Below are 144179 nucleotides of genomic sequence, written 5' to 3' on the forward strand. Positions count from 1 at the left end.
CGTGGCGGTATCAGAAAGATACCTGGCGACTCAAGAGCAAAGGTGATAGAACAGAGCAATTAAACTAAGGCTAAAACGAGCAACAGTAGACAAAAGAATAATCAACAGAGAACATTGACAAATGGTACATCGACAACAGTGATTGGTTACTGTGCGGAACAAGGGGCCAAACAAAGCAAGTACATGAGCAAGAGCAGCATAGGGCGTCGTGAATAGTGTTCTTACTGGGAACAGATCAGTCCGAGGGGGAGTCGTTGAGGAGTCTTGTAGCTGTGGGGAAGAAGCTGTTCCTGTGTCTGGATGTGCGGCTCTTCAGACTTCTGTACCTTCTGCCTGATGGAAGGGTCTGGAAGAGGGCAATGCCTGGGTGGGAGGGGTCTCTGATAATGCTGTCTGCCTTCCTGAGGCAGCGGGAGGTGTAGACAGAATCAATGTGTGGGTGGGAAGCTTGTGTGATGCGTTGGACTGAGTTCACCACACCCTCAGGTCCTCGCGATCTTGGCCTGAGCAGTTGCCATACCATGCTGTGATGCAGCCGGATAGGATGCTCTCTATCGCACATCTGTAGAGGTTTGTGAGAGTCTTTGGTAGCAGAAAGCAGCAGAAATTGTTCATGCACACCATCCTGCACCATGCAGAATGACAGCCGTGCGTACCACCTATAATATGCATGGTGAGGGCAGCACGGTGGCACAGTGGTTAGCACTACTGCCTCACGGCGCCGAGGTCCCGGGTTCGATCCCGGCCCCGGGTCACTGTCCGTGTGGAGTTTGCACATTCTCCCCGTGTTTGGGTGGGTTTCGCCCCCACAACCCAAAGATGTGCAGCGTAGGTGGATTGGCCATGCTAAATTGCCCCTTCATTGGGAAAAAAACCGAATTGGATACTCTAAATTTATATTAAAAAAAGGTTAGGTGTGGTTACAGGGTTACAAGGATAGGGTGGTGGGGGGGAGGGGGTGCATGATAGAAGTTCAATGGTGAATCCGTACACAGGATGGAGCGTATTAAGGGGTGTAAGGAAATTCTTAAATGCAGCTGCAAATTCAAGTGTAGCAATCATATCATCTACACATTGGAAACATGCAAAGGGGAGGAGGTTGGGGGTCATTCAATTATTTGTTTTTTGTGGAAATCGACACAAATATTAGCGAGAGCTGGCCCTGGAGGGGCACCCATGGCAACACCATGGGTATGAAGTTCAGCACCGGTGGGATGCCAGGTATGTCGGCCATATACTTCAAAGACTGGTGGATGGTATCAAACATCCATTCAGCTGTTTGCAATAGGCAGAATACTGACCCTACTCAACCAACCCGTGCTTGTAAATCTCAGAACATAATGTCCAACATTAGACGTGATTCTGCGATTGGACAGTACTTGCTGAACAATCCCAAGTGTGCTAAGAATTATACTAACAACCAATTTAAGATCATCAGTTGGATTCACAAAGTAGTTCACTTATGTTTAGGAGAAGTTACATATATTCACACACAGGGATCTATCCTCTGCAGACAAAAATAACATGTCCTGACATTGCACCTTTTTTGAATACACAAAAGTGGGGGAAATAACTCCCCCGGTGCATCTCCCATGGCAATGCCTCGACTAATCAGAGCCGACTTGCCAACCAATCAGCACCACTTTTCTCATACTGTATAGCTCGATGTTCCCTTCGAAATTTGGCATTCTTGTGTTTGTCCTGATGAGTGTGAGATATAAAACTTCGACAGCACGTCGCTTTTTCAGCAATTTTCTCAGCAGCAGCTGGTGTATTGAACTGTGAACAGTACTCAGGTTTGACAAGAAAATCAGGGAACCAAAAAGAACAATTATAATAAGAGTGGAGGAGACATCAGACATTTAATCTGCGTGAAATAACTGGGCTGAGTATGGAAGGCAATGCTCTTCCCAGAGACTCCATCACTTCGACAATAATGAATAAGTTAGTAGGCATTTAACAGGGGCCTGAGCACATCAGTGTTTAAACAGGAATAAGAAAGAGTATAAGCTACATACAAGATATATCTTTGAACTGGTCAACAATCTGTGTGTAAAAATCTTTTATAAAAATTATACAGATCAGATTCATACAGCACAGATGGAGTCTATTCAGCCCCTCATATCTGTGCCCGTAACCCAATAGCCCCTCTTAACCGTTTTGGTCACTGAGGGCAAATTCTCCCTCTGTGTACCCGAACAGGCGCCGGAATGTGGCGACGAGGGGATTTTCACAGTAACTTCATTGCAGTGTTAATGTAAGCCTACTTGTGACAATAAAGATTATTATTACTACTAGAAGAGAGGGTGGCACGGTGGTGCAGTGGTTAGCACTGCTGCGTCATGGCGCCGAGGTCCCAGGTTCGATCCCGGCTCTGGGTCGCTGTCCGTGTGGAGTTTGCTCATTCTCCCCGTGTCTGCGTGGGTTTCACCCCCACAACCCAAAGATGTGCAGGGTAGGTGGATTGGCCACGCTAAATTACCCCTTAATTGGAACATTCAAAAAAATTACTAGAGTGCTGGAGATCTTGGAAGGTTGAAGGACTGGAGATAGGGAGGGGGGGCCATGGAAAAGATACAAAGCAAATGCTGACTGAAAAACTGCAGTATGAGCTTTTCACCAGACGTGTCTCTAGCGTACAGTCAGGGTGGAAGGCACACGGAGAGATAGATCAGCACACACTCTGGTGGCCCTGGGGAAGAAGTGCATGGTCCCTCCGCCATTGCGCTGGAGACCGTCAGCCACCACCGGGGGCACTGCAGGGGCAGCCGTGTGTCATGGGGCCTTGTAACAATATTGTTATTCAAGTTTTAAAAGTTTCCTTTGGTTTTCAGACTGAATTCTTTATCGATTTCTCCTCTTTAAAATGGGGTCGGGAGATTTGTTGTTTGATTTTCCACATGGTGACAATGGGGCAACCCATTTCTTAATGAAAAGGATAAAGATTAGGGACCCCATTTGATTCATGATTCGAGGAAGAACTACCGACTGCCTCATGTATTTCTTCAGTGATACCAGGATTTTCATCTTTTTGTGTATTTATTGCTTTTTGTGTGAATAAATCTGATGCTGATGCGGACAGTTTCCTCTCTCCATTTTGGGCCGCTGTGACCTTATCCCGCTTGCCGTAGTTTCATTTGAATTTAAATCTGAGTTTTCCACATGGTTTGCAAAATTAAAAGCATAGTTTCCACACAAAAAAGGCAACTGTTTTTCGGCCAGTTTTATCAGGAAAAGTGACCAATCGAAATGCCGTTTTTTTTAAAAATTTAGAGTAGCCAATTATTTTTTTCCAATGAAGGGGCAATTCAGCGTGGCCAATCCACCTACCCTGCACATCTTTGGGTTGTGGGGGTGAGACCCACGCAGACACGGGGAGAATGTGCAAACTCCACACGGACAGTGACCCAGAGCCGGGATCGAACCTGGGACCTCGGCGCAGTGAGGCAGCAGTGCTAACCACTGCGCCACCGTGCTGCCCTTAAATGACGTTTTTAACATAACGCATCTCCAATGAGAATCTCCTCTTACGATGTATTCCAGCCAATCTGCTGCAGGTTTTCGCCCCTCCCTTCCTTTTTATGCCTGGGCACAGAATAATAGCACGTTTAGTCTCGAGTATAGGCCTGCACTTGCTTCTGCAGAGAATGCAGCCACTGAATAATTTATCTCGAGTTCATACGCGTTCCTCGAATAATTTAATTCTACCATGGCCGTGGCTCAGGTACACGGATGTAGGAGACACTGAACAGATTGCAGTAAACAATGGTATGCTCGTTAAAGGACAGATCCATATTGAATAGAGGGGAGAGACTTCAGTCACAAACCATTAGGTTAACTTGTATGCGACTTCGATGAAAGACACAGAAGGTATTGGTGGCTGTGATCTTCAGCTGCCGAGATTCCTGGAATTCCCTCCCTATCCCCGCCCACCTCTGTCCTTCTTTAAAACACTCCTTGGCACGGTAGCACAGTGGTTAGCACTGTCCCTTCACAGCGCCAGTGACCCGGGGCCAGGACCGAACCTGGGACCTCGGCGCCGTGAGGCAGCAGTGCTAACCACTGCACAGTCATACTGCCCCCTCCCCCCCCAAAACCCCACCTAACCTACACATCTTTGGACATTAAGGGAAGGGTGGCACAGTGGTTAGCACAGCTGCCTCACAGCACCGAGGTCCCGGGTTCGATCCCGTCCCCGGGTCACTGTCCGTGTGGAGTTTGCACATTCTCCCCCTGTCTGTGTGGGTTTCGCCCCCACAACCCAAAGATGCGAGAGGCGAGGCCATATTGGATTTGGTACTGGGTAATGAACCAGAACAGGTGTTAGATTTGGAGGTAGGTGAGCACTTTGGTGATAGTGACCACAATTCGATTACGTTTACTTTAGTGATGGAAAGGGATAGGTATATACCCCAGGGCAAGAGTTATATCTGGGGGAAAGGCAATTATGATGCGATGAGGCAAGACTTAGGATGCATCGGATGCAGAGGAAAACTGCAGGGGATGGGCACAATGGAAATGTGGAGCTTGTTCAAGGAACAGCTACTGCGTGTCCTTGATAAGTATGTACCTGTCAGGCAGGGAGGAAGTGGTCGAGCAAGGGAACCGTGGTTTACTAAAGCAGTCGAAACACTTGTCAAGAGGAAGAAGGAGGCTTATGTAAAGATGAGACATGAAGGTTCAGTTAGGGCGCTCGAGAGTTACAAGTTAGCTAGGAAGGACCTAAAGAGAGAGCTAAGAAGAGCCAGGAGGGGACATGAGAAGTCTTTGGAAGGTAGGATCAAGGATAACCCTAAAGCTTTCTATAGATATGTCAGGAATAAAAGAATGACTAGGGCCAGTCAAGGACAGTAGTGGGAAGTTGTGCTTGGAGTCCAAGGAGATAGGAGAGGGGCTAAATGAATATTTTTCATCAGTATTCACACAGGAAAAAGACAATGTTGTCGAGGAGAATACTGAGATTCAGGCTACTAGACTAGAAGGGCTTGAGGTTCATAAGGAGAAGGTGTTAGCAATTCTGGAAAGTGTGAAAATAGATAAGTCCCCTGGGCCGGATGGGATTTATCCTAGGATTCTCTGGGAAGCTAGGGAGGAGATTGCTGAGCCTTTGGCTTTGATCGTTAAGTCATCTTTGCCTACAGGAATAGTGCCAGAAGACTGGAGGATAGCAAATGTTGTCCCCTTGTTCAAGAAGGGGAGTAGAGACAACCCCGGTAACTATAGACCAGTGAGCCTTACTTCTGTTGTGTGCAAAATCTTGGAAAGGTTTATAAGAGATAGGATGTATAATCATCTGGAAAGGAATAATTTGATTAGAAATAGTCAAATCGGTTTTGTGAAGGGTAGGTCGTGCCTCACAAACCTTATTGAGTTCTTTGAGAAGGTGACCAAACAGGTGGATGAGGGTAAAGCAGTTGATGTGGTGTATATGGATTTCAGTAAAGCGTTTGATAAGGTTCCCCACGGTAGGCTACTGCAGAAAATACGGAGGCATGGGATTCAGGGTGATTTAGCAGTTTGGATCAGAAATTGGCTAGCTGGAAGAAGACAAAGGGTGGTGGTTGATGGGAAATGTTCAGACTGGAGTCCAGTTACTAGTGGTGTACCACAAGGATCTGTTTTGGGGCCACTGCTGTTTGTCATTTTTATAAATGACCTGGAGGAGGGCGTAGAAGGATGCGTGAGTAAATTTGCAGATTACACTAAAGTCGGTGGAGTTGTGGACAGTGCGGAAGGATGTTACAAGTTACAGAGGGACATAGATAAGCTGCAGCGCTGGGCTGAGAGGTGGCAAATGGAGTTTAATGCAGAAAAGCGTGAGGTGATTCATTTTGGAAGGAATAACAGGAAGACAGAGTACTGGGCTAATGGTAAGATTCTTGGCAGTGTGGATGAGCAGAGAGATCTCGGTGTCCATGTACATAGATCCCTGAAAGTTGCCACCCAGGTTGAGAGGGTTGTTAAGAAGGCGTACGGTGTGTTAGCTTTTTATTGGTAGAGGGATTGAGTTTTGGAGCCATGAGGTCATGTTGCAGCTGTACAAAACTCTGGTGCGGCCGCATTTGGAGTATTGCGTGCAATTCTGGTCGCCGCATTATAGGAAGGATGTGGAAGCATTGGAAAGGGTGCAGAGGAGATTTACCAGAATGTTGCCTGGTGTGGAGGAAAGATCTTATGAGGAAAGGCTGAGGGACTTGAGGCTGTTTTCGTTAGAGAGAAGAAGGTTAAGAGGTGACTTAATTGAGGCATACAAGATGATCAGAGGATTGGATAGGGTGGACAGTGAGAGTCTTTTTCCTCGGATGGTGATGTCTGGCACGAGGGGACATAGCTTTAAATTGAGGGGAGAAAGATATAAGACAGATGTCAGAGGTAGGTTCTTTACTCAGAGAGTAGTAAGGGCGTGGAATGCCCTGCCTGCAACAGTAGTGGACTCGCCAACACTAAGGGCATTCAAATGGTCATTGGATAGACATATGGACGATAAGGGAATAGTATAGATGGGCTTTAGAGTGGTTTCACAGGTCGGCGCAACATCGAGGGCCGAAGGGCCTGTACTGCGCTGTAATGTTCTATGTTCTATATTCTATGCGCAGGGTGGGTGGATTGGCCACGATAAATTGCCCCGTCATTGGGAGAAAAGAAATAATTGGGTACTCTAAATTTATTTTAAATGATCTTTGGACACTAAGGGCAATTTAGCATAGCCAATCCACCTAACCTGCACATCTTTGGACTGTGGGAGAAAACCGGAGCACCCGGAGGAAACCCACGCAGACACGGGAAGAACATGCAGACTCCGCACAGTCACCGAAGGTTGGAATTGGATTGGATTGGATTGGATTTGTTTATTGTCACGTGTCCGAGGTGCAGTGAAAAGTATTTTTCTGCGAGCAGCTCAACAGATCATTAAATACATGAAAAGGAATTGAAAGAAAATACATAATAGGGCAACACAACAGACACAATGTAACTACATAAGCACTGGCATCGGATGAAGCATACAGGGTGTAGTGTTAATGAGGTCAGTCCATAAGAGGGTCATTTAGGAGTCTGGTGACAGCGGGGAAGAAGCTGTTTTTGAGTCTGTTCGTGCATGTTCTCAGACTTCTGTATCTCCTGCCCGATGGAATCCCTGGCACTGTGAGGCAGCAGTGCTAACCACTGAGATGAAATGAACCACTGTGCCACCCGTTCCCTACAGGAACAAAGGTGCGTCCGTTAATTTTATTTCTTTTTTCTTTTTAGTAAATTTAGAGTACCCAATTCATTTTTTTTTTCCAATTAAGGGTCAATTTGGCGTGGCCAATCCACCGAACCTGCACATCTTTGGGTTGTGGGGGTGAGACCCACGCAGACACGGGGAGAATGTGCAAACTCCACACGGACAGTGACCCAGGGCCGGGATTCGAACCGGGGTCCTCAGCGCAGGTGAGGTGGATTGGCCATGTTAAATTTCCCCTTCGTATCCAAAGATCTTTTAAAATAAAAGCGCTAACCACAGCGTCACCCGTTCTGCATAGGAGCAAAGGTGTCTCCTTTTAACGTGGAAAAGCTTTATTTATCCCAAAGACTCGCCTGCATTTTATTAAACAGCATGTTGTTAATCTGCTTTTTGTGGGGCTTTGTCAGTGAGTTTGGGCTTTGAAATTATCTCAACTGTATCTGACTGGACTTGCCTTGCTCATACCCTGCACCCTTTGTAGGGCTACTCAAGGATTTTAAAGCAATGTGCTGGCAATTGTCAGCTGATAGTCCCAGTAGCAAAGATGAAGTGGGACTGAGCAGCAGAGACTGGAGACTATTGTTCGATCCATTGTCCCTGCTGTGTTATCAGATCAAGCCAGAGAGTGCAGCTACATAGCTGTCATTATCTGTGGTATTGTTTGCTCCTAAAGAGCCCTGCTTTTTAAAAAATAAATTTAAAGTGCCCAATTCATTTTTTCCAAGTAAGGGGCAATTTAGCGTGGCTAATCCACCTACCCTGCACATCTTTGGGTTGTGGGGGTGAAACCCACGCAGACACGGGGAGAATGTGCAAACTCCACACGGACAGTGACCCAGAGCCGGGATCAAACCTGGGTCCTCAGCGCCGTAGTCCCAGTGCTAACCACTGCACCGCCCTGGCTCAGCTGCGACGGCCCCCACAGTGGAATGGCCGACCACCACTCAGTTGACAAACGGCCATTTTGATAAAACGCGGGGAGGGCGGCTGACATCTGTGGAGCTGTCAGGCGAGGAGCAAATACAATTTGGCTGGGATGGGGAGGGGGGGAGGGGATGGTGTTGAGGGCGAAAGTAACCCAATTGTCAGAAAGCTAAATAAGTGGCCCCTACGTTTCCTGAAGAATTTCACTCCCAGCTCCGAAGCTTATCAATTTCAAGAGCAGTGACTGTGGAATTTTGACAAGAATAATTGGGAAATTCAAAATTCCCAGCTCCTGATTTATGGGTTCCACGAAAAGAATCATTAACTGGGAAACAACAGAGGGGGGGCTCATTCACTCTTCTCCTAACTGCAGCAAGGGAGTTGGAGCAAGAAGAAGAACGGCAGAGGCTGTGTCCCGCTCAATGGCCTCACATTACCTTCTCAAGGAAAGACATACTGGGCACATGCGGCAACTTTAAGTAATTTCGTCCTGACCACACTGGACAGAATACTCCAGGGGTTGAATGGGGGAAAATACAGGGCTTTGCAAAGCGATCTATCCACCCTGGAAAACAGGAACGCACATTTGGCAGATGCTGAGAGAGATTGACTCCAGGTATGTAACAATCTGCTGTGAGCTGCTGAAATTTCAATTAACTGCTTAGGGAGCTGCTGGTGCAAAGGGTTCCTGGGCCTGGTGATTGTACTGCTGATTGCACACTTGGTCCTCTTGGTACGACCGAGGCAAATTGAGCGGGACCAAGGTGTTGTTTGCAAACTGCAACCAAATCTGGCTCATAGTCAAAGAGAGACTTGCATTTTATACACAGCGCCTTTCCTGGAAGCTCTTTCCAACCAATTAAACACTTTCCCGGAGCGTAGTCACTCGTTGGAATGCAGGAAAAGCAGCAGCTAGTTTGTGCACAGTAAGATCCCATGTGATAACGAGCAGATAATCTCAATTGGTGATATTGGTTGAGGGATGAATGTTGGCCAGGATACTCCGGATAACCCTCTTTAAAGTTCACTGGCACGTAGGTTTGCTGGGATGTCCTTAGTCCGAGCAAGGTGACATATAAATGCACTCCCCTTCCCAACTGAGGGTAAGTATTCTTATAAATTGAAATGCATTTTACAATGAGTCATCGCTTTCATCATTAGATGGGATTGAAAAAGAGAGGATGGATTATCATAGAATCATAGAAGTTACAGTGCAGAAGGAGGCCATTCGGCCCATCGAGTCTGCACCGGCTCTTGGAAAGAGCACCCTACCCAAGGTCCACACCTCCACCCTATCCCCATAACCCAGGAACCCCACCCAACACTAAGGGCAATTTTGGACACTAAGGGACAATTTATCACGGCCAATCCACCTAACCTGCACATCTTTGGACTGTGGGAGGAAACCGGAGCACCCGGAGGAAACCCACGCACACACGGGGAGGACGTGCAGACTCCGCACAGACAGTGACCCAAGCTGGGAGTGGATGGATTTGATTTGTCACGTGTACCGAAAAGTATTGTTCTGCGTACAGTCCAGACAGATCCCTCCATACGTGAGAACGTGAGACAAATGCTGCTGTAGTTGGAGAAAGATAGTGCACTCACTCATTCTCCTTCATGAAGAAATCTGGATCGTTAGTCAACAGATTACTAACACACCCAGCAAGAGCTGAGGTTGAGGGACAGACACAAGAGGGTGCTTGTGAAGTGCTCTCCACTCTCCATCGTCAAGTTGTCAGTATTGAATGGGCGCTATTCCCTTGAGTTGTGGCAATGTGCGCCTGCTATTGAGGGCACTGAGAATGACGGGGTCGCAGAGGTCACCCCGATGTTTGTCGAAAGGCTCATGTATATTCAGTGGGGTTCAGCGTGGTCTGGCTCCGAGCAATAAATCACAATGTTTGCCTGTGGCAGGGCTGAGATGGGGAGTGTGGGGGTGCATTAATCTCTCTGGCCCTGTACTTAATCCGCATCTGAATGTTGAAACTGGACTGCATTGCAAATAGGCTAGAGTCGTTCGCTTGCACATCAGGACACAGGATCGTGTCAGTGAATTTAAATGAAGCAGAGGAACTCTGTGGTGAAGAGCTATTTATCTTTAATTTGAGATGACATATTCGCCCTTAAAAGACCATGCTTCAAGCAAATGTTTTTGGCAAACAAGCTGCTGTTTCAAGGCGTCTATTACTAAAGAGAACCCTTTAATAAAATAGTCAAGGCGCGCTGTGGTCTAATCAGACTATTTTAACTGACTGTGCGGCCTGTAATTTTGGATATTTTTTCGGAATCTGTAATTTAATCTTTGAGTTGAAATAGTAGCATTAAGTTATGGGAGTGAGCCTCAAGCTGCTCGCAGATCTCTGAAGTCAAATGAGTGTATTGTGGCACAGTGGTTAGCACTGCGGCCTCACGGCGCCGAGGTCCCGGGTTCGATCCCGCCTCTGGGTCACTGTCCGTGTGGAGTTTGCACATTCTCCCCGTGTCTGCGTGGGTCTCGCCCCCCCACAACCCAAAGATGCGCAGGGTAGGTGGATTGGCCACGATAAATTGCCCCTTCATTGGAAAAAAAATGAATTGGCTATTCTAAATTTATTTTTAAAAATGAGCGTACTGTTCGCAAATCGATGTTGCCGTTTCGAATAAAGAGGCGGAAGATTATTTTCCTCATTATAGTTTACTTCCCCCCCCCCCCCCCACTCCCCCAACACCAAACACACAAGAAAAACATCATTCATCTTTGAAATCCACTTGTAGAAGTACACTCTGCATCCCAAAGTAGGTGCCTTGGTGTTAATTTGCACGCCCTACTATAAGCATCGTATCCCCATTGCCCAGTAAGTGAGTGACTCAGGCAACGATGATCTGTCTAAGTAGTGAGTTGCGGCAGTGTTTATAGCATGAGCAGGTTTGGAAATATGTGCATCGACCAGGCGTCAGTCAGGCCGTACTCCTGCTGCAGGTTTTTGGGAGTCACATTGGTTTCAAGTCCCACTCCAGGGTTTGAGCGCCAGAATCCAGGCTGAAACTGTCGTGCAGTACTGGGGGATGGGGTGCACTGTCGGAGGTGCCGAAATGAGGCCCCCTATCCCCTGCTGTGATGGACATAGAGGACCCTCTGGTTCTATTACGAAGACGTATAGGGGTGTCCTCCTCGGTAGGCTGGCTGGTACTAATCCCCCTGTTAACATCACAAAGAAACGGATCCGGTCATTATCCCGTTGCTGTGGGTGGGATCTTGCTGTGGGCGAATTGGCTGCGGTGTTTCCTGCATTGCAACCGTGACCACACTTCCAAATGTACTTGGTGGCCGGTGGTTGTGAAAAGTGCTTGCTAAAATGCCTTTTTGTTTCTTCATTCATAAATTGGAATTCAGCCAGTCTGATTCACACATCGGAATGCAACGCGATGTTTGGTGTTGCACATTCTCAGCTGGAGTTACAGGGCAGGGTGTGTTAACAGAATTCTAGGAGCAACTGTGTCTATATATTGCCTCACCCTCTTATTAAATGGTACTTGAAACTTCCGTGTTTGATTTTTGACAGACATTTGCAATGGCAAGAGATATTTAGGAATTTTTGGCAACAATCCGCTCAGAGTTGGCAGGTAACTGACCTGCCAGTTTCAACTGTTCACCCTGTGGCACTGCCAGCTTTGACTGTGCCCACTACAGCACTGCCAGCTTTTGCACCACGACATTCCCAGATTCAACTGCCCCCCCCCCATGACACTGCCGGGTTTAACTATTCACAATCTGGCACGGATGGCTTTGACCAAATTAGTGGCTAGGCCCCCTGGAGGAGGGTGAGGGTACTGTGGGGTCATGGTGGGTGTCCTTGGTATGCCTTCTTCCTTACCCATGCAGGCTGCATGAAGCTGGTCTGTCCCGATATTGGCACCGACGCCCCATTAAATTAGGCGCCCGTTTGCAGATGCCACAGAAGCAGTGGCAGCACTGGTGCCCACTGACATTCCATGCCAGTCACTGCAGAAACCAAGCTGGGGAAGGTCAGGAGTCCATTGATGTCCTAGACTGCCACCATTTTACCACAGTTTCATATCGGGGGGGCCGGGTGGCGAGGGGAAAGGCTGATTCCCAAAGCTCTCCCAGATATTGCTGCAGACATATGGATGGATGGATTTTAATACAGCTCTGAAAGTGTGAATTAGGTCGTCATAGATTCATCGTAAACAGCTGCGAGGTGCTGAAAACCATTCTGGAAGCAATAAATTCTTCAGGATCTTAGTGACTGGCAAACGCAAGACAGAATAATCTGCTTCTCCATGAGGAAAATGTTCCAGAGGTCCTAACCCTTCCTGAATTTCCAGGATTATCCTGGCCATTCCCCACGACTGTCCTGTTTCTAGATTAGCCCAGTCCTGTTTTACCTAATTAGTGAACATTTGCAAATCCATAAAGCAGCGCACACACACACACACACACACACACTCACACTCACACTCACACACACTCACACACTCACACACACTCACACACTCACACACACTCACACACACACACTCACACTCACACACACCCACACTCACACACACACACTCACACTCACACTCACACACACACACCCACACTCACACACACACACTCACACACACACACTCACACACACACACACTCACACTCACACACACACACACACACACACACACACACACACTCACACACACACACTCACACTCACACACACACTCACACACACACACTCACACTCACACACACACACTATAAATAAGCTGGCCAGTCCAGGAACCAGGAGGAAGGAGAAGGTAGCAAGGGAAGTTACTGCTACTGTTATGTATATATTGTTATAGTAAATAAACTTTATTATTTTGTATCCTTAAAACTCGTGCTGGATTCTTCGGGGCCCTTACAAAACTGGCGACGAGGGTTAAAGTGAATAGCTGTCTACACTGCTGAAGCCACCTCCCTGGATTTTTGTTGGATACAGGTTGGAAGTTGTTTTCTATTATACCATGCCTCTGTACGGACGTTTGGATGTTTTTGATGCTGCGCTGGAAAGCTGGAACCAGTACACACAACAGATGCGTTACTATTTCCGGGCAAACAATATCACCGAAAACGAGCGCCAGGTGGTCATATTGCTCACCGCCTGCGGCCCGCATACGTTTGGGGTGATTAGGAGCCTTACGTACCCAGCTGCGCCGGACACCAAAACGTTTGATGAACTTGTGAATATACTGGGGCAACACTTTAACCCAACCCCGTCCACGATAGTCCAGCGTTACCGGTTTAATACCGCTGAGAGGACCCCTGGAGAATCCCTTGCCGATTTTTTATCCAGGCTACGCGGGATTGCGGAATACTGTGACTATGGTGAGACCTTGTCAAAAATGTTACGCGACCGTTTGGTTTGCGGTATTAACAATGCGGCCACCCAGAGAAAGTTGTTAGCGGAGCCAACATTGACTTTTCAACAGGCAATACAAATAGTCTTGTCCCGAGAGAGCGCAGAGCGAGGAGTACAGGAGCTACAGGGAATGGAAGTGCATGCCTTGGGGCGAAACCCTTTCCGCCCAAAAACGTCCCCCCGCACTCCTGCGGTACCTTGGGCGAGGCAACGACCAGACCGACGCCAGTGGCCATCGGACATTCCTCCCCGAAGGGAGCCTTCTCCAGAGCCAATGGATGAGGAGCCATGTCCGTGTCAGACTTGTAGGCACCGACCCCGTCGCGGATGGCGGTCCTGGGGGCGCCAGAGGCGCCGTCGTTCCGACCGAAACTGGGACCAGCCCAGGGGCCGTAACTGGGACCAGCCCAGGGGCCGTACCTTCCATGTGGATGAACCTGCGGCGACTACTCCTGAGGACGTGGAGACGGAGGACGACTGCCTGCAGCTGCATTGTGTGGCAGCTCCCCGTGTGGCCCCCATTAAGGTGACAGTACGGGTCAATGGCCACCCGCTGGAGATGGAGTTGGATACTGGCGCAGCGGTCTCCGTGATCGCCCAGAGGACATTCGACTGCATCAAGCAGGGTATACAGACCCTTACACTAACTGACTCACAGGCCAGGTTGGCCACCTACACGGGGAAACCACTGGACATTGCAGGAACTACAATGACCCCTATTGTCTATGGACGCCAGGAGGGGCGTTTCCCACTTATCGTAGTGCGTGGCCATGGGCCCAGCCTGTTGGGTCGGGACTGGTTGCGCCATTTGCGGTTGCAATGGCAGCACATCCTCCAAACAGTTTCTGGAGGGTTGACTGAGGTGCTAGGACGATACCCAGAGGTATTCCAGCCTGGTCTGGGGAAAATAAAAGGGGCCGTAGCCCGTATCCAAGTTGAACCAGGAGCCACACCGCGCTATTTCCGGGCGCGCCCAGTGCCTTACGCTTTGCTCGAGAAGGTAGAAGGGGAGCTCACTCGTTTGGAGAGTTTGGGTATTATCAGGCCCGTCCGTTTTGCTGACTGGGCAGCACCAATTGTGCCAGTAATGAAGCCAGATGCCACAGTTCGCTTGTGTGGCGACTATAAACTTACAGTGAATACAGTTTCCCGACTCGACCGATATCCAATGCCTCGCATAGAGGATCTCTATGCGAAGCTTGCAGGCGGACTCTCCTTCACAAAATTAGATATGAGTCACGCCTACCTGCAGTTGGAGCTGGACCCTGCCTCCCGACCATATGTAACGATTAATATACACCGGGGCCTGTATGAATATACACGGTTGCCTTTGGAGTATCCTCTGCCTGCGCAATTTTTCAACGTGTTATGGAGGGCATTTTGAGAGGTTTATCACGTGTGGCTGTCTACCTAGATGACGTGTTGATTACAGGGACGTCGGAGCAAGAGCATTTGGAAAATCTGGAGGCTGTCCTTAAACGCCTTTCGGAGGCTGGAGTCCGTTTACGTCACACAAAGTGCGTATTTCAGGCAAAAGAAGTAGTCTACCTAGGTTATCGGGTGGACCGCGAGGGTCTGCACCCCGTCGCAGAGAAGGTGCGTGCAATTCAACATGCCCCCACCCCGACTGACACTTCGCATCTTCGTTCTTTTCTCGGTCTCGTAAACTATTACGGGAAGTTCCTCCCCAATCTGGCAACTACGCTGGCCCCCTTACACCTGCTGCTAAAGAAAAATCACACCTGGGTTTGGGGTCAGCCTCAAGAAACCGCTTTCCGGCGGGTAAAGCAACAATTGTCGTCGTCTGGGTTACTAACCCACTATGATCCGGGAAAGCCTTTGCTCGTCACATGTGATGCATCCCCGTATGGTATTGGGGCTGTCCTGTCCCACAAGATGGAGAACGGGGCCGAGCGACCGATAGCTTTCGCCTCCCGCACATTGACTGCAGCGGAGAAGAAGTACGCGCAGATCGAGAAGGAGGGCCTGGCAGTGGTTTTCGCGGTGAAACGCTTCCACCAGTATGTGTACGGCCGCCATTTCACTATCGTGACTGATCATAAGCCCCTGCTGGGACTCTTCAGAGAGGATAAGCCGATACCGCCCATTTGCTTCTGCACGGATCCAGCGCTGGGCTTTGTTGCTTGCTGCATATGAGTATTCTCTGGAGCACAAACCAGGTACGCAGATAGCAAATGCCGACGCACTGAGCCGATTGCCTTTATCGACCGGCCCCATGTCGACCCCCACGACCGGTGAGGTGGTCGCAACCCTAAATTTTATGGACACCTTGCCTGTCACGGCATCACAGATCCGTGAGTGGACCCAGACGGAGCCAGTCCTGTCAAAGGTTCGGCACATAGTCCTGTATGGTGGGCAGCATAGACAGCTCCCAGGCGAGTTACGGGCATTTTCCTCCAAGCTGTCAGAGTTCAGCGTGGAAGACGGCATCCTCTTGTGGGGGACGCATGTGGTTGTCCCGGAAAAAGGCCAGGAGCTGATATTATCAGACTTGCACAATGGGCATCCGGGCGTGACCAAGATGAAAATGTTGGCCCGGAGTTATGTCTGGTGGCCAGGCCTCGACACCGACATTGAGAAGGTGGCCCAAAACTGCTCCATTTGCCAGGAGCATCAGAAGCTTCCGCCGGCCGCGCCCCTACATCACTGGGAATGGCCAGGGCGGCCTTGGGCACGCTTGCATGCAGATTTCGCAGGCCCTTTTCAAGGATCCATGTTCCTTCGACTAATTGACGCCCAGTCCAAATGGCTAGAGGTGCATAAGATGCTGGGGACAACGTCCTGCGCAACAATTGAAAAAATGCGTTTATCGTTTAGTATGCATGGCCTCCCCGAGGTGCTGGTCACGGATAATGGCACTCCATTCACGAGTGAGGAGTTTGCTAGGTTTACAAAGATGAACGGCATCCGCCATATCCGCACTGCCCCATACCACCCGGCTTCAAATGGGTTGGCAGAGCGCGCAGTGCAGACATTCAAAAGAGGCCTAAAGAAGCAGTCTTCCGGATCAATGGACACGAGACTGGCTCGCTTTTTGTTTACGTACAGGACCACCCCCCATGCAGTGACTGGGGTAGCTCCCGCAGAACTCCTAATGGGCCGGAGAATTCACACCCGCCTTAGTATGGTCTTCCCGGACATTGGTGCAAAAGTACGCCGCACACAAGAACGGCAGGGACAGGGATTTTCTCCGCATCGTCCGATTCGGCAGTTTGCGCCCGGTGACCCAGTATTCGTGCGGAATTTTGCTGGTGGTGCCCAGTGGGTTCCTGGGGTAATCTTTCGCCAAACGGGCCCTATATCTTACCAAGTGCAAGCCCAGGGTCGTCTCCAGCGAAAACATGTAGACCACGTCCGGTCCAGAAGATCATCCCGCAAAAGATTCCCCGCCCCCGGAGCTCAGTTCAACAGCGGCAAAGACCAGAGACAAGGGAAGGTAGTCCTCCAAATCTTCCACTGGTGCCTCACTCAAAGCCTGCGCAGGTCATGACGGGACCGAATGGGGACAGAGACGCTGACATGACGGAGGCAGCAGACTCTGACTCCGAGATGGAGACACAGGATGAATCAGAGGGGGAATCCTTGGGTCCACACGCCGTGGATGTACAACCGCGCCGTTCATCACGGAAGCGCCGGTCTCCGTCTCGTTATACGCCGCCTGATCCAGCGCCGCGTGCAAATGGTGTCCGGCCTGCGGCCAAACGAGTTTGACGCCTTCCTTCGCCAGGGCCTACGGTGGATTCCTTTGACTTTGGGGGGGATGTTATAACCTGCCTACTGACGATTGGCTGGGGACTAATGACTATCCCACAATCCTGTGGGAGTATGAGCTTCCCCAATGAGGGGGGCGGAGAAACCATTAGTAAACTCCATGTATAAATAAAGCTGGCCAGTTTGGAACCAGCAGGAAGGAGAAGGTAGCAAGGGAAGTTACTGCTACTGTTATGTATATATTGTTGTAGTAAATAAACGTTATTATTTTGTATCCTTAAAACTCGTGCTGGATTCTTCGGGGCCCTTACAAAACACACTCACACACACACATACACACTCACACACATACACACATACACACATTCACACTCCTCACACTCCACACACTCCACACACTCACACACACTCACAAACACACACACACACACACACACACACACTCACACACACTCACACACACACACATACACACACATACACACTCACACTCACACACACACTCACACACATACACACATACACACATTCACACTCCTCACACTCCACACACTCCACACACTCACACACACTCACAAACACACACACACACACACACACTCACACACACTCACACACACACACATACACACACATACACACTCACACTCACACACACACACTCACACACACACACACTCACACTCACACACACACTCACACTCACACTCACACACACACACATACACACACATACACACTCACACTCACACACACACACTCACACACACACACACTCACACTCACACACACACTCACACTCACACTCACACACACACACTCACACTCACACACACACTCACACACATACACACATACACACATTCACACTCCTCACACTCCACACACTCCACACACTCACACACACTCACAAACACACACACACACACACACACACACACTCACACACACTCACACACACACACATACACACACATACACACTCACACTCACACACACACACTCACACACACACACACTCACACTCACACACACACTCACACTCACACTCACACACACACACTCACACTCACACACACACTCACACACACACTCACACTCACACACACACTCACACTCACACTCACACACACACACATACACACACATACACACTCACACACACACACTCACACTCACACTCACACACACACACTCACACACACACACACTCACACTCACACACACACTCACACTCACACTCACACACACACACTCACACACACACACTCTCACACACTCACACTGACACACACACTGACACTGACACACTCACACACACACACTCACACTCACACTGACACACACACACACTCACACTGACACACTCACACTGACACACTCACACTGACACACACACACTCACACTCACACACTCACACTCACACTCACACACACACACTCACACACACACACTCTCACACACTCACACTGACACACACACACACTCACACTGACACACTCACACTGACACACACTCACACTCACACTGACACACACACACTCACACTGACACACACACTCACACTGACACACACACACACACTCACACTGACACACACACTCACACTGACACACACACACTGACACTGACACACACTCACACTGACACATACACACTCACACACACACACATACGTACTCACACTGACACTGACACATACACACTGACACACACACACTCACACTGACACAGACACACACTGACACACACACACACACATACACACACACACTGACACATACACACTGACTCACACACACACACTCACACACACACACACGCTGACACACACACACACTGACACATACACACACACACACACTCACACTGACACATACACACTGGCACATACACACTGACACACACACACACACAACACACACAAACACACACACTCACACTGACACATACACACTCTCACACACACACACACAACACACACACACAAACACACACTCACACTGACACACACACACTGACACACACACAGACATACACACTGACACACACACACACTGACACACACACACACTGACACACACACACTGACACACACACTGACACACTGACACACACACTGACACATACACACTGACACACACACACACTGAAGCACACACATACACGCTGACACACACCCACACTGACACACACACACACTGACACTGACACACACACACTGACACTGACACACACACACTGACACTGACACACACACACTGACACACACATACACACTGACACTGACACACACACACTGACACACATACACACTGACACTGACACAAACACACTGACACACAAAACACACTGACACACACACTGACACACACATACACACTGACACACACACACTGACACACACACACTGACACACACACACTGACACACAAACATACACACTGACACACACACTGACACACACAACACACACACACTCACACTGACACACACACACTCACACTGACACACACACACACACACATACACTGACACACACACACTGACACACACACATACACACTGACACACACACTCACTGACACACCCACACTGACACACACACACTGACACACACACTGACACACTGACACTGACACACACACACATACACACTGACACACACACACACACACACACACTGACACACACACACACTGACACTGACACACACACACACTGACACACACACGTACACACTGACACACACACAACACACAACACACACACTCACACTGACACACACACATAAACTCACTCACTGTCACACACAACACAGACACACAGATACACTCACACTCACACTGACACACAGATACACACACACTCACACTGACACACACACAACACACAAACACAACACACCTACAACACACACAACACACACACACTGACACACATACACACATTCACACTGACATACACACACAAAACACATACACATACACACTTACACTGACACACAACACACACTGACACTCACACGCAACACACACACACACACATACACACACACACAACACACACACTGACACACACAACACACACACACTCACACTGACACACACACACACACACGCACACACACACACAGATACACGCACACTCACACTGACACACACACATACACTAACTCACTGACGCACACAACACAGACACACACACTCACACTGACACACAGATACACACACACAACACACAAACACAACACACCTACAACACATACACACACACACGCTGACACACATACACACACTCACACTGACATGCGCACACAAAACACACACACACATACACACTTACACTGACACACAACACACACTGACACACTCAACACACACTGACACACATACACACACAACACACACACACACAACACACAGACACACACACACTCACACTGACACACTCACACACACACACTGACACACACACACACACTGACACATACACACACTCACACTGACACACACTCACACTGACACACACACTCACACTGACACATACACACACACACACACACATACACACACTCACACTGACACATACACACACGCACAACACACATACACACTCACACTGACACACACACACACTCACACTGACACACTCACTGACACACACACACACTCACACTGACACACACACACACACTCACACTGACACTCACACTCACACTGACACACACACACTCACACTGACACACACAGGCACACACACACTCACACTGACACATTCACACTGACACACACACACTGACACACACATACACACTGACACACACACACTGACACACCCACACTGACACACACACACACTGACACACACACTGACACACTGACACTGACACACACACACTGACACACACACATACACACTGACACACAAACAACACACACACACAACACACAACACACACACTCACACTGACACACACACATACACTCACTCACTGACACACACAACACAGACACACACGCTCACACTGACACACAGATACACTCATACTCACACTGACACACAGATACACACACACTCACACTGACACACACACAACACACAAACACAACACACCTACAACACACACACACTGACACACATACATACATTCACACTGACATACACACACAAAACACATACATACACTCACTCACACTGACACACACAACACACACACGCACTCACGCTGACACACGCACACGCACACACGCACACTCACACTGACACACACACATACACTAACTCACTGACGCACACAACACAGACACACACACTCACACTGACACACAGATACACACACACAACACACAAACACAACACACCTACAACACATACACACACAACACACACACACTGACACACATACACACACTCACACTGACATGCGCACACAAAACACACACACATACACACTTACACTGACACACAACACACACTGACACACTCAACACACACTGACACACATACACACACACACAACACACACACACTCACAACACACACACTGACACACTCACACACTCACACACTCACACTGACACACACACACTCACGCTGACACACACACTCACACTGACACACACACACTCACACTGACACACACACTCACACTGACACACACACACTCACACTGACACACACAGGCACACACACACTCACACTGACACATACACACACACACACACACTCACACTGACACACACACACTCACACTGACACACACACACTCACACACACACATACACACACTCACACTGACACATACACACTGACACACACACACTCACACTGACACAGACACACACTGACACAGACACACACTGACACTGACACACACACACACACTGACACATACACACTGACACACACACACTCACACACACAGCACACACACACACACACACTGACACATACACACACTGACACACACACACACACAAACACACTCACACACACACACTGACACACACACACTCACACTGACACAGACTCACACTGACACTGACACACACACACACACACACACACACTCACACTGACACACACACACTCACACTGACACACACACACTCACACTGACACACACTGACACACACACACTCACACTGACACACACACACTCACACTGACGCACACTGACACACACACACATACACACTGACACTGACACACACACACTGACACACATACACACTGACACTGACACAAACAGTGAAGGCCTATGGTGTGCTCGCGTTCATTAACAGAGGGATTGAATTTAAGAGCCGTGAGGTGATGATGCAGCTGTACAAAACTTTGGTAAGGCCACATTTGGAGTACTGTGTACAGTTCTGGTCGCCTCATTTTAGGAAGGATGTGGAAGCTCTGGAAAAGGTGCAAAGAAGATTTACCAGGATGTTGCCTGGAATGGAGAGTAGGTCTTACGAGGAAAGGTTGAGGGTGCTAGGCCTTTTCTCATTAGAGCGGAGAAGGATGAGGGGCGACTTGATAGAGGTTTATAAGATGATCAGGGGAATAGATAGAGTAGACAGTCAGAGACTTTTTCCCCGGGTGGAACACACCATTACAAGGGGACATAAATTTAAGGTGAAAGGTGGAAGATATAGGAGGGATATCAGAGGTAGTTTCTTTACCCAGAGAGTAGTGGGGGCATGGAATGCACTGCCTGTGGAAGTAGTTGAGTCGGAAACATTAGGGACCTTCAAGCAGCTATTGGATAGGTACATGGATTACGGTAAAATTATATAGTGTAGATTTATTTGCTCTTAAGGGCAGCACGGTAGCATTGTGGATAGCACAATTGCTTCACAGCTCCATGGTCCCAGGTTCGATTCCGGCTTGGGTCACTGTCTGTGCGGAGTCTGCACGTCCTCCCCGTGTCTGCGTGGGTTTCCTCCGGGTGCTCCGGTTTCCTCCCACAGTCCAAAGATGTGCGGGTTAGGTGAATTGGCCAATGATAAATTGCCCTTAATGTCCAAATTGCCCTTGGTGTTGGGTGGAGGTGTTGAGTTTGGGTAGGGTGCTCTTTCCAAGAGCCGGTGCAGACTCGGGGGGCCGAATGGCCTCCTTCTGCACTGTGAATTCAATGATAATCTATGATTAATCTAGGACAAAGGTTCGGCACAACATCGTGGGCCGAAGGGCCTGTTCTGTGCTGTATTTTCTATGTTCTATGTTCTATGACACACACACACACACACACACACACACACACACTCACACTGACACATACACACTGACACACACTAACACACACAACACACATACACACACACTCACACTGACACATACACACTCACACACACACACACAACACACACACACTCACACACACACACACACACTCACACTGACACATACACACTGACACACACACACACAACACACATACACACACACACACTCACAGTGACACATACGCACTGAAACACGCACACTGACACACACACACTGACACATACACATACACACACACACTCACACTGACACATACACACTGACACACACACACACTGACACACATACACACTGACACACACACACACTGACACACACACACACTGACACACACACTGACACACACACACACTGACACACACTGACACACACACACACTGACACACACACACACACACACACTGACACACACACACACTGACACATACACACTGACACACACACACACTGACACACACACACACACACACACACACACACACTGACACACACACACACTGACACACACACACACACACTGACACACATACACACTGACATTGACACATACACACTGACACTGAGACACACACACACTGACACACACACACACACTGACACACACACACTGACACACACACACTGACACACACACATACACGCTGACACTGACACACACACACTGACACACATACACTCTGACACTGACACAAACACACTGACACACACTGACACACACATACACACTGACACACACACTGACACACACACTGACACACACACACGACACACACTGACACTGACACACACACACTGACACACACACAACACACACACACACACAACACACACTCACTCTGACACACACACACGCACACACAACACACACTCACACTGACACACACACACAACACACACACTCACACTGACACACACAACACACACACAGATACACGCACACTCACACTGACACACACATACACTCACTCACTGACACACACAACACAGACACACACACGCACACTGACACACAGATACACTCACACTGACACACACACAACACACAAACACAACACACCTACAACACATACAGACACAACACACACACACTGACACACATACACACACTCACACTGACATGCGCACACAAAACACACACACATACACACTTACACTGACACACAACACACACTGGCACACTCACATACACAAGCAACACACACACACTCACACTGACACACATTCTACACACACACACCACTGAATTTGAAGCTTTGGATGTTGAGTGGCGCTGGACTAATTACTCTGACCGTGTAGTCCTGAAATGGAAATTCTAAGGTTTGATATTCTTTGCGAGCAATCATTTGTCTTTCGTAGAATTAATTGGACTCCGAGCAAAGGTTCCTTTTAAATGAACATTCCCAGCAATGGGGTATCTCCTAATACTGCTCGCGCTGCAAACAAAACCAGGCCATTTAGATTTTTTTCCTCAAAGGACAGATCCTCTCTTCCTGGTATTGTGGCAAAGTTCAAAGGTCAGCCGCGACGCGAGTGGCTGCTTTTATCTGTGTTCAGCGGAATAAAGTGGCAAAACAGCAAAGAACTGGACTCAGCTGAATTCAGCCCGGCTGGACACCTCAGTGGTGGCCTGGAGCACGGCGCAGTGATTGGGGGAGAACGCAAGACTTGGCATCACAAACTCTGCTTCATAGTGGGCAAGGTCCTTGAAAGGGCCAGGGCAGAGGGCAGCCGTACAATGGAGGGGTCAGTCTGGTGGCACAGAAGACCCTCCTTCGAGGCTGAATGTAACTACAGCACAGAATCACCTACACGGAGGTCTGTCCACACATCCCCCCACCCCCACCCCCCCCCCCCCCCCACCCCCACCACCACCACCCACTCACAAACTTTAATTGTGAAACAATTGACTGGGGGTTGGGGGAGGGGGGGGGCGGTGAAGAGACACATAAAGAAAGGCTGGACTTTTTTTAAAAAAAAGAGATAGGACAGGGAGACCCAGCGAGATAGAGACACTTCTGGCCCTCTGCAACGTGTTGAGGGGGTTGCCACGGTAACCACTTTGATGTGAAGTGGCCAGCGATGATAAATAGTGTCGGGGGGGTGGGGGGGGAGAGAGATCAGGGAAAAGACAATGACTGTGGCGTATCGACTGAGGAAGGCTTTCCACATCCACAAGTTGCTCCTGATAGATTAAAGAGATTTCAAAAGAGCATTTTTTTCACTCGAACCAAACTGTCACCTGCCAAGTCTCCTGAGTTTGATCTTCCTGACTCTGTGCATTGACAGTCAAAACCAACTTGAGAATTCCAGAAGTTCTGTCCTGAATGAATCTGTGTTGGCATTCCTGTTGTAAACATTTTTCCCAATTAAGGGGCAATTTAGCGTGGCCAATCCACTTCCCCTGCACATCTTTGGGTTGTGGGGGTGAAACCCACACAGACATGGGGAGATTGTGCAAACTCCACACGGACAGTGACCCAGAGCCGGGATTGAACCTGGGACCTCGGCGCCGTGAGGCAGCAGTGCTAACCACCGCGCCACCGTGCTGCCGTTCCTTAATAGGTTAAAAAGTCTAGCTTGGTTCCTGTTGTTCGTCCCTAAAGAAAGACATTTCAAAGCACTTTACAACCAATGAAGTACTTTCCGAAGCGCAGTCACTGTTGTAATGTGGGAAACACAGCAGCTAAACATGTCCACAGCAAGATCTGGCAAATAGCAATGTGATAATGACCCAGATAATGTCTTTCTGACGTTGGTTGAGGGATGAATATTGGCCAGGGCACCTGGGAGGACTCTCGCTTGCTCTTTTTCAAAATACTGCCATTGGATGTCTATGACTCCAAGCGGTCTTTGTTTAGCATTTCCTTCAAGAAGAAGCATCTCGGGGGTGGCATGTGGCGCAGTGGTTAGCACTGCCTCACGCCGTTGAGGACCCGGGTTCGATCCCAGCCCCGGGTCACTGTCCGTGTGGAGTTTGCACATTCTCCCCGTGTCTGCGTGGGTTTCGCCCCCACAACTCAAAGATGTGCAGGGCAGGTGGATTGGCCACGCTAAATTGCCCCTTCATTGGGGGAAAAAAAACGTAAAGAAGGAGCATCTCATGGCAGTCCCTCGGTCCCACTGGGTGTCAGCCTTGATTTTTGTACCCGGGCCATAGAGTGCGACTTGAACCCAAAACCTTGTAACTCAGAGAGGCACAGTTGACACCCTTAAAGCAAAGGCAAACGACCTGGTTCATTCCTCTAACTCTTAAAGGGGATATGCATAGTGAATTTCCAAAGGACATGGTTTGCCTCGTGTCTGAAGGATTAAAGGACAAAACATTCCAATTTGACCACACTAATCGAGGAGGAAAGGTTACAGGGATTACTCGCAGTAAAGGAGTTCAGATCAAACAGCTTAATTTCTTGGTAGGGTTTAAATATATTTTTGAACACGGTAGAATAAATTCACGGCTCCTGCACTAGCTGTGACCATCTGTGCTGAGAGCGAGCATGGCTCAGGGTCATAGCACTGTAGCTCCAGAGCATTCCAGTCAAATCTCCCTGCTGGGAGCAGGCCATCAGAGAATCCCCTCTAACATCCACCTCCGAGTTCCCTTCCATCTTTGTCCCCTTTAAGGCCTCCTCGCACGATTGCACACTATACATATGACCAAGCTGCCAGTGCCTTATGTAACTAAATATTGAAACAAGGTTTGATCCACACTTCAATTCTCTTCCCCTGCCGTTGGGAGCACATCTCAACTCTCTGATATTCCTTTGGTTACAACAGCACGCTGTGCCATTTGTCTGAAGAAACTCGGGTTTGATAAAATAGCGTAGACAGCTGAATGGGAAAAATTAACACTGCACTACCCGCAATTGGCCGTCCCGCAATTTTTGAATTAGCCCGAACACTGATTTGTCCCAGTTAGTGCTTTTATTGTGGTGCTTGTGGATGTTATTGATAATCTGAAGCGGGGTGAGCATTTCTCCTTCAACCAACGGCGCTGAAACACATTGTCTGCCCATTATCCCATTGTGTTTGTGGGATCTTGCTCTGCACACATTGGCTGCTGTGTTTCCCACATGAGAACATCGACTGTGCTTCACAAAACAAACCCTATATAACCCTAGGGAACTACAACCTCAGAGTACCTGTGGCTTCACCTGAGTATGATCGACCCAGGTGAGGGGGTTGGGGCTACACAGGTGCAGAAGGTAGTCAAGAAGGCAGACGGCATGCTTGCCTTCATTGGCCGGGGCATTGAGTATAAAAATTGGCAAGTCATGTTGCAGCTGTATAGAACCTTAGTTAGGCCACACTTGGAGTATAGTGTTCAATTCTGGTCGCCACACTACCAGAAGGATGTGGAGGCTTTAGAGAGGGTGCAGAAGAGATTTACCAGAATGTTGCCTGGTATGGAGGACATTAGCTATGAGGAGCGGTTGAATAAACTCGGTTTGTTCTCACTGGAACGATGGAGGTTGAGGGGCGACCTGATAGAGGTCTACAAAACTATGAGGGGCATAGACAAAGTGGATAGTCAGAGGCTTTTTCCCAGGGGAAGTGTCAATTACTAGGGGACATATGGCGCTGAGGTCCCAGGTTCGAATCCCGGCCCTGGGTCACTGTCCGTGTGGAGTTTGCACATTCTCCCCGTGTCTGCGTGGGTTTCACCCCCACCACTCAAAGATGTGCAGGTTAGGTGGATTGGCCACGCTAAATTGCCCATTAAGGGGAAAAAAATAATTGGATACTCTAAAATTAAAAAAAAAACAATTACTAGGGGGCATAGGTTTAAGGTGCGAGGGGCAAGGTTTAGAGTAGATGTACGAGGCAAGTTTTTTACACAGAGGGTAGTGGGTGCCTGGAACCCGCTGCTGGAGGAGGTGGTGGAAGCAGGGACGATAGTGACGTTTAAGGGGCATCTTGACAAATACATGAATAGGATGGGAATAGAGGGATACGGACCCCGGAAGTGTAAACGGTATTAGTTTAGACGGGCAGCATGGTCGGCACGGGCTTGGAGGGCCGAAGGGCCTGTTCCTGTGCTGTACTTTTCTTTGTTCACATTTCTACCTCAGGGGCCCTTCACGCCACCTAGCATTTCAAACCTGGGCAATTCAACCTTGGAAAGAGGTCATTAAGAGGTGAACGTTATTTAAAATAAAATGTGACACAGGGTCAAAAGAGTAAATGGCACAGTTAGGAAGGTTTTTTTTGAAACAAACAGAGTAAAGAACACATGGACTCGCACATGGCGATCATTGAGGCAAAAACTCTGGATTAATTTCAGAAATAATTGTGTGCTGGGATGGGGAATTTCAAGGTAGTTCTGTTTGGATCCAGTCAATCACAGCAGAATAGTCTTCCTTCTGAGCTTGTGAATGGATACTCTGTGTGTAAACGATGAGGTAATCTGTGGTTCTAAGAGTGGGAGGTTATTTACTATATGCCGACTGCTACTGGTTCACAGATTGAAAAGATTAGGAGATGGCAAGAGATGCTGGGAGTTGAGCTCTTCAAAACATTTAGTTATCTAGTTTACCCAGGTTGAGAGGGTTGTTAAGAAGGTGTACGGTGTGTTAGCTTTTATTGGTAGAGGGATTGAGTTTCGGAGCCATGAGGTCATGTTGCAGCTGTACAAAACTCTGGTGCGGCCGCATTTGGAGTATTGCGTGCAATTCTGGTCGCCGCATTATAGGAAGGATGTGGAAGCATTGGAAAGGGTGCAGAGGAGATTTACCAGAATCTTGCCTCGTATGGAGGGAAGATCTTATGAGGGAAGGCTGAGGGACTTGAGGCTGTTTTTGTTAGAGAGAAGAAGGTTAAGAGGTGACTTAATTGAGGCATACAAGATGATCAGAGGATTGGATAGGGTGGACAGTGAGAGCCTTTTTCCTCGGATGGTGATGTCCAGCACGAGGGGACATAGCTTTAAATTGAGGGGAGATAGATATAGGACAGATGTCAGAGGTAGGTTCTTTACTCAGAGAGTAGTAAGGGTGTGGAATGCCCTGCCTGCAACAGTAGTGGACTCGCCAAAACTAAGGGCATTCAAATGGTCATTGGATAGACATATGGACGATAAGGGAATAATGTAGATGGGCTTTAGAGTGGTTTCACAGGTCGGCGCAACATCGAGGGCCGAAGGGCCTGTACTGCGCTGTAATGTTCCATGTTCTATGTTCTATCTTTACTCTAAGGAGATGGTACAGCTTTCACATGGTACCAGAACATCTTTTCAAAAGAAAATTATTGAGATTTTACAAGACCTTCCACTGAACTGCATGTGTCTGCGAAGTGTATGGCATCGGTCCGTGTGTGTGTGGGCTCTGCATGTGTGTGTACACGTGTGATTTAACTGACAACAATCCTACATCACTTTAATCAGCAATTTCTTTTTAAAGCATGCTCAAACGTGAAGGAATTCCGATCTCCAGCAGACAAACACGAATTTTGACTATTTTAAAAATAAATTTAGAGTACCCAATTATTTATTTATTTTTGTTCCAGTTAAGGGGCAATTTAGTGTGGCCAATCCACCTAACCAGCACATCTTTGGGTTGTGGAGGTGAGACCCACGCAGACACGGGGAGAATGTGCAAACTCCACATGGGCTGCACGGTAGCACAAGTGGATGGCGCTGTCGCTTCACAGCGACAGGGTCCCAGGTTCGATTCCCCGCTGGGTCACTGTCTGTGCGGAGTCTGCACGTTCTCCCCGTGTCTGCGTGGGTTTCGTCCGGGTGCTCCGGTTTCCTCCCACAGTCCAAAGACATGCAGGTTAGGTGGATTGGCCATGATAAATTGCCCTTAGTGACCAAAAAGGTTGGGAAGGGTTATTGGGTTACGGGGATAGGGCGGAAGTGAGGGCTTAAGTGGGTCGGTGCAGACTCGATGGGCCGAATGGCCTCCGTCTGCACTGTATGTTCTATGGACAGTAACCCGGGGCTAGCGAATACGATCCTAACCGATTCACTCTCTCCTCATACGTCAGTCCCGCCATCCATCCCAGCAATCAGGCTGGTAAATTGATTAACACCAGTGAGCAAAAGAACTGTTTAACCTGCTAAACGTTTCACTGCTTGCTTTGTAACTTAATTATGTACCTTGAATCGTGACATACTCAGCAAAATGTGACTTCTTTGCATTATCCCAGTGAACAGATTGGGTCAGTCTGTTACCTGGAGAATTAATTTTTCCACCGGCAGTCATCTGTCTTTGAGCACAGAGCTTCTCACTCTGCTAAGCACAACCTTCCTCAGCCACAGTTCAGTAATCTGATTGTCACTGCTTCCGCTGAGATTTGTGGGAGAGAGACTAGACCCACTATTTTAAACCAAGGCCTAAACAGGCATGAAGATCCTTCATCCTTTTAACTCCTTCATAAAAAGGATTGAGTGTTATTGTGCTCACATCACAATCAGTCACTCTGAGATTGTTTGATTCAGTGTACATCAGCCATCAAAAGCATTCCGGATAATTAGCTCCCCAGCAAACATTAACATTGCTTGTTAATTATTGAATAGGTCTAACTTGCTGAAGTAAAAGAACGTATCCTCAAACAAAACTACAGGCAGAATCAGAAAGATTTATTTTGCATTTCAAGGGTGGCAGTGTAAGAATTGTTTCAGATTCTCAATTATTAATATGGGTTACGCTCATTTTAATTAATTTGGTGAAATGTCCTCCATCAGACACCGACTATTGTTTGTTCAATAATGGTGTCCAGCACAAAGCATTCTTCACAGCTTGATGTGCAAGTGTCGTCGGGACATTAGAAGGCATTAGATCCTGACCCTATCCTCATTTGGCACTCATGCACTTTGTAGCAAGGGTCACAGGGTAGCAATGGAGAACGAACTGTGGTTGTGAACAGCTATTGGAGCAAAGACCAGAAACTAAATGAACTGGGACCTTCTGCTGTATATTCCCACTTTATATCCTGGATCGGAACGCCATTAACGACGAGTTAGAGTACAGGAGGGAGAAAGAGAACCCAGTGGAATGTTGCAGCGACAACAATCTATCCCTTAATGCCAGCAAAACTGAAGAGCTGGTCATTGACTTCAGGAAGTGAAGTATCGTACACACCCCTGTCAGCATCAATGGTGCCGAGGTGGAGATATAAGAACATAAGAACTAGGAGCAGGAGTAGGCCATCTGGCCCCTCGAGCCTGCTCCGCCATTCAATGAGATCATGGCTGATCTTTTGTGGACTCAGCTCCACTTTCCGGCCCGAACACCATAACCCTTAATCCCCTTATTCTTCAAAAAACTATCTATCTTTATCTTGAAAACATTTAATGAAGGAGCCTCAACTGTTTCACTGGGCAGTTGATTGATGGTTGACTGGATGGTTGACAGCTTCAAATTCCTAGGGGTGCACATCACCAACAATCTGTCCTGGCCCACCCACGTTGACGCTACGACCAAGAAAGCGTCTATACCTCCTCAGAAACAAAGGAAATTCGGTATGTCCACACTGACTCTTACCAATTTTTACAGATGCATCATAAGAGCATCCTGGCTGCATCACAGCCTGGTATGGCTAGGGGCCAACCGGCACAGTGGGCTAAACAGCTGGCTTGTAATGCAGAACAAGGCCAGCAGCGCGGGTTCAATTCCCGTACTGGCCTCCCCGAACAGGCGCCGGAATGTGGCGACGAGGGGCTTTTCACAGTAACTTCTCTGAAGCCTACTTGTGACAATAAGCGATTATTATTATTATTATTATTAACTGCTCGCCCCAAGACCGCAAGAAACTACAGAGAGTCGTGAACACAGCCCAGTCCATCACACGATTCCGCCTCCCATCCATTGACTCCGTCTACACCTCCCACTGCCTGGGGAAAGCGGGCAGCATAATCAAAGATCCCTCCCACCCGGCTTACTCACTCTTCCAGCTTCTTCCATCGGGCAGGAGATACAGAAGTCTGAGAACACGCACAAACAGACTCAAAAACAGCTTCTTCCCCGCTGTTACCAGACTCCCGAATGACCCTCTTATGGACTCAACTGATCTCTCCACACATTTTCTCTACTGAGTAGTACCACACTCCGTATGCTTCACCCGATGTCTGTGTCCATGTATTTACAGTGTGTATTTATGTATGTCCTCTGTTTCTCATGTATGGAACGATCTGTCTGGACTGTACGCAGGACAATGCTTTTCACTGTACCTCGGTACATGTGACAAATCTAAATCCAAATCAAATATAAGTGACTATGCTTCAAAAGTATCTGCATTGGCTGTAAAGTGTTTTGGGATATCCTTGGGTCATGAAATGTACTATATAAATGCAAGTCTTTCTTTTCTTTGTTTTCATTTAGCATTGTGTTCACTGTGTACCTCTCCCCTCCAGGCAATCAGAAGGGCAGGCACTGCTGGTTAAAAATAATTAACATTCAAACAAGACCTTTCATTGTATTAGTTGCTCTTGTATTGTTCTGGTGCAGCCATGCACGTGGACAGGTCCTCACTCCCTGATCACTATTAAGGTCTCCGAAATGAAATCAATTCATCCAGCCTTCACTCAGACCTTTGTGAACAAGGATTCATTTTTTACAAATAAATTTAGAGTACCCAATTCTTTTTTTTTCCAATTGGGCAATTTAGCGTGGCCAATCCCCCTACCCTGCGCATCTTTGGGTTGTGGGGGTGAGACCCACGCAGACACGGGGAGAATGTGCAAACTCCACACGGACAGTGACCGGGGCCGGGATCGAACCTGGGTCCTCAGCGCTGTGGGCAGCAATGAAAAACCCACAGAATTGGACGGAACACTGGTTTCGCACTCGTCCGATATTGCTTGCCAAAGTCAAATTGGGCTGGTTACAAAACCAGCATTTCTCCCGATCTGATGAGTTTCCCAATGAACGTGTTAGCCTAAAATGACCCCTTGCCTTGACGCTGAGGGGAAGTGTACAGGAAGCTGGATCTGACTAAACCCCGCCATGGAGATTGGACACGGCATTATTAGCGGACGAGAGATTTTGTGAACGCACATTTGGAGTACTGTGTACAGTTCTGGTCGCCTCATTTTAGGAAGGATGTGGAAGCTTTGGAAAAGGTGCAAAGAAGATTTACCAGGATGTTGCTTGGAATGGAGAGTAGGTCTTACGAGGAAAGGTTGAGGGGGCTAGGCCTTTTCTCATTAGTACGGAGAAGGATGAGGGGCGACTTGATAGAGGTTTATAAGATGATCAGGGGAATAGATAGCGTAGACAGTCAGAGACTTTTTCCCCGGGTGGAACAAACCATTACAAGGGGACATAAATTTAAGGTGAAAGGTGGAAGATATAGGAGGGATATCAGAGGTAGTTTCTTTACCCAGAGAGTAGTGGGGGCATGGAATGCACTGCCTGCGGAAGTAGTTGAATCGGAAACATTAGGGACCTTCAAGCAGCTATTGGATAGGTACATGGATTACGGTAAAATGATATAGTGTAGATTTATTTGTTTTTAAGGGCAGCACGGTAGCATTGTGGATAGCACAATTGCTTCACAGCTCCAGGGTCCCAGGTTCGATTCCGGCTTGGGTCACTGACTGTGCGGAGTCTGCACGTCCTCCCCGTGTCTGCGTGGGTTTCCTCCGGGTGCTCCGGTTTCCTCCCACAATCCAAAGATGTGCGGGTTAGGTGAATTGGCCAATGATAAATTGCCCTTAAAGTCCAAATTGCCCTTGGTGTTGGGTGAAGGTGTTGAGTTTGGGTAGGGTGCTCTTTCCAAGAGCCGGTGCAGACTCAAAGGGCCGAATGGCCTCCTTCTGCACTGTAAATTCAATGATAATCTATGATTAATCTAGGACAAAGGTTCGGCACAACATCGTGGGCCGAAGGGCCTGTTCTGTGCTGTATTTTCTATGTTCTATGTTCTATGCATGTCCACTGGCATTGGGGAATATATTAAATTGAATAAAAGTGAGCCGTTCTCACCATCTACCATGTGGGAAGTCCTTAAGGTGGTTGTCAGAGGGGAGATCATTTCCTACAAAGTGCACATTGTGATTCCAGCGAGGGAGGACCGGCAGAGGCTAGTGGACTCCATTCTTGAGATGCACCTCCAGTACTCACTTGCCCCAACCCCGGAATTGTTACAAATAGGATAAAGCTGCAGACACAATTTGAATTATCAGTGGAGAAGGCGTGGGCATTCGAGGAGTGTATTTTATGAACTTGTGGAGAAGGCTAGTTGCCTCTTAGCTCACCAGCTGAGACAGCAGGCAGTTTCCTGGACGATCATATAGGTACCTGACTCGAGTGGCAGCCTGGTTTTCACCCCTCCTCAGGTCAATGCGGCTTTTGAAATGTTTTATTGGGATCTCTATAGATCGGAGCCTCCGGCAGAGAGTTCGGTCATGACTGTTTTTTTTGAATGGATTATCCATCCCAACTGTGGCAGGGGAGAGTCGCGTGAAGAGTTGGAATCCCCATTGGGACCAAACAAAATGATGAAAGGCATTGGGTTGATGCAGACGGGTAAAGCTTCTGTCCTTGGTAGCTTCCCCATTGAGTTTTATAAGACGTTTCGGCCCTTCTAATTTCACGTATGTTTAGGGCAGCACTGCGGCTTCACGCCGCCGAGGTCCCAGGTTCGATCCCGGCTCTGGGTCACTGTCCGTGTGGAGTTTGCACATTCTCCCCGTGTCTGCGTGGGTTTCACCCCCACAACCCAAAGATGTGCAGGGTAGGTGGATTGGCCGCGCTAAATTGCCCCTTAATTGGAAAAAATTAATTGGGCACTCTAAATTTATTTTTTTTAATTTTAGGTATGTTTAATGACTCCTTCTTCCGGTGATTGTTGCCATTACACTCAGGCAGGCCTCTATTTCCTTGATCCTAAAGAAAGACAAGATCCTGACAATGTGTGGGTCATGTTGACATATTTCACTTTAGATATTGAAAAGGTGATAGCGTGGAGAGGGAATATCTCTTTGAGACTCTTGGGAGGTTTGATTTTGGACAAAAGTTTCTATCCTGGATTTGCTTATTGTATAGGCCCCCCACTGCTAGTGTCCGCACAAATGCTTTGAATTCTGGCTACTTTCCACTGAATAGGGGCACAAAGAACAAAGAACAAAGAAATGTACAGCACAGGAACAGGCCCTTCGGCCCTCCATGCCCGTGCCGACCATGCTGCCCGACTAAACTACAATCTTCTACACTTCCTGGGTCCGTATCCCTCTATTCCCATCCTATTCATGTATTTGTCAAGATGCCCCTTAAATGTCACTATCGTCCCTGCTTCCACCACCTCCTCCGGCAGCGAGTTCCAGGCACCCACTACCCTCTGTGTAAAAAACTTGCCTCATACATCTCCTCTAAACCTTGCCCCTCGCACCTTAAACCTATGCCCCCTAATAATTGACCCCTCTACCCTGGGGAAAAGCTTCTGACTATCCACTCTGTCTATGCCCCTCATAATTTTGTAGACCTCTATCAGGTCGCCCCTCAACCTCCGCTGTTCCAGTGAGAACAAACCGAGTTTATTCAACCGCTCCTCATAACTAATGCCCTCCATACCAGGCAACATTCTGGTAAATCTCTTCTGCACCCTCTCTAAAGCCTCCACATCCTTCTGGCAGTGTGGCGACCAGAATTGAACACTATACTCCAAGTGTGGCCTAACTAAGGTTCGATACAGCTGCAACATGACTTGCCAATTTTTATACTCAATGCCCCGGCCAATGAAGGCAAGCATGCCGTCTGCCTTCTTGACTACCTTCTCCACCTGTGTTGCCCCTTTCAATGACCTGTGGACCTGTACACCTAGATCTCTCTGACTGTCAATACTCTTGAGGGTTCTACCACGAGGCAGGGATGTCCATTGCCTCCACTCCTGTTTGCTTTGGCAGATCCACTTCCACAGTGCTGACATCTTCTCGTAAGTGCAGGGGAATAAGTCAGGGAGGAAAGAGCATAGGCAATGTACACGGATGACCTGCTTTATCTTGCGGGTCCCAGTATGCACTATGGATCAGATAATGAAGCTGCTTGGGAACTTTGGCTCATTCTCTGGATATAAGTTGAATTTGGATAAGAGTGAATACTTCCCGGTTAACCCCCCGAAGAGGGGAGCCTATCTGGGGATGTTTCGTTTTCGTCTTGCCAGATCTAGCTTTCGTTATCTGGGAATTCGGGTGGCCCACAATTGGGCCTCGCTTCAAAAATTAAACTATGTTAAGAGCATCGGGTGTCGCTATATGCGGATGACCTGTTGCTGTACGTGGCGGATCCAATGGAGGGGATGGTGGAGGTCATGCAGACTCTAAGGGAGTTTGGGGAGTTTTCGGGCTATAAGCTCAATGTAGGGAAGAGTGAGCTCTTTGTGTTACAGGCGGGGGACCAAGAAAGAGGGATAGGGGACCTACCGCTGAGGAGGGCGGAGGGGAGCTTTCGGTATCTGGGGATCCAGATAGCCAGGAGTTGGGGGACCCTACATAAACTGAATCTGACGAGGTTGGTGGAGCAAATGGAGGAGGATTTCAAAAGATGGGACATGTTACCGCTCTCGCTGGCGGGTAGAGTGCAGTCGGTCAAAATGGTGGTCCTTCCGAGGTTTCTGTTTGTGTTGCAGTGCCTTCCCATCGTGATCACTAAGGCCTTTTTTAAGAGAGTAGGCAGGAGTATTATGGGGTTTGTGTGGGCGAATAAGACCCCGAGAGTAAGGAGAGGGTTCCTGGAACGCAGTAGGGACCGAGGAGGGTTGGCGCTGCCAAACCTGGGGAGCTACTACTGGGCAGCAAATGTGGCGATGATCTGCAAGTGGGTTATGGAGGGAGAGGGGGCGGCATGGAAGAGGATGGAGATGGCGTCCTGTAAAGGAACGAGCCTGGGGGCGTTGGTGACGGCACCGCTGCCGCTCTCGCCGACAAAGTATACCACGAGCCCGGTGGTGGCGGCAACGCTAAGGATCTGGGGCCAGTGGAGACGGCACCGGGGTGCAATGGGAGCATCGGTGTGGTCCCCGATCAGGGGTAACCACCGGTTTGTCCCGGGGAAGATGGACGGGGGGTTCCAGAGCTGGCATCGGGCGGGGATTGGAAGAATGGGGGACCTGTTCATCGACGGGACGTTTGTGAGCCTAGGGGCACTGGAGGAGAAGTTCGAGTTACCCCCGGGAAATGCCTTTAGATATATGCAGGTGAGGGCTTTTGTGAGGCGACAGGTGAGGGAATTCCTGTTGCTCCCAGCACAAGAAGTTCAAGATAGGATGATCTCGGGTGTATGGGTCGGGGAGGGCAAGGTGTCGGAAATACACCAGGAGTTGAAAGAAGAGGGGGAAGCGCTGGTAGAAGAGTTGAAGGGTAAATGGGAGGAGGAGCTGGGGTAGGAGATCGAGGAAGGTCTGTGGGCTGATGCCCTAGGTAGGGTTAATTCCTCCTCCTCGTGTGCCAGGCTTAGCCTGATACAATTTAAGGTGGTCCACAGAGCGCACTTGACGGGGGCGAGGTTGAGTAGGTTCTTTGGGGTAGAGGACAGATGTGGAAGGTGCTCAGGGAGCCCGGCGAACCATGTCCATATGTTTTGGTCATGCCCGGCACTGGAGGGGTTCTGGAGAGGAGTGGCAGGAGCAATATCTCAGGTGGTGAAAGTCCGGGTCAAGCCAAGCTGGGGGCTAGCAATATTTGGAGTAGTGGACGAACCGGGAGTGCAGGAGGCGAAAGAGGCCAGCATTCTGGCCTTTGCGTCCCTAGTAGCCCGGCGAAGGATCTTGCTAATGTGGAAGGAGGTGAAGCCCCCCAGCGTGGAGGCCTGGATAAATGATATGGCAGGGTTTATCAAGTTGGAGAGGATTAAGTTTGTCTTGAGAGGGTCTGTGCAGGGGTTCTACAGGCGGTGGCAACCGTTCCTAGACTATCTCGTGGAGCGTTAGAGGAGGGTCGGTCAGCAGCAGCAGCAACCCCGGGGGGGGGGGGGGGGGGGGGGGGGGACACACACGTCCTGGGAGGGGCGGGGGAGGGGGGGGGAAAGGGGGGACTGCCTGGGAGGGTGGATGAGCAAGAGATAACATGAAGGGTTGGGGAAACTGGCATGTACGGGTGAGGGCCAGTGTACAAAGCTGTGTCAATGTATCATTTTGCCATGTATATATCTTGCTCTGCGCGATTTCTCGTTTTTTTTTGTTTGTTTCGTTTTTGTTACGAGGGGGGTGGTTATTGTTTGTACGGGAGAAAAATTGTGTTAAAAAACTTTAATAAATATATATATTTTTTAAAAATTTAACTATGTTAGTCTGGTTAATGGGTTTGTGTCCGACTTACAGGTGTGGGATAACCTCCCCCTGTCCTTGGCCGGTAGGGTTCAGACTATTAAGATGAATGTGCTCCTGAGATTTTTATTTGTTTTTCAATGTCTCCCCACTTTTCTCCCCAAGTCCTTATTTGTCAAAGTTAATGACTAAAACCCCAAGGATCCAGAGGGCATTCCTTCAGAGGATAGGCAATCAGGAGGTTTGGCTTTACCCAATTTATTATTTTATTATTGGGCAGCCAATATTGAGAAGGTACTGGTTTAGTGATCTGGGTTCTGTATGGGGGCAAATGGAGGTGATTTCCTGTAAGGATTCTAGCCTTGGTGCATTAGTGATGGCATTGCTCCCGTTCTCTCTGGCAAGATTTTCCTCTAATCCGGTGGTGGTGTCCACCCTGAGAATCTGGAAGCAGTTCAGATAGCATTTTAAACTTAGTTCCTTTTGTAAGGGGAACAAAGAGTCCACACCGAGTAGGTTGAAACAAAAACTTACTTTATTTTATAATAACTATTATGTACAGCTCGTGTAGTTCCCGACTGGGTCTCCTCTATTTGGTGTCTTACTGGCCGACTCTATTTATACAACACCAAATATTGTTGAGGGTCCGTCACCCCCTTATCGGGAGAGCTCGTACTCTGCAAGATCCACGGGGTAGTTAATCATCTCTATCCCATGCGGGTTATAACAGTTCCATGTCTTTGCTGGCCCTATCTGCAGTAATCACCTCTTTTTGCCAGCGGGTCCAGACTCTATGTTTAGGTTATGGGAGGGGACGGGTTTGGAGATGTTTGGGGACTTGTTCATGGAGCGAAGGTTTGCCAGCTGTAAGGAGCTATCGGAAAAAATGCAACTCCCTGATTCCAATCTGTTTAGATATTTTCAGATTAGTGATTTATCGTGCAAGGCTTTCCCCTTGGCACGACCACTCTCCCTGTTGAAGAGGATCTTGTCTTTGGCCGGGTCTGGTGGGGGGTTATATTTTGCAAATCCGACCAGATCCTATCAGCGGAGTCGGCTCTGTTGGGTGAGTTGAGGGTGAATTGGGTCCTATTCGTTTTTTAAATTTAGAGTATCCAATTGTTTTTTTCCAATTAAGGGGCAATTTAGTGTGGCCAATCCACCTACCCTGCACATCTTTGGGTTGTGGGGGTGAAACCCACGCAGACACGGGGAGAATGTGCAAACTCCACACCGACAGTGACCCAGAGCCGGGATCGAACCCGGTTCCTCAGCGCCGTGAGGCAGCAATGCTAACCACTGAGCCACCGTGCTGCCCCTGAACTGGGTCCTATTCTGGATGATGAGATGTGGAGCGAGGTTCTTCACAGGGTCAACTCCACGTCCTCTTGTGCTAGGCTTAGTCTGATCCAGTTCAAGGTGGTGCACAGGGATCATCTGACCAAGGAGAGGATGGGTGGCGTCTTCTGTGGGGTGGTGACAGATGTGACCGTTGTTCCCGGGGGCCGGCTAGCCACACTTATATGTTCTGGCCTTGTCCCAAGTTAGTAAGCTTCTATAAAAGCAAATTACTGCAGATGCTGGAACCTGAAACAAAAGAGAAAGCTTTTAGTAGTAAGTAGTAAGCTTTTAGCTCTCTTTCTTTAACACCATGTCAGAAATACTGAATGTCAGTTTGGAACGATGTCTGCTGGTGGCCATTTTCAGGTTATCAGACTCACTGCTGCAGATGGGGGTGGAGGATCTTCCTGCCTTTGCCTCGTTAATAGCCCAGAGACGAGTTCTGGTGGGGTGGAGGTCTCCCACTCCGCCCAGTGTCTCAGCCTGATTGGGTGACCGCATGTCGTTCTTATATTAAGTACACCGTCAGGGGGTCGGTAGAAGGGTTCTACCCAAGATGGCGGCCAATCATTTCCTTTTTTAAGGAGCTAGTCACCGTCAGTTATTAAGGAGTTTAGTTTAGTTTTGGGAGGTTAAGTTAATTTGTGCTTTGGTCGTGCTCTTTGACATTGTAATTTGGGTTCATTGTTTTATATTATTTTGTGCATAATGAAAAATTTTCAATGAACATATTTTTCAAAACGTATCTGACTAAACCATATTCTGAGAGTTTATTACTCTTTATAACTTTCAATGATGCTTTAATTTGAATTGTTTGTTACCCTAAGGAAGTGCTCGGCTGAAAGCTCCCTGCCTTTCGAGAGGATTCTTGCCGGGTTATAGTTCCTCAAATGTCAGCTGCCCTCAAGTGCCTAGCTCCATGTTGCCATTCTTCATGTGTGAGATTTGACAGTGTATCAGCAGGGTATTTGACTCAGGGGGAATCACAGGCCAAGTCTCATCCGATCTCTTACCTGATATCCACAAATGTGCACCTTCCACGATAGTGATCCCAGCACAGATCAAGCGTAAGCTCCTGTGGCTGCTCTTGTGACGAAAGCAATATCTTGAATTCCACCCATTCTTTGAAGCAACTGTCATGCTGATATATTTTCAATGGGCTAAAGTACTCTTTAAAGGAAATTGCTTGGAATAATCTTGCTTCTGACTGGAAAAGTCCACAATTGGTTTTCCTCCAACTGAAAATTCCCATGTGCTTCGGAATGGAATAAATCAATAATCATCCTGGACTTTCGAAGGTAGCAGCTGTCTCTGCCTTTCCTGCAGGGCTTTTGTCGTTCTGGACGTGCATTTCTGATGTGGAAGCACTGCCGTCACCATTCCATCACACAGTTCTTCTCAGAGATGGGACCAGCCTGCTTGACGTCTGGGTCAGATTCCCAGACCCTGATAAGTCTGCAGATTGATTTGAAAAGAGCTGACTTGGTCTCGCAGCTGCTGGTGTCATTTTTGTGACTCGCAGCTTATGTTTGTCAGGCCAGTTGCATAGTCACAAAAGTGATCCCCAGTGGTTGTGTCTCTCTCCAGAAAACCTTGTTTCGCCCAACACTGGACTGCCACAGAGGGACAAAGGACAATCCGTGCAATGCAAACAGAACTTGGCACAGATCATCTCAATTTCGGTCAAAGAATACGCAACTCCCACACTCAAAACATCACAGATGTAGGTGCTTTTTTTAGGGAGAGAATGGAGTGCAGAATGCGAGATATAACTCCGGCTGGGGACTTCTGCTTTTGTGTTTGTCAGCTGACATTATCCCACCCATTCAAAATACTTTGGGAGATTTATGAGTGATAGGATAACGTGCTGTACAAAATGTTGGGGCCTGCGACAGAAGGTTCCAGTGGAATGTGGCTAGAAGGTCAGTGGAGGGAGTGGAAATTGGGTGGGACCCGGAAATGCTGGGTCTATTTCCTGACAAGCAGCGTAAGATACTTCCCGCTGGGCTGCTGTGATGAAGGTTGTCATCAGCATAAAACCGTAGAATCCGTACAGGCAGAAGGCCGCCTTCGGCACCAACCTGCCAAAAGAGCACTCTACGTAGGCCCACTCCCCCACCGTACCCCTGTGCATTGATCATAGCCAATTCACCCAACCTACACATCTTTGGACACTAAGGGACAATTTAACATGGCCAATCCACCCTAACCTGCACATCTTTGGACACTAAGGGACAATTTATCACGGCCAATCCACCTAACCTGCACATCTTTGGACACTAAGGGACAATTTATCACGGCCAATCCACCTAACCTACACATCTTTGGACACTAAGGGACAATTTATCACGGCCAATCCACCTAACCTGCACATCTTTGGACACTAAGGAACAATTTAGCATGGCCAATCCACCTAACCTGCACATCTTTGGACACTAAGGGACAATTTAGCACGGTCAATCCACCTAACCTGCACATCTTTGGACACTAAGGAACAATTTAGCACGGCCAATCCACCTAACCTGCACATCTTTGGACACTAAGGAACAATTTAGCATGGCCAATCCACCTAACCTCCACATCTTTGGACTGTGGGAGGAAACCGGAGCACCCGGAGGAAACCCACGCAGACACGAGAAGAATGTGCAAACTCCACACAGACAGTGACCCAAGACTGGAATGGAACCCAGGTCCCTGGCGCTGCGAGGCAGCAGTGCTAACCATTTTAACTCATCCTACTTTCTCCAAATCAAAGGTGTAGCAATGGGTACCCGCATGGGTCCTAGCTACGATTCCCTTTATATGGGGTCTGTAGAAATTTCCTTGTTCCTTCCTCTTATGGACTGACCTGATCAACACTACACCCTGTATGCTTCACCTGATGCCAGTGGTTATGTAGTTACATTCATAGAATTTACAGTGCAGAAGGAGGCCATTCGGCCCATCAAGTCTGCACCGGCCTTTGGAAAGAGCACCCTACCAAAGCCCACACCTCCACCCTATCCCAGCAACCCCACCCCAACTTTTTGGACACTAAGGGCAATTTAGCTTGGCCAATCCACCTAACCTGCACATCTTTTGACTGTGGGAGGAAACCCACGCACACACGGGGAGGATGTGAAAACATTGTGTACCTTGTGTCGCCCGAGTATGTATTTTCTTTTCTTCCCATGTGCTTAATGATCCGTTGAGCTGCTCGCAGAAAAATACTTTTCACTGTACCTCGGTGCACGTGACAATAATCCAATCCAATCCAAGCTGTGATTAAGGGTCATCTGGACTCGAAACGTTAGCTCTTTTCTCTCCCTACAGATGCTGCCAGGCCTGCTGAGATTTTTCAGCATTTTCTCTTTTGGTGCTAACCACTGTGTCGCTCTGGTCTGAGATAAGGAAGGAGTCACAATTGGTGGTGTGATATTACCTGCCAGATTTCAATCCCTGCTACTTCCATACCCAGTGACTTGGATACCAGAAGGTTACTACCATCCGTTCCAATTGAGGGATGTACATAAAGGAGCCACTGAGTTCTTGGCCTGGAACTCAGAATGGCAGAATTACATTAGCCCATCTCATAAAGGAAGACAATTACCAAGGATTTTTTTTGCTGGCCCCACATCTTCCTCTCCTTTTTTCTTGGACACTCAGATTGTTATTAGTATTTTTTGTGCTCATGCTCTGTCTGCTTTTCTGTGAAAAGCCAAAAGCTTCATATATAAGATTTATGAAAATAAATAATTACATAGCTCTGATTAGGCTACAACCTGAAATGGGAGGCCATGGTAATGACCATCTGTGTACCCCCAGCCCCACGGAGCCTGGAACTTGTAAGTACCCTGGCAGTGTCTGCTCGCAACATAGACAAAACCATGCATGACCTCGATCATGTGAGCAGGTGCTTATCTGAGAATTTCATCTCAATCAAACTTGTGTTACACGAGGGTTGAAGGTAGAGCCCCTCTTGTGTCCATGGTAACGTTTGGCTGCATTAGCTACCGTCTGCCTGACATTTAATCAGTGATTCTCAAACTGATCAGCACCGGGCGAGTGGGAGATTTGCAGTAGTGATATGAGGTGTTATAACCCACACGGGTCTTACATGGTCGGGATGATTAACTACCCCATGGACCTTGCAGAATACGGGCTCCCTGATAAGCGGGCGGGGACCCTTAACAATACCTGGCTTTGTCCGTGTAGAGTTTGCACATTCTCCCTGTGTCTGCATGGGTCTTACCCCCACAACCCAAAGATGTGCAGGTTAGGTGAATTGGCCACGCTAAATTGCCCCTTCATTGTAAAATAAATAATTGGGTACTCTAAATTTATAAAAAAGAGATTGGGACGCCATTTTTAAATCCCTGATCTCCCAACCCACCTATAAGTGGGTCCTCAGCCCACTTCCCACACCTGCGCAAGGCAACCCCGGGCCTGATCCACAGCGCAGGGAATATGTCAACTGACCATGGCAGTTTCAGCCTGGCAGCACTCCTGCCACCTGGGCAATGCCAGGCTGGCATCCAGGTGGCACTGCCAGGATGTGAAGCTGGTACCAGCAGTGCCAGGGTGCCACTCTGCCCAGAGGACCAGCACCTAGGGCCTCCAATCCCCTGGGAGACCGCCACAAGGCCATTCCATCTGGTCCCCGTTTGTGGAGATGAACACTGAACGGTGCTTGCCTGGGATCTCCAAGGTGAGTTCGATCCCACACCTTGAGTAGATCACGGGGGCGCATATTAGAGTGAGACTAGCTGCCTCACTCTAATATGCAAACTCGCTAAAAAGGTGATCATGTCTTTTATCTTTCTTTTTTAAGAGAATCCAGTTATATTTTCTTTCCAATGAAGGGGCAATTTAGCATGGCCAATCCACCTACCCTGCACATCTTTGAGTTGTGGGGGTCCATATGCCTTCTTAACTATCCTGTTCACCTGCTCTGCTGCCTTCAAGGATCTGTGAACAAGTACCCCAAGATCCACCTGTTCCTCTGAGTTTCCTAGTGTCCTGCCATTCATTATATACTCCCTTGTCCTGTTTCTTCTTCGCACTTATCAGGGTTAAATACCATCTGCCACTGCTCTGCCCATCTGACCAACCCATCTATATTTTCCCAGAACCTACGACCTGCTTCAGTTTTTTAAAAAAATTTTAAGTACCCAATTCTTTTTTTTCTAATTAGGGGCAATTTTAGCTTGCCGAATCCACCTACCCTGCACATCTTTGCATGGTGAAGGTGAGACCCATGAAGACACGGAGAGAATGTGCAAACTCCACACAACAGTGACCCGGGGCCTTGAGTGGAGCATACACACCACCATGGACTGGTTATGCCAAATAGCCTGTTTAAATGCTTATGTGATCCTGTGTATAATGACTTATAATGGTTAGCACAGAAGATGCATCTTAAGAAATGTATAGTTTACAATTGTTTCCAGAGTGGTGCTTTGATCAAGACAAGAGTAAGGCGGGCTTGGTACAAGCCGGGAAGAATGAATGGATTGCAGGCACCATATGTGCACCACCGACTGAGCACATGGACCTGTCATGACTTAAGCTGCAGTTATACCCAATATACTTCATCAGTTATATAATGGGGAGTGAAAGCACAGTTCTTGCAGTGGTGGATTTAGAAAGTAATCACTGGAAGGTGTTCCTATGAACTTTGCCGCTCCAAAATGTATTTCCCGGGTTGGGGTAGGGGGGGGGGGTCCTGGAAACGTGGTACTTTTCACATAACACTCTCCAGTGTCTGGACACAGATTCCCCCTCCCAAGATAGCCACAGGAAGTCAACCCGGAAGTCATATGACAGACTGATAGGAAAGCCCCTATCAGGAATCAGCACGGTGGCGCAGTGGGTTAGCGCTGCTGCCTCACGGCGCCGAGGTCCCATCCTGGCTCTGGGTCACTGTCACGGGGAGAATGTGCAAACTCCACACGGACAGTGACCCGGGGCCGGGATCGAACCTGGGACCTCGGCGCCGTGAGGTAGTAGTGCTAACCCACTGCGCCACCGTGCCTGCCAATTATCAGACTATATAAGCAGAGCACTGACTCCTGCTAGGCAGAAGCCAACTTGATGAATGCAAGTGTTTCGGGGAGTGAAGAATTTGCTGTGCGCATACTGTGTGTTTTTTGCTAACCTTGGACTCTACAAAACTCAGATTTGGATTGAACTTTGGCCTGGATGAGAACCCGTTCTGGTAATCTGACTGTCACAATGTGTGGAGTATTCCCTGGGAAATGGATTGATCGCCCAGGTTTAAATGGGGATATACTGTGTGTTCAGTGAGGCTCAAAGAAGAGTTCGGCGTTTATTTCCTTTCTTTATTGTTTTGCTGAGTAACTGAAGATCCTTAAATAAACTTTCAGATTTTGCTATTTGGACAACTCAGCGATTGACCTGAACAAACTCCTCCCCGCCTATCACCATCCCCTTGTGACATCACAATAGCCTCAAATAGAAACAGAAAATGCTGGAAATACTCAACCGGTCTGGCAGCATCTGAGGAGAGAGACACAGAGTTAACATTCCAGGTCTGTGACCTTTCACCAGAAGGGCTAGAAAAGCTCATATTTATGTAAAATCCCTTTGTCCTTTCATTAAAATTTCCCCGCTGACCATTCTGTTCTATTCCTGAATTTTGATTAAATCAATGTACTAAAATGCCTCTGCTCTGCATATACGAGCATTTACTGTTAGTGAGCATTTTCTATGAGCATTTACTGTCCAGTGGGCATCATTTTCCTGGAAACCGAGGTATATTTTTAACTCCATAGTGTAGAGCTCTCCAAAATACGAATGTAATTAATTTTCTCTCCCTTTCTCAAATCTCTTGGCAACACTGTCTGCTACTGAGGGCGAACCAGTTTAAATTGCTTGAACTAAACAAAGAACGGTGGCACAGTGGTTAGCACTGCTGCCTCAGGGGCAGCACGGTGGCGCAGTGAGTAGCACTGCTGCCTCACGGCGCCGAGGTCCCAGGTTCGATCCCAGCTCTGGGTCACTGTTCGTGTGGAGTTTGCACATTCTCCCCGTGTCTGCGTGGGTTTCGCCCCCACAACCCAAAGATGTGCAGGCTAGGTGGATTGGCCACGCTAAATTGCCCCTTAATTAGAAAAAATGAATTGGGTACGCTAAATTTATTTTTTCAAAAGCACTGCTGCCTCACAGCGCCAGGGACCCGGGTTCAATTCCAGCCTCGGGTGGCTGGTTGTGTGGAGTCTGCATGTTCTCCCCATGGGCGTCATTCTCCGCCGGCGGGAGTCTCCGTTCTGCCGGCGCCCGGGGGTTTCCCGACGGCGTGGGGCTGCCCCACAATGGGAAACCCCATTGACCGGCCGGTGTTACGGAGACTCCCGCCGGCCGGTCGGGGCAGAAATGTGGCGGGGCGGGTAGGAGAATTTCGCCCCTCGTCTGCGTGTGTTTCCTCTGGGTGCTCCGGTTTCCTCCCACAGTCCAAACATGTGGTTAGGTTACGGGGATTGGGCGGGGAGTGGACCTGGGTAGGGTGCTCTTTTGGAAGGTCGGTGCAGATGCAGTGGGCCGAATGGCCTGTCTCCACTGTAGGAATTCTATGATTAAAATCAGAAAAGTCCCTGAAAAGGGTAAAACCCACCACCTCAGTCAAGTTTGAATGTCATTTGAATTGGAGCCCTGTGCTTCACACAGGTTTTGATAGAATACCCTGAGCTTCAGTCTTGTCAAAGTGGCCACATGGATGCAAATTTCACATTTGCACCAGTCGACGACAGGTTTTACCAGTCGATACCTGGAACATACAAAATAGGAGCAAGAGTAAGTCATTCAGCTCTTTGAACCTGCTCTGCCATTCAGCTAAATCATGGCTAATCTTCTGCATCAACTCCATTCCCTGCACTATCCCTTGATATCTTTCAATATCTAGAAATCTCTTGATCTCGGTCTTGAGTATACTCAACAATTAAGCCTCCACAATTGGTTCAACCACATGGCACAAGACTACCACAGAGTAATATGGGACAATCAGTACAATACTAACAGACCTTGGAAAAGATCATCTAAGATTCTGTGAAAGAATACATTTTTAAAAATAAATTTAGAGTATCCAATTCATATTTTCCAATTAAGGGGCAATTTAGCGTGGCCAATTCGCCTACCCTTCACACATCTTTGGGTTGTGGGGGTGAAACCCACGCAGACATGGGGAGAACGTGCAAACTCCACACGGACAGTGACCCAGAGCTGGGATCGAACCTGGGACCTCGGCGCCGTGAGGCAACAGTGCTAACCCACTGCGCCACCGCGCTGCCAGTGAAAGAATACATAATTCCCTCGCTAGCTTACACCTCGTCAGCTAACAAACATCCACCACGTTGAGATCTGATTACTATTTTGGCCCGACAGCCACATTTGGGTCTGGAAATTGTGTGGAGGGCTGGCTATAAATGCTAAAGAAATGAACAAGTATAATAAAGATACATTTTGGTTTAAAAAAAATTAATTTACAGGATGTGGGCGTCGCTGGTTAGGCCAGCATTTATTGCCCATTGCTAGTTGCCTCATTGAGAAGGTTGTGGTGAGCTGCCTTCTTGAACTGCTGCAGTCCATGTGGTGTAGGTACACCCACAGTGCTGTCATGCCCTTCTAGATGGTAGCGGTTGTGGGTGTGGAAGGTGCTGTCGAAGGAGCATTGGCGAGTTCCTGCCGTGAACCTTGTAGATGGTGCACATGGCTGCTACTGTGCGTTAGTGGTGGAGGGAGTGAATGTTTGTAGAAGGGGTAACAATCTTGCAAGCTGCTTTGTCCTGGATGGTGTTGGGCTTCTTAATCCTCTACCTCTCATTCGGAATTCTCCCTTTGTGTACCTGAACAGTGTACCTGAGTGTGGCGACGAGGGGATTTTCACAGTAACTTCATTACGGTGTTAATGTCAGCCTACTTGTGACACGAATAAAGATTATCATTCCTAGAACTGGGATTTAATAACCTCACTTTAAAATAGAGGTGCTACCAAGGACATCTGTGATCAGTTCCACACCTATTAGGGAACACAAAACCCTAACCTTAAACCACATCCTTTTCACTTTTTTAAATGTAGAGTATCCAGTTTTTTTAATATGAAGGGGCAATTTAGCGTGGCCAATCCACCGACCCAGCCCATCTTTGGGTTGTGGGGGTGAGACCCACCCAAACACAGGGAGAATGTGCAAACTCCACATGGACAGTGACCCAGGGCTGGTATTGAACCCAGGTCTCTGCTCTAAGGAGTAATACAAGCTGTTCTCATTGTCCAACTGACTGAAGAACCCCATCCCTGGTACCATTGCATAGGTGGCTATGAGAATTTGTAATGTAAAAAAATAGACAGCTGTAAGGTTTTTAATAGTTTATAGATATATAACCATTGTTGTGAGTAAAGGTACTCTTCCGTGTATAACTATCGTATGCCAATGCAGGCGTAGTGGGGTTAAAATCATGGCCTGCCAGCACCCATGGCGCCAGACCCCAGCACGAATAGCACGCAAAGACGGAATGAGAAATGTGGGGAAAAAAATTGGGTTCTCTAAATTTATTTTTAAAAATAAATAATGTTGATTTCTTTTTATAAACCATAATAAAATCCAAATGAAAAATTTGTTGTAAATGAATGTGTATGCTTGCCAAGCCAAAATGCAGTATTCTAATAAATAATTTTGAATTGCGCAATGACCTTGTGCTGCTTTCACTGCACTTTCAACGTGCCTACCTCCTTTAACAGGACGGGCACTGAAGGAAAGCCCTCCTCCAGTCTGCGATCATTGGCCTTACCTGGAAGTACTTCCGTTGGTTTTGAAGTATTTCATCTGAAGTTCCCCATGGGTCAGATGATGCACATTTTCACTAACTCCTGACATCAAACGGCCAGGCAACAGGAACAGTTGTGCACCTGGCTCGCACTGCATCTGCTGGCGTGGTGTCTCACGTTGCTGGTCAAAGTACTTTCCCTGGTGCAGCCACAAACTGACTAGAAACACTGGCAGACACGGAGTTTACCCAGGGCTGGTATAGACTGTTATCATCTTTATCTATCGAATCAACGTTGCGGTTTCATTTTAAATCAGTGTGGCATTCTCATTCCTATGCTATCCCCATTGCCTCAGAAACAATCTTTCCAGCCACGGTAACTTTGTTGCATTCCCATTACCTTCCACTGTTTCTCACAACACCAAAGCCATTTCTGTAACATTGTCGCCAGCCATGGACATTCAGTCCAGCCCTCCGCTCAACAATTGAACTCACCAACAGCTATGCTCCTTAGAACATTACAGCGCAGTACAGGCCCTTCGGCCCTCAATGTTGCGCCGACCTGTGAACCCACTCTAAAGCCCATCTACATAAGTTCCAATCAAGAGTCCAAACAAAAACCTGATTATTAAAGATGCTGGTCAATATCTTGTGACATTGTATGTAAGACCACGTTGAATTTATCAGGTCTCTAGCCGCCGACCGCCTCACTCTCTGGCGACTGTCTCAAGGCTAAACCAGGCCATTCACAACCTTGATGTCATTTGTCACCGCGATTAGCTTCCATTCCCATTTCTGCACTATCACGAAAGGCACCTAATAATAATCTTCCCAATGAGGTTACTGTGAAAAGCCCAGTCGCCACATTCTGGCACCTGTTCGGGAACACGGAGGGAGAAACAGCCCCACCTCTTCTGCAGCTGAAACTTGTGCTTTTTCTTTCCTAGATTCAACTATTCCCACCACTCCCCATGTTCCACTCATCCAAAATTAGTGCATGTACCCCAACTTGCACGTTTGATTCACCCATCACATGCTGCCCTGGCAACACCTTCATTAAAAAATTCTGACCCTAAGTTTTCAAATCCCTCAAATGTTGGTCTCCATTCTTACATTCCTCTGCAGTCAATGTGGAAATGCCAGCGCTGGACTGGGCATATCATAGAATTTAGTGCAGGAGGCCATTCAGTCCATCGAGTCTGCGCCGGCTCTTGGAAAGAGCACACTAACCAAGGTCAGCACCTTCACCCTATCCCCATAACCAGGTAACCCCACCCGACACAAAGGGCAATTTTGGACACTCTGGGCAATTTATCATGGCCAATCCACCTAACCTGCACATCATTGGACTGTGGGAGGAAACCGGAGCACCCGGAGGAAACCCACACAGACACGGGGAGAACGTGCAGACTCCGCACAGTGACCCAAGCTGGAATCGAACCTGGAGCTGTGAAGCAATTGTGCTATCCACCATGCTGCCCCAGATTAAGTCTCAGCACCAGGTTAATGTCCAACAGATTTATGTCTGGCAGCACTCCAAAAGCTTGTGACTGCAAAAAACCTGCTGGACTTTAACCTATTGATACTTCTTGAGATCTCAGCACGAATTCTGGCCTCTTGCACATCCCCTATTTAAATTGCACCACCCCTGATGGTTATGACTCAGGAACACATTCCCTAAACCTCTGCTTTCCAGACACTCCCTAAAAATCTACCATGCCATGCATGTTAGCTCTGCTGCCACAACAGCACCAAGGACCCGAGTCAGTATGGCATTGGCAATGTGTGTGTGAGTGGGTGTCCACCAACACAAGATGTGGATTGGCGATGCTAAATTGCCCCTCAATTTTAAAAATGGGTACTCCAAAATGCCAGTGGATAGGTGGCTCCTGCTCAACTGTTGGGAGGAAACGAGGCAGGGGAGTAGTTTAGCCAGGGGTCCTTCAGGATACAGGTATGGACACCCAAGTTTTTATGGAGGTGATCCGTTTGCAGATGGTTCAAGGGCATGCAAGGAAACCTACCAAAATATACTTACACGTTGAGCCCAATAGTATATTTAGTTGCCGTACTTGCCTGAAATGAGCATTTCACATTTCCCTTAGTTTTGAGAAGTTAATGTACCAGGTGGGTTATTGGTAGTCACCTTGGGAATGCTTTTGAAATTGATAGTTTGACCAACATGTGTTGCAGCTTACTTTGATGTTTTAGCCACAAAACCCCAACGTAGCTTAATTTCTAATGTGCATGCAGTTCATCCTACATTAACACAAGGTGCAAAAGACCGGTGTACAGTGGTCACTTTGAAAATCAAGCTTTATTAACAGATGTTTCACAGGAGAAAAGTAAGGCACAGAATTAGATTACAGATAAAGGAAGCAAACAAGACAACATTAAAGTTAGCACAATTTAATACTCTTCTCCTTCCTCATCAACCTCAGCACTATCAGCACCAACTTCTTCATAATCTTTCTCCAGAGCAGCCATGTCCTCACGGGCCTCTGAGAACTCGCCTTCCTCCATACCCTCACCAACATACCAGTGAACAAAGGCACGCTTGGCATACATCAGGTCAAACTTGTGGTCCAGGCGAGCCCAAGCTTCAGCAACAGCTGTGGTGTTGCTCAGCATACACACAGCCCGCTGAACCTTGGCCAGGTCACCTCCAGGTACCACAGTGGGAGGCTGGTAGTTGATACCAACCTTGAAACCAGTTGGACACCAATCCACAAATTGGATGGTACGTTTAGTTTTAATAGTAGCAATAGCTGCATTGACATCTTTTGGCACCACGTCACCCCGGTAAAGGAGACAGCAGGCCATGTACTTGCCATGGCGGGGGTCACATTTGACCATCTGGTTAGCTGGCTCGAAGCAAGCATTGGTTATCTCAGCTACTGTCAGCTGCTCATGATAGGCTTTCTCAGCCGAGATAACTGGTGCATATGTGGCCAATGGGAAGTGGATACGGGGGTATGGTACCAAGTTGGTCTGGAACTCTGTCAGATCAACATTCAGGGCACCATCAAAGCGGAGTGAGGCAGTGATAGAGGACACTATCTGGCTAATGAGACGGTTCAGGTTGGTATAAGTTGGCCGGTCAATGTCGAGGTTTCGTCGGCAGATGTCGTAGATGGCTTCATTGTCAACCATGAAAGCACAATCAGAATGCTCCAGGGTGGTGTGAGTGGTCAGGATAGAGTTGTAGGGTTCTACCACTGCAGTAGACACTTGTGGAGCTGGGTAGATGGAGAATTCAAGCTTGGATTTCTTGCCATAGTCAACAGAGAGACGCTCCATCAGCAGGGATGTAAAACCAGAGCCAGTGCCACCACCAAAGCTGTGGAAGACCAGGAAACCCTGGAGACCTGTGCATTGGTCAGCCTGTGGAAGACAAATGTAAATATCAGTTACCTGGTATCTCAATACAGCTAGTGGCAACATTTAACTTCGCCACATGGGGGATGGATACCTGTCCACAGCAGGTAATGGACTCACCAGTTTACGGATTCGGTCCAAAACCAGGTCAATGATCTCCTTGCCAATTGTGTAATGCCCACGGGCATAGTTATTGGCTGCATCTTCCTTCCCAGTGATGAGCTGTTCAGGGTGGAAGAGCTGACGGTAAGTACCAGTACGAACCTCATCTGGGATGGACAAAGAGAAAATTCAGTGATACACACACTACAACAGAACAAGCACCTGGGGTAAAATCATGAAATGCAATCAGGATAACCAGAAAATCGCAATTAAATACATGGCTTGTGGCAATTATCACACATGCACATGTCACTTACCTATGACAGTTGGCTCCAAGTCCACGAACACAGCTCGTGGAACATGTTTGCCTGCTCCCGTTTCACTGAAAAAAGTGTTGAAGGAATCATCGCCACCTCCGATGGTTTTGTCACTGGGCATCTGCCCATCAGGCTGGATGCCGTGTTCCAAGCAGTAGAGCTCCCAGCAGGCATTCCCAATCTGGACTCCAGCCTGGCCAACATGGATACTGATACACTCACGCTGTGGGTGAAAAAGAATGTGTAAATATTTACTGTATTCAACATATCCCTACAAGCATACAACACTGAAAGCTGAAGTTGGGTTTAAACCAGCAAAAACTAAAGGGGAAAAAAATTGATTACAAGATCATAGCAAACTAAATTGACACCAAGCTACAATTTATTGCATGTTGCAAAATGTTCACCATATATCATTATTAACTTTTAACATCAACTTTTCCTTTGAGGAATTGCAACTGTTCAAATATTTGCAAATGAGTATACCATTTTGCAAAGGTTACATTTCAAATTATCACTTGCAGCCTGCAAACGCTGCATGGACGTGGAACATAAAAGCCTCTATGATTGGATTGGTCTGTCATGTGTACTGCGGTACAGTGAAAAGTAATTTTCTGCAAGCAGCTCAACAGATCATTAAGCACCGGAATCGGATAAAGCATACAGGGTGTAGTGTTAATGAGGTCAGTCCGTAAGAGGGTCATTTAGGAGTCTGGTAACAGCAGGGAGGAAGCTGCTTCTTGAGTCTGTTCATGCGTGTTCTCAGACTGTATCTCCTGCCCGATGGAAGAAGTTGGAAGAATGAGTAACCCGGGTGGGGTCTTTGATTATGCTGCCCCCTGTCCCAAGGCAGCGGGAGGTGTAGATTGAGTCAATGGATGGGAGGCAGGTTAATGTGACGGAATTTAATTGGAAAATCAAGATTCTAGAAAAGAAAACGACCAGCCTAGAAAGGCATGGTGGAGGGAATTAATGAATTGAATGTTTTAGATTTTAAAGCCAACTACAGTCGCTTCTGCTGGAGAAAAAGTATAAAGAGGCAGCAGTTTTCTGCAGATTGTCAGCCCTCATGATCTCATCCCAACGCCAAATCACCAGCCATGTGACTGGGTTACAAATTACATCATCTCTCCAGACAAGGACATCCTCCAGCTGCTCCTAGAGGACAAAAAAAATCCAGACACAAATGAAAAAAAAAGTTACATGAGAAGCACCAACCCCGGGGGGGTTAGTTCCGCTCACAAACCGCCTCCAAACGGCCAGCCCCTTCAAAAAAGAAAAAAGGCGCCACCCAGAGAGATTGCGTATTCAGTTATCGGGTTGCAGCCAGAAAATCGCAGGAGGCTCTCCTTTCATCGCAAGTCTTCTTGCGAAGGGTTTGCAGTGGATTTGGGGGGGGGTACAATGAGTGGGTTTACGCCGTTAAACCGCCCTGTGCCCGCCTCGTGCTAACTAACCGCCACCCACACCCGCCATTTTGACTTGGTGCAGAGAGGGGAGTGCTGCAGTTCAAATTCCCCCCCTGCCCCCTCTCCCCCCGCAAATCAATCCCCTTTCTCCCCGCCACACCGATCCTGGGATGGAGAGGGGGGGGGGGGGGGGGGGGAAATGGGATGGACCGCTTTCCCCTCAGCAGCAATGCTGCTGCCCGCCCCGGGGACGGTTAGCGAGCCAAAAGGCGGGAAAAGCCCCCAGGCGCTCACACGGCGAACTGGCACCAAACCCCGGCAAACGGGCGACACGAGGCAAGCTTCCACATTTAGGGCGTGCAAGCAAACAGGAAAAACGATTTAATTCTAAATCTGGGAATTATTTATAAAAACCAATTCAAGTCATTTTTCACCCTCCACGCTTTAGATTCGGCATGACTAACCCGCCAGGAAGGAACTCACCATTTTTTTTCACTTTTAGCTTTCTTTCAAATTTTCCTCCAAGGAAAAAGAATCACTTTGACTCGGCGTCAACGCTTGGGCTCTTACAAGCAGACAACAAGGAGTCGCTGTAAGAGATCTCTAGCGCTTCACTGCGGGCGCGGCCGCTTTAATAGGCTGGCTGACGTCATAATGGAGGCGGGGCTGCGTCAGTGACGCAGGGCGGGGTCAGTGGGGATGATTGACAGCCGCCCCCGGCCGGCCGCCCAGAAACGTGACTGGTCCGCTCAATACAATTCAAACAAAAATGCCTGAAAAAGGAAATGTGGCAGCAGGCGGGGGCCTGCTCTGGCAGCATGCACTTCCGCTTCCGGTTCCAAGCCATTGTTTCAGCTCCCTTCACTCATGCTTGAGAGCCAGCCACATCGAAAAACACTTTTTTTTTTACTTAGCCAGAATCGTTTACATAATTTACGGGTATTAAAGAAATAGCCATTTCTTCAGAACTTAGCATTAAGGATTAGGCTCATCAAACCTGGCTACTCCCACTCAATGTGATGGCTGATTTAGAACATAGAAAATACAGCACAGAACAGGCCCTTCGGCCCACGATGTTGTGCCGAACCTTTGTCCTAGATTAATCATAGATTATCATAGAATTTACAGTGCAGAAGGAGGCCATTCGGCCCCCCGAGTCTGCACCGGCTCTTGGAAAGAGCACCCTACCCAAAGTCAACACCTCCACCCCATCCCCACAACCCAGTAACCCCACCCAACACTAAGGGCAATTTATCATGGCCAATCCACCTAACCTGCACATCTTTGGACTGTGGGAGGAAACCGGAGCACCCGGAGGAAACCCACGCTGACACGGGGAGAATGTGCAGACTCCGCACAGACAATGACCCAAGCCGGAATCGAACCTGGGACCCTGGAGCTGTGAAGCAATTGTGCTATCCACAATGCTACCGTTCTGCCCTTAAGAACAAATAAATCTACACTATATCATTCTACCGTAATCCATGTACCTATCCAATAGCTGCTTGAAGGTCCCTCATGTTTCCGACTCAACTACTTCCACAGGCAGTGCATTCCATACCCCCACTACTCTCTGGGTAAAGAACCTACCTCTGACATCCCCCCCTATATCTTCCACCATTCACCTTAAATTTATGTCCCCTTGTAATGGTTTGTTCCACCCGGGGAAAAAGTCTCTGACTGTCTGCTCTATCTATTCCCCTGATCATCTTATAAACCTCTATCAAGTCGCCCCTCATCCTTCTCCGTTCTAATGAGAAAAGGCCTAGCACCCTCAACCTTTCCTCGTAAGACCTACTCTCCATTCCAGGCAACATCCTGGTAAATCTCCTTTGCACCTTTTCCAAAGCTTCCACATCCTTCCTAAAATGAGGCGACCAGAACTGTACACAATACTCCAAATGTGGCCTTACCAAAGTTTTGTACAGCTGCATCATCACCTCACGGCTCTTAAATTCAATCCCTCTGTTAATGAACGCGAGCACACCATAGGCCTTCTTCACAGCTCTATCCACTTGAGTGGCAACTTTCAAAGATGTATGAACATAGACCCCAAGATCTCTCTGCTCCTCCACATTGCCAAGAACTCTACCGTTAACCCTGTATTCCGCATTCATATTTGTCTTTCCAAAATGGACAACCTCACACTTTTCAGGGTTAAGCTCCATCTGCCACTTCTCAGCCCAGCTCTGCATCCTATCTATGTCTCTTTGCAGCCAACAACAGCCCTCCTCACTATCCACAACTCCACCAATCTTCGTATCGTCTGCAAATTTACTGACCCACCCTTCAACTCCCTCATCCAAGTCATTAATGAAAATCACAAACAGCAGAGGATCCAGAACTGATCCCTGCGGTACGCCACTGGTAACTGGGATCCAGGCTGAATATTTTCCATCCACCACCACTCTCTGACTTCTATCGGTTAGCCAGTTCGTTATCCAACTGGCCAAATTTCCCACTATCCCATGCCTCCTTACTTTCTGCATAAGCCTACCATGGGGAACCTTATCAAATGCCTTACTAAAATCCATGTACACTACATCCACTGCTTTACCTTCATCCACATGCTTGGTCACCTCAAAGAATTCAATAAGACTTGTAAGGCAAGACCTACCCCTCACAAATCCGTGCTGACTATCCCTAATCAAGCAGTGTCTTTCCAGATGCTCAGAAATCCTATCCTTCAGTACCCTTTCCATTACTTTGCCTACCACCGAAGTAAGACTAACTGGCCTGTAATTCCCAGGGTTATCCCTAGTCCCTTTTTTGAACAGGGGCACGACATTCGCCACTCTCCAATCCCCTGGTACCACCCCTGTTGACAGTGAGGACGAAAAGATCATTGCCAACGGCTCTGCAATTTCATCTCTTGCTTCCCATAGAATCCTTGGATATATCCCGTCAGGCCCGGGGGACTTGTCTATCCTCAAGTTTTTCAAAATGCCCAACACATCTTCCTTCCTGACAAGTATTTCCTCGAGCTTACCAGTCTGTTTCACGCTGTCCTCTCCAATAATATGGCCCCTCTCATTTGTAAATACAGAAGAAAAATACTCGTTCAAGACCTTTCCTATCTCTTCAGACTCAATACACAATCTCCCACTACTGTCCTTGATCGGACCTACCCTCGCTCTAGTCATTCTCATATTTCTCACATATGTGTAAAAGGCCTTGGGGTTTTCCTTGATCCTACCCGCCAAAGATTGTTCATGCCCTCTCTTAGCTCTCCTAATCCCTTTCTTCAGTTCCCTCCTGGCTATCTTGTATCCCTCAAGCGCCCTGTCTGAACCTTGTTTCCTCAGCCTTACATAAGTCTCCTTTTTCCTCTTAACAAGACTTTCAACCTCTCTTGTCAACCATGGTTCCCTCACTCGACCATCTCTTCCCTGCCTGACAGGGACATACATATCAAGGACACGTAGTACCTGTTCCTTGAACAAGTTCCACATTTCACTTGTGTCCTTCCCTGACAGCCTATGTTCCCAACTTATGCCCTTCAATTCTTGTCTGACAACATCGTATTTACCCTTCCCCCAATTGTAAACCTTGCCCTGTTGCACGCACCTATCTCTCTCCATTACTAAAGTGAAAGTCACAGAATTGTGGTCACTATCTCCAAAATGCTCCCCCACTAACAAATCTATCACTTGCCCTGGTTCATTACCAAGTACCAAATCCAATATTGCCTCCCCTCTTGATTTACTTCAACTTTCCCACCTGATTCCCCCTGTCCTTTTTAAATCCAAAAATCTGTCACTTTGTCTTGAATATAATCTCTCTATACAGTGAATTCCAAAGATTCACAACACCAGAGGTTTCTTCGAGAACAAAAACAGAAAATGCTGGACAATCTCAGCAGGTCTGACAGCATCTGTGGAGAGAGAAGGGAGCGAACATTTTGCGTCGAGATGACTTTGTCAAAGCTGATTTCTTCTCCTTATCACTGTCCTAAATGACCAACTCCTCATTCTGAGACTATGATCCCCAACTGAGGCAGGTTTAGCACAGTGGGCTAAACAGCTGGCTTGTAATGCAAAACAAGGCCAGCAGCTTCAACTCCCGTACCAGCCTCCCCGAACAGGCGCCGGAATGTGGCGACAAGGGGCTTTTCACAGTAACTTAATTGAAGCCTACTTGTGACAATAAATATTATTATTACTATCAAGTAGGGCGGCACGGTAGCACAGTGACACTGTTGCTTCACAGCTCCAGGGTCCCGGGTTCGATTCCCGGCTTGGGTCACTGTCTGTGTGGAGTCTGCACGTTCTCCCCGTGTCTGCGTGGGTTTCCTCCGGGTGCTCCGGTTTCCTCCCACAAGTCCCGAAAGACGTGCTGTTTGGTGAATTGGACATTCTGAATTCTCCCTCTGTGACCCGAACAGGCGCCGGAATGTGGCGACGAGGGGATTTTCACAGTAACTTCATTGCAGTGTTAATGTAAGCCTACTTGTGACACTAATAAAGATTATTTAGTCTCTTAAGAAGCAGTACGGTGACACAGTGCCGGGTATCCGGGTTTGATTCCGGCCTTCGGGGACTGCAGTTTGTACATACTCCCCATATCTAGCAAAAACACGAAGGCAGATTACTACCTGAATAGCAAAAACAGGAAGGCAGGTTGCTACCTGAATGGTTGTAAATTGGGAGAGGGGAGTGTGCAGCGGGACCTGGGTGTCCTTGTGCACCATTTGCTGAAGGTAAGCATGCAGGTGCAGCAGGCGGTAAAGAAGGCTAATGGTACGTTGGCCTTCATTGCGAGAGGTTTCGAGTATAGAAGCAGGGATGTGTTGCTGCAATTGTACAGGGCCTTGGTGAGGCCACACCTGGAGTATTGTGGGCAGTTTTGGTCTCCTTCTCTGTGGAAGGATGTTCTTGCTCTCGAGGGAGTGCAGCGAAGGTCTACCAGACTGATTCCAGGGATGGCGGGACTGTCATATGAGGAGAGATTGACTAGGTTGGGATTATTCTCGCTGGAGTTCAGAAGAATGAGGGGGGATCTCATTGAGACTTATACAGTTCTAACAGGACTAGACAGGGTAGATGCAGGGAAGATGTTACCAATGATGGGTGTGTCCAGAACCAGGGGTCACAGTCTGAGGATTCAGGGTAAACCATTTCAGACAGAGATAAGGAGACACTTCTTCACACAAAGAGTGGTGAGCCTGTGGAATTCATTACCGCAGGAAGTAGTTGATACTAAAACTTTGAATACATTCAAGAGGCAGCTGGATATAGCACTTGGGGAGAATGGGATCAAAGGCTATGGGGAGAAAGCAGGATTAGGCTATTGAGTTGGATGATCAGTCATGATTGTGATGAATGACGGAGCAGGCTCGAAGGGCCAAAAGGCCTCCTCCTGCTCCTATCTTCTATGTATCTATGTATCTGCATGGGTTCACTCTCACAGTCCAAAGATGTGCAAGTTAGGTGGGGTTATAGAGTGGGGTTATAGAGTGCTCTTTCAGAGGGTTGGTGCAGACTCGATGGGCAAAATGGCCTCCTGTACTGTAGGGATTCTATGATAAGAATGTTTTGTGTTTGAATGATATCAGCTCTCATTCTTCTAAACTCCAGAGAATATAGACCTGGCCGACTCAGTCTCTCCTCATAGAACAATCACAGGAACCAGCTTTGTAATCCTATGTTGCACTTCCTCGAAGGCTAAACATTTCCTTTCTTAAGGAGACCAAACTCAACACTACTCCGTGTGTGATTTCACCAAGACCCTGTGTGATTGCAATAAGATATCTTTAATTGTATACACTAATCCCATTGTAATAAAGGCTAATGTACCATTAACCTTCCTAATTGCATGCTGTACCTGCAGGTTACCTCCTGTGATTTGTTTACAAGAACAACCAGATCCCTCCAAATGCAACATTTCTCAGTCTCTCACCATTTTTAAAACATGCTCCTTTTCCTACCAACTCGAGCTTTTCAGCCAAGTTATTTCTTGCCCAAGCAATAATCTGCTGGCTTTTCTTTTGCAGCAAAGGTCTGAAACCTGCAGATTAAAAGTACAACAAATACACTTAATCAGATTTTAAATTGACTGGCAGTAAACTTCCCTCCTTTCAATTGCAGTGTTTTTTTTCTCCACGTATAATGGCCAATAGAAATGTGTGTGTCTCCTTCAATCCTCTTATCATACCCACTGGAAAACCGCCCAACAGCACTGTAGTTTCTGATGAGAAGTAATTGACCTGAAACATAACTCTATTTCTCTCTCCACAGACATTGCCTGACCTGCACAATATTTCCAGCATTTTCTGTTTTTAATTTCAGATTTCCTGCAGAATCACAGAAAATGTGCAGAAGAGGCCCTTCGGCCCATCGAGTCTGCACCGACACATGGAAAACTCCTGACCTGCCCACCTAATCCCACTTGCCAGCACTTGGCCCTATAGCCTGGAATGTTGTGACGTGCCAAGTGCCCATCCAGGTACTTTGTAAAGGATGTGAGGCAACCCGCCTCTACCCCCCTCCCAGGCAGCGCGTTCCAGACCCTCACCACCCTCTGGGGAAAAAGGGTTTCCCTCAAATCCTCCCTAAACCTCCTGCCCCTCATTTTGAACTTCTGTAAAGGATAGCTCTGTTATTTAAGGATGACATCCGGGCAACAGTAAGGGATGACATCGGTGCTATGGAGGATAAGGTTGAATCCATTTGGGTGGAAATCAGGCGAAAAAGTCACTGATAGGAGTAGTCTATAGGCCACCAAATAGTAACATTATGCTGGGGCAGGCAATAAACAAAGAAATAACACATGCATGTAGAAATGGTACAGCAGTTATCATGGGGGATTTTGATCTACATGTTGATTGGTTTAACCTGGTCGGTCAAGGCAGCCTTGAGGAGGAGTTTATAGAATGTATCCGCGATAGTTTCCTAGAACAGTATGTAATGGAACCTACGAGGGAACAAGCGGTCCCAGATCTGGTCCTGTGTAATGAGACAGGATTGATTCAGGATCTCATAGTTAGGGATCCTCTCGGAAGGAGCGATCACAATATGGTGGAATTTAAAATACAGATGGAGGGTGAGAAGGTAAAATCAAGCACTAGTGTTTTGTGCTTAAACAAAGGAGATTACAATGGGATGGGAGAAGAACTAGCTAAGGTAGACTGGGAGCAAAGACTTTATAGTGAAACAGTTGAGGAACAGTGGAGAACCTTCCAAGTGATTTTTCACAGTGCTCAGCAAAGGTTTATACCAACAAAAAGGAAGGACGGTAAAAAGAGGGAAAATCGACCGTGGATATCTAAGGAAATAAGGGAGAGTATCAAATTGAAGGAAAAAACATACAAAGTAGCAAAGATCAGTGGGAGACTAGAGGACTGGGAAATCTTTAGGGGGCAACAGAAAGCTACTAAAAAAGCTATAAAGAAGAGTAAGATAGATTATGAGAGTAAACTTGCTCAGAATATAAAAACAGATAGTAAAAGATTCTACAAATACATAAAACAAAAAAGAGTGGCTAAGGTAAATATTGGTCCTTTAGAGGATGAGAAGGGAGATTTAATAATGGGAGATGAGGAAATGGCTGAGGAACTGAACAGGTTTTTTGGGTCGGTCTTCACAGTGGAAGACACAAATAACATGCCAGTGACTGATGGAAATGAGGCTATGACAGGTGAGGCCTTGACAGGATTGTTATCACCAAGGAGGTAGTGATGGGCAAGCTAATGGGGCTAAAGGTAGACAAGTCTCCTGGACCTGATGGAATGCATCCCAGAGTGCTAAAAGAGATGGCTAGGGAAATTGCAAATGCACTAGTGATAATTTACCAAAATTCACTAGACTCTGGGGTGGTCCCGGCGGATTGGAAATTAGCAAACGTGACACCACTGTTTAAAAAAGGAGGTAGGCAGAAAGCGGGTAATTATAGGCCAGTGAGCTTAACTTCGGTGGTAGGGAAGATGCTGGAATCTATCATCAAGGAAGAAATAGCGAGGCATCTGGATGGAAATTGTCCCATTGGGCAGACGCAGCATGGGTTCAGAAAGGGCAGGTCGTGCCTAACTAATTTAGTGGAATGTTTTGAGGACATTAACAGTGCGGTAGATAACGGGGAGCCAATGGATGTGGTATATCTGGATTTCCAGAAAGCCTTTGACAAGGTGCCACACAAAAGGTTGTTGCATAAGATAAAGATGCATGGCATTAAGGGGAAAGTAGTAGCATGGATAGAGGATTGGTTAATTAATATGAAGCAAAGAGTGGGGATTAATGGGTGTTTCTCTGGTTGGCAATCAGTAGCTAGTGGTGTCCCTCAGGGATCAGTGTTGGGCCCACAACTGTTCACAATTTACATAGATGATTTGGAGTTGGGGACCAAGGGCAATGTGTCCAAGTTTGCAGACGACACTAAGATAGGTGGTAAGGCAAAAAGTGCAGAAGATATTGGAAGTCTGCAGAGGGATTTGGATAGGCTAAGTGAATGGGCTAGGGTCTGGCAGATGGAATACAATGTTGACAAATGTGAGGTTATCCATTTTGGTAGGAATAACAGCAAAAGGGATTATTATTTAAATGATAAAATATTAAAACATGCTGCTGTGCAGAGAGACCTGGGTGTGCTAGTGCATGAGTCGCAAAAAGTTGGTTTACAGGTGCAACAGGTGATTAAGAAGGCAAATGGAGTTTTGTCCTTCATTGCTAGAGGGATGGAGTTTAAGACTAGGGAGGTTCTGCTGCAATTGTATAAGGTGTTAGTGAGGCCACACCTGGAGTATTGTGTTCAGTTTTGGTCTCGTTACTTGAGAAAGGATGTACTGGCACTGGAGGGTGTGCAGAGGAGATTCACTAGGTTAATCCCAGAGCTGAAGGGGTTGGATTACGAGGAGAGGTTGAGTAGACTGGGACTGTACTCGTTGGAATTTAGAAGGATGAGGGGGGATCTTATAGAAACATATAAGATTATGAAGGGAATAGATAGGATAGATGCGGGCAGGTTGTTTCCACTGGCGGGTGAAAGCAGAACTAGGGGGCATAGCCTCAAAATAAGGGGAAGTAGGTTTAGGACTGAGTTTAGGAGGAACTTCTTCACCCAAAGGGTTGTAAATCTATGGAATTCCTTGCCCAGTGAAGCAGTAGAGGCTCCTTCATTAAATGTTTTTAAGATAAAGATAGATAGTTTTTTGAAGAATAAAGGGATTAAGGGTTATGGTGTTCGGGCCGGAACGTGGAGCTGAGTCCTCAAAAGATCAGCCATGATCTCATTGAATGGTGGAGCAGGCTCGAGGGGCCAGATGGCCTACTCCTGCTCCTAGTTCTTATGTTCTTATAACAGCTGCTCCCTATCCACCCTGTCCATGCCCCTCACAATCTTGTCCACCTCGATCAGGTCGCCCCTCAGTCTTCTCTGCTCCATCAAAAACAACCCAAGCCTATCCAACCTCTCTTCATAACTTAAATGTTCCACCCCAGGCAACATCCTGGTGAATCTCCTCTACACCCCCTCCAGTGCAATCACATCCTCCCTAGAATGTGGCAACCAGAATTGCACACAGTACTCCAGCTGTGACCTCACCAAAGTTCGATACAACTCCAACATGACCTCCCTGCTTATGTAATCTATGCCTCGATTGATAAAGGCAAGTGTCCCATATGCCTTATTAACCTGCCCTTCTGCCTTCAGAGATCTGTGGACAAACACTCCAAGGTCCCTTTGTTCCTCAGAGCTTCCCAGTGTGATGCCATTCACTGAATACTTCCTTGTCACATTACTCCTTCCAAAGTGTATCACCTCACACTTTTCAGAGTTAAATTCCATCTGCCATTTATCTGCCCACTTGACCATCCCATCTATATATCTTCCTGTAACCCAAGACGCTCAACCTCACTGTTAACCACCCGGCTAATCTTTGTGTCATCCGCAAACTTACTGCATACTGCATCTGCAGTATTTCGCTTTTATAATTAACTTTCATGTCATTGTGCTGGAGAGAGATAAGTCAGAATTTTCACTTGATTACTATCCAATGATCCCACCCCGCCCAACTATAAGCTGGAAGCTGAGTACCTTTCATGGTTAAATAACATTCATGGTTAATGGGCACTTAGATGAGGTACTGGAGAGCAGCCAGTAAGCATTGAACTACAGTTCAGCATGAGGCAGGATGTGCCTGGAATGCAACATATTTATTTGAAAGGCAAATAGTTTGCATGTGGTACAAGCACTGTTCTGTGATAGAACCAAAATATATACATTTGGGCTGTCGGGCACTCCTGCAAAGCTGTCCACAATGTGATCACACCACTATTCCTATTATATTAAATTGATACTTTCTTTCATGTCTTAAAAGGTTGAAGCAACATTTTGAGACAGATTTTAAGATGGTTTAAGGACCTTCTGTTACTTGATTTTGGAGACACAAATACAGCTGTGATGGAAGCAAACCTGCTGTTGTATGAATGGTAAATACTGGAATCCATTCAAATCCATTCATTAAAAGGTAATCCGGGAAGAACTATCTGAAGTGGTGCAATCTTCAATTGAGTAGTAATAACACTGTGCCTTTATTAGAATGATTGAGGTGCGCTCACTGTACTAATGTGCCATTAGAGTACTATTCATTGCTAAAATAAGGGTATATCATGTTAAGTAATGGATTAAGAGACATTGCAATTAGTTGTCTCATTTATGTTAAGTATCCATTAATTGACACTGATATGTAAAGTCATCTGGTACGCATGTGTTACAGAACTATGAGGACCAATTAACTGATATAGACAGGGTTTCTGTGGAGGAACACAACACTTCTGATGAATTAGAACAGGCCATTTTTCCGAAAGGGCAACTGCCAAAAGTTGGGACAAAAGTGACATACTTGCCTGAAGGGTCCAGTCAATGGAAGGATGCAACTGTTATTAGTAGAGCAGGGAAGGCCACTGGAAAGTATAAACGTTGGTTGAATGTACAGCATTCAGGGGAAGGAATCAAGACAATGGATTGGGAAAACAAAGTTCAAAAATGGAGGGCACAGAAACGCAGTGCCAGTTCAGATAGTACATCGGATAGTGAACACGTCCGCAGGAAAAGGTCGAGAACTATTGAAAGGACATCCCACAGCAGAAGGGAAAGATCAAGCAGTAGCAGTACAGAACGAGATACCAGGCGGGAGAGGGTACGTAGTTTATCAAGATCTCGGAACATGAGTAAGACTACGAATACTAATAGGAGTAGAAGCCCACATGCACATGAGATCTTGGTGGCTTCAAATAAATTAGATGAAAAAGTTATCAAAGAAGCTAAACAGCAAGAATTGCATAGTTGGAGTGAATCTGGGGTATACACGGAAGTACCGGATAGGGGACAAAGAGCTCTATCCCACAGATGGATTTGCACGGAAAAGGTTCTTCCGGATGGAACTTATAAGGCAAAGGCCAGGCTTGTGGCAAGGGGATTTGAAGAAAACTTAGAAGATCAGGATTTAAGGGTAGATTCACCTACAGCAGGAAAGGTTATTTTAAAGATCTTCTTGGCTCTATTAGCCACAAAGGCATGGGAATGCAAATCTATAGATATAAAAGCTGCCTTTTTGCAGGGGTATCAGCCCCAGAGAGACATTTTTCTCCGTCCTCCTAAAGAAGCAGCTGACACAGAAGCGGTACTCTGGAAGTTGAACAAATGTGTATATGGATTAAATGATGCATCTAGAGTCTGGTATTTTTCAGTAAGGTCAGTTTTGTTAAAGTTAGGCTGTTGCCAGTTGAAAGCAGATCCTGCAATGTTTTACTGGCTCTATAAAGGAAATCTTTCTGGCATTTTTATGATGCATGTCGATGATTTTCTGTGGGGTGGGACTAGTGATTTTGAAGCTATTGTAATCTCTGGTTTGAGGAAAGAATTCAGGGTTGGAAGTCAGGCTTCCGGTGCATTTAAATATATTGGACTGGAAATTGGACAGACTAAGTTAGGGGCAACTTTACGTCAGCAATCCTATTTGGAAAGCATCAGCCCAATAGCAATTAGTCATCGCCGAGTTTCACAAAAAGACGCAATGGTTTCAAAGATAGAAAAAGAGCAACTGCCAAGTTTAATTGGGCAACTGAACTGGTTAGGTAGACAGACTAGACCGGACGTGAGTTTTGATGTCTTAGAATTGAGTACAAAAATGAATGATCCCAAAGTGGAAGACATAATAAGAGCAAATAAAGCGTTGGCCAAACTAAAAATGCAGGAGTGTGTTTTGAAGTTCCCGGTTTTAGGTGACCGTAAGCACTTGAAACTCATAGTTTATAGTGATGCGTCCTACGCAAATTTATGTGATGGGGTTTCAAGCGCAGGAGGTTTTATAATTTTTCTTTTGGGGAACAATGGTAAATGTTGCCCGCTTGTGTGGGAAACAAAGAAAATAAGGAGAGTGGTAAAAAGCACTTTGGCTGCTGAGACGTTAAGCCTTATAGAGGCGGTGGATATGGCCTTTTATATAAGGATGATATTGACAGAAATTTTGGGATTAGGGGATTTGGGTAATATACCTATTGACTGTCACATTGACAATAAATCCCTGTGGGAAAATGTGCACTCTACAAAAAGTGTCAAAGAAAAGAGGTTACGGATAGACATCGCAAGTTTGAAGCAGATGTTGGACAGAGGGGAAATAACAAAAATTAAATGGGTCGACAGGAGCTATCAACTGTCAGACTGTTTTACGACAAGAGGGGCGAGTTCACAGAAACTTTTGGATATTGTTAATGAAGGGCGCTTGTTTCTGTGACTGTTTGTTTTTTCTTTCTCGTCCAAACAAAAAAAAAGCGGGGGGGAAATCATGTGTGTGTTTTTGAGTTTCTTGAAATTTTGTTTTCACCTAATTTTTTTTTCTCCAAGGAAGGGGAGACTGTTAAGTAATGAGTTAAGAGACATTGCAATTAGTTGTCTCATTTATGTTAAGTATCCATTAATTGACACTGATATGTAAAGGGGCTTCAGGTGGCCTCTGTCGGGTGATGTTAGAGTTTTGTGCAAAGGCTGTTGGAAGGAAATAAATGTGTGTTTGTGAAAAAGGAACAGAACTTTAGACTCTTCATATCACAGCAACTAAAATGTCTAACATATCAATGTGATATTTTTACATAATCAGCCCAGGAGTGCATATGTAGGACCGAGACACTATAAAGCAATTCAAGTATTTCTTTTAATACTGGCCACATGTCATAAATATATAATAACCCCTCAAAAGACTTGGCAACCCTGTCAACAGCCATGACAGCCCTCACCTCTGCCAGTGTGATATGGAACCTAGTAACTATAACAATGCAGCAATTAATTATACACATTTTTTTAACCAATATATTTTCTTTCTGTGCCCAACACAAGAGGTTTTAGCACTTTGGAAACTTTCAGTCCAGCACCCCAGTGTCAGCAACAAGCTCTCCCATGTCAGTACTGCATAGTTATGGAGAGTCATCTTACTCTACCATAACCGCACCATGGCTGCAGCAATGTGGCCATTTTCCATCCCAGCTATCCTGTAGGTATTTAGAAGGCATTTTTATTTTGGTGCTTCTGTGAGTTGGGATGTGAGAACTTGCGATGCATTGGCTTTCCATATTTATGCAGATCAAACCCCTTGCCTCACCCCAATTGAAGAATAATTTTAGCACTGTAAAATTGTGGAAAGTCAGGCAACATGACCAAATGAAGCATTAAAGGTAAAAACCCCTTGGGTATGAATATCAATTAAATGCCAATGAGGCACTTTTATGTGCGGCCCCATGAAAAGCAGGCTTTCAACCATCAATTCCAGCTGGATTTCTGCACTAGTTACAAAGGTAAAAGGTCAGTGTCACCATCTGAGTCTCCTAAAGCAATTGTTTTGTCAATCTACCACATGTGTATAGGTTAAAAAGCTTAATCAATAGGAGAACAATCTTATCTGTCGATCATTGCTCTTTGTTTTCAATTTTGACCTATCGTTTCATTCCTTTTTAACCAAACTTAAATTACTAACTTTTTTCACAATTGTTTGTCTTTAAGTTGATTTGGATGAGGAAACAAAATGTAACATCGCAAAGTTTGCAGATGACACCAAATTAGGTGGAAGGGTGAATTGTGACGAGGATGCAGGGATCCTACAGCAAGATCTGGACAGGTTGGGCGAGTGGGCAAACCAATGGCGGATGCAGTATAATTTGGATAAGTGTGAGGTTATTCACTTTGGAAGCAAAAACAGGAAGGCAGATTACTACCTGAATGGTTGTAAATTGGGAGAGGGGAGTGTGCAGCGGGACCTGGGTGTCCTTGTGCACCATTCGCTGAAGGTAAGCATGCAGGTGCAGCAGGCAGTAAAGAAGGCTAATGGTATGTTGGCCTTCATTGCGAGAGGTTTCGAGTATAGAAGCAGGGATGTGTTGCTGCAATTGTACAGGGCCTTGGTGAGGCCACACTTGGAGTATTGTGTGCAGTTTTGGTCTCCTTCTCTGAGGAAGGATGTTCTTGCTCTCGAGGGAGCGCAGCGAAGGTTTACCAGACTGATTCCAGGGATGGCGGGACTGTCATATGAGGAGAGATTGACTAGGTTGGGATTGTTCTCGCTGGAGTTCAGAAGAATGAGGGGGGATCTCATAGAGACTTATAAAATTCTAACAGGACTAGACAGGGTAGATACAGGGAAGATGTTACCAATGATGGGTGTGTCCAGAACCAGGGGTCACAGTCTGAGGATTCAGGGTAAACCATTTCGGACAGAGATAAGGAGACATTTCTTCACACAAAGAGTGGTGAGCCTGTGGAATTCATTACCACAGGAAGTAGTTGATGCTAAAACTTTGAATATATTCAAGAGGTGGCTGGATCTAGCACTTGGGGAGAATGGGATCAAAGGCTATGGGGAGAAAGCAGGATTAGGCTATTGAGTTGGATGATCAGCCATGATCGTGATGAATGGCGGAGCAGGCCCGAAGGGCCAAAAGGCCTCCTCCTGCTCCTATCTTCTATGTATCTATGAGGGATTACAGACACGTGGGTAGAACGGAGGAGCCAGGATTGCTCTCCCCAGAGCAGGGAAGGCTAAAATAATAATAATCTTCTTTATTGTCACAAGTAGGCTTACATTAATACTGCAATGAAGTTTTTAAATTAAATTTAGAGTATCCAATTCATTTTTTCCAATTAAGGGGCAATTTAGCGTGGCCAATCCACCTACCCTGCACATCTTTTGGGTTGTGGGGGCGAAGCCCACGCAAACACGGGGAGAATGTGCAAACTCCACACAGACAGTGACCCAGAGCCGGGATTGAACCTGGGACCTCAGTGCCGTGAGGCAGTAGTGCTAACCACTGCGCCACCATGCTGCCCCCTACACTGCAATGAAGTTACTGTCTAAAGACCCTAGTCGCCACATTCCGGCGCCTGGTTCGGGTACACAGAGGGAGAATTCAGAATGTCCAATTCACCTAATAGCACGTCTTTCGGGACTTGTGGGAGGAAACCGGAGCACCCGGAGGAATCCCACACAGACACGGGGAGAATTTAGGGTACCCAATTCATTTTCTTTTCCAATTAAGGGGCAATTTAGCATGGCCAATCCACCTACCCAGCACATCTTTGGATTGTGGGGGCGAAACCCACGCAGACACGGGGAGAATGTGCAAACTCCACATGGACAGTGACCCAGGGCCGGGATCGAACCTGGGACCTCGGCGCCGTGAGGCATCAGGGCTAACCCACTGCGCCACCGTGCTGCCGAGGACACAGACTTAAGGTAACTGGCTAAAGAACCAGAGGTGACATGAGGAAAAATTTGTTTTAGGCAATGCATTGTTAGGATTTGGAATGCACTGTCTGATAGGGTGGTAGATACAGATTTAGTAGTATATTCCAAAAAGGAATTGGATAAATATCTGAAGGAGAAAGAAACTGCGGGGATATGTGGAAAGGGCAGGAGTTTAGATTGAGCATTTGTCCTTTGAAAGGGCCAGCACAGACCTGATGGGCCAAATGGCTAACTTTTGTGCTGTTTTGTTTTACGATTCTATGATTCAAGTCTGCTCAGTTGCGGGCAACCCTGTCAACTGAAAGATGGATTCTGCCTCAGCCAGGTTCATGTCCAGCTGAAAATAACCTGCAGTTCGAGAAAAATAAATCACACCAGCTCCCAGCAGCTCCCGTGCTGCTAATTGTCTGTCATCCATATTACTTGATCTCAAAAGAGAAGGCAAAGAAACAGGCAGAGCCAATTTGCTTCATTGCAGATGCTTCCTCTGCTGATCGAGGAATGACATTGATCAAGGTCATGGAAGTAGCAATGACTTGCATTTCTCAACTACCTTTACAACCAAGTCAATACTGCGTTGTCAAGTTTCCAGTTATCAGGCCTGTGTCACCTTGTGCATGTGGAAAAATAAATGGGAGAAAATACTGCATGAAAATGAAATAAAAAGCAATGGTTGCACTGGAAGAAAACTGGGCTATCACGGTCAGGGAATTCCTGCTGTCTCAGTAAAGGATTTGACTGTATATTAAAGCAGTTAAAATGGCAGGGGAGGTGTGGCACAGTGGGATTTTCACTGGATTAGTAATGCAGAGACCCAGGGTAATCCTCTGGAGACCTGGTTTCGAATTGCAGATGGTGGAATTTAAAACTCAGTTAAAAGAAATCTGGAATTAAAAAGTCAATGATGAGCGTGAAAACCCAATTGGTTCACTCATGCCCTTTCGGGAAGGAACCTTTCAAAGTTTTGCTTCCTAACATCTGGGGGCTTGTGCCAAAGTTGGGAGAGCTGTCTCACAGACTCGCCAAGCAACAGCCTGACAGTCATACTGACAGAGTCATACCTTACAGATGATGTCCCTTCATCACTATTCCTGGGCACGTCCTGTCTCACTCAGCTGAGGTGACGGTAGAGTGGTATAGAGTCGGCAGGGAGTCCTCAACATTTACTCTGAACCCCATGGCGTCTCATGGCACCAGGTTAAACATGGGGAAGGAAACCTGCTGATTATCACATACCATCCCCCTCAGCTGATGAATCAGTACTCCTCCATGTTGAACACCATTTGGAGGGAGCACTGATGGTGGTAAGGGCACAGAATGTACTCTGGGTGGGGGGCTTCCATGTCCATCACTAAGAATGGCTCGATGGTACCACCACAGACCGAGCTGGCCCGATCCTAAAGGACAGAGGTACTAGACTGGGACTGCACCAGGTGCTGAGGGAACCAAAAAGAGGGAAAAACATACTTTTTTTTTCATAAACAATTTTATTGAGGTATTTTTGGCATTGTAAACAGTTACAGTGTACAGTAATGTGCAAATATCAACACAAAGCAGAAACATAGTGCAAAAGATCACTCCTCTCTCGTTAACAGTAGCCACCTATTTATCCCTCCTATTCTACTCTAATGCCCCCCTCTGCTGACATTTAATTCCCCGCGAAGAAGTCGATGAATGGTTGCCACCTTCGGGCGAACCCTAATATAGGTCCTCTTCAGGCGAACTTAACTTTTTCCAGCCCTAAAAAGCTCGACATGTCCGAGAGCCATGCTTCGGTCTTTGGGGGCTTTGAGTCCCTCCATGCCAGCAGTATACGTCGCCGGGCTACCAGGGAAGCAAAGGCCAAGACGTCGGCCTCCCTCTCCTCCTGGACCCCCCCGGGTCTTCCGAGACCCCCAAGATTGCCACCACTGGACTCATCACCACCCTAGTTTTCAGCACCTGGGACATGACGTCCGCAAATCCCTCCCAGTATCTCCTAAGTTTTGGGCATGCTCAGAACATGTGGACGTGATTCGCTGGCCCTCCCGCACACCTAGCGCATTTATCCTCCACCCCAAAAAATTGACTCATCTGGGCCACCGTCATGTGGACCCGTTGGACGACCTTGAACTGAATCAGGCTGAGCCTCGCGCATGTTGCAGTTGAATTTACCCTACTCCCGTCCATACTCCCAGGGGCAAATCGGTGGTTGCCGCATATTGGAGACCAGACCGATGCTCCCACCTCCCCTACATGCCTCCTCCACTGGCCCCAAATCCGCAGGGCTGCCACCCCGACCGGGCTGGTGGAGTACCTGGCCGGCGGGAGCGGTAGGGGGGCCGTGACCAGGGCTGCCAAACTGGTGCCCCTGCACGAAGCCGCCTCCACCCGCCCCCAAATAGGGGAAAAACATACTTGACGCCATCCTTGCCAACCTGCCTGTCGCAGGTCCATGACAGTATTGGTAGGAGTGACCAATATACAGTCCTAGTGGAGACAAAGTACCATCTTCACATTGAAGATACCCTCCATCGTGTTGTGTGGCACTACCACCGTGCTAAATGGGATAGACTTTGAACAGATCTAGCAACTCAAGACTGGGCATCCATGAGACTCTGTGGGCATCAGCAGCAGAATTGTATTCAACCACGATCTGTAACCTCATGGCCCAGCATTTCCTCCACTCTACCATTACCACCAAGCCAGGGGATCAATCCTAGTTCAGTGAAGAGTGCAGAAGGGGTCGACACAGAGGCGCAGTGGTTAGCACTGCTGCCTATGGCACTGAGGACCCGGGTTCGATCCCTGCCCCGGGTCACTGTCTGTGTGGAGTTTGCACGTTCTACCTGGGGATTCACCCCCACAACCCAAAGATGTGCCGGTTAGGTGGATTGGCCACGCTAAATTGCCTCTTATTTTTTAAAAAGAAGAAGAGTGCAGAAGGGCATGCAACATCAGGCATACCGAAAAATTAGGTATCGCCCTGGTGAAGCTACGACACAGGACTACCTGTGTGCCAAACATCACAAGCAGCAAGCGATAGACAGAATTAAGCGATTGCACAACAAACGGATCAGACCCAAGCTCTGCGGTCCTGCCACATCCAGTTGTGAATGGCGGTGGACAATTAAACAACTCACTGGAGGAGGAGACTCCACAAATATCCCCGTCCTCAATGATGGAGGAGCCCAGCACATCTACAAAAGACAAGGCCGAGGCATTTACAATAATCTTTTAAAAAAAAAATTTAGAGTACCCAATTAATTTTTTCCAATTAAGGGGCAATTTAGTGTGACCAATCCACCTACCCTGCACATCTTTGGGTTGTGGGGGTGAAACCCACGCAGACATGGGGAGAATGTGCAAACTCCACACGGACAGTGACCCAGAGCCGAGATCGAACCTGGGACCTCGGCACCGTGAGACTGCAGTGCTAACCACTGCGCCACCGTGCTGCCCTCCATTTACAACAATCTTCAGCTAGAAGTGCCGAGTGGATAATCCATCTCGGTCTCCTCCAGAGGTCCCAGCATACAACATAGAACATACAGTGCAGAAGGAGGCCTTTCGACTCATCGAGTCTGCACCGATCCACTTAAGCTGGCTTAGCACAGGGCTAAATCGCTGGCCTTTAAAAGCAGACCAAGGCAGGCCAGCAGCACGGTTCAATTCCCGTACCAGCCTCCCCGAACAGGCGCCGGAATGTGGCGACTAGGGGCTTTTCACAGTAACTTCATTGAAGCCTACTCGTGACAATAAGCGATTTTCATTTCATTTCAAGCCCTCACTTCCACCCTATCCCCGTAACCCAATAACCCCTCCTAAACTTTTTTGGACACTAAGGGCAATTTATCATGGCCAACCCACCTAACCTGCACGTGTTTGGACTGTGGGAGGAAACCGGAGCGCCCGGAGGAAACCCACGCTGACACGGGGAGAACGTGCAAACTCCACACAGACAGCGACCCAGCGGGGAATCGAACCTGGGACCCTGGCGCTGTGAAGCAACAGTGCTAACCACTGTGCTACTGTGCTGCCCAACGGATGTCAGTCTACAGCCAATTGGATTCACTCCATGTGATATCAAGAAAGGGCTGAAGGCACTGGATACCAAAAAGGCTATGGGCCCTGACAATATCCCGGCAATAGTACTGAAGACTTGTGCTCCAGAACGTGCCGCACCCCTAGCCAAGCTGTTCCAGTACAGCTACAACACTGGCATCTACCCGGCAATGTGGAAAATTACCCAGGTGTCCTGTACACAAGAAACAGGACCAATCCAATCTGGCCAATTACCGCCCCATCAGTCTACTCTCCATCATCATGGTAGGGGCCATCGAGCACGATAGTACGGCACTTACTCAGCAATAACCTGCTCACGGACACTCAGTTTGGGGTCCGCCCAGGGTCACTCAGCTCCTGACCTCATTACAGCCTGGGGTCAAACATGGACACAAGAGCTGAACTCCAGAGGTGAGGTGAGAGTGACTGCCCTCGACATCAAGGCAGCATTTGACCGAGTATTGCCATAAGGAGCCCTCGCTAAACGGGAGTCAATGGGAATCAGGGGGGAAACTCTCCGCTGGTTGGAGTCATACCCGGCACAAAGGAAGATAGTTGTGGTGGTTGGAGGTCAATCATCTCAGCTCCAGGACATCACTGCAGGAGTTCCTCAGGATAGTGTCCTCGGCCCAACCATCTTCAGCTGCTTCATCAATGACCTCCCTTCCATAAGGTCAGAAGTGGGGGTGTTTGCGGACGACTACACAATGTTCAGAACCATTCGTGACTCCTCAGATAATGGAACAGTCCACGTGCAAATGCAGCAAAACCAGGACAATATCCAGGCTTGGGCTGACAAGTGGCAAGTTACATTCACGCCACACAAGTGCCAGGCAATGACCATCTCCTACAACAGAGGATCTAACCATTCCCTCTTGACATTCAATGGCATTATCATCGCTGAATCCCAGCTATTGACATCCTGGGGGTTACCATTGATCAGAAACTGAACTGGACTAGCCACATAAATACTATGGTTACAGAGGCTGGGAATCCAGCGGCGAGTAACTCACCTCCTGACCCCCCAAAGCCTGTCCACCATCTACAAGGCACAAGTCAGGAGTGTGATGGAATAGTCTCCACTTGCCTGGATGTGTGCATCTCCAACAATACTCGAGTAGCTCAACACCATCCAGGACAAAGCGGCCCACTTGATGGCTCTCTCTTCCACAAACATTCACACCCTCCACAGCCAATGAACGTGGCAGCCGTGTGTACCATCTACAAGATGCACTGTAAGAACTCACCAAGGCTCCACCACATGCAAGTTCCCCTCCAAGTCACTCACCATCTTAACTTCATAGAATTTACAATGCAGAAGGAGGCCATTTGGCCCATCGAGTCTGCACCGGCCCTTGGAAAGAGCCCCCTACCTAAACCCACACCTCCACCCCATCCCCGTAACCCAGCAATCCCACCCAACCTTTTTGGACACTAAGGGCAATTTAGCAAGGCCAACAACTTGGGAAATATATCACCGTTCCTTCACTGTCGCTGGGTCAAAATCCTGTCATTCCCTCCCTACACCTCAGGGACTGCAGTGGTTCAAGATGGCAGCTCACCACCGCCTTCTCAAGGGCAACTAGGGATGGGCAATAAATGCTGGCCTAGCCAGCGACGCCCACATCCCGTAAATTAATTTTAAAAATGGAACTTTAACAGTAAGTACGGGTTACTTGAAAACGTTTATTATACTGCTTGTGCTGGGAAATAGGAATAAGTAAAATTGAGAAGAGGTTTATGTTCAAGGGAGGGAAGTTATATTAACCACTTCCCTGGTCAGGTTGATCTCCCATTTTGCGAATGTTATTTTTTTTTTTGCAAAACACCTGATGGCATTTGGTCTGATAGTGGTTATGTTACTAGACTGATAATGCAGAGACCTGGATTAATGATTTGGAGCCATGGGTTCAGCTCCCACCACGGTAACTAGAGTGGCCACTCTAGCCAGAGGCCAAGAATACTGGACAGCGGGGGCGGGGGGAGGGGGGGGGGAGGGGAGGGGGGGAGGGGAGGGGGGGAGGGGAGGGGGGGAGGGGGGGAGGAGGGGAGGGGGGGAGGGGAGGAGGGGAGGGGGGGAGGGGGGGAGGGGAGGGGGGAGGGGAGGGGGGGAGGGGAGGGGAGGGGAGGGGGGAGGGGGGGGAGGGGAGGGGAGGGGGAGGGGAGGGAAGGGGAGGGGAGGGGGGAGGGGAGGGAAGGGGAGGGGGGGAGGGGAGGGGAGGGGAGGGGAGGGGGGGAGGGGGGGAGGGGGGAGGGGGGGAGGGGGGGAGGGGGGGAGGGGAGGGGAGGGGGGGAGGGGGGGAGGGGAGGGGGGGAGGGGAGGGGGGGAGGGGAGGGAGGGGAGGGGAGGGGGGAGGGGAGGGGAGGGAGGGGGGGAGGGGAGGGGAGGGAGGGGGGGAGGGGAGGGGAGGGGAGGGGGGGAGGGGAGGGGGGGGAGGGGAGGGGAGGGGAGGGGGGGAGGGGAGGGGAGGGGGGGAGGGGAGGGGAGGGGAGGGGGGGAGGGGAGGGGAGGAGGGGGGGGGAGGTGTCACGGAGATAACATGGAGATAATGGCATCATGGGCCTCCCTTCCACAAACCTGCACTAAAAATGCCCAAGAACCAACCTGTGTTTTTGAGTATAACGGCTGAATTTCAAGTGAAAACACCGATGAGAACAGCAAACTGAATTGTCGGGGATTCCGGTATTTTATGAAATTACTTTTGTAATCCTCTTTAAATGATTCTTCTGTCCTAACCTTGGTATACCAGACATAAATAAAGGTCCTACGACGCCGAGGTCCCAGGTTCGATCCCGGCTCTGGGTCACTGTCCGTGTGGAGTTTGCACATTCTCCCCGTGTTTGCGTGGGTCTCACCCCCACAACCCAAAGATGTGCAGGGTAGGTGGATTGGCCACACTAAATTGCCCCTTAATTGGAAAAAATGAATTGGGTACTCTAAATTTAAAAATAAAACAAATAACTAAATAAAGGTCCTTGACTGTGGATGGACCAGCTAAAATGAAATGAAAAAATGAAAATCGCTTATTGTCACAAGTAGGCTTCAATGAAGTTACTGTGAAAAGCCCCTAGTCGCCACATTCCGGCACCTGTTCGGGGAGGCTGGTACAGGAATCGAACCAAGGCTGGCCTGCCTTGGTCTGCTTTAAAATCCAGCAATTTAGCCCAGTGTGCTAAAAACCACATGGTCAGGTACAAAACCAGGCGAATGGCCAGGTAGCTGGGGGACTTAAGTGCATTTAATTAGATAATTTTTTTAAAAGTCTAGAATCATAGATTTACAGTGCAGAAGGAGGCCATTCGGCCCATCGAGTCTGCACGGCCCTTGGAAAGAGCACCCGACCTCCACCCTATCCTCGTAACCCACCTAACTTTTTTTTTGGACACTAAGGGCAATTTATCACGGCCAGTCCACCTAACCCGCACATCTTTGGACTGTGGGAGGAAACCGGAGCACCCGGAGGAAACCCACGCACACACGGGGAGGATTGTTACAATGAAAAGCAGAAGGGTGGAAAGATGGGCCTATATTTTATGTTCAGGGCGTCACTGAAGTTGGCGGGGTTGGACAGAGAATGTGAATCCGCTCCCGCCCGGGAGTGCATTGTTAAAACAATATTCTGCTGGCTGGCCAATTAACAGTCATCCAGCGTGAAACATGCTCTGTGAATGGCTGAGCGTTGCTGGGGAGGACAGGTGGAGGGCGGGCACTGATAAAAGGGAGGATGCGGGTTGGGGGTTTGCAATGTGCCCCTCAGGAGGATAGCTGCTGCGAAGTTGTCTCAGGGAGCTGCAAAATATTAGTGGAAAAACTATGGCACAAGTATCTGGGCAGCACAATCACCCACAGACCTCAGTCCCCAGATACATTTATTAATTTTATTTGAGCCCTTCATTTCATCCTACTCTGGATCGAGGTTGCAGCTAAAGCCTAAAGGCTGCCTTGCCAATCAGCCCGGACTGCCCGACATATAAGACCAGACGGGCCACGTAAAATCCCAGTCGGTTGCTGTTTCATTCATTTAAATTGGCTTCTTATCTGCGGGCGCGCGGGCGTGTCTGCGACCAAACTACCGTGCAAGGGCGCAAAGATGTCGGGACATGCGCCCGACGTCTTCACTCTTGATTTTATATGCTTTCAGGTCGGGCGTGCGCCCACCATAGCAACGTAAAATTCGGGCCATGGATATTAACAGAAACATTTGCAGCATTACGGGGAAAAGGGAGGGAGTGGGACTAGCTGAGTAGCTCTTCTAGGGAGCCAGCAGAGACATGACCGGTCAAGTGGCCTCCTTCTGTGTTGTAATCATTCTATGAAACATTGATATCACGTTAAGACAGAACTACACAGTACCCTGTAGGCAATTCCAAACAACATTCAAAGCAGGTTTTAACGGCAATACAATTCATGGAAGTTCTGAAAAGGAGATATCAAATTCAAAAGCTTTATTGCAGTTTGTAGTGATATGGTTACGCTGTACGAGAACATGTTGTCTGCAGTTTCACAAAGTTAAGCCTGCAGATATCTGTGTGTGGGCAGACTGAGTCAGCAATGTGTGGAATGTTAGATATCACCACTTATTCATTCCTGCAGTGTTCAGCAATGCAATACAATGTAACAAAGGGATTGGAGCATTTCATGGACACATGAATCCTTTTGAGAACTGCTCACCTTAGGTGACTTGAAATAATGATTTTGGTTTTTCAATTAAATGAATACAGAAGTGTCACATGGCTCAGTGTGTAAATGTGTCACTCAAAGGGGAACGGAGCACTGAGAATAGGAAACTCCCAGCTGTTATCCCTGGTCTGTACTGAGTTACCTGTGTCAGCCATGTATTAACTGGAGAGGTACATTCATCCCCATTGTTCCTGGGGGTAAATCAGCCAGGGTTCCTGCTCTCTGGGATTATCCAGTCATTCTTGTTGGAAAGTAAACAATTGTAAATGTGGCCAGCATCAGAGTTAGCTATAATAAAAACAGAAAGGGGGCAGCACGATGGTGCAGTGGTTAGCACTGCTGCCTCACGGCGCCGCGGTCCCGGGTTTGATCCCGGCTCTGGGTCACTGTCCGTGTGGAGTTTGCACATTCTCCCCGTGTCTGTGTGGGTCTCACCCCCACAACCCAAAGATGTGCAGGGTAGGTGGATTGGCCGCGCTAAATTGCCCCTTAATTGGGAAAAAAAAAGAATTAGGCTACTTCAAATTTTTAAAAATAATAATAAAAACAGAAATGCTGGAAAACGCAGCAGGTCTGGCAGCATCTGTGAGGAGAGGAACAGAGGGCGCAATTTAACTAAATGGAACAAAGTGAACCACAGCGACCACGTTTAGCCGCGTGTTGCCCAGCGCTCGTAGCGGCGAGAAACACAACACTATCGAACGGCACTCGGGTTAGATCGGGGGCCTCAGCGGGGAATGCGTGACCCAGGCCGCACATCGCCCCGTTTTATGCACTGAGGACCCCCCCCCCCCCTTGCCGGACTTCCTCAGTGTAGCAAGAGGTCAGGGCGCCATTTTTAAATGACTTCCCAATCTCTGGAGCCCCCCCCCAAGCCCCCTCCCCCCCAGCCCCAATGCACTATGAGGGGGGTCTCCAGACCCCCACCCCCCCCAACATCAGTGCAGGGCACCCCTGGCCCAATTGCCACCATGCAAAAAATGCCAGCTTGGCACCACCAACCTGGTACCCTGGCAGTGCCAAGGCACCTCACTGCCCAAAGAAGACCTCTGATGCCCTGGGAGACCTCCACATGTGCTATTCTGTCTGGTCCCGTTTGTGGAGACCAGTACTGAATGGCAGTCATTCGAGGTCTACAAGGCGTAGGGGATAGATCCCAACATCTCAGGTACCTTGGGAAACTGCATATTGCAGTGAGACTAACTGTCTCGCTCTAATATGCGGATTTGCCAAAAGGTGATCCAGCCCACAATGGGTGGGATTTACATGGCAACGTCTCGGGAGATCGCGTTAGATCTCGCGAGACGTTGCGAGCCGGGTAGATCCCCGCGGGGGGGGGTCCCCTGGCTTCTATTGGCCACATTGCGCTGCGGCGAGCTGCTTTTCAGGCGCAGCGAGGGTGTTCGATCATGCCCAGAGTTAAAGTTTCAAGTCCAGCATTAACTCTTCTTTGGAACCGACAGCTCCACAGTCAATTAGGCAGCTGCCACAAAGCAGGATCATATCGACATCGCTGCAGGAGTTCCTCAGGGGAGCACCCTCGGCTCAACCACCTTCAGCTGCTTCATCAATGACCTCCCTTCCATCATAAGGTCGGACGTGGGGATGTTCGCTGATGACTACACAATGTTCAGCACCATTCGCGACTCATCAGACACTGAATCAGTCCCTGTCCAAATGCAGCAAGACCGGACAATATCCAGGCTTGGGCTGACAAGTGACAAGTTACATTCACACCACACAAGTACCAGGCAATGACCATCTCCTACAAGAGAGGATCTAACCATCACCCCTTGACATTCAATGGCATTACCATCGCTGAATCCCCACTATCTACATCCTGGGGGTTACCATTGATCAGAAACTGAACTGGACCCAGCCATATTAATACTGTGGCTACCAGGGCAGGTCAAACACGGAATCCTGCGGAGAGTAACTCACCTCCTGACCCCCCAAAGCCTGTCCACCATCTACAAGGCACAAGTCAGGAGTGTGATGGAATACTCTCTACTTGCCTGGATGAGCGCAGCTCCAACAACACCATCTCAACACCATCCAGGACAAAGCAGCCCCGCTTGATTGGCACCCCATCCACAAACATTCACTCCCTCCACCACCGACACACAGTGACAGCCGTGTGTACCATCTACAAGATGCACTGCAGAAACTTGCCAACTATCCTTTGGCAGCACCTGTCAAACCACTACCATCTAGAAGGTTAAGGGCAGCAATTGCATGGGAACAGCACCATCGCAAGTCAACCAGCATTCTGACTTGGAAATATATCGTCATTGCTCTATTGTCACTGGGTTGAAATCCTGGAACTCGTCCTTAACAGCAATGGGGAAGCTGCTTCACACACAAACTGCAGCAGTTGAAGGAGGCTCACCACCATCTGTTCAAGGGCATTACAGACGGGCAACAAAGAATACCCACATCCTGTGAATGAACAAAGAAAACTGTTTTTAAAAATAGATTTAGAGCAATGCTCCCATCCCAAGCATACAAAACCTATTCTAAACTCATGTTCCCCTTTCCTGAAGATCTGTAAAGTAAACTGGGGGAGCAGCAGGGCTCAGAGCATGATCAATTTCCTTCCAGAGATACTTTTCTACAACAACTTGCATGTACAAAGCCCTTTAAAAAAAATTTAGAGTAGCCAATTCATTTTTTCCAATTAAGGGGCAATTTAGCGTGGCCAATCCACCTAAAATGCACATCTTTGGGTTGTGGGGGGCGAAACCCACGCAGACACGGGGAGAATGTGCAAACTCCACATGGACAGTGACCCAGGGCCGGGATCGAACCCGGGACCTCGGTGCCGTGAGGCAGCAGTGCTAACCACTGAGCCACCGTGCCGCCCTGAACGAAGAAAATTGTGAAAAATTATTTGACATTCCAGTGTGAGTATGAGACATTCAGGGTGGCACGGTAGCACAGCGGTTAGCACTGTTGCTTCACAGCGCCAGGGTCCCGGGTTCGATTCCCGGCTTGGGTCACTGTCTGTGCGGAGTCTGCACGTTCTCCCCGTGTCTGCGTGGGTTTCCTCCGGGTGCTCCGGTTTCCTCCCACAAGTCCCGAAAGACGTGCTGTTAGGTGAATTGGACATTCTGAATTCTCCCTCTGTGACCCGAACAGGTGCCGGAATGTGGCGACTAGGGGATTTTCACAGGAACTTCATTGCAGTGTTAATGTAAGCCTACTTGTGACAATAATAAAGACTATTATTATAAGAGGAGGAAAATTGGGGAGGTTTTTTTTTGCTGAAAGAAATAGAGGTTGCGGCTTTTAAAACTCCTAATTCTGCATTGTCAGGCATGTTATCTTGGAGCAACCTTGGCCCCAAAGAAAGCCTGCTTATCTTCCCAATTCAGAAGAATACTCACGAGTTGCACTTTAGGTAACTCCCAAACATGTGGAGATTATAGATGGAACCTTCATTCGGCAGACATCATTTACCACAGCAACTCCAGAAAGGTGGCACAGTGAGCATGGCAACCAAAAAACAAAATGGGAGCCAAATTGGACAGTCTGCAAAAACAGGTGCAGGGCTCACAATGCCCGATTACTTTGCGCACATTCAATACGATACAAGCAGCATTACCATTCGAACAGCATGCAGCCATCACTAACTATTTCGTTGAGTGGCTGTATGCCACTTAACACTAGCCTGCCACTTAATGCCATACAACCTGCACTTCTAACAAGGGAGATATATTGTAACTCACCTCCTGATCCTCCAAAGCCTGTCCACCATCTACAAGTCAGGAGTGTGATGGAATACTCTCCACTTGCCTGGATGAGTGCAGCTCCAACAACACTCAAGAAGCTCGACACCATCCAGGACAAAGCAGCCCCGCTTGATTGCTCCTCCTTCCACAAACACTCACTCCCTCCACCACCGACGCACAGTGGCAGCCGGGTGTACCGTCTACAAGATGCACTGCAGGAACCCGCCAAGGTTCCTTAGGCAGCACCTTCCAAACCCACGCCCTCTACCATCTGGAAAGACAAAGGAAACAGATACTTGGGACCCCCACCACCTGGAGGTTCCCCTCCAAGTCACTCATCACCCCGACTTGGAAATATATCGGCCGTTCCTTCACTGTCGCTGGGTCAAAATCCTGGAATACCCGCCCTAACAGCACTGTGGATGTACCTACACCTCAGGGACTGCAGCGGTTCGAGAAGGCAGCTCACCACCACCTTCTCAAGGGGCAATTAGGGATGGGCAATAAATGCTGCTCTAACCAGCAACGCCCACATCCCGTAAAAAATGAATTTAAAAAGCAGGTGGCAGAAGTCTCTGTACAAGTCACTCTGATGTGGAAAAAGACTGAACAATGGCACAGCATGGGAAAGAACATATTCAAAGGTTCACGGACACTGCACTGGAGGCTTTGGCAGAGGAGGTGCAAAGGAGGAGATAGTATATGCAAGAATCTATGGTGCCCTGCAGACAAATGGCCAGAAGGCAGTTGCAGCATTCAATGGCAGCAGCCTAACCCGAGGACCTGGATGCAATGCTGCATGATGTTCAATGACAAGTGGTCAAGGTCAGCAAATGCATTCTTAAACACCACATCCTTAAGACAGCATCACAAGCCTCAGGCACTGCTCAATTCACCCTCTTACGCTGAGCACCGTTGCAAGCCACAAGCCCACATCTCAAAGCTTGCACACACTGTCAGCTATACAACTATGACAACCACACCATCCAAACATTAAGTTAAGATTGCATAGGAGTTTTGCTGCAGAGGACTTAGATGAGGACGTTGATGCGACAGGTTGCAGAAGAAGGCTGATAGGTTTGCTGAAATACTTGGTGCATTGGAAAGCCTGCCAGAAAGCTTGCAATGGGGCAGCACGGTGGCGCAGTGGTAGCACTGCAGTCTCATGGCACCGAGGTCCCAGGTTCGATCCCGGCTCTGGGTCACTGTCCGTGTGGAGTTTGCACATTCTCCCCGTGTCTGCGTGGGTTTCACCCCCACAACCCAAAGATGTGCAGGGTAGGTGGATTGGCCACACTAAATTGCCCGTTAGTTGGAAAAAATGAATTGGGTATTCTAAATTTATATATAAAAGAAAGCTTGCAATGGATGTCAAGGAGCATGGAGGAGTCCGGGACTAACTTTGCGTAGGGCTTTTAGCAGAGTTTAGAACCCATCCATTCCAGCATGGGAGTGGTGGGCATACGTCTGGTGCAATCTGTGATACAGTGTCCGATGGCCAATATTGCTGCTCCCACAGCAGTACATGAAGAAACCACCGGTGGGATTTTCTGAGGCCGTGAATTCCCACCTCAAGTCAACAGGCCTTTTGCTAATACGGCAAGTTTCCCCACCCATGACAATCCCTATGGTGTGCGGGACCGTAAGATCCCAGTCCATCTGTCTGGGAACTGAAGTGGAAGCTCAGACTGGAGTCATGCAAAATCAGCTTGCTGCCATGCAAGGTCAGATTGTGGCCAGCCATCATGGCTGCAAATACCAATGTTCAATGGCACTTGCAGGGAATCACAGCAATCCAGCGATCCACATGCAAAGCTCCTTCAAAATTCATTTTGATGGACTGGACACTGTGTCCAGACAGTTGAAAAGCGTCTCCCCTGCCAGGTCCTGTTTCTTCAACTCACGAATGGCCAGTGTTCCAGGGAAGAGAAAGGAAACTCGACAAAGACACTCTGAGGCTCTGCTTCAAGTGCGGAAGCATTTACATTAATTTTTTTTAAAAATGTTTTTATTCTACTTTTTCACATTTTCTTTGAAATTTACCCCCACCAATAAACAGTAACGAATACAATGTCAAATCTCTTATTGACAACAACGATCCCATCCTCCCACCAACCCCTAAACAACAGCCCACATGACAATATAAATATCAAATAAGAAAAAAACAGAAAAGGAATCAGGAATCGCCCATTGTCACCATTAACATATAGTCAACCCCCCCACGCTAGTATTCAAGGCCATCCAATCCCCGAAAGTGTACAATGAATGACACCCATGAATTGTACCCCCCTCCCCCCTCCCAGACTCCTCCCCTTCCACTTCCTCGCGAAAACACCTCACCCAGTATCGGTCCCTTCCCCCAGCTTTTCACCCCGGCTAGGCTCATCGAAACCTGTTCTACCAGCCTCTGATGTCCGCAGCCCCTCCCCCCCCACCTCGCTCTGACCGGTTTAAACCGGCCAGCGTGGAGGCCCCCGCCCAGGTCTCCTTCCCCCACCCCTGCCCAGGCCCAAGAAAACAAAGAAATCCCCTTTAACACACAACCCCAGCATAAACCCACAAGCCCTAAAGTACCATCAATGCAAAGGAAAGTCCCAACTCTTACCTTGTCCAAATAGACAACGTCGACCTATTTAGTGCATACAACAACATAGTGAAAAGATAAAGTTACAGACAGCTACATACTCTCCTACCCACCCCCTACCCTCAGTACAAGACCAGTCCTCAGTCCCATTTCTCAGTTCTGCCACAGCCCTCCTGCCTTCGCAAACACCTCCGCCGCTTCCACCGTCTGAAAATAAAAGTCTTTGGATTTGTAGGTCACCCTCAATTTAGCTGGATATGGGCAGCATGGTGGTGCAGTGGTTAGCACTGCTGCCTCACGGCGCCGAGGTCCCAGGTTCGATCCCGGCCCTGGGTCACTGTCCATGTGGAGTTTGCACATTCTCCCCGTGTTTGCGTGGGTTTCGCCCCCACAACCCAAAGATGTGCAGGGGAGGTGGATTGGCCACGCTAAATTGCCCCTTAATTGGAAAAAATGAATTGGGGACTCTAAATTTAATTTAAAAAAACACTTAAGTGGATACACTATGCCGTACCGCAGCTTGCTGTTATACAGTGCCGATAGCATTTACATTAATAACGGGAGGTGCTTATTCAGTCACATGAAAACCTATGGCAGAAACTCACGAGCCTGAGTGGACATCATCTGTGAAGCAAGGGACAGCCAACAACTAGGATTACTGAGGTGCTGTCCCAAGGAGTGGCAGAGGCTACTTGGTGCTGTCCTTTCTCAACGTATCAACATTCACGTTGCCACCATTGCCACTTTGCCAGTGCACCAGCTGTTGGCCAGCCAGCCAAGACTTTAAAAAAATGTATTCCTTCATGGGATGAGGGTCAGCATTTGTTGCTGGCCCCAAACTGCACTCGAAATGAGTGGTACACCAGACCATTTCAGAAAGCGTTTACGAGCCAACCACATTGCTCTGGGTCTGGGTCACATATAGGCCAGACCAGGTAAGGACAGCAGATTTCCTTTCCTAAAGGACCGCAGTCGCTCATGTCGGGGTGGTGCAATCCAAAACCAGGCCTTTTCGACCCAGAGCTGTTTGAGGTCATCCTGCAATGCCTTCTGCAGTGTCCCCAGTGAAAGCCAGCAGCCTTCCACCCATCATGCTGTAGCCACTGGGGTAGTCCTGTGTATGAGCACTAGGATAGGAAAAGGCCGGAGCCTGGGAGAGGGAGGTGCACATGGCACTAATCACTGAGACTCATGCCTTAGGGGGGCCTGGGATCAGGCAACACATCCCCCTCTCTCAAATGACCACCTGCTTGTCTCACTGTCCTGGCAGACAAGCATTCGGTGGGCGCTCCACTCTGGGATACAGTTCTGTAGTATAAAGGGTTATTGGAGTGAGAGCCTGAGTCCGTGCGACCATTTGTTTTTGACAGCCACTGACAGTGCATTCTGGTGATGTAGTCCATCCCCAGCTGCACTCTCATTCTCCTGCGCAAAGAACAGCCCTCTAACGGACTACAGGAGTCAAGGTGGCGGAGCAGGCTGGGCATACAGGAGCAGCAGTGGTTACAGCAACAGCGCGACACGGGCAGCTGGAGGGTTAGACAAGGCCAAGAAAAAACACATCTTGCCACCTTCACAGCTTCCAGAACTCCTCCTCAGCAAGAACATTTCCCAAACCACACACCTTGTAGACTTTAGCCACTTGTAAAGACTGCAGAACAGCAACTAACCTAGAAGTATTTGATGATCCCTTCAAACAGCGCTAATCCTTTCTTTTGCTCAACGTGTATTCAGCTATGAAGGAGGTTCGCTGGAGCATTGATCTCGAAAATAGTTGCACTGGGGGCAACGTAACATGTTGATTGACGTCACAATCTCCATATTTCGGTCGTTGTTCATTGTGCACCGACCACCACCCCTACCAAAGGTGTCTGGTGTGAATGCATGGCAAAGTGCCATTTTGAACCTCTGAGGGCATTCATAACACTCCAAAAAAAAGTGTCTTGCCATGCATGCTCCATTCCCGTCCTCCTGGCGAGAGCATGAACACACGCACCCCCAAAACCCGCGAAATCCTTGGTTCCACGGTTGGCAGTTACAAAGCATCGGCAGTTTCTCGCCTCTCAACAAACGTCATGTCATGAGCTCAAAGATATTTGTGGGGGTTTCGGAAACCTGGCTAAAGAAGAGAAAACCGGAGGGTTCTTTATGCTTCAGGAAGGAAACGTGAATGTGAGAGGGGGAGGGTAGCACCGCGCCGATCAGAGAAGTCTTTATGTGTTGGGAGGAACTGAGAAATAGCACTGTGCCGTTCGGTCTCAAGTGTAAATGTAGACGAGGGACAGCAATACAGAGAGCTCACTGCTCCAAAACAGGATGTAGCACAAACAAAAAGCACCTAAATTAATATTCATGTTTATTCTCCATCCTGTACGCATTAGCTGTTCTGTACGATGCTGATTGCTGCAAACATGCAGTCACCATTGAACACAAAAGGTATAAACAAATATACAAAAAGGAGCACATTTGTATGAAGACTTTCAAAACTATATAGGAACAGGAGCAAACATCGCAGCCATCAAAAGCCTGCTCGGCCGTGTTGCTGACTGTGGCAGTTCTAACATTTTAATCCGAGGGCTGGATTTGTATCCTCCGGGGGTGTAGCAGGAGTGGGAAAATTTCATGAAAATTGCAGAGACCTACGCCATGCCTTACCCTGCAATGGAGCCAACTGGCTTGGCAATGCAGTGTGCAGAATCACAAGGCCAGCCAGCCCACACCCTTAAAAGGCTCGACTGAAAATGAGGAACCCTGAGAATGGGATCGCAAATAGCCATTTTGACCCCCTTCACAACGTCTCCCAAACTGCACGAAAATCCAGCCCCTAGTTCCCTATTCTTTCTCCACTCTCTTTATATTTTCTCAAGTACCTGTCTGCCTCTTGAAATACCCCAATTGAATCTGCACCCATGGTTTCGTGTCCCACATTCTCACAACATTTTTAAAAACTGGATTTGCCTTTAATTGGCTTGTCCTAATCTTACCTCCATTTCTGATGTGATTTTATCACTCAGCATAGGCTAAAGAGTTTTATTCTATCGGTGACAATCAATAAAGCTGCAAGCAGATTGCTGGCTTTTTGTTTTCATTTGACTTCACGAAAATGTGACATCAGAGCCTCAGAAATTTGAGAAAACTAATTAACGAGGGCCAGCCACAAATAGGTTACACAGTTCACTGCAGATGCACCAATATAACAGGCCTCAACAGTCTATTATTTTCATACTGCAGTGTCATGGTGCTCTGAACTACGCACAAACAGCTGATTTCCAGGTTATAGTTAGATGTATCAAAGGGGAAGCTAAATAAACGCACAAAGAAGGCAGCACGGTGGCGCAGTGGTTAGCACTGCGGCCTCACGGCGCCGAGGTCCCAGGTTCGATCCCGGCTCTGGGTCACTGTCCGTGTGGAGTTTGCACATTCTCCCCGTGTCTGCGTGGGTCTCACCCCCACAACCCAAAGATGTGCAGGGTAGGTGGATTGGCCTCGCTAAATTGCCCCTTCATTGGAAAAAAATGAATTGGGTACTCTAAATTTAAAAAATAAAATAAACGCACAAAGGAGAAAGGAATAGAAGGATATGTTTTTTTAAAATACATTTAGAGTACCCAATTCTTTCTTTTCCAATTAAGGAGCAATTCAGCTTGGTCAATCCACCTACCCTGCACACCTTTGGGTTGTGGGGGTGAAACCCACGCAGACACGGGGAGAATGTGCAAACTCCACACGGACAGTGACCCAGAGCCGGGATCGAACCTGGGACCTCAGCGCCGTGAGGCAGCAGTGCTAACCACCGTGCCGCTCGAATGGATATGTTGATAGGGTGAGGGGAAGGAGGCTTGAGTGGAACATAAACCAGCTGGGCCAAATAGCCTCTCTGTAAATATTGTGTAATTCTCTGCAATTAATAAGAATACAGGGTGAACCCATTTATCCTGTTAACCACATTACACTCCCTCCAGAGGAGAAGGAGTGTGACGTTGATGTAAAGTTGCACGGGTACCTTGTACAAACAGACATTCTTCATCTTGTGAGGACTAAAAAAGTCAACAACGGCAGGATATTCAACCATGAAAGGCATCACAGATGAGCTCTTATCTTCACCCAGTATTCAGACAGGCACGCTATCCAGCAGCAGCCCCGCCTCTTCTGCTCCCAAAGCCCAGGGGTACTGAGGCCAATTACTGGTCTGCATGGCTCATGAAACATTGGGAATACTTTGCCCCCTTTGATGTCAGCAAAGAATCTGTGAACACAGATAGATTGCAAATATTTTCACAACTTACAGTCTCTTTAATCCATTTGCTTTCGCCGGAAGTCTTTACAAAGTGAAACTCATGTTTTTGCCAACTTTCCTGCCAGAATTCAGGGCAACTTTACTTCCCCATTTTAGACCAAGTTCAGTCTTGTTTGGATTGGAGTTCTTTTAAAATTCTGACCACGCACATAGATTCCAACCTCAAGATGCTGCAACCCTGATAATTACTGTTGCTTGGATACACAGAGCTAAATGCGCAAAAGGCAGTCTGCAGGGCATCTGAAAGACTCCAGATTGATAGTTCTATCTTGATGATTTCAGGTTTACTCGATTGAAACTCTGACAGAGGTTTTGCTTCTGTTTAAAACCTTAATCCACACTTTAAAATTAATTTAACACCCACATCTGCAAATCCAGCTGCTTTGGAGGATATTCTCTGTGAATTATGTGACTGCAATGTGGTTCTAATTATGTTTGTTCGCTTTTATCAAAAAAAAATCCTTTCTCTTGACTTCCCCCGGCCACTCCTGCCCAGATCACATCACGTAGCGACAGCAACCCGTACTGTATTTCTGCCAAATGGCTGTGGGCTTGACAGGTTATTTTCAATTATTTGGGGCATGACAATTGAGCCAGATGTGACATCCACACACATGCCCTTCCTTTTAACAGGGGTCCATTAAATGTCAATCATTTTTTTTCTTCTAAATTTAGAGTACCCAATTCTTTTTTTTCCAATTAAGGGGCAATTTAGCGTGGCCAATCCCCCTAGCCTGCACACCTTTGGGCCGTGGAGGCAAAACCCACACAAACACGGAGAGAATGTGCAAACTCCACACGGACAGTGACCCAGAGCCGGGATCGAACCCAGGTCCTCAGTGCCGTAGTCCCAGTGCTATCCACTGCGCCACCGTGCCTCCAGGTTTAAATTCATGACTGAACCTTTTACACATCCAGAGACCCACATAATGCTGTGGCCTTGTTCCCTGGTCTGCCAGGCGCTGACTTAATCAGCTGGAAGAGGGTGGAACGGCCAAGCCACGGGAGCATTTAGTCCCACAACCAAAGAAGAAAGAGAGAAGAAATACAGGCTAACTTCCAAAAAGGAGCCATCATTCATGCAGCTATTTGGATAGCTTAGCTCCCATATGGAAGTGCAGTCAGACAGACTGCAATACAAGGAAAATTATCAGATGCTGTTAAAAAAAAGGCAACAGAAATGTGATCTTAGATTATCCACATACACCAACCTCATTAATTATATGTACCGAGATTCTTTTAGAATTTAGATCATCTCTCTCTGGATCCAATGTCAGCACGGATAACATCTGTTCTCGACGATCGATGGTCCTTCACTCGAGTGAAAGGGTTTTTGATTATCTTCCCCCGGCGAGAAAGACAAAGGATGGGAAAAGTAGACGGTGATGGGGGTTGGGGAGGAGGCAAATAGATGTTTGAGGAGGTCAGAAGGGTTGGAGAGAGGGTTACTTTCCTTCACAGGGGCCGAACATCTTTATCTTGCACTTTTAGAATCGAGACCGTATTATTTTCTTGTACATGAGGACTCTGGGGCGGGATTCTCCGACCACCGCCGGGTCGGAGAATCGCCGGGGGGGGAGGGGGGGGTGGGGGGCGTAAATCCCGCCCCGCCTCCCCGACGCCGCCCGCGATATTCTCCGCCCCCCCCCAAAATCACGTCGACGTGAATGGCGCCGCGCGCTTCGCAGAATGGCGAGGACCGGCGCGACGCAATGGGCCCCAGGGGGTCCGCCTGGCCAGGTGCCAGCTGGCAACAGTCGCGACCATGCAGCCCATGTCACCTGGCTGCGTGGGGGGGGGGGGGGGTATGGGCAATGATGACATGTCGTCTATCCACCCCCCACAGGCCGTTATGTTTGGTCATCACCCAGCGATGTTGGCCGCCGTGGCGGGAGCCGCATTTCTACATGTTGCCCTGGGGGAACAGGAGCAGGAGCGTGCCAGGGAGGCGGCGCTGGCTGCCGCAGAGGAGCGTGCCGCAGGGAGGCAGGTGGCAGCCGCCCAGGCTGGACGGCCGCCCGCACGACAGGACGAGGAGGAGGAGGTGGTGGTGCCACAGCAACCTGTGTGTCAGTGTCCCGTGTGTCAGTGTCCTGGGCGTCAGTGTCCTGGGCGTCAGTGTCCTGGGCGTCAGTGTCCTGGGTGTCAGTGTCCTGGGCGTCAGTGTCCTGTGTGTCAGTGTCCTGGGCGTCAGTGTCCTGGGCGTCAGTGTCCTGTGTGTCAGTGTCCTGGGCGTCAGTGTCCTGGGTGTCAGTGTCCTGGGCGTCAGTGTCCTGGGCATCAGTGTCCTGGGCGTCAGTATCCTGGGCGTCAGTGTCCTGTGCGTCAGTGTCCTGGGCGTCAGTGTCCTGTGCGTCAGTGTCCTGGGCGTCAGTGTCCTGGGCGACAGTGTCCTGGGCGTCAGTGTCCTGGGCGTCAGTGTCCTGGGCGTCAGTGTCCTGGGCGTCAGTGTCTTGTGTGTCAGTGTCCTGGGCGTCAGTGTCCTGGGCGACAGTGTCCTGGGCGTCAGTGTCCTGGGCGACAGTGTCCTGGACGTCAGTGTCCTGGGCGTCAGTGTCCTGGGCGTCAGTGTCCTGGAGGTCAGTGTCCTGGGCGTCAGTGTCCTGTGTGTCAGTGTCCTGGGCGTCAGTGTCCTGGGCGTCAGTGTCCTGTGTGTCAGTGTCCTGGGCGTCAGTGTCCTGGGTGTCAGTGTCCTGGGCGTCAGTGTCCTGGCAGTCAGTGTCCTGGGCGTCAGTGTCCTGGGTGTCAGTGTCCTGGGCGACAGTGTCCTGGGCGTCAGTGTCCTGGGCGACAGTGTCCTGGGCGTCAGTGTCCTGGGCGTCAGTGTCCTGGGTGTCAGTGTCCTGGGTGTCAGTGTCCTGGGCTTCAGTGTCCTGGGTGTCAGTGTCCTGGGCGACAGTGTCCTGGGCGTCAGTGTCCTGAGTGTCAGAATGCTGTGTGTCAGTGTCCTGGATGTCAGTTTCCTGGGCGTCAGTGTCCTGGGCGTCAGTGTCCTGGGCGTCAGTGTCCTGTCTGTCAGTGTCCTGTGTGTAAGTGTCCTGGGAGTCAGTGTCCTGGGCGTCAGTGTCCTGGGCGTCAGTGTCCTGTGTGTCAGTGTCCTGGGCGTCACTGTCCTGGATGTCAGTGTCCTGGACGTCAGTGTCCTGTGTGTCAGTGTCCTGTGCGTCATTGTCCTGTGTGTCAGTGTCCTGGGCGTCAGTGTCCTGGGCGTCAGTGTCCTGTGTGTCAGTGTCCTGTGCGTCATTGTCCTGTGTGTCAGTGTCCTGGGCGTCAGTGTCCTGGGCGTCAGTGTCCTGTGTGTCAGTGTCCTGGGCGTCAGTGTCCTGGGCGTCAGTGTCCTGTGTGTCAGTGTCCTGTGTGTCAGTGTCCTGGGTGTCAGTGTCCTGGGCGTCAGTGTCCTGGGTGTCAGTGTCCTGGGCGTCAGTGTCCTGGGCGACAGTATCCTGGGCGTCAGTGTCCTGTGTGTCAGTGTCCTGGGCGTCAGTGTCCTGGGCGTCAGTGTCCTGTGCGTCAGTGTCCTGGGCGTCAGTGTCCTGGGTGTCAGTGTCCTGGGCGTCAGTGTCCTATGCGTCAGTGTCCTGTGTGTCAGTGTCCTGGGTGTCAGTGTCCTGTGCGTCAGTGTCCTGGGCGACAGTGTCCTGGGCGTCAGTGTCCTGTGCGTCAGTGTCCTGTGTGTCAGTGTCCTGGGTGTCAGTGTCCTGTGCGTCAGTGTCCTGGGCGACAGTGTCCTGGGTGTCAGTGTCCTGGGCGACAGTGTCCTGGGCGTCAGTGTCCTGTGTGTCAGTGTCCTGGATGTCAGTGTCCTGGGCGTCAGTGTCCTATGCGTCAGTGTCCTGTGTGTCAGTGTCCTGTGTGTAAGTGTCCTGGGCGTCAGTGTCCTGTGTGTCAGTGTCCTGGGCGTCAGTGTCCTGTATGTCAATTTTCTGGGTGTCAGTGTCCTGGGCGTCAGTGTCCTGGGCGTCAGTGTCCTGGGCGTCAGTGTCCTGGGCGTCAGTGTCCTGGGCGTCAGTGTCCTGGGCGTCAGTGTCCTGGATGTCAGTGTCATGTGCGTCAGTGTCCTGTGTGTCAGTGTCCTGTGTGTAAGTGTCCTGGGCGTCAGTGTCCTGTGTGTCAGTGTCCTGGGCGTCAGTATCCTATGCGTCAGTGTCCTGTGCGTCAGTGTCCTGTGTGTCAGTGTCCTGGGCGTCAGTGTCCTGGGCGTCAGTGTCCTGTGTGTCAATGTCCTGGGCGTCAGTGTCCTGTATGTCAATTTTCTGGGTGTCAGTGTCCAGGGCGTCAGTGTCCTGGGCGTCAGTGTCCTGGGCGTCAGTGTCCTGGGCGTCAGTGTCCTGGGCGTCAGTGTCCTGGGCGTCAGTGTCCTGTGTGTCAGTGTCCTGGGCGTCAGTGTCCTGGGCGTCAGTGTCCTGGGCGTCAGTGTCCTGGGCGTCAGTGTCCTGTGTGTCAGTGTCCTGGGCGTCAGTGTCCTGTGCGTCGATTTCCTGGGCGTCAGTGTCCTGTGTGTCAGTGCCCTGGGCGTCAGTGTCCTGTGCGTCAGTGTCCTGGGAGTCAGTGTCCTGGGTGTCAGTGTCCTGTGTGTCAGTGTCCTGTGTGTCAACTTCCTGGGTGTCAGTGTCCTGGGCGTCAGTGTCCTGTGCGTCAGTGTCCTGGGAGTCAGTGTCCTGTGTGTCAGTGTCCAGTGTGTCAGTGTCCTGGGAGTCAGTGTCCTGTGTGTCAGTGTCCTGTGTGTCAGTGTCCTGGGCGTCAGTGTCCTGGGTGTCAGTATCCTGGGCGTCAGTGTCCTGTACGTCAGTGTCCTGGGCGTCAGTGTCCTGGGTGTAAGTGTCCTGGGTGTAAGTGTCCTGGGTGTCAGTGTCCTGGGCGTCAGTGTCCTGGGCGTCAGTGTCCTGGGTGTCAGTGTCCTGGGCGTCAGTGTCCTGGATGTCAGTGTCCTGGGCGTCAGTGTCCTGTGTGTCAGTGTCCTGGGCGTCAGTGTCCTGGGTGTCAGTGTCCTGTGTGTCAGTGTCCTGGGCGTCAGTGTCCTGTGTGTCAGTGTCCTGGGCGTCAGTGTCCTGGGTGTCAGTGTCCTGGGCGTCAGTGTCCTGTGCGTCAGTGTCCTGGGCGTCAGTGTCCTGGGTATCAGTGTCCTGGGCGACAGTGTCCTGGGTGTCAGTGTCCTGGGCTTCAGTGTCCTGGGTGTCAGTGTCCTGGGCGTCAGTGTCCTGGGCGTCAGTGTCCTGAGTGTCAGAATGCTGTGTGTCAGTGTCCTGGATGTCAGTGTCCTGGGCGTCAGTGTCCTATGCGTCAGTGTCCTGTGTGTCAGTGTCCTGTGTGTAAGTGTCCTGGGCGTCAGTGTCCTGGGCGTCTATTTCCTGGGTGTCAGTGTCCTGTGTGTCAGTGCCCTGTGCGTCAGTGTCCTGTGTGTCAGCGTCCTGGGCGTCAGTGTCCTGTATGTCAATTTCCTGGGTGTCAGTGTCCTGGGCGTCAGTGTCCTGGGCGTCAGTGTCCTGGGCGTCAGTGTCCTGTGTGTCAGTGTCCTGGGCGTCAGTGTCCTGGGCGTCAGTGTCCTGGATGTCAGTGTCATGTGCGTCAGTGTCCTGGGCGTCAGTGTCCTGGGCGTCAGTGTCCTGGGCGTCAGTGTCCTGGGCGTCAGTGTCCTGTGCCTCAGTGTCCTGGGTGTCAGTGTCCTGTGTGTCAGTGTCCTGGGCGTCAGTGTCCTGGGCGTCAGTGTCCTGGATGTCAGTGTCATGTGCGTCAGTGTCCTGGGCGTCAGTGTCCTGGGCGTCAGTGTCCTGGGCGTCAGTGTCCTGGGCGTCAGTGTCCTGTGCCTCAGTGTCCTGGGTGTCAGTGTCCTGTGTGTCAGTGTCCTGGGCGTCAGTGTCCTGGGTGTCAGTGTCCTGTGCGTCAGTGTCCTGGGCGTCAGTGTCCTGTGTGTCAGTGTCCAGGGCGTCAGTGTCCTGTGTGTCAGTGTCCTGGGCGTCAGTGTCCTGTGTGTCAGTGTCCTGGGCGTCAGTGTCCTGGGTCTCAGTGTCCTGGGCGTCAGTGTCCTGGGCGTCAGTGTCCTGGGCGTCAGTGTCCTGGGTGTCAGTGTCCTGGGCGTCAGTGTCCTGGGCGTCAGTGTCCTGGGCGTCAGTGTCCTGGGCGTCAGTGTCCTGGGTGTCAGTGTCCTGGGTGTCAGTGTCCTGGGTGTCAGTGTCCTGGGCGTCAGTGTCCTGGGTGTCAGTGTCCTGGGTGTCAGTGTCCTGGGCGTCAGTGCCCTGGGCGTCAGTGTCCTGGGCGTCAGTGTCCTGGGCGTCAGTGTCCTGTGTGTCAGTGTCCTGGGCGTCAGTGTCCTGGGCATCAGTGTCCTGGGCGTCAGTGTCCTGGGTGTCAGTGTCCTGGGTGTCAGTGTCCTGGGCGTCAGTGTCCTGGGCGTCAGTGTCCTGGGTGTCAGTGTCCTGTGTGTCAGTGTCCTGGGCGTCAGTGTCCTGGGCGTCAGTGTCCAGGGCGTCAGTGTCCTGGGTGTCAGTGTCCTGGGTGTCAGTGTCCTGGGTGTCAGTGTCCTGGGCGTCAGTGTCCTGGGCGTCAGTGTCCTGGGTGTCAGTGTCCTGGATGTCAGTGTCCTGGGCGTCAGTGTCCTGTGCGTCAGTGTCCTGGGCGTCAGTGTCCTGGGCGTCAGTGTCCTGTGCGTCAGTGTCCTGGGCGTCAGTATCCTGTGCGTCAGTGTCCTGTGTGTCAGTGTCCTGGGTGTCAGTATCCTGGGCGTCAGTGTCCTGGGCGACAGTGTCCTGTGCGTCAGTGTCCTGGGCGTCAGTGTCCTGGGTGTCAGTGTCCTGGGCGACAGTGTCCTGGGTGTCAGTGTCCTGGGCGACAGTGTCCTGGGCGTCAGTGTCCTGAGTGTCAGAATGCTGTGTGTCAGTGTCCTGGATGTCGGTGTCCTGGGCGTCAGTGTCCTGGGCGTCAGTGTCCTGGGCGTCAGTGTCCTGGGCGTCAGTGTCCTGGGCGTCAGTGTCCTGGGTGTCAGTGTCCTGGGCGTCAGTGTCCTATGCGTCAGTGTCCTGTGCGTCAGTGTCCTGTGTGTAAGTGTCCTGGGCGTCAGTGTCCCGTGTGTCAGTGTCCTGGGCGTCAGTGTCCTGTATGTCAATTTTCAGGGTGTCAGTGTCCTGGGCGTCAGTGTCCTGGGCGTCAGTGTCCTGGGCGTCAGTGTCCTGGGCGTCAGTGTCCTGTGTGTCAGTGTCCTGGGCGTCAGTGTCCTGGGCGTCAGTGTCCTGTGTGTCAGTGTCCTGGGCGTCAGTGTCCTGGGCGTCAGTGTCCTGGATGTCAGTGTCATGTGCGTCAGTGTCCTGGGCGTCAGTGTCCTGGGCGTCAGTGTCCTGTGTGTCAGTGTCCTGGGCGTCAGTGTCCTGGGCGTCAGTGTCCTGGGCGTCAGTGTCCTGTGTGTCAACTTCCTGGGTGTCAGTGTCCTGGGCGTCAGTGTCCTGTGCGTCAGTGTCCTGGGCGTCAGTGTCCTGTGTGTCAGTGTCCTGGGCGTCAGTGTCCTGGGCGTCAGTGTCCTGGGCGTCAGTGTCCTGTGTGTCAGTGTCCTGGGTGTCAGTGTCCTGGGTGTCAGTGTCCTGGGCGTCAGTGTCCTGTGTGTCAGTGTCCTGGGCGTCAGTGTCCTGGGTGTCAGTGTCCTGTGTGTCAGTGTCCTGGGCGTCAGTGTCCTGTGTGTCAGTGTCCTGGGCGTCAGTGTCCTGGGCGTCAGTGTCCTGGGCGTCAGTGTCCTGTGTGTCAGTGTCCTGGGCGTCAGTGTCCTGGGCGTCAGTGTCCTGGGCGTCAGTGTCCTGGGCGTCAGTGTCCTGTGTGTCAGTGTCCTGGGCGTCAGTGTCCTGTGCGTCGATTTCCTGGGCGTCAGTGTCCTGTGTGTCAGTGCCCTGGGCGTCAGTGTCCTGTGCGTCAGTGTCCTGGGAGTCAGTGTCCTGGGTGTCAGTGTCCTGTGTGTCAGTGTCCTGTGTGTCAACTTCCTGGGTGTCAGTGTCCTGGGCGTCAGTGTCCTGTGCGTCAGTGTCCTGGGAGTCAGTGTCCTGTGTGTCAGTGTCCAGTGTGTCAGTGTCCTGGGAGTCAGTGTCCTGTGTGTCAGTGTCCTGTGTGTCAGTGTCCTGGGAGTCAGTGTCCTGGGCGTCAGTGTCCTGGATGTCAGTGTCCTGAGCGTCAGTGTCCTGTGTGTCAGTGTCCTGGGCGTCAGTGTCCTGGGTGTCAGTATCCTGGGCGTCAGTGTCCTGTGCGTCAGTGTCCTGGGCGTCAGTGTCCTGGGTGTAAGTGTCCTGGGTGTCAGTGTCCTGGGTGTCAGTGTCCTGGGCGTCAGTGTCCTGGGCGTCAGTGTCCTGGGTGTCAGTGTCCTGGGCGTCAGTGTCCTGGATGTCAGTGTCCTGGGCGTCAGTGTCCTGTGTGTCAGTGTCCTGGGCGTCAGTGTCCTGGGTGTCAGTGTCCTGTGTGTCAGTGTCCTGGGCGTCAGTGTCCTGTGTGTCAGTGTCCTGGGCGTCAGTGTCCTGGGTGTCAGTGTCCTGGGCGTCAGTGTCCTGTGCGTCAGTGTCCTGGGCGTCAGTGTCCTGGGTGTCAGTGTCCTGGGCGACAGTGTCCTGGGTGTCAGTGTCCTGGGCTTCAGTGTCCTGGGTGTCAGTGTCCTGGGCGTCAGTGTCCTGGGCGTCAGTGTCCTGAGTGTCAGAATGCTGTGTGTCAGTGTCCTGGATGTCAGTGTCCTGGGCGTCAGTGTCCTATGCGTCAGTGTCCTGTGTGTCAGTGTCCTGTGTGTAAGTGTCCTGGGCGTCAGTGTCCTGGGCGTCGATTTCCTGGGTGTCAGTGTCCTGTGTGTCAGTGCCCTGGGCGTCAGTGTCCTGTGTGTCAGCGTCCTGGGCGTCAGTGTCCTGTATGTCAATTTCCTGGGTGTCAGTGTCCTGGGCGTCAGTGTCCTGGGCGTCAGTGTCCTGGGCGTCAGTGTCCTGTGTGTCAGTGTCCTGGGCGTCAGTGTCCTGGGCGTCAGTGTCCTGGATGTCAGTGTCATGTGCGTCAGTGTCCTGGGCGTCAGTGTCCTGGGCGTCAGTGTCCTGGGCGTCAGTGTCCTGGGCGTCAGTGTCTTGTGTGTCAGTGTCCTGGGCGTCAGTGTCCTGTGTGTCAGTGTCCTGGGAGTCAGTGTCCTGTGTGTCAACTTCCTGGGTGTCAGTGTCCTGGGCGTCAGTGTCCTATGCGTCAGTGTCCTGTGTGTCAGTGTCCTGTGTGTAAGTGTCCTGGGCGTCAGTGTCCTGTGTGTCAGTGTCCTGGGCGTCAGTGTCCTGTATGTCAATTTTCTGGGTGTCAGTGTCCTGGGCGTCAGTGTCCTGGGCGTCAGTGTCCTGGGCGTCAGTGTCCTGGGCGTCAGTGTCCTGGGCGTCAGTGTCCTGGATGTCAGTGTCATGTGCGTCAGTGTCCTGTGTGTCAGTGTCCTGTGTGTAAGTGTCCTGGGCGTCAGTGTCCTGTGTGTCAGTGTCCTGGGCGTCAGTGTCCTATGCGTCAGTGTCCTGTGCGTCAGTGTCCTGTGTGTCAGTGTCCTGGGCGTCAGTGTCCTGGGCGTCAGTGTCCTGTGTGTCAATGTCCTGGGCGTCAGTGTCCTGTATCTAAATTTTCTGGGTGTCAGTGTCCTGGGCGTCAGTGTCCTGGGCGTCAGTGTCCTGGGCGTCAGTGTCCTGGGCGTCAGTGTCCTGGGCGTCAGTGTCCTGGGCGTCAGTGTCCTGTGTGTCAGTGTCCTGGGCGTCAGTGTCCTGGGCGTCAGTGTCCTGGGCGTCAGTGTCCTGGGCGTCAGTGTCCTGTGTGTCAGTGTCCTGGGCGTCAGTGTCCTGTGCGTCGATTTCCTGGGCGTCAGTGTCCTGTGTGTCAGTGCCCTGGGCGTCAGTGTCCTGTGCGTCAGTGTCCTGGGAGTCAGTGTCCTGGGTGTCAGTGTCCTGTGTGTCAGTGTCCTGTGTGTCAACTTCCTGGGTGTCAGTGTCCTGGGCGTCAGTGTCCTGTGCGTCAGTGTCCTGGGAGTCAGTGTCCTGTGTGTCAGTGTCCAGTGTGTCAGTGTCCTGGGAGTCAGTGTCCTGTGTGTCAGTGTCCTGTGTGTCAGTGTCCTGGGCGTCAGTGTCCTGGGTGTCAGTATCCTGGGCGTCAGTGTCCTGTGCGTCAGTGTCCTGGGCGTCAGTGTCCTGGGTGTAAGTGTCCTGGGTGTAAGTGTCCTGGGTGTCAGTGTCCTGGGCGTCAGTGTCCTGGGCGTCAGTGTCCTGGGTGTCAGTGTCCTGGGCGTCAGTGTCCTGGATGTCAGTGTCCTGGGCGTCAGTGTCCTGTGTGTCAGTGTCCTGGGCGTCAGTGTCCTGGGTGTCAGTGTCCTGTGTGTCAGTGTCCTGGGCGTCAGTGTCCTGTGTGTCAGTGTCCTGGGCGTCAGTGTCCTGGGTGTCAGTGTCCTGGGCGTCAGTGTCCTGTGCGTCAGTGTCCTGGGCGTCAGTGTCCTGGGTATCAGTGTCCTGGGCGACAGTGTCCTGGGTGTCAGTGTCCTGGGCTTCAGTGTCCTGGGTGTCAGTGTCCTGGGCGTCAGTGTCCTGGGCGTCAGTGTCCTGAGTGTCAGAATGCTGTGTGTCAGTGTCCTGGATGTCAGTGTCCTGGGCGTCAGTGTCCTATGCGTCAGTGTCCTGTGTGTCAGTGTCCTGTGTGTAAGTGTCCTGGGCGTCAGTGTCCTGGGCGTCGATTTCCTGGGTGTCAGTGTCCTGTGTGTCAGTGCCCTGTGCGTCAGTGTCCTGTGTGTCAGCGTCCTGGGCGTCAGTGTCCTGTATGTCAATTTCCTGGGTGTCAGTGTCCTGGGCGTCAGTGTCCTGGGCGTCAGTGTCCTGGGCGTCAGTGTCCTGTGTGTCAGTGTCCTGGGCGTCAGTGTCCTGGGCGTCAGTGTCCTGGGCGTCAGTGTCATGTGCGTCAGTGTCCTGGGCGTCAGTGTCCTGGGCGTCAGTGTCCTGGGCGTCAGTGTCCTGGGCGTCAGTGTCCTGTGCCTCAGTGTCCTGGGTGTCAGTGTCCTGTGTGTCAGTGTCCTGGGCGTCAGTGTCCTGGGCGTCAGTGTCCTGGATGTCAGTGTCATGTGCGTCAGTGTCCTGGGCGTCAGTGTCCTGGGCGTCAGTGTCCTGGGCGTCAGTGTCCTGGGCGTCAGTGTCCTGTGCCTCAGTGTCCTGGGTGTCAGTGTCCTGTGTGTCAGTGTCCTGGGCGTCAGTGTCCTGGGTGTCAGTGTCCTGTGCGTCAGTGTCCTGGGCGTCAGTGTCCTGTGTGTCAGTGTCCAGGGCGTCAGTGTCCTGTGCGTCAGTGTCCTGGGCGTCAGTGTCCTGTGTGTCAGTGTCCTGGGCGTCAGTGTCCTGGGTCTCAGTGTCCTGGGCGTCAGTGTCCTGGGCGTCAGTGTCCTGGGCGTCAGTGTCCTGGGTGTCAGTGTCCTGGGCGTCAGTGTCCTGGGCGTCAGTGTCCTGGGCGTCAGTGTCCTGGGCGTCAGTGTCCTGGGTGTCAGTGTCCTGGGTGTCAGTGTCCTGGGTGTCAGTGTCCTGGGCGTCAGTGTCCTGGGTGTCAGTGTCCTGGGTGTCAGTGTCCTGGGCGTCAGTGTCCTGGGCGTCAGTGTCCTGGGCGTCAGTGTCCTGGGCGTCAGTGTCCTGGGCGTCAGTGTCCTGGGCGTCAGTGTCCTGGGCGTCAGTGTCCTGGGTGTCAGTGTCCTGGGTGTCAGTGTCCTGGGCGTCAGTGTCCTGGGCGTCAGTGTCCTGGGTGTCAGTGTCCTGTGTGTCAGTGTCCTGGGCGTCAGTGTCCTGGGCGTCAGTGTCCAGGGCGTCAGTGTCCTGGGTGTCAGTGTCCTGGGTGTCAGTGTCCTGGGTGTCAGTGTCCTGGGCGTCAGTGTCCTGGGCGTCAGTGTCCTGGGTGTCAGTGTCCTGGATGTCAGTGTCCTGGGCGTCAGCGTCCTGTGCGTCAGTGTCCTGGGCGTCAGTGTCCTGGGCGTCAGTGTCCTGTGCGTCAGTGTCCTGGGCGTCAGTATCCTGTGCGTCAGTGTCCTGTGTGTCAGTGTCCTGGGTGTCAGTATCCTGGGCGTCAGTGTCCTGGGCGACAGTGTCCTGTGCGTCAGTGTCCTGGGCGTCAGTGTCCTGGGTGTCAGTGTCCTGGGCGACAGTGTCCTGGGTGTCAGTGTCCTGGGCGACAGTGTCCTGGGCGTCAGTGTCCTGAGTGTCAGAATGCTGTGTGTCAGTGTCCTGGATGTCGGTGTCCTGGGCGTCAGTGTCCTGGGCGTCAGTGTCCTGGGCGTCAGTGTCCTGGGCGTCAGTGTCCTGGGCGTCAGTGTCCTGGGTGTCAGTGTCCTGGGCGTCAGTGTCCTATGCGTCAGTGTCCTGTGCGTCAGTGTCCTGTGTGTAAGTGTCCTGGGCGTCAGTGTCCCGTGTGTCAGTGTCCTGGGCGTCAGTGTCCTGTATGTCAATTTTCAGGGTGTCAGTGTCCTGGGCGTCAGTGTCCTGGGCGTCAGTGTCCTGGGCGTCAGTGTCCTGGGCGTCAGTGTCCTGTGTGTCAGTGTCCTGGGCGTCAGTGTCCTGGGCGTCAGTGTCTTGTGTGTCAGTGTCCTGGGCGTCAGTGTCCTGGGCGTCAGTGTCCTGGATGTCAGTGTCATGTGCGTCAGTGTCCTGGGCGTCAGTGTCCTGGGCGTCAGTGTCCTGTGTGTCAGTGTCCTGGGCGTCAGTGTCCTGGGCGTCAGTGTCCTGGGCGTCAGTGTCCTGTGTGTCAACTTCCTGGGTGTCAGTGTCCTGGGCGTCAGTGTCCTGTGCGTCAGTGTCCTGGGCGTCAGTGTCCTGTGTGTCAGTGTCCTGGGCGTCAGTGTCCTGGGCGTCAGTGTCCTGGGCGTCAGGGTCCTGTGTGTCAGTGTCCTGGGTGTCAGTGTCCTGGGTGTCAGTGTCCTGGGCGTCAGTGTCCTGTGTGTCAGTGTCCTGGGCGTCAGTGTCCTGGGTGTCAGTGTCCTGTGTGTCAGTGTCCTGGGCGTCAGTGTCCTGTGTGTCAGTGTCCTGGGCGTCAGTGTCCTGGGCGTCAGTGTCCTGGGCGTCAGTGTCCTGTGTGTCAGTGTCCTGGGCGTCAGTGTCCTGGGCGTCAGTGTCCTGGGCGTCAGTGTCCTGGGCGTCAGTGTCCTGTGTGTCAGTGTCCTGGGCGTCAGTGTCCTGTGCGTCGATTTCCTGGGCGTCAGTGTCCTGTGTGTCAGTGCCCTGGGCGTCAGTGTCCTGTGCGTCAGTGTCCTGGGAGTCAGTGTCCTGGGTGTCAGTGTCCTGTGTGTCAGTGTCCTGTGTGTCAACTTCCTGGGTGTCAGTGTCCTGGGCGTCAGTGTCCTGTGCGTCAGTGTCCTGGGAGTCAGTGTCCTGTGTGTCAGTGTCCAGTGTGTCAGTGTCCTGGGAGTCAGTGTCCTGTGTGTCAGTGTCCTGTGTGTCAGTGTCCTGGGAGTCAGTGTCCTGGGCGTCAGTGTCCTGGATGTCAGTGTCCTGAGCGTCAGTGTCCTGTGTGTCAGTGTCCTGGGTGTAAGTGTCCTGGGTGTCAGTGTCCTGGGTGTCAGTGTCCTGGGCGTCAGTGTCCTGGGCGTCAGTGTCCTGGGTGTCAGTGTCCTGGGCGTCAGTGTCCTGGATGTCAGTGTCCTGGGCGTCAGTGTCCTGTGTGTCAGTGTCCTGGGCGTCAGTGTCCTGGGTGTCAGTGTCCTGTGTGTCAGTGTCCTGGGCGTCAGTGTCCTGTGTGTCAGTGTCCTGGGCGTCAGTGTCCTGGGTGTCAGTGTCCTGGGCGTCAGTGTCCTGTGCGTCAGTGTCCTGGGCGTCAGTGTCCTGGGTGTCAGTGTCCTGGGCGACAGTGTCCTGGGTGTCAGTGTCCTGGGCTTCAGTGTCCTGGGTGTCAGTGTCCTGGGCGTCAGTGTCCTGGGCGTCAGTGTCCTGAGTGTCAGAATGCTGTGTGTCAGTGTCCTGGATGTCAGTGTCCTGGGCGTCAGTGTCCTATGCGTCAGTGTCCTGTGTGTCAGTGTCCTGTGTGTAAGTGTCCTGGGCGTCAGTGTCCTGGGCGTCGATTTCCTGGGTGTCAGTGTCCTGTGTGTCAGTGCCCTGGGCGTCAGTGTCCTGTGTGTCAGCGTCCTGGGCGTCAGTGTCCTGTATGTCAATTTCCTGGGTGTCAGTGTCCTGGGCGTCAGTGTCCTGGGCGTCAGTGTCCTGGGCGTCAGTGTCCTGTGTGTCAGTGTCCTGGGCGTCAGTGTCCTGGGCGTCAGTGTCCTGGATGTCAGTGTCATGTGCGTCAGTGTCCTGGGTGTCAGTGTCCTGGGCGTCAGTGTCCTGGGTGTCAGTGTCCTGGGCGTCAGTGTCCTGTGCGTCAGTGTCCTGGGCGTCAGTGTCCTGTGTGTCAGTGTCCTGGGCGTCAGTGTCCTGGGTGTCAGTGTCCTGGGCGTCAGTGTCCTGTGTGTCAGTGTCCTGGGCGTCAGTGTCCTGGGTTTCAGTGTCCTGGGCGTCAGTGTCCTGGGCGTCAGTGTCCTGTGCGTCAGTGTCCTGGGCGTCAGTGTCCTGGGTGTCAGTGTCCTGGGCGTCAGTGTCCTGGGCGTCAGTGTCCTGGGCGTCAGTGTCCTGGGCGTCAGTGTCCTGGGTGTCAGTGTCCTGGGTGTCAGTGTCCTGGGCGTCAGTGTCCTGGGTGTCAGTGTCCTGGGTGTCAGTGTCCTGGGTGTCAGTGTCCTGGGCGTCAGTGTCCTGGGCGTCAGTGTCCTGGGTGTTAGTGTCCTGGGCGTCAGTGTCCTGGGCGTCAGTGTCCTGGGCGCCAGTGTCCTGGGTGTCAGTGTCCTGGGTGTCAGTGTCCTGGGCGTCAGTGTCCTGGGCGTCAGTGTCCTGGGTGTCAGTGTCCTGTGTGTCAGTGTCCTGGGCGTCAGTGTCCTGGGCGTCAGTGTCCTGGGCGTCAGTGTCCTGGGTGTCAGTGTCCTGGGTGTCAGTGTCCTGGGTGTCAGTGTCCTGGGCGTCAGTGTCCTGGGCGTCAGTGTCCTGGGTGTCAGTGTCCTGGATGTCAGTGTCCTGGGCGTCAGTGTCCTGTGCGTCAGTGTCCTGGGCGTCAGTGTCCTGGGCGTCAGTGTCCTGTGCGTCAGTGTCCTGGGCGTCAGTATCCTGTGCGTCAGTGTCCTGTGTGTCAGTGTCCTGGGTGTCAGTATCCTGGGCGTCAGTGTCCTGTGCGTCAGTGTCCTGGGCGTCAGTGTCCTGGTGTCAGTGTCCTGGGCGACAGTGTCCTGGGTGTCAGTGTCCTGGGCGACAGTGTCCTGGGCGTCAGTGTCCTGAGTGTCAGAATGCTGTGTGTCAGTGTCCTGGGCGTCGGTGTCCTGGGCGTCAGTGTCCTGGGCGTCAGTGTCCTGGGCGTCAGTGTCCTGGGCGTCAGTGTCCTGGGCGTCAGTGTCCTGGGTGTCAGTGTCCTGGGCGTCAGAGTCCTATGCGTCAGTGTCCTGTGTGTCAGTGTCCTGTGTGTAAGTGTCCTGGGCGTCAGTGTCCTGTGTGTCAGTGTCCTGGGCGTCAGTGTCCTGTATGTCAATTTTCAGGGTGTCAGTGTCCTGGGCGTCAGTGTCCTGGGCGTCAGTGTCCTGGGCGTCAGTGTCCTGGGCGTCAGTGTCCTGTGTGTCAGTGTCCTGGGCGTCAGTGTCCTGGGCGTCAGTGTCCTGTGTGTCAGTGTCCTGGGCGTCAGTGTCCTGGGCGTCAGTGTCCTGGATGTCAGTGTCATGTGCGTCAGTGTCCTGGGCGTCAGTGTCCTGGGCGTCAGTGTCCTGTGTGTCAGTGTCCTGGGCGTCAGTGTCCTGGGCGTCAGTGTCCTGGGCGTCAGTGTCCTGTGTGTCAACTTCCTGGGTGTCAGTGTCCTGGGCGTCAGTGTCCTGTGCGTCAGTGTCCTGGGCGTCAGTGTCCTGTGCGTCAGTGTCCTGGGCGTCAGTGTCCTGGGCGTCAGTGTCCTGGGTGTCAGTGTCCTGGGCGTCAGTGTCCTGGATGTCAGTGTCCTGTGCGTCAGTGTCCTGTGTGTCAGTGTCCTGGGCGTCAGTGTCCTGGGTGTCAGTGTCCTGTGTGTCAGTGTCCTGGGCGTCAGTGTCCTGTGTGTCAGTGTCCTGGGCGTCAGTGTCCTGGGTGTCAGTGTCCTGGGTGTCAGTGTCCTGGGCGTCAGTGTCCTGTGTGTCAGTGTCCTGGGCGTCAGTGTCCTGGGTGTCAGTGTCCTGTGTGTCAGTGTCCTGGGCGTCAGTGTCCTGTGTGTCAGTGTCCTGGGCGTCAGTGTCCTGGGTGTCAGTGTCCTGGGCGTCAGTGTCCTGGGCGTCAGTGTCCTGGGCGACAGTGTCCTGGGTGTCAGTGTCCTGGGCGACAGTGTCCTGTGTGTCAGTGTCCTGTACGTCAGTGTCCTGGGCGTCAGTGTCCTATGCGTCAGTGTCCTGTGTGTCAGTGTCCTGTGTGTAAGTGTCCTGGGCGTCAGTGTCCTGGGCGTCGATTTCCTGGGTGTCAGTGTCCTGGGTGTCAGTGTCCTGGGCGTCAGTGTCCTGGGCGTCAGTGTCCTGGGCGTCAGTGTCCTGGGCGACAGTGTCCTGTGTGTCAGTGTCCTGTACGTCAGTGTCCTGGGCGTCAGTGTCCTATGCGTCAGTGTCCTGTGTGTCAGTGTCCTGTGTGTAAGTGTCCTGGGCGTCAGTGTCCCGGGCGTCGATTTCCTGGGTGTCAGTGTCCTGGGTGTCAGTGTCCTGGGCGTCAGTGTCCTGGGCGTCAGTGTCCTGGGCGTCAGTGTCCTGGGCGTCAGTGTCCTGGGTGTCAGTGCCCTGGGCGTCAGTGTCCTGTGTGTCAGTGTCCTGGGCGTCAGTGTCCTGTATGTCAATTTCCTGGGTGTCAGTGTCCTGGGCGTCAGTGTCCTGGGCGTCAGTGTCCTGGGCGTCAGTGTCCTGTGTGTCAGTGTCCTGGGCGTCAGTGTCCTGGGCGTCAGTGTCCTGGATGTCAGTGTCATGTGCGTCAGTGTCCTGGGCGTCAGTGTCCTGGGCGTCAGTGTCCTGGGCGTCAGTGTCCTGGGCGTCAGTGTCTTGTGCGTCGATTTCCTGGGCGTCAGTGTCCTGTGTGTCAGTGCCCTGGGCGTCAGTGTCCTGTGTGTCAGTGCCCTGGGTGTCAGTGTCCTGGGCGTCAGTGTCCTGTGCGTCGATTTCCTGGGCGTCAGTGTCCTGTGTGTCAGTGCCCTGGGCGTCAGTGTCCTGTGTGTCAGTGCCCTGGGTGTCAGTGTCCTGTGTGTCAGTGTCCTGGGAGTCAGTGTCCTGTATGTCAGTGTCCTGGATGTCAGTGTCTTGTGTGTCAGTGTCCTGGGCGTCAGTGTCCTGTGCGTCGATTTCCTGGGCGTCAGTGTCCTGTGTGTCAGTGCCCTGGGCGTCAGTGTCCTGTGTGTCAGTGTCCTGGGAGTCAGTGTCCTGGGCGTCAGTGTCCTGGATGTCAGTGTCCTGTGTGTCAGTGTCCTGGGCGTCAGTGTCCTGGGTGTCAGTGTCCTGGGCGTCAGTGTCCTGTGCGTCAGTGTCCTGGGCGTCAGTGTCCTGTGTGTCAGTGTCCTGGGCGTCAGTGTCCTGTGCGTCAGTGTCCTGGGCGTCAGTGTCCTGTGTGTCAGTGTCCTGGGCGTCAGTGTCCTGGGTCTCAGTGTCCTGGGCGTCAGTGTCCTGGGCGTCAGTGTCCTGGGCGTCAGTGTCCTGGGTGTCAGTGTCCAGGGTGTCAGTGTCCTGTGCGTCAGTGTCCTGTGTGTCAGTGTCCTGGGTGTAAGTGTCCTGGGCGTCAGTGTCCTGTATGTCAATTTCCTGGGTGTCAGTGTCCTGGGCGTCAGTGTCCTGGGCGTCAGTGTCCTGGGCGTCAGTGTCCTGGGTGTCAGTGTCCTGGGTGTCAGTGTCCTGGGTGTCAGTGTCCTGGGCGTCAGTGTCCTGGGCGTCAGTGTCCTGGGTGTCAGTGTCCTGGGCGTCAGTGTCCTGGATGTCAGTGTCCTGGGCGTCAGTGTCCTGTGTGTCAGTGTCCTGGGCGTCAGTGTCCTGGGTGTCAGTGTCCTGTGTGTCAGTGTCCTGGGCGTCAGTGTCCTGTGTGTCAGTGTCCTGGGCGTCAGTGTCCTGGGTGTCAGTGTCCTGGGCGTCAGTGTCCTGTGCGTCAGTGTCCTGGGCGTCAGTGTCCTGGGTGTCAGTGTCCTGGGCGACAGTGTCCTGGGTGTCAGTGTCCTGGGCTTCAGTGTCCTGGGTGTCAGTGTCCTGGGCGTCAGTGTCCTGGGCGTCAGTGTCCTGAGTGTCAGAATGCTGTGTGTCAGTGTCCTGGATGTCAGTGTCCTGGGCGTCAGTGTCCTATGCGTCAGTGTCCTGTGTGTCAGTGTCCTGTGTGTAAGTGTCCTGGGCGTCAGTGTCCTGGGCGTCGATTTCCTGGGTGTCAGTGTCCTGTGTGTCAGTGCCCTGGGCGTCAGTGTCCTGTGTGTCAGCGTCCTGGGCGTCAGTGTCCTGTATGTCAATTTCCTGGGTGTCAGTGTCCTGGGCGTCAGTGTCCTGGGCGTCAGTGTCCTGGGCGTCAGTGTCCTGTGTGTCAGTGTCCTGGGCGTCAGTGTCCTGGGCGTCAGTGTCCTGGATGTCAGTGTCATGTGCGTCAGTGTCCTGGGCGTCAGTGTCCTGGGCGTCAGTGTCCTGGGCGTCAGTGTCCTGGGCGTCAGTGTCTTGTGTGTCAGTGTCCTGGGCGTCAGTGTCCTGTGTGTCAGTGTCCTGGGAGTCAGTGTCCTGTGTGTCAACTTCCTGGGTGTCAGTGTCCTGGGCGTCAGTGTCCTGGGTGTCAGTGTCCTGGGCGTCAGTGTCCTGTGCGTCAGTGTCCTGGGCGTCAGTGTCCTGTGTGTCAGTGTCCTGGGCGTCAGTGTCCTGTGCGTCAGTGTCCTGGGCGTCAGTGTCCTGTGTGTCAGTGTCCTGGGCGTCAGTGTCCTGGGTTTCAGTGTCCTGGGCGTCAGTGTCCTGGGCGTCAGTGTCCTGTGCGTCAGTGTCCTGGGCGTCAGTGTCCTGGGTGTCAGTGTCCTGGGCGTCAGTGTCCTGGGCGTCAGTGTCCTGGGCGTCAGTGTCCTGGGTGTCAGTGTCCTGGGTGTCAGTGTCCTGGGTGTCAGTGTCCTGGGTGTCAGTGTCCTGGGTGTCAGTGTCCTGGGCGTCAGTGTCCTGGGCGTCAGTGTCCTGGGTGTTAGTGTCCTGGGCGTCAGTGTCCTGGGCGTCAGTGTCCTGGGCGCCAGTGTCCTGGGTGTCAGTGTCCTGGGTGTCAGTGTCCTGGGCGTCAGTGTCCTGGGCGTCAGTGTCCTGGGTGTCAGTGTCCTGTGTGTCAGTGTCCTGGGCGTCAGTGTCCTGGGCGTCAGTGTCCTGGGCGTCAGTGTCCTGGGTGTCAGTGTCCTGGGTGTCAGTGTCCTGGGTGTCAGTGTCCTGGGCGTCAGTGTCCTGGGTGTCAGTGTCCTGGATGTCAGTGTCCTGGGCGTCAGTGTCCTGTGCGTCAGTGTCCTGGGCGTCAGTGTCCTGGGCGTCAGTGTCCTGTGCGTCAGTGTCCTGGGCGTCAGTATCCTGTGCGTCAGTGTCCTGTGTGTCAGTGTCCTGGGTGTCAGTATCCTGGGCGTCAGTGTCCTGTGCGTCAGTGTCCTGGGCGTCAGTGTCCTGGTGTCAGTGTCCTGGGCGACAGAGTCCTGGGTGTCAGTGTCCTGGGCGACAGTGTCCTGGGCGTCAGTGTCCTGAGTGTCAGAATGCTGTGTGTCAGTGTCCTGGGCGTCGGTGTCCTGGGCGTCAGTGTCCTGGGCGTCAGTGTCCTGGGCGTCAGTGTCCTGGGCGTCAGTGTCCTGGGCGTCAGTGTCCTGGGTGTCAGTGTCCTGGGCGTCAGAGTCCTATGCGTCAGTGTCCTGTGTGTCAGTGTCCTGTGTGTAAGTGTCCTGGGCGTCAGTGTCCTGTGTGTCAGTGTCCTGGGCGTCAGTGTCCTGTATGTCAATTTTCAGGGTGTCAGTGTCCTGGGCGTCAGTGTCCTGGGCGTCAGTGTCCTGGGCGTCAGTGTCCTGGGCGTCAGTGTCCTGTGTGTCAGTGTCCTGGGCGTCAGTGTCCTGGGCGTCAGTGTCCTGTGTGTCAGTGTCCTGGGCGTCAGTGTCCTGGGCGTCAGTGTCCTGGATGTCAGTGTCATGTGCGTCAGTGTCCTGGGCGTCAGTGTCCTGGGCGTCAGTGTCCTGTGTGTCAGTGTCCTGGGCGTCAGTGTCCTGGGCGTCAGTGTCCTGGGCGTCAGTGTCCTGTGTGTCAACTTCCTGGGTGTCAGTGTCCTGGGCGTCAGTGTCCTGTGCGTCAGTGTCCTGGGCGTCAGTGTCCTGTGTGTCAGTGTCCTGGGCGTCAGTGTCCTGGGTGTCAGTGTCCTGGGCGTCAGTGTCCTGGATGTCAGTGTCCTGTGCGTCAGTGTCCTGTGTGTCAGTGTCCTGGGCGTCAGTGTCCTGGGTGTCAGTGTCCTGTGTGTCAGTGTCCTGGGCGTCAGTGTCCTGTGTGTCAGTGTCCTGGGCGTCAGTGTCCTGGGTGTCAGTGTCCTGGGTGTCAGTGTCCTGGGCGTCAGTGTCCTGTGTGTCAGTGTCCTGGGCGTCAGTGTCCTGGGTGTCAGTGTCCTGTGTGTCAGTGTCCTGGGCGTCAGTGTCCTGTGTGTCAGTGTCCTGGGCGTCAGTGTCCTGGGTGTCAGTGTCCTGGGCGTCAGTGTCCTGGGCGTCAGTGTCCTGGGCGACAGTGTCCTGGGTGTCAGTGTCCTGGGCGACAGTGTCCTGTGTGTCAGTGTCCTGTACGTCAGTGTCCTGGGCGTCAGTGTCCTATGCGTCAGTGTCCTGTGTGTCAGTGTCCTGTGTGTAAGTGTCCTGGGCGTCAGTGTCCTGGGCGTCGATTTCCTGGGTGTCAGTGTCCTGGGCGTCAGTGTCCTGGGCGTCAGTGTCCTGGGCGTCAGTGTCCTGGGCGACAGTGTCCTGTGTGTCAGTGTCCTGTACGTCAGTGTCCTGGGCGTCAGTGTCCTATGCGTCAGTGTCCTGTGTGTCAGTGTCCTGTGTGTAAGTGTCCTGGGCGTCAGTGTCCCGGGCGTCGATTTCCTGGGTGTCAGTGTCCTGGGTGTCAGTGTCCTGGGCGTCAGTGTCCTGGGCGTCAGTGTCCTGGGCGTCAGTGTCCTGGGCGTCAGTGTCCTGGGTGTCAGTGCCCTGGGCGTCAGTGTCCTGTGTGTCAGTGTCCTGGGCGTCAGTGTCCTGTATGTCAATTTCCTGGGTGTCAGTGTCCTGGGCGTCAGTGTCCTGGGCGTCAGTGTCCTGGGCGTCAGTGTCCTGTGTGTCAGTGTCCTGGGCGTCAGTGTCCTGGGCGTCAGTGTCCTGGATGTCAGTGTCATGTGCGTCAGTGTCCTGGGCGTCAGTGTCCTGGGCGTCAGTGTCCTGGGCGTCAGTGTCCTGGGCGTCAGTGTCTTGTGCGTCGATTTCCTGGGCGTCAGTGTCCTGTGTGTCAGTGCCCTGGGCGTCAGTGTCCTGTGTGTCAGTGCCCTGGGTGTCAGTGTCCTGGGCGTCAGTGTCCTGTGCGTCGATTTCCTGGGCGTCAGTGTCCTGTGTGTCAGTGCCCTGGGCGTCAGTGTCCTGTGTGTCAGTGCCCTGGGTGTCAGTGTCCTGTGTGTCAGTGTCCTGGGAGTCAGTGTCCTGTATGTCAGTGTCCTGGATGTCAGTGTCTTGTGTGTCAGTGTCCTGGGCGTCAGTGTCCTGTGCGTCGATTTCCTGGGCGTCAGTGTCCTGTGTGTCAGTGCCCTGGGCGTCAGTGTCCTGTGTGTCAGTGTCCTGGGAGTCAGTGTCCTGGGCGTCAGTGTCCTGGATGTCAGTGTCCTGTGTGTCAGTGTCCTGGGCGTCAGTGTCCTGGGTGTCAGTGTCCTGGGCGTCAGTGTCCTGTGCGTCAGTGTCCTGGGCGTCAGTGTCCTGTGTGTCAGTGTCCTGGGCGTCAGTGTCCTGTGCGTCAGTGTCCTGGGCGTCAGTGTCCTGTGTGTCAGTGTCCTGGGCGTCAGTGTCCTGGGTCTCAGTGTCCTGGGCGTCAGTGTCCTGGGCGTCAGTGTCCTGGGCGTCAGTGTCCTGGGTGTCAGTGTCCAGGGTGTCAGTGTCCTGTGCGTCAGTGTCCTGTGTGTCAGTGTCCTGGGTGTAAGTGTCCTGGGCGTCAGTGTCCTGTATGTCAATTTCCTGGGTGTCAGTGTCCTGGGCGTCAGTGTCCTGGGCGTCAGTGTCCTGGGCGTCAGTGTCCTGGGTGTCAGTGTCCTGGGTGTCAGTATCCTGGGCGTCAGTGTCCTGGGCGTCAGTGTCCTGTGTGTCAGTGTCCTGGACGTCAGTGTCCTGGGCGTCAGTGTCCTGGGCGTCAGTGTCCTGGGCGTCAGTGTCCTGTGTGTCAGTGTCCTGGGAGTCAGTGTCCTGTGTGTCAACTTCCTGGGTGTCAGTGTCCTGGGCGTCAGTGTCCTGTGTGTCAGTGTCGTGGGAGTCAGTGTCCTGTGTGTCAACTTCCTGGGTGTCAGTGTCCTGGGCGTCAGTGTCCTGTGTGTCAGTGTCCTGGGCGTCAGTGTCCTGGGTGTCAGTGTCCCGTGTGTCAACTTCCTGGGTGTCAGTGTCCTGGGCGTCAGTGTCCTGTGTGTCAGTGTCCTGGGAGTCAGTGTCCTGTGTGTCAACTTCCTGGGTGTCAGTGTCCTGGGCGTCAGTGTCCCGTGTGTCAGTGTCCTGTGTGTCAGTGTCCTGTGTGTCAGTGTCCTGTGTGTCAGTGTCCTGGGCGTCAGTGTCCCGTGTGTCAGTGTCCTGTGTGTCAGTGTCCTGTGTGTCAGTGTCCTGGGCGTCAGTGTCCTGGGCGTCAGTGTCCTGTGCGTCAGTGTCCTGGGCGTCAGTGTCCTGGGCTTCAGTGTCCTGTGTGTCAGTGTCCTGGGCGTCAGTGTCCTGTGTGTCAGTGTCCTGGGCGTTAGTGTCCTGGGCGTCAGTGTCCTGGGCGTCAGTGTCTTGGGCGTCAGTGTCCTGGGCGTCAGTGTCCTGGGCGTCAGTGTCCTGGGCGTAAGTGTCCTGGGCGTCAGTGTCCTGGGCGTCAGTGTCTTGTGCGTCAGTGTCCTGGGCGTCAGTGTCCTGTGTGTCAGTGTCCTGGACGTCAGTGTCCTGGGCGTCAGTGTCCTGGGCGTCAGTGTCCTGCGCGTCAGTGTCCTTGGTGTCGGTGTCCTGGGCGTCAGTGTCCTGGGCGTCAGTGTCCTGGGCGTCAGTGTCCTTGGCGTCAGTGTGCCCTGGATGGGTGTGTCCTGGGTGGGCGGGTCCTGGGTGGGCAGGTCCTGGGTGGGCAGGTGCTGGGTGGGCGGGTCCTGGGTGGGTGTGCCCTGGGTAGGTGTGCCCTTGGTGGGGGTGCCCTGCATGTGGCTCTCCTGTGTGTTAGGGCCCTGTGCCTCAGTGTCCTGGGTCGGCTGCGACGGGGGCCTGTTGCTGTGGCTGCCCCCCTCCTCGTTGCTGGGTGTGGCCCGCCGGCGTCAACGCACTCGCACGAGATGGATCGTCCTGGGGGCTTCGTATACCTGATGGGCCGGGTGTGTCCCTGGCTCGTGGCCGCCCTGGATCGTCCTGGGGGCGGTCGGCATCCGCGGGGACGGGTGGGTCGACGTTTGGTCCTGCAATACACAATACAGCATGCATGGTTAGACATGGGGAGAGGGGGACATGGAGAGAGGGGGACATGGGGGGAAGGGGGGATGTGGGGGAGGGGGGACATGTGGGAAGGGGATATGGGGGAAGGGGGATATGGGGGGAGGGGGGACATGGGGAGAGGGGGGACATGGAGAGAGGGGGACATGGGGGGAGGGGGACATGGGGGGAGGGGGGACATGGGGAGAGGGGGGACATGGGGAGAGGGGGGACATGGGGAGAGGGGGGACATGGGGAAGGGGGACATGGGGGGAGGGGGACATGGGGGGAGGGGGGACATGGGGGAGGGGGGACATGGGGAGAGGGGGACATGGGGGGAGGGGGGACATGGGGAGAGGGGGACATGGAGAGAGGGGGACATGGGGGGAAGGGGGGATGTGGGTGAGGGGGGATATGGGGGAAGGGGATATGGGGGAAGGGGGATATGGGGGAAGGGGGACATGGGGGAAGGGGGGATATGGGGCAAAGGGGGATATGGGGGAAGGGGGATATGGGGGAAGGGGGAATATGGGGGAAGGGGGGATGTGGGGGAGGGGGGGATATGGGGGAAGGGGATATGGGGGAAGGGGGATATGGGGGAAGGGGGATATGGGGAAGGGGGATATGGGGGAAGGGGGGATGTGGGGGAAGGGGGACATGGGGGAAGGGGATATGGGGGAAGGGGATATGGGGGAAGGGGGATATGGGGGATGGGGATATGGGGAAGGGGGGATATGGGGGATGGGGGTTATGGGCGATGGGCGATATGGGGGAAGGGGGATGGGGAAAGGGGGATGGGGAAAGGGGGATAAGGGGGAGGGGGATATGGGCGACAAGGGGGATATGGGGGAAGGGGGATATGGGGAAGGGGAGGGGATATGGGGGAAGGGGGATATGGGGATTAAGGGGGATATGGAGGAAGGGGGATATGGGGGATAAGGGTGATATGGGGGAAGGGGGATATGGGGGATAAGGGGGATATGGGGGAAAGGCAGTGGGGGGTCTCACTTGGTGGTGCGCCCCCGACCTCTGCATCCGCAACCTCCCGGTCCTCGGGCCTGCCTGCAAGTTCCAGGGCCCTCTCCCCATGGATGGTGAATTGTCGCAGTTCGGGTGGACCCTGTCCGGTCCTCTCACGCTCCCGGTTGTTGTGAGCGCGCTTCTCCTGTGGGGGGCAGGAGGGTGGCAGGGATAAATGGCAACAGTGTTAGGCAGACATATACATGCGGACCAGTGGGTGTGTGTATGTTGGCAGAGGTTCACAACCCATCCTGCCAATGCAGGCTGCATGGGTGGGTGCAGCCATGTCAGTTGCACCTAGGGCTGTGCCGCCCCTCGGAGGTGAGGGGGGGGGGGTACTCACCCTGGCTGCCCTGACAAGGTCATTGACCTTCTTGTGGCACTGGACGCCTGTCCTTGCTGTCACGGCCACAGCACTGACAGCCTTTGCCACCTCCCCCACAGGCGCCGGCTGAGGTGTGGTGCGACCCTGCGGCCATGTCCGGGGTACAGGGCCTCCCTCCTCTGCTCCACTGCGTCCAGGAGCGCCTCGATGTCCCGCTCCTGGGACCTCGGTGCTGTGCGGCGGGCGGCCATTTTGACGGGTCTCCGGGTGGGGGGGGGGGGGGGGCTGTCTTTTGTGCTGCGACGCTGCACGCGTCCGTGACGAGTGACTGCTAGCCCATTCCCGGCTGGGGAATTCGGGACGTTCCGAGGGCCCGACGCCGGAGTGTTTCGCGCTGTTTTTGGCACCGGCGTTGGGCCCTCGCGCCGGAGAATCAGAGCAGCACGGTAGCACAGTGGTTAGCACTGTGGCTTCACAGCTCCAGAGTCCCGGGTTCGATTCCCGGCTTGGGTCACTGTCTGTGCGGAGTCTGCACATCCTCCCCGTGCCTGCGTGGGTTTCCCCCGGGTGCTCCGGTTTCCTCCCACAGTCCAAAGATGTGCAGGTTAGGTGGATTGGCCATGATAAATTGCCCTTAGTGTCCAAAATTGCCCTTAGTGTTGGGTGGGGTTACTGGGGTATGGGGATAGGGTGGAGGTGTGGGCTTGGGTTGGGTGCTCTTTCAAAGAGCCGGTGCAGACTCGATGGGCCGAATGGCCTCCTTCTGCACTGTAAATTCTATGAATTCTATGAATCCCGCTCCACATGTCCAGCTGTGCGTTAGGATTTCCAGTGCATGGGGGATTATTGTGATTTTTGTAATCGTTAGATGCTTTGTGCAGGGGGAAATTTAAATTTTCTGCCACTTCTCCTTGAATGTATTTCTGTGTGTTACACATTTGCACTTTTAATGAGTAGCCAGCCCCTCTTGCAAAGGGTTGGTATCTGGACGAGAATGTTTTGACAATCTGCATTGTCAAGCTCACAATGGACATCACCCGATCTGATGTAATTTAATCACCCGATTTGTTTGGATACTGAGTTTATTTATGTGAAGCGCATATTAATGATGTTATCGATGGCTTCTGCTCAAAGACTGTGCACTGTCTGTTAGCCCAGCCTTTGATGCCGTGATTAATGGTTCACTGCGGCAGTTTTAAGCAGGCACGTAATGCCACGGCGCTCGATTTCTTTTCAGAGGATGTGGCTGAGCCAACACTTATTGCCCATCCCTAATTGCCCTTGATTATGGTTGTGATGTGATTGCTCGCAATGATGAATTTTATATTCAGCTCGGGCTGCCTTCAGTTTCAGTTCCAGTCCCAGTGGTAGACAAAGAGAGCAGACAGGATGTGTGTGGTTTCTTGCAACATCCAGCATGAATCAGCAAAGCCCAATGGATATGGAACGCTGCCATCTGCTGGGTAATGAATAGAACTGCCAAGCACAATGGAAGAAACTCGAGGAACAAACGAACAGTAGCATAGCTGGACTATTTGTGTCCTTATAACTGACCACAAATACATCTTCCTGCTTCATGTTTTTTTTTAGAAAATATTTTAATTTTGGCACTTCCAGATGGGCCAGCACCCACACATTCAGCTGAATCCTGTCTGATGTGTTCTCCCTCCTGCAGGTTTATATTTATACAGCACCATAAACATATTGATGTTTTACACAAACATTATAAAACACTGAGCTACATAAGGCGATATTAGGTCTGTTGTTCCAATGTTTGGTCAAGGAGGTAGGTTTTAAGTGTCTTAAAGGTGGAGAGGTTTAGGGAGGGTACTCCAGAGCCTGGGGCCCAGGCAGCTGAAGCCACGGCCACCAATGGTGCAGCGATTAAAATCAGGGATGTTCAAGAGGCCGGAATTAGAGGAGCGCAGAGATCTCGGAGGGCTGTCGGGCTGGGAGAGATTACAGATGTCGGGAGGGGCACGGCTGTGGAGGCATTTGTAAACAAGGGTGGAAATGTTAAAATCAAGTGGGTGTGATCTACCCAAATGGGATGAGTCACGATTAGCCAGATGTTTGCCGGTACTTAGTCATTCAGGTAGATTAGCGGCCTCAGTGGGGAACGCACGGCCGAGGCCGCATTCAGTCCCATTCTCTGTACTGAGGAGCTCCGCTCGCTGAAACTGCTCAGTGCACAGAATCATAGGATCCCTACAGATCACAGATGGCCAGGCAAGCAATCGGGGGCCACCGATCCGCGGGCACGCGCGATCTCGGGGGGGGGGGGGGGGGGGGCGCCTATATTTTCGGGGCCGCTCCGCGGTGCGAGTCCACCATGTCGCATGGGGCCGCCACCGTGTGCATGCGGGGACTCCCGACTGGAAGTACAGGGCCCCGTATCCGTAGCCTGAGCTGCGAGAAGCACTCCGGGGCCTTGCCAGCCCCCTGCAGGTAGGAGAATCTCTCAGGACTTTCTTAAGGAAAGTCCAGAGTGAAACGCCTGCATTTGGACGCTGGTGTGCGGACAGAGCCCCATTATTGGAGAATCCAGCCCCATTTAAAAAAAATAAATTTAGAGTACCCAATTGTTTTTTTTTCCAATTTAAGGGGCGATTTAGCGTGGCCAATCCACCTACCCTGCACATCTTTGGGTTGTGGGGGTGAAACCCACACAGACACGGGGAGAATGTGCAAACTCCACACGGACAGTGACCCAGGGATCAGACTCAGGCTCTCAGCATCGTGAGGCAGCAGTGCTAACCACTGCACCACCATGCTGCCCCAGGACACCATTTGGTCAGCACCCAGGTGGCATTGCCAGGGTGCCAGGCTGGCAACACCGGGGTGCCACATGCCCACAGGGCAAGCACCTGGGGGTCTCCAATCCTCTGGGAGAGCCCCACAAGTGCTGTTCCATTTGGTCCCCATTTGTGGGGACCAGCATTGTACAGCACTCACCCAAGGTCTCCAAAGAAAGGGGGGTAAGAACCCACGCCTTGGTTAGATCTTGGGAACGCATATTAGAGTGAGACTAGCTATCTCACGCTAATATGCAGGTTTGCCAGAAAGTCATCCCGCCCACAATGGGTGGGATTTACATCCTGACATCTTGCTTAATCGCGTTAGATCTCGCGAGCTGTGGTGAGCCATGTCGAGCCTGGATGTTGGATCTCCCGGCATCTACCAGCTGCGACGCGATGCTTTCCGGGCACAATGCAGCTGGTAGATCTCGCCTGGGATGTTGTTTGACCAGAAGCCAATGTAGGTCAGTAAGCACAAGGTGATGGAGTATCGGGACTTGCCGCAGCGCCGTTCAGCACTGTTCCCCCCCACAAACGGGGACCAGGCGGAATGGCATTGGGAGGGGGGGGGGGGGGGGGTCTCCCAGGCAATCGGAGGCCCTCGGGTGGTTGCTATCTGGGCAGGGTGGCATACTGGCACTGCCGATGCCAACTGGACACCTTGGCACTGCCAGTCTGCCAGGAATTAGGCACAGGCGTGCCCTGCCCGAGTGAGGTTGGGTATAGGAGGCTTGAGGAGCTCCCCCAACAGGGGTCCGGGGGTCACATCGGGGGGGGGGGTCAGGAGATCAGGGCGCCATTTAAAAATAGGACTGAGTGCGGCCTTGGCTCCGCGCCCTGCTGAGGCCTGAAAAATCAGAGTGCAATTAGATAGCGAGTAGCACTGGGAATGACCCCTCTACTCCCGCCCAGAATGGACTGTTTTTGTTTGGTTAGATCGTCTCCCTAGCGTCACATAATGGGAGAACATTATGCATGGAGTCATCATGCGAGATGTGGCTAAATATTTAACTTTACCACATTTTACTGGGTGTGCTGACCAAAAATGGTGCAGAGAGGACTTCTGTCCTGCCTGAGGTGTATTGGATTGAGCCTGCCATAGCTTTTGGGGTTAGCCTCATTAAAATGAGGGGTTATAGGGGCTAAACAGCTGGCTAGGGGCTGGTTTAGCACAGTGGGCTAAACAGCTGGCTTGTAATGCAGAACAACGGCAGCAGCGCGGGTTCAATTCCCGTACCGGCCTCCCCGAACAGGCGCCGGAATGGGACGACTGGGGGCTTTTCACAGTAACTTCATTGAAGCCTACTTGTGGCAATAAGCGCTTATTATTATTAATATTGCCTATCAGCTTCAAGAATGGTTTGTTACCCATTTTGGGGAAGGTGAGAACTGCTGCGGCAGGATTTAAAGGTCTGGAGCAGTTTAAAGAGGCAGAGATTGACAAAGAAAGAAAAAAAACTTGTATTTCTAAAGTGCCCTTCATGACCTCAGGATAAACAGTAGGGCTTTCCAGCAGTCACTGTTGTAATGTCGGAAAAGCAGCAGCCAATGTTCACACAGTAAGCTCCCACAGCAATATAATGACCAAATCATAGTTTTTGTTCCGTGATGTTGGCTGAGAGATAAATATAGGCCAGGATATAAGGAAAAACTCCCCTTCTCTTCTTTACAATATATCAGATTGTCCTGATGGGGCAGACAGGGCCTTGCTTTAAGTCTTAACTGAAAGCTTCTGGCAGTGCACCACTCCACAAGAATGCTGTACCAATTGAAAGCAGGGCTGACATCTTAGGGCTGCATGTAATAGGAATAAAGGTAATTCTCACTCTTTGCATTATTTTTCCAGAAGAAGATAGCCAACAACAGCTTTTCCACCAGGAGCGGAGAACACAGGATACTTTTCTCATGTATAGAAAAATGTATTGTTGTATTGTGAAATTAAATTATTCAGCTGCATGTCTGCACTAGTCCACTAGGGGGAGGCCAGCTCTCACTCACTCCCACATTCTAGACATTTTGTTATTTGGGCTGGTCCATGGAATGTAAGATGTATGAATCACAAACCCTCTGTTAAACAAGCAACCCGGTTGCAATATTTATTTACCATCTCCTTGCTAATTTTGCTTCCCATTCCTCCTGACATGTACATATGAATCAGGAGCAGGAGTAAGCCACTCGACCCCTTGTCCCTGCTCCACCATTCAATAATATCATAGTCAGAAGTCTTACAACACCAGGTTAAAGTCCAACAGGTTTGTTTCGAATCACTAGCTTTCGGAGCGCTGCTCCTTCCTCAGGTGAATGGAGAGGTGGGTTCCAGAAACATATTTTTAGACAAAGTCAAAGATGCAGTACGTGGGCGGCACGGTGGCGCAGTGGGTTAGCACTGCTGCCTCACCGTACCGAGGTCCCAGGTTCAATCCCGGCTCTGGGTCACTGTCCTTGTGGAGTTTGCACATTCTCTCCGTGTCTGTGTGGGTTTCGGCCCCACAACCCAAAGATGTGCAGGCTAGGTGGATTGTGCAGGCTAGGTGGATTGAACACGCTAAATTGCCCCTTAATTGGAAGAAAGTGAATTGGGTACTCTAAATTTTTTTAAAAGATGCAAGACGATACTTTGAATGCGAGTTTTTGCAGGTAATTAAGTCTTTACAGGTCCAGACGGAGCAACTGGAGAGAGGGTTAATCACAGGTTAAAGAGGTGTGAATTGTCTCAAGCCAGAACAGTTGGTAGGATTTTGCAAGCCCAGGCCAGATGGTGGGGGGTGGATGTAATGTGACATGAATCCAAGGTCCCGATTGAGGCCGTAAAAAATTCTTCTAATCTCCATTTTAAATGAGTAACACCGAGCGGGATTCTCTAATCCCGCGGCAGAGTGTCCACGCCGCCGTAAACACCGTCACGTTTTATGACGGCGTGAACGGGCCGCTGCCAGGGGTAATTCTGGCCCCCAGAGGGGGTAGCACAGCGCTGGAGTGGTTCGCGCCGCTCCAGCTGCCGATCCCGGCGCGAACTGTGCGCCACGGGATCCGCGTACGCGCAGTGGCCTCCTTCAATGCGCCGGCCCCGACGCAACATGGCGCAGGACTACAGGGGCCGGCGCAAAGGAAATGAGGCCCCCAGCTGGAGAGGCTGGCCCGCCAATCGGTGGGCCCACCCGGGGTCAGACCCCCCCCCCCTCCCCCCCCAGAGGTCCCGCCGGCTCAGAGCAGCTGAGAACGGTGCCAGCGGGACTCGGTTTTCTTTCATGGCTGCTCGGCCCACCCGGGCTGGAGAACCAATAGGCCGGCCGTGTAGAGCGGCCCGCGACCGGGCCGCGCCTACCACGCCAATGACCCCGATTCTCCGCTCTGCGGTGAATTGCGTGCCTGCGTCGGGGCGGCGTGCCCGGTCGCGGGGATTCTCCGGCCCGGCCCAGGGCTGGGAGAATCCCGCCGCCCTTATTTTTAAACAGTGACCCCTAGTTCTGGATTCTTCTTGCACATTCTCCCCGGGTCTGCGTGGGTCTCACCCCCACAGCCCAAAGATGTGCAGGGTCGGTGGATTGGCCACGATAAATTGTCCCTGAATTGGGAAAAAAAAAATTGGGTACTCTCGTTCTAGATTCTCCCACAAGAGGAAACATCCTCTCGATAGCACCCAGTCACTACTCCCCAGGATCTTAAAGGTTTCAATCAAGTCGGCACTTACTTTTCTTTTTTTAAATAAATTTAGAGTAACCAATTCATTTTTTCCAATTAAGAGGCAATTTAGCGTGGCCAATCCAACCTGCACATCTTTGGGTTGTGGGGGTGAAACCCACGCAGACACGGGGAGAATGTGCAAACTCCACACGGACAGTGACCCAGAGCCGGGATCGAACCTGGGATCTCGGCGCGTGAGGCAGCAGTGCTAACCACTGTGCTGCTGCCACTTACTCTTCTAGTGGAAACAAACCTTATCTCTCCAACCTTTCCTCATAAGACAACCCGTCCATTCCTGGAATTAGTCTAGTAAACCTTCTCTGAACTGCTTCCAACACATTTACATCTTTCCTTAAATAAGGGGCATGATCTAACGGAAAGGCTTCTCAATGTGGTAGCAAGGGGGAACTGCCGGGTGTTTCCCATGGCCGACCCAGCGAGGCCATCATCAGTATCTAACGTTAATTAGGGCACTTAATGATGCCCCACGGGGTTCATGCTGGGAAAGACTGCCCCGCCAGCTGATTCGCCGGGTCCATACACAGCGGCTCCCTGCTACCAAGGGAGAGCAGCTCTTAAACCGATCCCGCAGAGCAAACCCCAGAGAGCACACAGCCGTGCCACCGTGCAGACCAGTTACCCGATTCGGGGATGCCGACCTGGCCAGACTGATGGATGCAGTGGAGTCCAGATGGGATACACTGTTCCCCCGAGGGGGTCAGAGGGTCAGCCACAGGTCAGCCAGTGTCACCTGGGAGGCGTAGCAACCGTCAGCTCGGGGAGTGTGACCAGGAGGACTGCCACCCAGTGTCATTAGAAGCTCAACGACCTGCGGATGCCATGGTGCCCCCCCCCCCCCAGTGCACCCTGGCACACATCTGCGCATCCCACCCGTGCTCAGCGGCAGTGACCACGCCTGACCCCCGCCATAGCTTCACGCACCCCACGATGCATGAAGCATATGGCTCACGGTGCCCTCTCTCTGACGCGCAGGGGAAGTTGTCCCACAACAGCCGGGAAAGGGCCCAGGTGGGCATGCAGGGTGCCAGACATCAGAGTCCTCACCCCCTTTGAGGAATGGACCCTGGAGGTTGTGGGGGTAGCCAAGGCCATATCGGTCAACAACGTCAAGATTGGCCTGCCCCACAGAGGTGATTATCCACCGGCTCCACCAGATGTCCTGACAGATGTGTATTGTTCGTGCCAGACAGATCCTTTCCTCCCACTGACCACATGCCCATTCTCCCGCAGGATCTCCATCCAAACTCTATCCAAGGCGGACATCGCCGAGGCACTGCAGAGCTTGGCCCAGTCACAGAGGGGCATCGCTGAGGGCATCAACATGACGGTGCAGACAATGGGGAGTCACCAGGGCTGACAGAGCCAGATGACACAGGAGCCTCTGGAGCTCAATTCAGCTGCCTCTCCAGTCCGCGGGCACCTACCAGGAGGAGGGAGCGCTGGAGGACAACCCGGAGCTGCCCTCCGGGGAGACAATGGCAGTCACCAGCTCTCCCGAATCCCCCCCTCCTGACAACGGCGCTTCTTGGGGTCAGCGAGCAGGAAAGGGTGGCATGGTGAGGCATGTGCCAGCAGCAAGTTGACCGGGCCCGCCCGGACCCAGGCCCTCCAGAGGACGCTCACCAGGGGCTTCAAAGGCCACAGGGTGTGGTAAGCAGCAGGTTGCCTCCACCTCTAATGTGCATCCTGGGGACACACCTAGATGTAGTGGAGAGCATGGAAGGCTAAGAAGATTGAGGATCACTGAGGGGGCACTGGGGGGAGGGGGAGCTGGCATCATTGGCAGCCAGGGAGTGTTAGGGTCACAATTGTACACCACTAAAACACATTACACACAAGACATGTGACGCCTCTGTCACGTTATTCCAGCCGGCCTGCACCGGAGTTGGAGCGGGTGAGATACCAATAATAATAATCTTTAGTGTCACAAGTAGGCTTACATTAACACTGCAATGAAGTTACTGTGAGAATCCCCTCGTCGCCACATTCCGACGCCTGTTCGGGTCACAGAGGGAGAATTCAGAATGTCCAATTCACCTAACAGCACGTCTTTCGGGACTTGTGGGAGGAAACCGGAGCACCCGGAGGAAACCCACGCAGACACGGGGAGAACGTGCAGACTCCGCACAGACAGTGACCCAAGCCGGGAATCGAACCTGGGTCCCTGGAGCTGTGAAGCAACTGTGCCAACCACTGTGCTACCGTGCTGCCGTCAGTCAGTTGGGGCTTCCATCCCGGTACCCTCGGGTCCCCCCCAGCCTCCCCCACCCTTACATTCCCTGCCATCTCTCAGGGTGCCATCCAACGAGCCAGTTGTGCTGGGGGACCCTGCCCTGCACTGCAACCCCAGCCACAGCAGGGGACCCCGAATACCCCAGATCCCTGCCGGGAACATGACTTGGACCGAGCGCCGGTTCCTTCCCCGATCCACACACCCACCCTCTGGTCGCGGGGTTGTCCCCAGTGCTCTTGGATGTTTGATTGTTGGCTGCAGTCTCTGTGGTGTTGATGCCTCATGGTCTGATCGGGATGCTGGGCAATAACTCTCGCCTGCGACATGGCCAATTCCCTATTAGCAATAGCCTTTAGCTGTGCAGCCAGAAACTGCCACGGTCAGGGGGAGTTAAAGTATCCTGCACCATATTATCAAGCACGGGGCTCTGGCCTGGGGTGTTCAGTTGGACCAACAGGCAGAAGCTGAAGTTGCCCCTGGTATGATGGACTCACGGGCGCTGAGCCCCTCAGCCCCCAGCCCAGGGGTGGCCCCCCACCGATAGTGGCCGACTCTCCCCCACCCCCGACCGGGCCCTACTCCCACAGGGGCTCCCTCACCTGTCCCGAGCACTGAGCTGAATGCCTGATTTTTAAGATGGCTACTTACGTCCTCCGGCCCCCACAGCAGCCATGACGCTGGCTTCACGTTTTTAAATAGTTGTGCTAAAGGGCACCCACGTGACCGCTCGCTGGGGAGCCAGTTAGATCACGGAAGACCGTTCCCGTTAATGAGGTGGAGGTTGGGCTTAATTGGTGATTATTGGTTTCCCACCACATCGTGCCAGGATCCGGATCTCACCAACGGGAGCGGGCAGGTTAGATCGGAGACCGATCGGCGCCCAGCGCGCTTCCCGATTTTGGACTCTCCTGCAATCTAACCGTCTCACGCGAATTCATGCCCAGCGCGGCGCAGCTATTAGATCACGCCCAAGTGTCTGTAACTACATGCAGTGCAGTGTAAAGGCCATTGTGAAACTGAGCCCCCTGAGAGTTTAATCCCTAAGATGCCATGCTATTTATTATAGCTCCATCTCCTCCTCAGTGGCAACATGCATATCTAAACCATTACCACAAATGAAGGAGGCTGAATATGACGCATCATTGGCATAGTTTGCAGATGCACAGCAAAGTTCAACCTACACATGCAATTATGCAATAATGTGGAGGCAATAAGATTCCACGCCCCAGTCAGATGATTCTGCACTGTAAATTCTATGATGATAGCTGGAGGTTAATTTCCACACTATCGTACGAGGTTTGTGAGATGACTGGGTTCCAATTTTAATTAATCCCTGTTGCCCTTATTGATTTAACAGCTGAAATAAGCCCATATCTATCTGTCAATGTTTTTTATCTAAATGTAGCTATTGCACTTTGAATGTGAATGCATGAAATGTCACTTCTGTACCCACACATACTCCACCCACCCACTTCTCATGTTTCGTCCAGTTCCTCAACCGATTCAAGGAATGACTAAGAGCTCTGTGATTTACTCTATAAATAACAAAACCCAACCACAGCAAGTTCGGTGTCTCCAGGTTCATCAGAGGAGTTTCAGGCAAGAAGAAAAATGGAGCTGCTTTTTTAGTGGTGATTGTTTAATTTGCATACTGAGATTGGCACTGGTGCAGGAGTTACCAGGGTTTGCTCAGCAGTCTGCGTTCGGAGAAGGCAGATGTATTTTGTAGCATTAATACCGGGGGCCCTCATGGATACTGGTCTCTGTGGACCAATCCATCAAGTTGTTGTTGTTGCTGTTTTAAAGTGGTATTGTACTGTGTATGAAGACCCAGGAGGCACTTGCAGGTGAATAAACGGGAGTTTATTGTAGTCACAGAAAACGGCTGCTACCAGGCGGCACGGTGGCGCAGTGGGTTAGCACTGCTGCCTCATGACGCCGAGGTCCCAGGTTCACTCCCGGCTCTGGGTCACTGTCCGTGTGGAGTTTGAACATTCTCCCCGTGTTTGCGTGGGTTTCGCCCCCACAACCCAAAGATGTGCAGGCTAGGTGGATTGGCCACGCTCAATTGCCCCTTCATTGGGAAAAGACGAGAAAGCAGCTGCTACAGCAGTGTGCACACAATCAGTTCTCGTCGGGATGACTAGAATTCCGGTCCCTGTCCAGGCTGGCCTTTACATAGCCCCGTAACGAGTCCCGGCTGGCCACGAGCAGGGAAGCTCATATTCCATGAATCCCACGGGGAGATCGATTAGGGTATCCCCATGAACCTCATGAGGTTTATTACACTATGAAACATTCATTTTCATCACTAGTATCCTTTACATTTGCTCATGTTTGGCTTCTCTCAACTTGCCAAAAAATGATAAATATTCCCACCCGGTTGTTGTAACCAATACTTATACAGTTGGCATGTGGTCTGCTTGTCCAAATTCTAATTTCAGGGAACACCACTGAGCTGAGCACATGGCAACTGTACAATCAGCTGTTACGGGAAGCAGTTGAATAGTTCTCAATCTCTCCATGTCTGTTAGTGAGTGGCTCTGTAATGGAACAGACACAGGGTGAATCTGCACACAGGTTACGGCATCAATCATTGGCAAAGTTGCTGCTGTTGACCGCGTGGGCTTGGACTGAATACGGTGAGCCTCCTTTAACGCACCGGAGATGAGAGGGCGAGAAGGCTATGAGCAGCTTTACATCCACCTGCAAGTTTAGTTTACCATATCATCTGAACGATGATGCCTCCAACGGTTAATTTTGTGCTCAAGTCGATAGACTGGAGTTTAAATCCATGACCTGCTAATTTGGAGGTAAAAGCACTACCTACTGAGTCACAGCTGACGAGCGCCTTTGCTCTCTATGCTGGGAGAGAAGAAATACTGATGCCGTTGACCCGCAGTAAAGATTGTTGTAACAAGCACGGAAGCAGAGGAAAGTGCAATTAATAAAAGCAAAATATCGTGAATGTTGGAAATCTGAAATAAAACAGAAAGCTGGAAATACTTAGCAGGTCTGACAGCATCTGTGGAGGGAGAAACTGTTAACATTTCACATTGAATATGACTTTTCTTCAGAAATGAAGGAAGGTAAAATTCATAGAACAGAATTCCTACAGTGCAGAAGGAGGCCATTCGGCCCATCGAGTCTGCACCGACCCTTTGAAGAGCACCCTACTTAGTCCCATGCCCCCACCCTATCTCCATAACCCAATAACCCCATCTCACCCTTGGCCACTAAGGGGCAATTTAGCACGGCCAATCCACCTAACCTGCACATCTTTGGACACTAAGGGACAATTTAGCACGGCCAATCCACCTAACCTGCACATCTTTGGACTGTGGGAGGAAACTGGAGCGCCCGGAGGAAACCCACGCAGACACGGGGAGAACGTGCAGACTCCACACAGACAGTGACCCAAGGCCGGAATCGAACCTGGGACCCTGGAGTTGCGAGGCAGCAGTGCTAACCACTGTGCCACCGTGCTGCCCATGTGGTGAGTTATATGCCACCAAAAGGGTGGGGGAACAAATAGGAAGGTCTGGGGTGGTTCGAGAATAGGAGAGATTAAATGACAAAGATGTCATGGAACAAAGGTTGTCGTACAGAAAATGAAAATCACTTATTGTCACAAGTAGGCTTCAAATGAAGTTACTGTGAAAAGCCCCTAGATTCCGGCGCCTGTTCAGGGAGGCTAGTATGGGAATTGAACCGTGCTGCTGGCCTGCCTTGGTCTGCTTTAAAAGCCAGCGACTTAGCCCTGTGCTAAACCAGCCACACCAGAGGCAAAGCATTTGTCCAAAGTGCAATGAAACCCTTGTCAGATTCTAATCTTTCTGATTTTTCCTTTTTCATCCAGCATGAACATAACAATTAGAATTTGTTGTGGTACAATAAATACAGGAATGTATGAAATGGGGGAAAATATATCATTTTGTCAGCTTTGTTTGTTTTATATTTTGTGTCAAACAAATGACCTGCATCCCATCAAGGGTTTAAAAGTTAAATCAAAGTCATTTTCTATAGAATTTGACAGCTGACTCCTTTAAACAAAGGCGTCGTTTACATTTTAACCTGGGGTTTGCCTTGATTAAATGGCCTTTTGATCTTTCTGTTTATCTTCTCATTACAGTTGGTACCAAGTGTAGTTTGAGTGGCAGTTGACAAGGTCTGGCTGCTTTGTTTTCTTAGGTGACTAGGGTGATTGTAAGTAACTAAAACAGTTACTAAAACAAGTTGCATATATACAGCCTCTTTAACATAGTAAAACCAGGCAACTCCAGACACGATGGCCAATGAATGGTGCAATACAAATCGAGGAAGAGGCAAGAGGTGATAAATGAGAGAAGCGCAAATATCTTACAGAGACAGGGCATTGGCAATCTACTCGGAAATGCCATTAAACGGGCAGCACGGGGCAGCACAGTGGCGCAGTGGGTTAGCACTGCTGCCTCACGGCGTTGAGGACCCCGGTTCGATCCTGGCTCTGGGTCACTGTCCGTGTGGAGTTTGCACATTCTCCCCGTGTCTGCGTGGGTTTCACCCCCACAACCCAAAGATGGGCAGGGTAGGTGGATTGGGCCACGCTAAATTGCCCCTTAATTGGAAAAACTTTAAAGAAAAAGAAATGCCATTAAATGTGGCACAGTGGTTAGCACTGCTTCCTCACAGCGCCAGGGACCCGGGTTCAATTCCGGCCTTGGGTCACTGTCTCTGCGGAGTCTGCACGTTCTCCGCGTGTGTGCGGGGTTTCCTCTGGGTGCTCCGGTTTCTGTCCAAAGATGTGCTGGTTAGGTGGATTAGCCATGTGAAATTGTCCCTTAGTGTCCAAAGATGTGCAGGTTAGGTGGATTAGCCATGTGAAATTGTCCCTTAGTGTCCAAAGATGTGCAGGTTAGGTGGATTGGCCATACTAAATTGCCCCTTAGTGTCCAAAGATGTGCAGGTTAGGTGGATTGGCCATGCTAAATTGCCCTTTAGTGTCCAAAGATGTGCAGGTTAGGTGGATTGGCAATGTGAAATTGTCCCTTAGCGTCCAAAGATGTGCAGGTTAGGTGGATTGGCCGTGTTAAATTGTCCCTTAGTATCCAAAGATGTGCAGGTTAGGTGGATTGGCCATGTTAAATTGTCCCTTAGTGTTCAAAGATGTGCAGGTTAGGTGGATTGGCCATGATAAATTGCCCCTTAGTGTCCAAAGATGTGCAGGTTAGGTGGATTGGCCATGCTAAATTGCCCTTAGTGTCCAAAGATGTGCAGGTTAGGTGGATTGGCCATGTTAAATTGTCCCTTAGTGTCCAAAGATGTGCAGGTTAGGTGGATTGGCCATGATAAATTGTCACTTAGTGTCCAAAGATGTGCAGGTTAGGTGGATTGGCCATGATAAATTGTCACTTAGTGTCCAAAGATGTGCAGGTTAGGTGGATTGGCCGTGCTAAATTGTCCCTTAGTGTCCAAAGATGTGCAGGTTAGGTGGATTAGCCATGCTAAATTGTCCCTTAGTGTCCAAAGATGTGCAGGTTAGGTGGATTGGCCATGCTAAATTGTCCCTTAGTGTCCAAAGATGTGCAGGTTAGGTGGATTGGCCATGCTAAATTGTCCCTTAGTGTCCAAAGATGTGCAGGTTAGGTGGATTGGCCATGTTAAATTGTCCCTTAGTGTCCAAAGATGTGCAGGTTAGGTGGATTGGCAATGTGAAATTGTCCCTTAGTGTCCAAAGATGTGCCGGTTAGGTGGATTGGCCATGATAAATTGTCCCTTAGTGTCCAAAGATGTGCAGGTTAGGTGGATTGGCCATGATAAATTGTCCCTTAGAGTCCAAAGATGTGCAGGTTAGGTGGATTGGCAGTGCTAAATTGTCCCTTAGTGTCCAAAGATGTGCAGGTTAGGTGGATTGGCCATGCTAAATTGTCCCTTAGTGTCCAAAGATGTGCAGGTTAGGTGGATTGGCCATGATAAATTGTCCCTTAGTGTCCAAAGATGTGCAGGTTAGGTGGATTGGCAATGTGAAATTGTCCCTTAGTGTCCAAAGATGTGCAGGTTAGGTGGATTGGCCATGCTAAATTGTTCCTTTGTGTCCAAAGATGTACAGGTTAGATGGATTGGCCATGCTAAATTGTCCCTTAGTGTCCAAAGATGTGCAGGTTAGGTGGATTGGCCATGCTAAATTGTCCCTTAGTGTCCAAAGATGTGCAGGTTAGGTGGATTGGCCATGATAAATTGCCACTTAGTGTCCAAAGATGTGCAGGTTAGGTGGATTGGTCGTGTTAAATTGCCCCTTAGTGTCCAAAGATGTGCAGGTTAGGTGGATTGGCCATGTTAAATTGTCCCTTAGTGTCCAAAGATGTGCAGGTTAGGTGGATTGGCCATGCTAAATTGTCCCTTAGTGTCCAAAGGTGTGCAGGTTAGGTGGATTGACCACGATAAACTGTCCCTTAGTGTCCAAAGATGTGCAGGTTAGGTGGATTGACCATGCTAAATTGCCCCTTAGTGCCCAGAGATGTGCAGGTTAGGTGGGGTACTGGGGGTAGGGCAGGGGAGTGGGCCTAGGTAAGGCGCTCTTTCAGAGATTCGGTGCAGACTCAATGGGCCGAATGTCCTTCTTCTGTCCTGCAGGGATTCGATGGTAAATATTCACTGCCTGAACCACATTTAACTGTTGTGAAATTTTTAGACATTCAGAATTGGAATAAATGGTGTGAAGTACAGCTGTCCTGTGTCAGTTTATTTTCACTTTGATGATCCACTGTACAGACATACAGGAGGATGTATGTCAGTACTTCTGCAGTATGTTATCCCTTCGGGAGACTGGGGAGGCACAGGTGGCATTGACTCTGCAATGAACATTAGATTAGTTCCTGCGGTGAGGGGGTGTCCGATGAGAGTCTGATTAAATTGGGTCGATATTCTCTGGAGTTTAGAATGAGAGGTGATCTCATTGAAACATAGACGATTCTGAAGGGGTTTGACAGGGTGGATACTGAGAGATTGTTTCCCCCTGGCTGGGGATTGACAGGGTGGATACTGAGAGATTCTTTCCCCCTGGCTGGGGTTTGACAGGGTGGATACTGAGAGATTTTTTCCCCTGGCTGGGGGTTGACAGGGTGAATACTGAGAGATTGTTTCCCCCTGGCTGGGGTTTGACAGGGTGGATACTGAGAGATTGTTTCCCCCTGGCTGGGGTTGTGACAGGGTGGATACTGAGAGATTGTTTCCCCCTGGCTGGGGTTTGACAGGGTGGATACTGAGAGATTGTTTCCCCCTGGCTGGGGTTTGACAGGGTGGATACTGAGAGATTGTTTCCCCCTGGCTGGGGTTTGACAGGGTGGATACTGAGAGATTATCTCCCCCTGGCTGGGGTTTGACAGGGTGGATACTGAGAGTTTGTTTCCCCCTGGCTGGGGTCTGACAGGGTGGATACTGAGAGATTGTTTCCCCCTGGCTGGGGTTTGACAGGGTGGATACTGAGAGATTGTTTCCCCCTGGCTGGGGTTTGACAGGGTGGATACTGAGAGATTGTTTCCCCCTGGCTGGGGTTTGACAGGGTGGATACTGAGAGATTGTTTCCCCCTGGCTGTGGTTTGACAGGGTGGATACTGAGAGTTTGTTTCCCCCTGGCTGGGGTTTGACAGGGTGGATACTGAGAGATTGTTTCCTCCTGGCTGGGGTTTGACAGGGTGGATACTGAGAGATTGTTTCCCCCTGGCTGGGGATTGACAGGGTGGATACTGAGAGATTGTTTCTCCCTGGCTGGGGATTGACAGGGTGGATACTGAGAGATTGTTTCCTCCTGGCTGGGGTTTGACAGGGTGGATACTGAGAGATTGTTTCCCTCTGGCTGGGGATTGACAGGGTGGATACTGAGAGATTGTTTCCCCCTGGCTGGGGATTGACAGGGTGGATACTGAGAGATTGTTCCCCCCTGGCTGGGATTTGACAGGGTGGATACTGAGAGATTGTTTCTCCCTGGCTGGGGATTGACAGGGTGGATACTGAGAGATTGTTTCACCCTGGCTGGGGATTGACAGGGTGGATACTGAGAGATTGTTCCCCCCTGGCTGGGATTTGACAGGGTGGATACTGAGAGATTGTTTCTCCCTGGCTGGGGATTGACAGGGTGGATACTGAGAGATTGTTTCCCCCTGGCTGGGGTTTGACAGGGAGGATACTGAGAGATTGTTTCCCCCTGGCTGGGGTTTGACAGGGTGGATACTGAGAGATTGTTTCCCCCTGGCTGGGGTTTGACAGGGTGGATACTGAGAGATTGTTTCCCCCTGGCTGGGGTTTGACAGGGTGGATACAGAGAGATTGTTTCCCCCTGGCTGGGGTTTGACAGGGTGGATACTGAGAGATTGTTTCCCCCTGGCTGGGGTTTGACAGGGTGGATACTGAGAGATTGTTTCCCCCTGGCTGGGGTTTGACAGGGTGGATACTGAGAGATTGTTTCCCCCTGGCTGGGGTTTGACAGGGTGGATACAGAGAGATTGTTTCCCCCTGGCTGGGGTTTGACAGGGTGGATACTGAGAGATTGTTTCCCCCTGGCTGGGGTTTGACAGGGTGGATACTGAGAGATTGTTTCCCCCTGGCTGGGGTTTGACAGGGAGGATACTGAGAGATTGTTTCCCCCTGGCTGGGGTTTGACAGGGTGGATGCTGAGAGATTGTTTCCCCCTGGCTGGGGTTTGACAGGGTGGATACTGAGAGATTGTTTGTCCCTGGCTGGGGTTTGACAGGGTGGATACTGAGAGATTGTTTCCCCCTGGCTGGGGTTTGACAGGGTGGATACTGAGAGATTGTTTCCCCCTGGCTGGGGTTTGACAGGGTGGATACTGAGAGATTGTTTCTCCCTGGCTGGGGTTTGACAGGGTGGATACTGAGATATTGTTTCCCCCTGGCTGGGGTTTGACAGGGTGGATACTGAGAGATTGTTTCCCCCTGGCTGGGGTTTGACAGGGTGGATACTGAGAGATTGTTTGTCCCTGGCTGGGGTTTGACAGGGTGGATACTGAGAGATTGTTTCCCCCTGGCTGGGGTTTGACAGGGTGGATACTGAGAGATTGTTTTCCCCTGGCTGGGGTTTGACAGGGTGGATACTGAGAGATTGTTTTCCCCTGGCTGGGGTTTGACAGGGTGGATACTGAGATATTGTTTCCCCCTGGCTGGGGTTTGACAGGGTGGATACTGAGAGATTGTTTCCCCCTGGCTGGGGTTTGACAGGGTGGATACTGAGATATTGTTTCCCCCTGGCTGGGGTTGACAGGGTGGATACTGAGAGATTGTTTCCCCCTGGCTGGGGTTTTGACAGGGTGGATACTGAGAGATTGTTTCCCCTGGCTGGGGTTTGACAGGGTGGATACTGAGAGATTGTTTCCCCCTGGCTGGGGTTTGACAGGGTGGACATTGAGAGATTGTTTCCCCCTGGCTGGGGTTTGACAGGGTGGATACTGAGAGATTGTTTCCCCCTGGCTGGGGTTTGACAGGGTGGATACTGAGAGATTGTTTCCCCCTGGCTGGGGTTTGACAGGGTGGATACTGAGAGATTGTTTCCCCCTGGCTGGGGTTTGACAGGGTGGATACTGAGAGATTGTTTCCCCCTGGCTGGGGTTTGACAGGGTGGATACTGAGAGATTGTTTCCCCCTGGCTGGGGATTGACAGGGTGGATACTGAGAGATTGTTTCCCCCTGGCTGGGGTTTGACAGGGTGGATACTGAGAGATTGTTTCCCCCTGGCTGGGGATTGACAGGGTGGATACTGAGAGATTGTTTCCCCCTGGCTGGGGTTTGACAGGGTGGATACTGAGAGATTGTTTCCCCCTGGCTGGGGTTTGACAGGGTGGATACTGAGAGATTGTTTCCCCCTGGCTGGGGATTGACAGGGTGGATACTGAGAGATTGTTTCCCCCTGGCTGGGGTTTGACAGGGTGGATACTGAGAGATTGTTTCCCCCTGGCTGGGGATTGACAGGGTGGATACTGAGAGATTGTTTCCCCCTGGCTGGGGTTTGACAGGGTGGATACAGAGAGATTGTTTCCCCCTGGCTGGGGTTTGACAGGGTGGATACTGAGAGATTGTTTCCCCCTGGCTGGGGTTTGACAGGGTGGATACTGAGAGATTGTTTCCCCCTGGCTGGGGTTTGACAGGGTGGATACTGAGAGATTGTTTCCCCCTGGCTGGGGATTGACAGGGTGGATACTGAGAGATTGTTTCCCCCTGGCTGGGGTTTGACAGGGTGGATACAGAGAGATTGTTTCCCCCTGGCTGGGGTTTGACAGGGTGGATACTGAGAGATTGTTTCCCCCTGGCTGGGGTTTGACAGGGTGGATACTGAGAGATTGTTTCCCCCTGGCTGGGGTTTGACAGGGTGGATACTGAGAGATTGTTTCCCCCTGGCTGGGGTTTGACAGGGTGGATACTGAGAGATTGTTTCCCCCTGGCTGGGGTTTGACAGGGTGGATACTGAGAGATTGTTTCCCCCTGGCTGGGGTTTGACAGGGTGGATACTGAGAGATTGTTTCCCCTTGGCTGGGGTTTGACAGGGTGGATACTGAGAGATTGTTTCCCCCTGGCTGCGGTTTGACAGGGTGGATACAGAGAGATTGTTTCCCCCAGACTGGGGTTTGACAGGGTGGATACTGAGAGATTGTTTCCCCCTGGCTGGGGTTTGACAGGGTGGATACAGAGAGATTGTTTCCCCCAGACTGGGGTTTGACAGGGTGGTTACTGAGAGATTGTTCCCCCCCTGGCTGCGGTTTGACAGGGTGGATACTGAGAGATTGTTTCTCCCTGGCTGGGGTTTGACAGGGTGGATACTGAGAGATTGTTTCCCCCCTGGCTGGGATTTGACAGGGTGGATACTGAGAGATTGTTTCTCCTGGCTGGGGTTTGACAGGATGGATACTGAGAGATTGTTTCCCCCTGGCTGGGGTTTGACAGGGTGGATACTGAGAGATTGTTTCCCCCTGGCTGGGGTTTGACAGGGTGGATACTGAGAGATTGTTTCCCCCTGGCTGGGGTTTGACAGGGTGGATACTGAGAGATTGTTTCTCCCTGACTGGGGTTTGACAGGGTGGATACTGAGAGATTGTTTCCCCCTGGCTGGGGTTTGACAGGGTGGATACTGAGAGATTGTTTCCCCCTGGCTGGGGTGGATACTGAGAGATTGTTTCCCCCTGGCTGGGGTTTGACAGGGTGGATACTGAGAGATTGTTTCCCCCTGGCTGGGGTTTGACAGGGTGGATACTGAGAGATTGTTTCCCCCTGGCTGGGGTTTGACAGGGTGGATACTGAGAGATTGTTTCCCCCTGGCTGGGGTTTGACAGAGTGGATACTGAGAGATTGTTTCCCCCTGGCTGGGGTTTGACAGGGTGGATACGGAGAGATTGTTTCCCCCTGGCTGGGGTTTGACAGAGTGGATACTGAGAGATTGTTTCCCCCTGGCTGGGGTTTGACAGGGTGGATACTGAGAGATTGTTTCCCCCTGGCTGGGATTTGACAGGGTGGATACTGAGAGATTGTTTTCCCCTGGCTGGGGTTTGACAGGGTGGATACTGAGATTGTTTCCTCCTGGCTGGGGTTTGACAGGGTGGATACTGAGAGATTGTTTCCCCCTGACTGGGGTTTGACAGGGTGGATACTGAGAGATTGTTTCCCCTGGCTGGGGTTTGACAGGGTGAATACTGAGAGATTGTTTCCCCCTGGCTGGGGTTTGACAGGGTGGATACAGAGAGATTGTTTCCCCCGGGCTGGGGTTTGACAGGGTGGATACTGAGAGATTGTTTCCCCCTGGCTGGGGTTTGACAGGGTGGATACTGAGCGATTGTTTCCCCCGGCTGGGGTTTGACAGGGTGGATACTGAGAGATTGTTTCCCCCTGGCTGGGGTTTGACAGGGTGGATACTGAGAGATTGTTTCCCCCTGGCTGGGGTTTGACAGGGTGGATACTGAGAGATGGTTCCCCCCTGGCTGGGGTTTGACAGGGTGGATACTGAGAGATTGTTTCCCCCTGGCTGGGGTTTGACAGGGTGGATACTGAGAGATTGTTTCCCCCTGGCTGGGTTTGACAGGGTGGATACTGAGTGATTGTTTCCCCCTGGCTGGGGTTTGGCAGGGTGGATGCTGAGAGATTGTTTCCCCCTGGCTGGGGTTTGACAGGGTGGATACGGAGAGATTGTTTCTCCCTGACTGGGGTTTGACAGGGTGGATACGGAGAGATTGTTTCCCCCTGGCTGGGGTTTGACAGGGTGGATACTGAGAGATTGTTTCTCCCTGACTGGGGTTTGACAGGGTGGATACTGAGAGATTGTTTCCCCCTGGCTGGGGTTTGACAGGGTGGATACTGAGAGATTGTTTCCCCCTGGCTGGGGTTTGACAGGGTGGATACTGAGAGATTGTTTCCCTCTGGCTGGGGTTTGACAGGGTCGATACTGTGAGATTGTTTCCCCCTGGCTGGGGTTTGACAGGGTGGATACTGAGAGATTGTTTCCCGCTGGCTGGGGTTTGACAGGGTGGATACTGAGAGATTGTTTCCCGCTGGCTGGGGTTTGACAGGGTGGATACGGAGAGATTGTTTCCCCCTGGCTGGGGTTTGACAGGATAGACACTGAGAGATTGTTTCCCCCTGGCTGGGGTTTGACAGGGTGGATACAGAGAGATTGTTTCCCCCTGGCTGGGGAATCTACAACATGGGGCCACAGCCTCAGGATAAGGAAACGATCAGGAGATGAGGAGAAATTTCTTCACTCGAAAGGTTGAGAATGTTGGGAATTCTCTACCCCAGCTCTACAGAGATCGGGGCGTCCTAATCTCAAAGTGAAAGTGAAGACCCCCACCACGTCTCACGCGCTGAGGACCCGGGTCCAATCCCAGCCCGTGTGGAGTTTGCACATTCTCCCCGTGTCTGCATGGTTTCACCCCCACAACCGAAAGTTGCGCAGAGTAGGTGTATTGGCCACGCTGAATTGCCCCTTAATTGGAAAAAAAGAATTGGGTACTCTAAATTTTTTTTTTAATTGAAGAAAAACTCCCGTGAAGTGTCTTGGGATGTTTCATTGGGGCTGGACTCTTCCGCCCGCCCGCCGCAAAATCGCCACTGACGGGTCGCGGACCATGTAAAGGTCCTTTGACTTTGGGTGGGAATATCCAGTCGCTAGGCGCGCGAGGCCAAAGAATCCCGCCCTTCAAAGAACAAAGAAATGTACAGCACAGGAACAGGCCCTTCGGCCCTCCAAGCCCGTGCTGACCATGCTGCCCGACTAAACTACAATCTTCTACACTTCCTGGGTCCGTATCCCTCTATTCCCATCCTATTCATGTATTTGTCAAGATGCCCCTTAAATGTTAAATTAAGGCTGCTCGATAAACATTAGTTGTTGTTGTTGTGGTGGTTTGGTTGGGGCAGGCAGGAAAGCTTCAGGGCATCACCTTCCATGAGACAAATTTCAGTCAAAACCAGAGATCAATAAGAATATGGTTGTGCATACTCTGTTCTGGGGGCAATTGGGGAATAATGTACCTCTCCTGTTACAGCACAGTTCAGCTGAGGATAGAATCAAATTCTGTCGGCTTAGATTTATTTAGCTAGACGGCACATTGCACATGAATCCACTAAAATGGAGTTTATGCTTCGCTCTGTCCCCTCCCAGCCTCTCTAATGGTGCATTTGGAACTAGTACACTGGCAGCTGTAGTACACTGGCAGCTGTAGTACACTGGCAGCTGCTGAATTATTGATGGCATTGCAGCTGAATTCTTTTGGGAACTGTACTCCACACATAGGGTCCATCAGGAAGAGACCTTTAATAAACTGCCATTGTGCGTTTGCACTTCCAGGTTGAAACAGTCTTTATTTCACAGAATACACATTTACTAGAAAACAAATGCGTCCGTCCTTGTTACTGCCTATCCCTGGACTGCTGGATTTAGTATGGGCATGAGAAAACATAAAAGAAGCTGCAAATGTGCAAATGATTGCGATTTTCTGGCGCCCCGCCAGCTGATCTAATCCTGTTACAAGACATGAATAATAAGGACTCAAATTCACCCACTTCCTCCCTCCTCCCTTTTCTAATTGTTTTTTTCTGCCCATCTGTTTTCTCCCAACAGTAAGTGTAAGGCAGACAATTTTCTCCATGCAGAACTTCACTCATACTCATGTTTCCAGCATTGTTGGAGCAGGAACCTTCCGACATTTCCTCCTTCCCGAATCTATGGATACCAATAACATTAACCCCATGGTTACCCTGTGCGGAGATAAATTTACTTGGGCACAGGATATGGGCGGCACGGTAGAACAGTGGTTAGCACAGTTGCTTCATAGGGCCAGGATCCCAGGTTCGATTCCCGGCTTGGGTGACTGTCTGTGCGGAGTCTGCACGTGTCTGCGTGGGTTTCCTCCGGGTGCTCCGGTTTCCTCCCACAAGTCCCGAAAGACGTGCTGTTAGGTGAATTGGACATTCTGAATTCTCCCTCTGTGACCCGGACAGGGGCCGGAATGTGGCGACGAGGGGATTCTCACAGTAACTTCATTGCAGTGTTAATGGAAGCCCACTTGTGACAATAATAAAGATTGTTACTGTTGTTCGAGCGAACCTCGGGCTTTTCTGAGTTCTCTGGCTCACCACTGGGCGATTGGATGAATTACCAATTAACGTTTTATATTCAGGAAGACCAAGGGAAAGAAATCCATAATGTCTAGGACGTTTTTTGCTCCTTTCTGGGATTTTGCAAACAGCAGAAAATAATGGTCATATATTCTAGGTTTTCTGCCCAAAGTCCAGAATTGAGTATTTACCCCAACAAATCCCAGGATCCAGGTGCTGCGGATTTTCTATACCTGAATATTGTTATCAGCTTCTCTGTTGCGTCTGCTTTCATTTTTGCAAGCTTCTCATTTCCTTATAATATTGTACTCTGGGTGGGGACTTCAATATCCATCACCAAGAGTGGCTCGGTGGTACTACTACTGACCAAATTTGCCGAGTCCGAAAGGACATCGCTGCGAGGCTGGGTCCGCGACAGGTGGTGAGGGAACCAAGAGGGAAAAACAAACCTCACCTCATCGTCACCACCCTGTCTGCTTTAAATGCACCTCTCCATGACAGTATCGATAGGAGTGACAAACATATAGTCCTTGTGGAGACAAAGTCCTGTCTTCACATTGAGGATACCATTCACCACATTGTGCAGCACTACCATTGTGCTAAATGAGATCGCCTCAAAACTGGGCATCCATGAGGTGCTGTGGGCCATCAGCAGCAGCACAATTGTACTCAACCACAATCTGTAACCTCCTGGCCCGGTATATCCCCCACTCTACCATTACCATCAAGTCAGGGGATCAATCCTGGCTCAATGAAGAGTGCAGGACAGCATGCCAGGAACAACATCAGGTATACCGAAAAATGAGGTGTTCACCTGGTGAAGCTACAACACAGGACTACTTGTGTGCCAAACAGCATAAGCAGCAAGTGGTAGACAGAGCTAAGCGATTCCACAATGAACGCATCAGATCTAAGCTCTGGAGCCCTGTCACATCCAGCCATGAATGGTGGTGGACAATTAAACAACTCACTGGTGGCTCCACAAATATCCCCGTCCTCAATGACGGAGGAGCCCAGCACATTTGTGCAAAAGACAAGACTGAGGCATTTGCAATAACCTTCAGCCAGAAGTGCCGAGTGGATGATCCGTCTCCGTCTCCTCCGGAGGTCCCCAGCATCACAGATGTCAGTCTTCAGTCAATTCAATTCACTCCACATGACATCAAGAAATGGCTGAAGGCACTGGATACTGCAAAGGCTATGGGTCCTGACAATATCCCGGCAATAGCACTGAAGACTTGTGCTCCAGAACGTGCCGCACCCCTAGCCAAGCTGTTCCAGTACAGCTACAACACTAGCATCTACCCGGCAATGTGGAAAATTGCCCAGATGTGTCCTGTACACAAAAAATCACAGGACAAATACAACCCGGCCAACTAGCGCCCTATCAGTCTACTCTCAATCATCATTAAAGTGATGGAAGGGGTCATCAACAGTGCTATCAAGGAGCACGGTAGCACAGTGGTTAGCATTGTTGCTTCACAGCGCCAGGGTCCCAGGTTCGATTCCCGGCTTGGGTCACTGTCTGTGCGGAGTCTGCACGTTCTCCCCGTGTCTGTGTGGGTTTCCTCCGGGTGCTCCGGTTTTCTCCCACAAGTCCCCAAAGACATGCAGATTAGGTGAATTGGACATTCTGAATTCTTCCTCCGTGACCTGAACAGGTGCCGGAATGTGGCAACTAGGGGCTTTTCACAGTAACCTCATTGCAGTGTTAATGTAAGCCTACTTATGACAATAAAGATTATTATTATTATTCAAATGCATATAGTGTAGTGTTGCCCTGACTCCTGCTCACACTGTGACAAACTAGAGGACATAATTTTAAGGTCACCATCGAAAGAACAAAAGGAAAGGTTAGCTATAGTTTTTTGCTAAACACAGAAGGTTCTTGGGGCCATGTAATTTCCTCCCAGAGAAACAATGGTGGAAGCAGAATCCATAACATTGTTTAAAAGAGAAATGGGTGGGCAGCACGGTGGCGCAGCGGTTAGCACTGCTGCCTACAGCGCTGAGGACCCGGGTTTGAATCCCAGCTCTGGGTCACTGTCCGTGTGGAGTTTGCACATTCTCCCCGTGTCTGCGTGGGTTTCGCCCCCACAACCCAAAGATGTGCAGCGTAGGTGGATTGGCCACGCTAAAGTTCCCCTCAATTGGAAAGAAAAAGAGAAATGGAAAAATACTTTAAATAGAAACGTTTTAAAGAGTATGAGTGAAATAACCCTCACATGACTCACAGGGATGACCCAACTGATCTCCCCGTGGGACTCGTGGAATACGAGCTCCCCTGCTAATTGGTTGAGGCCCATCAACTGGGGCTCATAGAATCAACCCTTAAAAGCCGGCCCGGATTGGGACTGGCGTGATGGGATAGTCCCAATTAGGATCTATGTGCTGTATGCCGCATTGCAGCCTTTACTTTTGGATGAAAATAAACGGCCGTTTTGATTCACCGTCTAGGCTCTCCTGAGCTTTTAAACTGGCGACGAGGAAAAACTACGGCTGCCATTCTGGATGTCTGGAAAGTATTGAACTTCTCAGAGCGAGAGCAAGGTCGACGAGATTTTTTAAATGTCACTTTTTGGAAGGCTACAGGCCTTTGACGCAGGTGTGGAAGATTGGGTCCAGTACACCGAAGAGATGTGGTATTTTTTCCAGGTGAATGGTATTGTCGGAGACGTCCGTCAAAAGGGAATATTCCTGACCGCCTGTGGAACCCCAACTTTCAGCGTGATCAAAAGCCTTACTTACTCAGCAGCCCCAGATTGAAGACCTTTAGTGATTTTGTACCGCTTGTCGCGAATCATTACGAACCTAAAGCATCAGTGATCATACAAAGATACCGGTTCAACACAGGCGGGCCATCCCCAGGGGAATCGGTCATGTAATTCCTGACGCACCAGGGAAAAACAAACTACAGGGTCAGTTGAAACAAAACCGACACGTTTTAATTTAATTACTGGACCGTGCCGCGTGTTACGACCGGGGGAGGACTGGCGGAGCTACTGATGGGCCAATGACTCCAAACCAATTTAAGCTTGACATTTCCCAACCATTTCCCAGCCATTTCCCAGCGAGAAGGTGAAAAGAGAACAAGGGGTGCAATCTACCTGCCATGATGTGCTCGGGCGAGAGCGTGGTGTGGCCAGTCGATCTCGGGAAAGGCTTCCCAGCAGCCTTTACGCTTCACGGCATCTACCCAAGCCCCGCAAGGCGTTGCGATCAGAATCCTACCCAAAAGGGGGAGTGGCCGAATGGCACCGCCTAACTTCGGTTGAACCCTACGTAGGTGAGCTCACCCGAGATCTACCGGCCTCCCCCGCGAGGCTGCAGCCAGGCGCCGTTCAGTACTTGTCCACACAAATGTAGACCAGGTGGAACAGCACCCGGGAGGTCTCCCAGGCCATTGGAGGCCCCTGGGTGGTGAGGGTCAGTGCAGGGTGACACCCTGGCCCTCCCCCTGGAACGCAGACATCTTGGCACTGCCCAGCTGGCACCTTAGTACTGCTGGCCCGGCACTGCCAAAGTCCCTGGGTGGCACTGCCAAGCTGGCAGGAGCACTGCCAGGATGCCAGGGTTGCAGTTCAAGGGTGCCCAAGTACCAGGGTGGCACTGCCAAGGGTCAGGGCCCGAGGGGTGGTCATGCCCATGAAAGGAGGGTGGAGGGGGGGTTTGAAGAATGGGGGTGCATGGCAGGTAAATAGGTGCCTCTGGGAGGTTGGGGGTGGGTGACGGGTGGGGGGTCCTGTACGGGGGACCTGTAAGGAGTTGTGGGGGGGGGCCTGAAGAGGGGGATAGCAGGGTGTCATCACTTGGGAGGGTGTAGGATTGTGTCTATGTGTATGGGGGTGACATTGCCCATGGGTGGGTGATGTGGGGGTCCCACAAGCTAACTTAGACATTGGGGCACCTGTTCAAAATGGCGGCCCGATCTCTGAGTTCCGCTCCACAATGCTGACAAAAATACTGAGTGTGAGCTGAACTGGTGAGAAACTCCCCAGGGCCCAAAAAAGTGACGAAATGTCGTTTGATAGCGGTCAGGAACTAGACTCCCTGAAAAACCCGCCACAAATGAACTTAGAAATGTTTGTGTTAAATTCCGCCCAAGACCTCCAGAAGAGGTATCATGACCACCGGAAGCAGGCCAGAGGGATCAAACCACGGCAGTATAGGTCTGGCATTTTGGGGACAGTGTTGGGGATGGAGCCTGGTGGATAATGGGGACCATAGTGGGGAAGACAGGACCAATCTCCTGACCTATACGGTCAAAACCAGAGAACAAACTGCACACAAGCATGTGGACCACCTCAAAGGCAGAGAGTCTGCACCAGAGATAACCCTGCCAGTTGAACCAGTCCCTCGTCCCCCCCTTGCCTACCATCCGTTAACCAGGGAGCACAACTCTCCAGGGCCCAGGTCAGCAGGAGATGGAAGACTCAGCATCAGATATGGATATGGAATTCTCAATACTTTCAGAGGACAGTTTGGACAGAGACGGATCTCCGACAGGACTCCTCTACTGGTTGGCGCGGAAATTATGTCACCTGACACCTTACACATCACGTGGAAGCACAACCGTGGGGAAAGCGGTGAAGGAGACCTCCTCTGCATCCAGTGACAGAGGGACTTTTGGATTTTGGGGGGGGGGGATATAATAACCCTCACGAGACCCATGGGGACGACCCAATTGATCTCCCCATGGGGCACATGGAATACGTGTCTGCCCGCTAATGGGCAGGGGTATCATCTGGGGCTCATAGAATCAACCCTTAAAAGCCGGCCCGGATTGGGACCGGCACGATCGGTAGTCCCGGTCGGGACCTATGTGCTGTCTGCCGCATTGCGGCCTTTTTCTTTGGCTGAAAATAAACGGCCATTTTGATTCACCTTCTTGGCTCTCCTGAGCTTTTATAATGGGGAAAGAGCTGGGAAGTGGGACAAAATGAATAACTCTGAGAGACTCAGAACTGGTATGATGTGTCGAATGGCCTCTCCTATGCTGTAAGATTATGGGGTAGATTTTGGTCTTCAAGCATTTTGCTGATTTTGATATTAAGCATCGCTTGGGCAGAGCACAAGAAGGAAAATCTGCTGGAAGGATCGCAAGTTAATGGAAGAAAAACCAATGTGTACTGTAAGGAGCATGCAATCCTCCCTGGAAGAATTTCCTTTCTACTCTCCACCCAGGTAACTAGGTGGTAAAGACAGTGATTCTTTGTTTGCTCAGTACCACCCTGTTTGAAGACATGCTTGTAGCTCTAGAGCTTGTGGGACTGATAGCATCATCGTGCTTATTCTTAGTTCAAAATGTGATATTCAACAGATTCTATTTTGGATACAAATTAGCTGGTCGAACTTGAGATGTTTTGATTTGATATCATGCAATTGGAAGTATTTGTTGAATATAGATTATTTTCTTTTCTCTCTCTTGCTGCAGTGCAGTCTCTAATTCTCAGCCCAAATCTGCAGCTGTTGGATCTTGTCCAATGGATGACGTTTTGTCTTTTCTCTCAGCCAATATATTGGAGGTATTGACTTTTTCTTGAACAGCATTCGGCTCGATCAGCCTCCTGTTTCCATGGCAATGTGTGGTGGGGGAGGAGGAGAGTTATTGAGTGTCAGCTAAATCATTTACAAGCTTATTCATTTACTTCCTGCTCTCTGCATTTGAAATGATACTGTGGTACCCCTTTTGTGCAGTTAACTTTTGTGTAACACAAATCAGATTTGTTGTGGAGAGGGAAACCATTCATTTTTATTCAGATATAGGTAAATATG

At 50.7% G+C, this 144179-nt stretch overlaps 1 protein-coding gene across 1 annotated transcript; it reads right to left on the minus strand.

Annotated features, from left to right (window-relative positions):
- Window positions 1–52139: 52139 nt before the first annotated feature.
- LOC140405401 (tubulin alpha-1C chain) lies at window positions 52140–55694 on the minus strand. The gene is made up of 4 exons (XM_072493759.1): window positions 55539–55694; window positions 53647–53869; window positions 53348–53496; window positions 52140–53233 (listed from the first exon to the last, which is right to left on the minus strand). Exons 1-4 carry the CDS (start codon window positions 55539–55541, stop codon window positions 52259–52261), a joined length of 1350 nt encoding a protein of 449 aa, XP_072349860.1. The 5' UTR covers window positions 55542–55694; the 3' UTR covers window positions 52140–52258.
- Between the last annotated feature and the right edge of the window lie 88485 nt (window positions 55695–144179).

The sequence above is a fragment of the Scyliorhinus torazame genome, chromosome X (genome assembly GCF_047496885.1).
Source record: "Scyliorhinus torazame isolate Kashiwa2021f chromosome X, sScyTor2.1, whole genome shotgun sequence".
NCBI lineage: Eukaryota > Metazoa > Chordata > Chondrichthyes > Carcharhiniformes > Scyliorhinidae > Scyliorhinus > Scyliorhinus torazame.

What these genes read in the sequence shown, in the direction of transcription:
- LOC140405401 (XM_072493759.1), bottom strand. An exon ending in CTTGGAGCCAACTGTCATAG is followed by an intron (nt 53,497 to 53,646) that starts GTAAGTGACATG and finishes TGTCCATCCCAG; the next exon opens with ATGAGGTTCGTACTGGTACT. An exon ending in TGGACCGAATCCGTAAACTG is followed by an intron (nt 53,234 to 53,347) that starts GTGAGTCCATTA and finishes TGTCTTCCACAG; the next exon opens with GCTGACCAATGCACAGGTCT.